Genomic DNA, 129,047 nt, shown 5'->3' on the forward strand with positions numbered 1-129,047 from the left:
GAGAAGCCTCTCTCTTGGCTGCATGTGAAAGCCTCGACAACAAAGACCCCGCTTCTGGACTGGTTCCATCGATGCTTTGTCTCTGGCATCAGGAAGTACCTTGCCAGTGAGGGACTACCTCCTAAAATTCTTTTGCTATTAGATAGTGGTGCTCATGAGCTAGACCCCCATGAGTTTAGGACCAAAGGTGTTAAAGTGGTCTAAGTGTCCCCAAACACAACGTCTCTAACTCATCTCCCAGATCAGAGGGCCATGAGGACCTTTAAAGTTCATCACACATGGCACCACATGAAAAGAACTGTCAGTGCTTGGAAGAGCACCCGGATCTAAAGAACATCATGAGAACCTGGAAGGACAGCTCCTCTGAAGACGTCACCATTGTCACAGAAAAAAACTGTGACAACCATTAAGCCCCAAGTAGCTCGGACTGGAGAAGACTGTGTCTGGGTGTTGTGTGTGACTTCACAGTCTCTACAACAGAGGCAATCAGCAAAATCATAAAACAGAGTGTAGATATGGCAAGAAAAACTGTGGGGTGGGGGGGCGGAGCGGAGCCGGGTGAAGAGTTTGAAGATCTGAATCTTGGAGAAATTCGAGACCTAATACACAGCGCCTCAGAAGACTTAACAGGAGTCAGTTTGATGGAGATGAGAACTCCTGAACCAGTGCCAGATGATGAGGATGGAGACACAGAGAAACGCAATGCCAGAAAACAGATAGAGGGCAGTCCGGCAGAGGGCTCTGATGATCAAGATTGCTTTTGACTCCTTTTGTGACATGGACGCTTCCATGATACGGACATCAACACTAAAGGAAACAGCAGACCCATACAGGGACGTTTTGTAGAGAAGTGAAACAGAAGCAGAAAGGAAACAGCAGACCCATATAGGGACATTTGTAGAGAAAAGAAAAAGCAAGCAAGTTCCACAAAGTTACACTGAGTGTACCTGCCTCTCCTGCCTCTCCCGGGCACAGCAAGAACAACTCCTCTTCAGCCTACACACTTTGAAGACAAGGAAAATGAAGACCTTTATGATCCCTTTGCACTTAGTGGCCACTAAATCATCATCATGCTGTACAGTTAATAAGCTTGTCTGTTGTGTCTGTGTGGGTCTTTGTGTGAAAATTTAGTAATCGTAGGGCAGGAGCTGCAAGAGCTGTTCCATGTCATCAGCATCACTAGGTATTCATTGTGTAGAACACTGTGCAAGACCCATCCTTACAGAGGCATACAGAGAGTAAGATGTAATGTAAAATTAATAATGTGCCATGTTCTTACTGTTTCATACTTTGCTTCCAAAGCATTGGCTTACTCTGTAATGATGCCTCTCAGAATAGGAGAAGCTGTGTACCAGCCTATTGTCACCGGTAACGGTTTCTTCTTTAATGTATTTGTGTCCACTTTTGTATTATGAATGAGACTGTAATACCATATGCCATTAAGATTTTGTAACGATTCATTCATTAGCGTATAGTCTGACAATCAAGAAGCACTAATACACAGGGCGCCTGGGTGGCTCAGTGGGTTAAGCCTCTGCCTTCGGCTCAGGTCATGATCCCAGGGTCCTGGGATCGAGCCCCACATCGGGCTCCCTGCTCAGCGGGGAGCCTGCTTCCCCCTCTCTCTCTGCCTACTTGTGATCTCTCTCTGTGTGTCATATAAACAGATAAATCTTGAAAAACGAAAACAAACAAAAAACACTGCCTGTGCAGACAGACCTCAGTGTGCTAAATAAAGATGACTAAAGAATCACAATACACTTAACAAGAACCCAGGACAAGTTTGCTCTTGTGGTTTTCCTAGATTTTTCAGACTGACTTAACTTAAACCAGAAATTGAGGCTGTGAATAAATCTAAGACTTCTCCCAAGTCTAGGGTGGATAGTACATTTTTTTTCTTCCTTTTCGTCAAAATAGAACACTCTGCCTGCAGTATGCAGAGTAGACTGACACCATACAAATGGGAGAAGCCTGTCACTAAACTCTTGATTGTAGCCTGGGTAAGGGACTGTACTTTAGGTCGTGGTCAGAGTCTGATAGAAGGGAATGTATGTCAGAAGTCTGGAGGGAATAAATTGACAGGACTTGAAAAGCTGGGAATGAGGGATGAAGGATAAATAGGATTAGACTTTAAAGTTTCTGGTCTATAAAATGTGCTAAAATGGATATTACCCTTTTTTACACCAAACCTTTTTAAATGGTTTTCTAAATACTTTTGTACATTTTTCTAAAGTTATTTCCATAATTATAATTATTGATAGCTTTAGTTCTGGAAAATCTTAAAGAAATGGAGTGGCCAGTGGGTTATCATGGGAAAGACATAAATACCAAAGTGTGTGGTTCCAGGAGTCCAAAATTTGAATTATGTACATTGCCTAGAAGTGACAGGTTGAGTATTGAAGGGACAAAGTCATTAAGAGGCTTCCAGTTATTTTTTAGAAGTGATTTGAATGAAAAAGGAGAAAAAACTGAAAAGGGAGCATAATATGAACAGTATGGAGTATGACTCTATTGAATAGGAAAACTGAAAGGAATAATCAGATTTTCTTCTTTAGGAACATTGTAACCCAATAATTACTCCTTTAAATGTAAAACTTGATATTTATAAAGCTACATTTTTTTCAAGATGGCAAAAAAGACTTGTTTTGTTTCCTGAGGTGATTGATATGCCTGAACAAAACCGTGGAAATCTGGGAGGAATGATGAGTCTGGGAATCAGAAGAACTGTTTTCAAAACTGACAACTCAATATTAAATAAGTTTTCTAGATTATTTACTACAATACAATTTTTTAAAAATTTCACAGTAAACATTGTTTTATTATGTATTTATGTATATGTTTATGTTTTATTATGTATTATTTTATTATGTATTTATTATGTATTTTATTATGTTATTATGTAATTATTTGTATAAGGTTTCAAGGAATTTGGAAACATCTGAAGCCCCCCCCCCCAAACTATTAATTTCTGTGAAAAGAAAAATTCCTATATGCGTAAAAATTTGTTTGGGACTAATCGCATCTAAGCACAGAAAATTGTAGGAAACGTACATAGCACAGAAATAAACTGTGAAAGATTCAGCATTTTAAAGAGAATTGTGTTTAATATATTTAAATTCGTTGTCTGCTTTGATGAAATAAAACCTCAACATAGAGTTAAAAAATATTTTTAAAACATGCTTCTTAAAACTAGTGATAAAATGTGCATAACATATTATTTGTCATGTTAACCATATGTGAATGTATATAATTGAGGAACATCAAATACTTTAACAATGTTCTGTAAGCATCACCAACTGTCTATACCTAAATCTTTTTCATCATCCCTGACACAAAACCTTTACTCATTAACCAGTAAATACCCCTTCTTTTCCTTGGTGACTTCCATTCTACTTTTTTGTCTCTGTGAATTTACCTATTTCAGGTACCATGTATAATTTGAACCCTAACAATACTCTTGTTTGGTATCTGGCAAATTTCAGTTAGCATAATGTCTTACAGATTCATCCACGTTGTAATATTTATTAAAATTCCATTTTTAATGGTTGAATAGTGTTCCACTGTATTTAGATAACATTTCGTTTATCCATTCATCTGTTGATGGATGTCCATTTTCACATTTTGGCTATCGTAAGTAATGTTTCTATAAACATTGTTTACAAACATCTGTTACATCCCTGTTTTCAGTTCTTTGGGCTGTTTACTTAGGACTGAAGTTACTGGGTCATAGGATCATTCTCTTTTTAACTTTCTGAAGCACCTGCATACTGTTTTTCAGAGTCCACTAGTATGAATTCCCACAAACAGTACAGGAGGGTTACAGTTTCTCTGCATGCTCACTTGTTTCTTTTTGTTTTGTTTTTGTTTTTTCGTTAAACCTACCCAAGTAGTTTTGAAGTGGTATTTCATTGTGGTTATGATTTCCCTAATGGGTAAAGATGTTAAGTGTTTTTGCTTGTTTTTATTGACCATTTGCATATCATCTTTGGACAAATGTCTATTTAATTTTTCAATGAGTTTGTCTTGTTGTATAATTTTCTTCATATATTTTGGTTGTTAATTTCTTGTTACATATTTTCCTTTTATTTCTTGGTTGTATGTTCGATGTACAAAGCTTTTTAACTTGGGTGGAGTCCAATTTATCTTTTTTTTTTTCCTTTTTTGCCTACGCTTTTGATGTCATGTCCATATAATCCAACATCATGAAAATTTTCTCTAATATTTTCTTCTAAGAGTTTTATACTCTCAGCTTTTATTTAATCATTTTTAAAATTTGGATATGATGTTAGCTAGGATTTCAAGTTTGTTCTCGTACACATGATATCCACTTGTTGAAAAGACTGTCTTTTCCCAATTGAATAGACTTGGAACCCATGTAAAAAATCAACTAACCGTAAAGGATAGGGTTTATTTCTATCCTATTCTTTCAATAGATCCATGCATCAAATTTATGTCAGTACCAATGGATAAGGAAGATGTGGTCCATATACACTATGGAGTATTATGCCTCCATCAGAAAGGATGAATACCCAACTTTTGTAGCAACATGGACAGGACTGGAAGAGATTATGCTGAGTGAAATAAGTCAAGCAGAGAGAGTCAAGTATCATATGGTTTCACGTATTTGTGGAGCATAACAAGTAGCATGGAGGACAAGGGGAGATGGAGAGGAGAAGGGAGTTGGGGGGAATTGGAAGGGGAGGTGAACCATGAGAGACTATGGACTCTGAAAAACAATCCAAGGGTTTTGGAAGGGCGGGGGATGGGAGGTTGGGGGAACCAGGTGGTGGGTATTAGAGAGGGCACGGACTGGATGGAGCACTGGGTGTGGTGCAAAAACAATGAATACTGTTACGCTGAAAAGAAATAAAAAATTAAAAAAAATTTTATGTCAGTACCATGCTATTTTAATTATCATAACTTTACAGTAAATCTCAAATGTGGAAAATATGAATCCTCTGATTTCATTTTTATTTTTCAAGATTGTTTTGGCCTGGGGGTCTTTGCAATTTCATATAAATTTGAGGACTAGATTTTACATCTGTGAAAAAGGCTGTTGGAATGTTTGTAGGGATTTTGTTGACACTCTAAATTGCTTTGGGTAGTATTGACATTGTAACAATGTTAAATCTTTCTGTGTGTGAATGCATACTGTCTTCTGTTTATTTAGATCTTAATATTTCTGTCAGTAGTGTTTTTGAGTTTTCAACTATAGGTTTTTACCTTCTTTGTTAGAGTTATACCTAAGTATCTAACCTATCTTTACAACTAAATGTCTAATCCTTTTAGGTGCTATTCAAAATGTAATTACTTTCTTAATATCTTTTTTTAAGTTATTCATTTCTGGTGTGTAGACTTGCCAGCTGAAGTTTGTCTGTTGGTTTTGTATACTGCAAATTTGGTGAATTAGCTCAAGAAGCTGTCTTGTGGGTTTTTTTTTCTATATATATAGGATCATATGTTACTTTCTAATTTGAATATTTTATTTCTTTTTTTTTTTTTTTTTTTTTTTTTGGTCTAATAGCTTTGGCTTGGTCTTCCAGTACAGTGTTGAATAGCAGTGATAAAAGCTGTAATTCTTATTTTATTTCTGATATCAAAGGGAAGCATTGTTTTCACCACTGGATATAATGTGAACTGTGTCACATTGAAGCATTTTCCCTCTTTTCCTACTTTACTGAGAGGTTTTTTCTGGTTTGTTTGGTTTGGTTTGGTTTTTTGTTTGTTTGTTTTTAATCAGAATAGGTATTGGATTTTTTTCAAATGATTTTCTGCATAATTGAGAGGATCATATATATATATTTTTTTTCCTTCATACTGTTAATATGGTATAGTACATTGATTCATTCACTTTTGTTGAACCTCCCTTGCCTTCCTGGGATAAATCTCACTTAGTCATAGGGAATAGCCCCGTTAATAGGCTATTGGAATTGATTTGTTAATGTCTTGTCAAGAATTTTTGCATGTATATTTTTGAGATATAATTCTGAAATTTGTTTTTATTTCCATGTCTTTATCTGGCTCTGGTATCAGAGTAATGTTTGTCTCATTGGATGAGTTATAAGTTCTTCCTTCATCTTCAACTTTTTGGGGAAGAATTTGAGAATGGCTGGTGTTAATTCTTTTCTAAATGCTTTTCAGAAACACCTAAAGCCACCTGGTCCAAGGGTAGGAAAACTTTTGATTGCTATTTAACCTCTTGTTCTTAGTCTATTATTGTTTTCTATTTCTTCATAGTTTAGGTTTGATAGGTTATATTTCTATGAATTTGTCCATTTCTTGTAGGTTTTCTACTTTGTGGCATAAATAGTATTTTCCTGTAATCCTTTTTTGGTCTTTGAAAGTTTGGTAGTAATGTTATTAGTAAAGTTATTTAATTTAAGAAAATTTAAAATTTTATCTTTCTTTACAGAGAGAGGAATTAATTTCGAAAATTTATTTTTGCCAGATATGTGACAAAGATTTTGAGTGCACAAATGAAATTTCCAAAACTCTGAAAACATAATACACATAACATGTATGCTTCATTCGTTTAACAGTTATTTACTGAGTATCTGCTTAGGTGTCATGAGCCATTCTCAAGTATTAAGGAGTTCAATCCTATCTTGTATGCTAACTTGTGAAGCTTATGTTCTTTCTATTTGGATTTCACTTTCTAGAGATAATACTAATAGTCACTTTCATGGTTTTCTTACTAAGTGCTTCACTTATTTTGATTTATTTAATCCTCACAATAACCCTATTCTTGTAATTCTCACTTCATGATGAGGCACAGTGAGAGGAAGACATTTTCATAAAGCCATACATCTATAAATGGTATAGTGGAGTTTAAAGCCCGCCACCTGACTTAAGTCTATGCTGGTAACCACTATACCTTCTACTTTTCTGTTACCTGTGAGATATATTAGCAGAGATTTCCTTTAGCCATGCAATAATCATATTTTATGCAATTTTTAAAAATTAAATTTTAAGTTAAAAAATAAAGCAACCTATTGAATGGGAGAAGCTATTTGCAAATTACATATCTGATAAGTGGGTTAATATATAAAATAAATAGAGAACTTATATAACTCAATAACCCCCAAATAAGTAATCCAATAGGCAGAAGACATGAATAGACATTTCACCACAGAAGGTGTACAGGTGACCAACAGACACATGAAAATAATTTCAACATCACTCATCATCAGGGAAATAGAAATAGAAACCACAATGAGATATAACCTCACATCTCTCAGAATGGCTGAAATCAGTAACAGAGGAAATAACATGTTGGTGGGGTTATGGAGCAAGAGGAGCGTTCATATATTATTGGTGGGAAGGTAAAGTGCAGCTTCTGTGGAAAACAGTGTAGAGGTTCCTCAAAAAGTTAAAAATAAAATTACCATATGGTCCAGAATTTTACAATTAGATACTCACCCAATAAAATGAAAACACTAATTCCAAAAGAAGTGTGCACCCCTATGTTTATTGCAGCATTATTTACAACAGCCAATATATGGAAGTAGCCCAAGTAACGACTGTAGATAATAAATGGATAAAAATGTGGCAAAAGTGTGGCACACACACACACACACACACACACACACACACGCACACAGGAATATTACTCAGCCACTTAAAGAAAAGAATGAGATCTTGTAATTTGCAACAACATGGGTGGATGTTGAGAGTATAATGCTAAGTGAAATAAGTCATAGAAAGACAAATACTATATGACTCCACTCATGGGTGGAATTTAAGAAACAAAACAAATGAACAAATCACACAAGAGACAAAAACCAAACACTTACTACAGAGAACATAGTAGTGGTTGCCAGAAGGGAAGTGGGTGGGACAATGGGTGAAATAGGTAAAGGAGATTAAGTGTACACTCATCATGATGGACACTGAGTAATATATTGAATTGTGAATCACTGTATTGTACACCAGAAACTAATAGAATACCATATGTTAACTATACTTCAATAATAAGAGCAAATAAAGTGAAAAACAAGACACGAGGATATACATAATATATTTATTATATAAATACATTGCACATGTATTTAATGCTAAATTGAGAACTCTCAAAATGGGAAAAAATTTAAAATATGGAATTGCCCAAAAAAATTTATTTGGTCTCAAAACTGTAATATCAAATAAAAAGTGACATCTAGTAAATTATTAATGCAAAGGCAAAAAAAGAAAAACTTACATGATATCCCTACATGATTACTTGAAGATAAAATTTCTTATGCTGTAATTTCCAATTTTTGCTCTTTTTCTCACCATTAACTTCATTAATTCTGTTCATATGAATATGCTCTATTCTTACATTTGCTAAGCCATCTGCTATAATGAAGGAAGTAGAGAAGAAATTTTGGACCATATGGGGAAAGATCAGTCACAAAGTCAGAAGTCATAGGGAAATCAGGATTCCCTCAAACTTAGGTCCAGAGCTTTGAACTTTTTCCAGTAACTGCATGATGATATATATGCTTTCTTTTTTCCAAGTGGGCATTACTATGCTATTATTTTCCATTTTCCTTTTCTTTTTATGAACTGATTGATACTTTGAGTACAAAGGCTAGGTCTTGAAAGAACCTCCTCTCTGTGGCAGGTGGAACTCTCAGAAGATGTCCCTGTTCCCACAAAATAAACCTATTCCTATTTGTTTGATTTTCTGAAACACATACTGTAAATATTTACTATCATTAATATCATCACTGGGAGGCTCAGTCTGTTCGGACTGATACACAAACAGAAGTTCAACTGTGATCACTGATCATACTGAGTCATATGAAAATACAAACAATTTTCATTTTTTAATCCAAGTTAAAAGCACAAAGGAGATACGTGAGATACACAGGTTTGTACACGGATATTGCCTTATTGTTAATTGTTTCATCATTGTTTTTGTATTCTTTTCTCTTCCTTTCTTCTTTTGCTCTTTTTGCTTGTGATTGATTACCTTCTTTAGTAGTATGCTTGATTTTTTTTTTATTTTTTGTGTATCTGTTATAAGTTTGATTTGAGGTTAGCATGAAGTTATAGATAACATTTTAAGTATGTAACCATCTATCTGCATTATGTTGATGGGCACTTGAGTTCAAAAATACTCTCTTAAAAAAAACATTTTTAGGGGGCGCCTGAGTGGCTCAGTGGGTTAAAGCCTCTGCCTTCGGCTCAGGTCATGGTCTCAGGGTCCTGGGATTGAGCCCCGCATCAGGCTCTCTGTTCAGCGGGGAGCCTGCTTCCCCCCTCTCTCTGCCTGCCTCTCTTCTTACTTGTGATCTCTCTCTGTCAAATAAACAAATAAAGTCTTTAAAAAAAAAAGGCATTTTTATACTACCACATTGTCTCTATGTTATATTTTGCATCTTTTTATGAATTTCCTTAACTGAGATTTTAGATGTAATTTATTTTACTATTTTTGTTTTTTTAATCTTTATATGTCATTTCTCTACTACATTTATACTGTGTTTAATTTTACTTGTGATCTTTTTTCCCTTCCTAACTTTATTTTAATTATGGCCTTTTCTACTTGAAGAAGTCCCTTTAACGCATCCTATAAGGCCAGTTGATGAACTCCTTTCAATTTAGCTTGTCAAGAAAACTATCTCTCTTTCAATTTTGAATGATAATATTGGCTGTATTCTTGGTTGTGGGTTTTTTTTTTTTTTTTCCTTCTGATCCCTGAAATATATCACGCCAGTCACTAACTTCTGGTCTGCAAAATTTCTGCTCAAACAAAGCAAAACAAAATAGTTGATAGCTTTATGGAGTTTTCTTTTATTTAACTATTTGCCTCTCTCTTGCTCCTTTTAAAATTCTCTCATTATCTTTAATCTTTGACAATTTATTATGTCTCATGCTGTGGACGTCCTTGGGTTCATTTTATTTGGAATTTTCTGTGTTTCCTCTACCTGGACATCTGTTTTCTTTCCCCAGTTAGGGAATTTTCCAGTAATTATTTCCATAAAAATTTTTTTTTGCAACTTTGTTTTCCTTTTTTCTTCTAGGATCCTTACGGTGCAAATGTTTGTTCACGTAGCTGTCCAAGAAATCCCTTAAACATTCCTATTCTTTATTACTCTTTTTGCTTTTTGTTCTTCTTCTAGATTGCTGAGCCATTCTTCTGCATCTTCTAATCTGCAGTGCCATCTGTATTTTTTTAATCCAATCATTGTCTTTTTCATTTCAGTAATTGTATTCTTCAATTCTGATTGATTCTTTTTTTATATTTTTTGGCTCTTTGTTCAAATTCTTATTGATTTCATCCACTCATCTCTCCAGTTTGGTGAGCATCCTCGTGACCATTATTTTGCATTCTTTGTCATGTACATTGGTTATGTGTTTTTCCTTTACTTATTTTCCTGGGGCTTTGTCCTTTTGTTTCATTTATATGTATCCTTCTGTGTCCTTAGTTTCTGAAACATTTTTTGGATGTTTGTTTGGATTAGGCAAGGCAACTAATACTCCTAACCTAGAAAGAATGATCTTGTGTAGTCATCCTCTGTGTAGACTGCTTGAGCCTGTTCACTTTAGCTCATTCACTGGCGCTGTTGCTGGACTGAGCTGGGAGTTACAGTGCACTCCAGGCTCCGGAACGTTGGTAGGATGGCCAGAGGGAATAGGCTGGAGGAGTCCTGGGTTCTCCACTGAAAGGATACTCCGGCTAAACACCTAAGGCTGAAGTGAGTGCAAGCCATGGGGTTCAGATGTTTTATTTCTTCCTGTTCAGTGTTAGGAATTTATATAATCCTAGGAAGTTATCCATTTCTTATAGGTTGCCCAGTGTTGGCATGTAACTGCTCATAGTAGTGTTTTGATGTCCTTTGTATTTCTATGATGTAATCAGTTGTAACTTCTCTTTCATTTCTAATTCAATTTGGGCACACTTTTTTTTTTTTAAATGAATTTTGCTAATAAGAATCTTGCTAACAAAGTGACTCTTTTTTATCGTTCCAATTTTCGTATATGTGCTGCCGAAGTGAGCACAAAACTACTCCTGTTTTAAAGTCTTTTTTGTCGAATATAAGTATTACTTTCCCAGCCTTGCTTTCATTTTTATTTACATGGAGTATGTTTTTCTATTGTTTCACTTTCAATGTGCATGTATCTTTAGGTCTGAAGTGAATGTCTTGTGAAAAGCATATAGACAGATCTTTATCAATTTACCCACGTTTTAGAAATATGGTTATTATTGAGGAGCTAAGATGATGGTTTAGTAGGATGACTCAGGTCTCACCTCATCCCTCGAATATAACTAGATAACTTGTCATTCATTCTGAGTACTGGAGAAATCAACCTGAGGACTGAGAGAACAAATTCCACAACTAGAGGGAGAGAAGCGGCCACAAAGAAGAAGATGGGAAGTATAGACATGTGGTTTGGGGGAGAAACAGATCATAGGTGCCATGGAGTGTGGAAGAAATGGTCACAGAGAAAGGTGGGGCGGGGGGAGCACACCGGGGAATGCACAGAGAATACTTCCCTAAAGGCATTGACTGGGAAAATGAGAGGGACTGAATTTTATGAGTTGTTGCAACCAGAAAGGCTCAAAGACTGGAGTTTTAAAGGTCAGTACGGTGGACTGGGATAGAGCCTTAAGGCACTTGACTTAGTTCTAGAGAGAAGGCAGGCAAGCAATCAATCAGGCAAACCAATGCAGATGACCTGGAAACAGGGGTGTGAGGAATACCTGGACATAGAGGGGAGAGAATATTTATTCTTCCTGGAATGCATTCCTGAGATGTAGAAATTACAGGATACTCTTTAAGGACAAAGAAGCCACTTTGTGGCTTCCCTTCCCTCCCCCTTCCCTTCCATAAACACAGAGTCACATGTGTAGCACAGCTAAGCCCTGACACTGGCTGCCTAGACTTCCTGCTCTAAGTCCTATGCTCCTGCAGTCTGGTACAACTCAGTTAAAACTCCCTCAGTATTAGTGCCTTGAGACCCTCCATGAGACCAGCTCAGGCCCCTGCCTACACCACATCCCTAAAGCCTGGAGCTTTAAAAGTGAACAGGTTGGGCTAGAACAGAGCCCAAATTGCACTTCCCTGCTCCTGGAGAGAAGGCAGGCAAACAACCCAGAGACAAACAGTGTATAGAAACTGAGATCTGAAAACAAAACAAAACAAAGCAAAACAAGACAAAAGAAATTAAAAAAAAAAAAAAAAAAAAAAACACAAAAAAAAACCACCTGGGACACACAGGACAGAGATGATTCAGTCTTCTCACAATGTTTCTCTGAGAGCAACAAATATAGAGACGCCCCTCCATGGGCAAAGGAGTTTTCTGGGACCATTCTGCTGCCTGCTCCTCAGCATAAACATAGAGCCAACTCTAATAACCAGTACAGCACTGACAATGGCAACTTCACTAGCTTCCAGCAAGTCTCACAACCCTGAGGTTTAGAAGTACTTCCCTTCTTGGTCAAACTTGCCTCACTTCTCATTTTAAACCTAAAAACAACTGCATTGAAAGTGACAGAGGAAGAAACATTTACAATGCAAATACGCATCCAAAGAAATCTGGACTAACAGTACTTTTTTCAGACAAACTAGATTTTTTTTTTTTTTTGTATTTTATTTGTTTTGGAGAGAAAGAGAGAGATAGCACAAGCAAGAGGGACAGGGTGAGAGGGAGAGAGAGTCTCCAGCATATTCTATGCTCTGTGTGGAGCCCCACATGGGGCTCAATCCCAGGACACTGACATCACAGCCTGAGCCAAAACCAAGAGTCAGATACTCAACCAATTGCACCACCCAGGTGCCTCAGACAAACTAGATTTTAAAATAAAGACTGGGTGTGTCTGGGAGGTAGGGGGACTTAGGCAATTGACTCTTGATTTCAGCTCACTACTCAGCGTGGAGTCTGTTTTTCTCCCTCTCCCTCTTCCTCTGTCCTTCCCCCAGCTGGAACACTCTCTCTTCCCTCTCTCTAAAATAAATAAATCTTTTTTAAAAAAATATTTTAAATAAATAAATAAACAAAGAAACCTAGGACTATAACAAGAGATGCCATTATATCATAATTACGGGTTCTATCTCCCAAGATCTAACAATTGTAAATATTTATGCTCCCAACTTGGAAGTACCCAAATATATAAATCAATTAATAACAAACATAAAGGAAATCATTGATAAGAATACAATAATAATAGTAGGGGCCTTTAACACCCCACTTACATCAATGGACAGATCACCTAAGAAGGAAATCAACAAGGAACCAAAGGCCTTGACTGACACACTGGACTAGATGGGCTCAATAGATATATTCAGGACATTGCATTCTAAAGGAACAGAATACACATTCTTCTTAAGTGCACATGAGACATTCTCCAGAAGAGATCACACACTGAGTCACAAATCAGGCCTCAACAAATATAAAAATATAGAGATCCTACTATGAAACTAAAAGTTACCAAAAAAAAAAAAAAAAAATCTGGAAAGACCTCAAATACATGGAAGTTAAGTAACCTGCTACTACAGAATGAATTGGTTAACAAAGAAATCAAAGAACATATTAAAAAATACATGGGAATAGACAATTTGCTTCAAATTGGAAACAAGATGGTCCAAAACTGTTGGAATACAGCAAAGGGGGAATTCGTAAGAGGGAAGTATATAGCAACATCAACGTACCTCGTGATGCAAACAAAATTTCTAACCTTACAATTAAAGGATCTGGAAGGAGAACAACAAATGAAGTCTAAAGCCAGTAAAAGAATGGAAATAATAAAGACTAGAGCAGAAATGAATGATACAGAATCTAAAAAACAATAAATACAATAGATCAATGAAACGAGAAGCTGGTTCTTCAAAAAAATTGACAAAATTGATGAGCTCCTAGCCAGACTTAACAAAAAGAAAAAAGAAAGGACCCAAATAAATAAAATCATAAACAATAGTGGAGAAGTAACAACCAATACACAGAAATACAAATGATCATAATATTATTATTACTGGCACAAAAATGGACACATAGATCAATGGAACAGAATAGAAAACCCAGAAATAACTCCACAGCTATATGTCAATTAATCTTGGAGAAAGCAGGAAGGACTATCTAATGCAAAAAAGATGGTCTCTTCATCAAACAGTGTTGGGAAAACTGGACAGCCACATGCAGAAGAATGAAAATGGATCACTTTCTTACACCGTACACAAAAATACACTCAAAATGGATGAAAGATCTCAGTGTGAGACAGGAATCGATCAAAATCCTAGAGGAGAACATAGGGAGTAACTTTTTTGATATTCATCATAGCAGTTTTTTTTCTATATATATCTCCAGAAACAAGGAAAACAAAAGCAAAAATAAACTTTGGGATTTCACCAAGATAAAAAGCTTCTGCACAGCAAACAATCAACAAAACTAAAAGGTAGCCTATGGATTGGGAGAAGATAATTTGCAAATGACAGTTCTGATAAAAAGGTTAGTATTCAAAATACATAAAGTACTTACAAAACTCAACACCCAGGAACACCTGAGTGGCTCAGTCGGTTAAGCTCCAGCTTAGGTCATGATCCCAGAGTCCTGTGATAGAGTCCTGCATGGGGCTCCTTGCTCAGCAGGAAGCCTGCTTCTCCCACAGCCTGCCACTCCCCTTGCTTGTGTACACTCACTCTCTCTTTCTCTGACAAATAAATAACTAAAGTCTTAAAAAATTTTTCACCACCTAAAAAACTAGTAATCCAATTAAAATAGGGGCAGAAGACATGAACAGACATTTTCCAAAGAAGGCATACAGATGGTCAATAGACAAACAAAAAGATGCTCAATATCACTCATAACCAGAGAAATGCAAATCAGAAGTATCATGAGATATTACCTCATATCAGTCAGAATGACTAAAATTACCAACACAGGAAAAAGATGTTGTTAAGGATGTGGAGAAAGGTGACGTATCCTTCATTGTTGGAGGGAATGCAAACTGGGGCAGCCACTCTGGAAAACAGTATGGTGGTTCCTCAAAAAGCTAAAAATAGACCTACCCTATGAGCCAGCAATTGCACTACTACGTATTTACCCAAATGATACAAAAATACATGCACCCCAATGTTTACGGCAGCATTATGTACAATACCCATGTTATAGAAAGGGCCCAAATGTCCTCTGTTTGATGAATGGACAAAGAAGATGTGGTACATATATATACAATGGAATATTAGCCATGAAAAAAAATGAAATCTTGACAATTGCAACAATGTGGATGAAGCTATGAAGTATTATGCTAAATAAAATAGGTCATTCAGAGAAAGACAAATACCATATAATTTTGTTGATAGGTGGTATTTAAAAAACAAATAAACAATAAGGGGAACAAGAGACAGGAAAACTCAGAAACACTCTCAACTGTAGACAACAAGCTAATGGTTACCAGAGGGGAGTTGGGTGGGAAGATTGGTTAAATAGATGAGGAGGATGAAGGCGGGCACTTTTCAGGATGAGCACTGGGTGATGTACAGAAATGTTGAATCACTGTATTGTATACCTGAAACTAACATTACACCGTGTGTTAACTCACTGGGATCTAAATAAAAGCTTTAATTTTTTTTTAAAAATGCCAAAATATATAATATATATTATTATTATTATCAGAGCATTTAGTCTATTTGCATTTAACACAGTTATTGATAGGTATGAATTTATTGTCATTTTGTTCATTGTTTTCTGGTTCTTTTTGCAATTCCGTGTTTTCTTTTTTTCCCTGCTGTCTTTCTTTGCACCTTGGTGACTTTCTTAAGTGTTATGTTGGATTCCCTTCTCTTTATTTTTTCTGTATTTAATGTAGGTTTTGGTAAATATTTGGTTCATTCATTCAAATTAATTAATTAATCAGTTAATTAATTTATGAATAGGCACACCTGAGTGGCTCAGTCAGGATAGCATCTGCCTTTGGCTCAGATCATGATCCCAAGGTCCTGCGATCGAGTCCCAGGTTGGGCTCCCTGCTCAGACAAGAAGCCTGCCTCTCCCTCTGCCTCTGCAGTTTCCCCTGCTTGTTCTCTCTCTCTCTTTCTCTCTCTCTCTCTAACAAATAAATAAATAAAATCTTTTTTAAAAAATCCTATGTATATAGCAACATTTTGTAAGTTCATTGTCATTTCATTTGAATGCATTGTGAAAGTACTGGTTTTTCCCTTCTCCCATCCTTTTATATTTTTAACATCATACTTTCTTTTAATTTAGTGTATCCATTAAGTAATTATTATAGATTTAATTGATTTTACTTTTTTATCTTTTTACTCTCATGGTAGGTTTATATGTGTTTTACCAACTCCCTTTTCTATGGCAGTGAGATTTTTTTTTTCTTACCTATATTTTCTTACTGCTCTTTATAGCCATTTTTGCTTAACATAGATCCTTTTAAATATTTCTTGTTTATTGGTGATAAGCCCCTTTAGACTTTCCTTGTCTAGGAAACTCTATTTCTTCTGCGTTCTGAGTCATATTCTTGCCTTGTAGCATGTTCATGGTTCTTGTTTATCCTTCAGTGCTTTGAATATATTATACCATCCTCTCTGGCCTTCAAAATTTCTACTGAATAGTCCCCTTATTTTCCTATGGGAGTTCTCCTTTTTGTAAGTATTACTTTCTTTTCACTGCTTTGAAGATTTTCCCTTTATCTTTTATTTTTTGACACAAAAATTATGTGTCTTAGGCGGCATTTCCTTGGGTTCATCTTGTTTGGTGCTCTCTATGCCTCCTGAACATAGATGGCTGCTTCCTTCACCATGTTAGGGAAGGTTACAACTATTGTTTCAAGTGAGGTTTTGTTGTTGTTTTCAAATAGAGTTTCAATAGCTTTCTTCTCTTTCCATTTTGAGATCCTTCTAATGCAGTTGTTCGTATGTTGGAAGCTGCCAGAAGTCCCTTAAACTTTTTTCATTTCTTTCAATTCTTTTTTTTTTTCCCTACTGTGTTTTTTTTTTCTACTCTGGGTGATTTGTGTGTTCCAGATTGCTGATTAATTCTTCCATATCCTCTAGTTTTTCACTTCAGTTGTATTCTGAAGTTCTGATTGGTATTTTCTCATATTTTCCATCTTCTTTTTTTTGAAGTGCTAATTATTCTTTCATTCTTTTCCCAACTTTAATGAGCATCTTTATAACCATTTCTTTGACTTCATCATTACACAGTTGCTTATTCATATGGTTATTGTTTGAAATTTTGTCATCTTTCATTGGAATCATATTTTTTTAAAAGACTTTATTTATTTACTTGACAGACAGAGATCACAAGTAGGCAGAGAGGCAGGCAGAGACAGAGGAAGGGAAGCAGGCTCCCTGCTGTGCAGGGAACCTGATGCGGGGCTTGCTCCCAGGACCCTGAGACCATGACCTGAGCTGAAGGCAGAGGCTTAAACCACTGAGCTTATTTTTCCACTGAGCTTATTAAACCACTGAATCTTATTTTTCTATCTCCTCATTTTATTTGACTTTCTGTCAAATCTGTATTGCTAGTGATATTTCTTTCTCACTGTATTTGGTGAAAAAAAAAATACAAAAAATACCAATACAAATACAAATCTGTTAATCTGCATTTCGTGGTTTAGCTTTGCGACCAAGGAATGACAGTATGGAGCATATGTCTTGCAAAATCAGAAGTTCACTTCTTCCTGGTCAACAGAATCAAGGACTCCACAGGTGTCCCTCTTTGGGTTGTTGTGAATCTCCTGTTGGGACTGGACCACAAGTGTTACTTGCATGCAGGTGGGCAGGGCTGCTCCTTCACCAAGCTGGCTGCAAGGCTTAGGCAGAATTACTGTGTGCTTTTGGTGGATGCGAGGCGAGCTGAGTCGCAGGGTTCTGTTTTGAAGGGCCTCTTCACAAAGCATGCTCCCTGGCTTTAGCAGTCTGGAGTGAGGATTGCAAATCGTGCCTGCACATGCAGAGATTAGAATTTATTACCCCAATAAGCTACCAAAAATGGTTGTCACCAGTGTCTCAGTCCTTGTGGGAAGGTTCACCTGTCTTCTATCTTCCTTCCTTCGTTCCTACCTTCCTTCCTTCCTTCCTCTCTTTCTTTCTTTCATTCTTTTTGGAAATTTTAAGTTCAAGACTCAAGTGGGAAAATTAGTAATTGCAAATGGGCTGAAAATACAGAGAACTAGAATCAGAAGTGAAGCCTGAATAAGGTAGTGAATTATTGCAATCTCAGAATAAAACTTGAACACGTAAGAACTTACTTTTTAGGGATGAGTAAATAGTTTCTTGAGGTGCAGAGTACTCCCAGTGAAGATACTCTACAGATTAATGAGAAGACAACAGTGAAGTAAGAATATTATGTCAACTCAATTGATAAAGCAGTTACAGGTTTGCATTTCTGAAGGAAGTTGTATTGTGGGTAAAAATGCTATCAAACAGCATCACATGCTATGAGAAATCCTTCATGGAGAGAAAGAGTAAATTCATGCAGCAAACCTCACTCTTGTCTTAAGATGTTGCCACAGCCTCCCCAACCTTAGCAATTCTCACCCTGCTCAGTCAGCAGCCATCAATACCAAGACTAGATGCTCCAACAACAAAAGGATTGACTCCCTGAAAGCTCAATATTTAGCATAATTTTTTTTTTTTTAGCAAGAAAGCATTTTGTCATTAAGGTATATACATTGTTTTTCTTAGACATAATGCTGTAGCACATGTAAAAGTATACTGTACTCTATCCCTTCAATAAACTCTGCTTTCACCTTCAAAAAAATTATACTGTACCTTACAGTGTAAACGTAATTCTTACATGCACCAGGAAGACAAGAGGTTTGTTGCAGTGGTCTGGAACTGAACTCACTATGCCTCTGTACTGTGTCTGTAATTTTCCTATATGTACTCCCTGTTGGCTTTTCCCTGGCGATTTTGGGGTTTATGCATCCTATGCAGGATGTAAAGGTTTGGTGCCTGATATGGAGCTCTTATCTCTCACTCCTGAGGGAGAAATTATGCACCTTTGAAATCCCTCCCAACAATGGACCACTGTGCCTACAGTATGGTATTTCCTTAGCAAGTTTGTATCTCTGCCTTTTCTACTAATCTTAGTGCTATCCCTTGCTGTGGAGGCTCTGTAAATCCAGTTTCTCATACGTATTCTAAGAATTCTTACATCTTCTTACAGAATTAACGCCTTTGCCAACCTTATTTATCCCTGATTCATATAGTTGGAATAGTAGCTACCATATTGTTATTTTCTTATTCTCTATTTGGTTCCCTGTTATTATTTCTATGTTTATCTTAAACCCTTCTCTATGGATTGCAGTTTTATTTTTTCAGGCTTTTTAAAAATCCTTTTTTAATTCAAGTTTTTTAACATATAGTGTGTTACTAGGTTCAGGGTAGAGCTTAGTGAGTCATCTGTTCCGTATAACACCCAGTGCTCATTACATCAAGTGCTCTCCTTAATGTCCATCACTCAATTACCACCTCCCTACCTCTCCTCCAGCAACATTATTTGTTCCCTAGAGTTAAGAGTCTCTTAAGGTTTGCCTCTTTCTCTTTTTTATCTTATTTTTCCTTCCCTTCCCATACGTTCATCTGTTTTGTTTCTTAAATTCCATATGTGAGTGAAATCATATGGTGTATGTCTTCCTCTGACAACTTACTTCACTTAGAATACGAAACTCTAGTCCCACCTGTGTCATTGCAAATGGCAAGGTTTCACGTTTTTTTGATGGCTGAATAATATTCTATTGTGTATATATATTACAACTTCTTTCCTATCCATTCATCAATCAAAGGACATCTGGCTCTTTTCATGTTTTGGCAATTGTGGACAATGCTGCTAAAAGGTTTTGATCTCAATGAAGTGCCAATAGTTCATTTTTGCTTTTGTTTCCCTTGCCTTTGGAGACATGTCTTGATGTCTCCAAAGTTGATGTGGCTGGAGGTTAATGAGGTTGCTGCTTGTGTTCTCCTCTAGGATTTTGATGGATTCCTGTCTCACATTGAGGTCTTTCATCCATTTTGAGTTTATCATTGTGTAGGGTGTAAGAAAATCATGCAGGGTCATTTTGGATACTGTGGCTGTCCAGTTGTCCCAACATCATTTGTTGAAGAGGCTGTCTTTTTTTCCTTTGGATATTCTTTACTGCTTTGTCAAAGATTAGTTGACCATAACGTTGTGGGTCCATTTCTGGGTTTTCTATTCTATTCCATTCATTAATGTGTCTGTTTTTGTGCCCATACCATACTCGTAATGATTCCAGCTTTGTAATGATTCTCATAATGATTCCAGCCTGAAGTCCAGAATTGTGATGCCTCTAGCTTTGGTTTTCTTTTCAACATTCCATTGGTGTTTAGGCTCTTCTGTAGTTCCATACATATTTTAGAATTGTTTTTCTAAAATATGTTTTCCTTTATGTCTTCCTCAATTTCTTTCTTTTTTGCTAGCAACTTCTGAGCAAGACATGGTATTTCTTGGAGAGAACAAAATATAACATGTTCTTAGCATAAGCACAATAATAGTATTGGAATTACAGCTGACTAGCAAACTTCCATGGTGGTCAGACAATTCTCATGTATCAGTCACAAGCTGTTATGCTGCTTAGGGGCATCCGGCCTGTTATCTTTCTCTCTCTGGTTCTCTAATCGACAGGTGTTGCTTATTACCCATTGAATTAATAACATAGCAAAGGATTATGGATATAGGCTACTCTAATCCTGAAACATTGCAGGGGGTTTCCAAATATCCAAATAGTCACTATTTTAGACAACTAATAAACTTAACATTGTGCATAGTGGAACATCCTGGTCTTATGTGCTTCCTGATGTCCACTTATAAAGTACACACAGGCCGAGTGAATTCTTCCAAGAATGTTTAACCCTGTTCTGATCATGAGTAAACAATCAAATGATCTCAGATTCTGGTCACTTGTACAAAACAACTGGTCTGCCCTCTTTATAAATGTCAAATATGTTAAAAGAAAAAAGAAAAGGTAAAAATGGTGATTTAACTAAATTAAAATTTTAAAAAATAACCAAATAAGTTTTGAATGGATTTTTAAAATTAAAAATAGTTAAAACATTTGATTATAGAGTAACTTAATATGGTCTATCATATTATGTTGAAATAATGTTAATAGGGGCGCCTGGGTGGCTCAGTGGGTTAAAGCCTCTGCCTTCAGCTCAGGTCATGATCCCAGGGTCCTGGGATCGAGCCCCATTATCGGGCTCTCTGCTCAGCAGGGAGCCTGCTTCGTCCCTTCTCTCTCCCTGCCTGCCTCTCTGCCTACTTGTGATCTGTCTGTCAAATAAATAAATAAAAACTTTAAAAAAAGAAAGAATGTTAATAGTTGTGGTGATATTGGAATTATGTGAAAAATCTCTCAGGACACCTGGGTTGCTGAGTCAGTTAAGCATCTGCTTTTGGCTCAGGTCACGATCTTGGGTTCTTGGGATCAAGTCCCACAGTGGGCTGCCTGTCTCAGTGGGGAGCCTGCTTTTCCCTCTCTCTCAAATACATAAAATATTTAAGTCTCTCATTTTAGGAAAATGCAGATAAAATCTTCAAAAGTTGTCTATAGTCTGATGTCTACAAACAACTTGCAAGTGGTTTGGAAATGTTTGTACCATATAGAAGCTTATATACATATATATGTAAATCATGTTTATATATGTGGATATAGACATATGGATAGATGTAGATACAGATGGTCCCAATTTATGACAGTTTGATTTATGACTCTTCAAATTTACAATGGTTTGAAAGTAATCTGCATTCAGTAGAAATTGCACTTTAAATTTTGAACTTTGAATTTGCCCTGAGATGGTACCATGCAGTCCTTTCTCCTGATGTTGTGCAGTGCAACAAGGCAGGAGATCCCATCGGAGATGCAGTAACAAGTCTTAATAACCAATACACTGACAACACTTCTGTACCCACCCAATCACTTCATCTGCCTTTTTTCTATACTATTAAATAGGTTACATGGCATATCCCATATGTTATTATAAATAGGCTTGACATTAGACGATTTTGCCCAACTTTAGGCTAATGTTATAAGTGTGCTGAAGACATTTAAGGTAAGCTAGCCTAATCTATGATGTTCAGTAGGTTAAGTGTATTAAATGCATTTTGACTTGAGATATTTTCACTTTATAATGTGTTTATTGGGAGGTAACCCCAATATTATATATTCATGTATATGTAGGGAGAATATTATGGATGAATTTTCAGAATTGACCCTGGGTCATTTGGAATTGTCTATATAATCTGATTAAAGGTATTAATAACTATTTCTGGTAGTAAACAGAGAGACTTCATATCATGGTATGACAATGGAGATATTGAAATATCTTGCATTGGATACTTGCATTGTTTTGAAGTAGGTTTCTGTGATTTGTCCTGCATAACCAATCACCCTGACATGCACGCACACATGAATGTTTGTGAGACTTGTGATGCATGAGTGACCTTGGGAGCCTGGTTAGTTGGCATTAGCTGGCCTGCAGGTCAGAACTGGCACTTCTGGTCTGGATGGCAAGAGCTGTAAATCTTGCCTTATAGTTTACCCTCTGCTCCAGGCTGGTCAGGCAACCTGAAATGGAATCCAGGAGCGAGGCAAGCACAGCTAGTTCAGGCTGGTGAATATGTAAAGACATGATAAGATAGGAATGCAGCTTGCTCCAAATGGCATACAGTTGCCCTAAACATAGGCAAGCAACTGTTCAGGCCCCATCATTTGTGCTATAACTATGGCCCTTATGGGGATTACCATAAATCCTTATGGGGATTACCAGTTAGGAGTCTTCACCCAGACCTCTCAGTTAAGACTAGCCTGGCTGCCTCCACAGAGTTTTGCCGGCTAATAGGGTTGGATGTTACGAGTACCTGATTTGATGTAACTCTGTCTTACTCTCCTTTACTGCTTACCATTGCCCTCATGTATATGCAGATTTCCCTTTTCTGCTATTAGATTTTTATAATATCAACAAACTGTTTTTTTTTCCCTCTTTCGAAATAAAGTATGGTTGCCATGCATCTTTTGTGTAGAACAATACTCCTAATCAAATTTTGTAAAAATCAAGGTTCTGGATTATCTGATATTTGATACCTTAGAACATTTTGTCAGACTAGTGGGTATAAACAACTTTAATGGTTGCTTCTAATTGTACTTTAATTTTAATTTCACTCTCGTGCCAGTCTTCTTCCGATTCATCTGCTACTGCTGGGTTTTCCCCCACCCACTTTCTTTTAGAATCCAAAATTCTCAATGGCTTCCTTTGATACAGGAAAAATGTACACAATATGTATGGAACACCTTGAAGCCCTCCCATCTTCCCAGAGTGCTTTGAGCCTTTGCCTTGACTCACACCACTGCTGGCACTTCATATACATTCCTGAAGTGCTTAGTCAGAGAGGAATGGCAGGCTATACCCTGTCTGGATGCCAGTTCATGGAATCATTAACCATGGGCATGAGATACAAGAGTGACCCATCCTCCATTTATAGCGTGCACATTTCTCCTCAAAACCATATTTCTTCCATGTTGGGTGGCAGTGTTTTGTCTTTGACTTAGAGAACAACATGATCATTTCCACTGCATGAATCTGTCATGTGTTTTCCAACACTTTCAAATTTGAGATTACCTTGCTTTTATTTACTTTTAACCCTTGAGCTGCATGGTTGTATTACCAGGAGCTATTCTTGCAACATATAGTTAAAATATTTTGTTTCTTTGGGAATGGTCTGGGTGAGTACAATGGATGCTATGGATTTAATTTATGAAACTGCAAGTTAATGTGAAATTTTTTCCAAGTTCCTATTTCTAAACCTCATTGTTAGAGTTCCCAGGGGGAGAAGTTGGGATGTTGCTTTGTAAACTTTAAGCTGATATGAAAATAAAAATACTACTTTTCCGAGTGGGTTAAAGCCTCTGCCTTCGGCTCAGGTCATGATCCCAGGGTCCTGGGATTGAGCCCCAAATCGGGCTCTCTGCTCAGCAGGGAGCCTGCTTCGTCCTCTCTCTCTGCCTGCCTCTAGCCTTCTTCTGATCTCTGTCAAATAAATAAATAAAATCTAAAAAAAAAAAAAAGAGAGGAGTCAAGATGGCGGAGAAGTAGCAGGCTGAGACTCTTCAGGTAGCAGGAGATTAGCTAAATAGCTTATCTAAAGATTGCAAACACCTGCAAATCCAACGGGAGATCGAAGAGAAGAAGAACAACAATTCCAGAAACAGAAAATCAACCACTTTCTGAAAGGTAGGACTGGCAGAGAAGTGAATCCAAAGCGATGGGGAAGATAGACCGCGGCGGGAGGGGCCGGCTCCCGGCGAGCGGCGGAGCAACGGAGCACAAAATCAGGACTTTTAAAAGTCTGTTCTGCTGAGGGACATCGCTCCAGAGGCTTAACCAGGGTGAAGCCCAGGCGGGGTCAGCGTGGCCTCAGGTCCCGCAGGGTCACAGAAGGATCGGGGGTGTCTGAGTGTCGCAGAGCTTACAGGTATTAGAACAGGGAAGCCGGCTACAGAGACAGAGCCGAGTAGTGAGCTCTTGAACCAGTTACAGGGTTACCTTGAACCAGTCACAGGCTCGGTCAGCTCGGAGTGCGGCCAGAGGCCAGGGTGATGGGAGAAATTGGGCGCTGTTCTCTGAGGGCGCACTGAGGAGTGGGGCCCCGGGCTCTCGGCTCCTCCGGGCCGGACACCGGGAGGCCGCCATCTTCACTCCCGCCCTCCGGAACTCTACGGAAAGCGCTCAGGGAACAAAAGCTCCCGAAAGCAAACCCAGCAAACCCAAGCAGATTACTCAGCCCGGCCCCGAGTAAGGGCGGTGCAACTCCGCCTGGGGCAAAGACACTTGAGAATCACTACAACAGGCCCCTCCCCCAGAAGATCAACAAGAAACCCAGCCAGGACCAAGTTCACCTACCAAGGAGTGCAGTTTCTATACCAAGGAAAGCGGCGGAATTCCAGAGGAGTAAAAAGCAAAGCATGGAACTCATGGCTTTCTTCCCATGATTCTTTAGCCTTGCAGTTAATTTAATTTTTTTATTTTTTTTCTTTTTCAATTTTTTTTTCTCTTCTTCTGCTAAATTTTTTTAACTTTTACCGTTTTCTTTTTTAACGTTTTTTAAATAGTTTATCTAATATATAGATATATATATATATATATATATATTGTTTTCCTTTTTATATTTTTTCTTTATCGGTTTTCTTTTTTTAATTTCTTTTTTCTTTCTTTTTTTTTTTTTTTTCTTTCTGAACCTCTTTTTATCCCCTTTCTCCCCCCTCACGATTTGGGATCTCTTCTGATTTGGCTAAAGCATGTTTTCCTGTGGTTGTTGCCACCCTCTTAGTATTTTACTTGCTCCTTCATATACTCTTATCTGGACAAAATGACAAGGCGGAAAAATTCACCACAAAAAAAAGAACAAGAAGCAGTACCAAAGGCTAGGGACCTAATCAATGCAGACATTGGGAATATGTCAGATATAGAGTTCAGAATGATTATTCTCAAGGTTCTAGCCGGGCTCGAAAAAGGCATGGAAGATATTAAAGCAACCCTCTCGGGAGATATAAAAGCCCTTTCTGGAGAAATAAAAGGAAGTAATAAAAAAAAAGTTGAAATCAAAAAAGCTAATAATGAGGTGCAATAAAAAATGGAGGCTCTCACTGCTAGGATAAATGAGGCAGAAGAAAGAATTAGCGATACAGAAGACCAAATGACAGAGAATAAAGAAGCTGAGCAAAAGAGGGACAAACAGCTACTTGACCACGAGGGGAGAATTCGAGAGATAAGTGACACCATAAGACGAAACAACATTAGAATAATTGCGATTCCAGAAGAAGAAGAAACAGAGAGGGGAGCGGAAGGTATATTGGAGAGAATTATTGGAGAGAATTTCCCCAATATGGCAAAGGGAACAAGCATCAAAATCCAGGAGGTTCAGAGAACCCCTCCTCAAAATCAATAAGAATAGGTCCACACCCCATCACCTAATAGTAAAATTGACAAGTCTTAGTGACAAAGAAAAGATTCTGAAAGCAGCCCGGGAAAAGAAGTCTGTAACGTACAATGGTAAAAATATTAGATTGGCAGCAGACTTATCCACAGAGACCTGGCAGGCCAGAAAGAGCTGGCACGATATATTCAGAGCACTAAACGAGAAAAACATGCAGCCAAGAATACTATATCCAGCTAGGCTATCATTGAAAATAGGAGGAGAGATTAAAAGCTTCCAGGACAAACAAAAACTGAAAGAATTTGCAAACACCAAACCAGCTCTACAGGAAATATTGAAAGGGGTCCTCTAAGCAAAGAGAGACCCTAAAAGTAGTAGATCAGAAAGAAACAGAGACAATATACAATAACAGTCACCGTACAGGCAATACAATGGCACTAAATTCATATCTCTCAATACTTACCCTGAATGTTAATGGGCTAAATGCCCCAATCAAAGACACAGGGTATCAGAATGGATAAAAAAACAAAACCCACCTATATGTTGCCTAGAAGAAACTCATCTTAAACCCGAAGACACCTCCAGGTTTAAAAGTGAGGGGGTGGAAAAGAATTTACCATGCTAATGGACATCAGAAGAAAGCAGGAGTGGCAATCCTTATAGCAGATCAATTAGATTTTAAGCCAAAGACTCTAATAAGAGATGAGGAAGGACACTATATCATACTCAAAGGAACTGTCCAACAAGAAGATCTAACAATTTTAAATATCTATGCCCCTAACGTGGGAGCAGCCAACTATATAAACCAATTAATAACAAAATCAAAGAAACACATCGACAAGAATACAATAATAGTAGGGGACTTTAACACTCCCCTCACTGAAATGGACAGATCGTCCAAGCAAAAGATCAACAAGGAAATAAAGGCCTTAAATGACACACTGGACCAGATGGACATCACAGATATATTCAGAACATTTCATCCCAAAGCAACAGAATACACATTCTTCTCTAGTGCACATGGAACATTCTCCAGAAGAGATCACATCCTCAGTCCTAAATCAGGTCTCAACCGGTATCAAAAGATTGGGATCATTCCCTGCATATTTTCAGACCACGATGCTCTGAAGCTAGAACTCAATCACAAGAGGAAATTTGGAAAGAACCCAAATACATGGAGACTAAACAGCATCCTTCTAAAGAATGAATGGGTCAACCAGGAAATTAAAGAAGAATTGAAAAAATTCATGGAAACAAATGATAATGAAAACACAACGGTTCGGAATCTGTGGGACACAACAAAGGCAGTCCTGAGAGGAAAATATATAGCGGTACAAGCCTTTCTCAAGAAACAAGAAAGGTCTCAGGTACACAACCTAACCCTACACCGAAAGGAGCTGGAGAAAGAACAAGAAAGAAAGCCTAAACCCAGCAGGAGAAGAGAAATCATAAAGATCAGAGCAGAAATCAATGAAATAGAAACCAAAAAAACAATAGAACAAATCAACGAAACTAGGAGCTGGTTCTTTGAAAGAATTAATAAGATTGATAAACCCCTGGCCAGACTTCTCAAAAAGAAAAGAGAGAGGACCCAAATAAATAAAATCATGAATGAAAGAGGAGAGATCACAACGAACACCAAAGAAATACAGACAATTATAAGAACATACTATGAGCAACTCTACGCCAACAAATTTGACAATCTGGAAGAAATGGATGCATTCCTAGAGACATAGAACTACCACAACTGAACCAGGAAGAAATAGAAAGCCTCAACAGACCCATAACCAGTAAGGACATTGAAACAGTCATCAAAAATCTCCAAACAAACAAAAGCCCAGGGCCAGATGGCTTCCCGGGGGAATTCTACCAAACATTTAAAGAAGAACTAATTCCTATCCTCCTGAAACTGTTCCAAAAAATAGAAATAGAAGGAAAACTTCCAAACTCAAGGCCAGCATCACCTTGATCCCAAAACCAGACCAGGATCCCATCAAAAAAGAGAACTACAGACCAATATCCTTGATGAGCACAGATGCAAAAATTCTCGCCAAAATACTAGCCAATAGGATTCAACAGTACATTAAAAGGATTATTCACCACGACCAAGTGGGATTTATTCCAGGGCTGCAAGGTTGGTTCAACATCCACAAATCAATCAATGTGACACAACACATTAATAAAAGAAAGAACAAGAACCATATGATACTCTCCGTAGATGCTGAAAAAGCATTTGACAAAGTACAGCATCCCTTCCTGATCAAAACTCTTCAAAGTGTAGGGATGGACAGCACATACCTCAATATTACCAAAGCCATCTATGAAAAACCCACCGCAAATATCATTCTCAATGGAGAAAAACTGAAAGCTGTTCTGCTGAGGTCAGGAACACGGCAGGGATGTCCATTATCACCACTGCTATTCAACATAGTACTAGAAGTCCTAGCGTCAGCAATCAGACAACAAAAGGAAATTAAAGGCATCCAAATCGGCAAAGAAGAAGTCAAACTATCACTCTTTGCAGATGATATGATACTATATGTGGAAAACCCAAAAGACTCCACTCCAAAACTGCTAGAACTGGTACGGGAATTCAGTAAAGTGTCAGAATATAAAATCAATGCACAGAAATCAGTTGCATCTCTCTACACCAACAACAAGACAGAAGAAAGAGAAATTAAGGAGTCCGTCCCATTTACAATTGCACCCAAAACTATAAGATACCTAGGTATAAACCTAACCAAAAAAATTAAAAATCTATGCACAGAAAACTATAAAGTACTCATGAAAGAAATTGAGGAAGACACAAAGAAATGGAAAAATGTTCCATGCTCCTGGATTGGAAGAATAAATATTGTGAAAATGTCTATGCTACCTAAAGCAATCTACACATTTAATGCAATTCCTATCAAAGTACCATCCTTTTTTTTTTTTTTTTCAAAGAAATGGAACAAATAATCCTAAAATTTATATGGAACCAGAAAAGACCTCGAATAGCCAAAGGAATATTGAAAAAGAAAGCCAAAGTTGGTGGCATCACAATTCCGGACTTCAAGCTCTATTACAAAGCTGTCATCATCAAGACAGCATGGTCCTGGCACAAAAACAGACACATGGATCAATGGAACAGAATAGAGAGCCCCGAAATAGACCCTCAACTCTATGGTCAACTCATCTTCGACAAAGCAGGAAAGAATGTCCACTGGAAAAAAGACAGCCTCTTCAATAAATGGTGTTGGGAAAATTGGACAGCCACATGCAGAAAAAATGAAATTGGATCATTTCCTTACACCACACAGGAAAATAGACTCAAAATGGATGAAGGATCTCAATGTGAGAAAGGAATCCATCAAAATCCTTGAGGAGAACACAAAGGAATCCATCAAAATCCTTGAGGAGAACAAAATCCTTGAGAAGAACACCTCTTCGACCTCAGCCGCAGCAACATCTTCCTAGGAACATCACCAAAGGCAAGGGAAGCAAGGGCAAAAATGAACTATCGGGATTTTATCAAGATCAAAAGCTTTTGCACAGCAAAGGAAACAGTGAACAAAACCAAAAGACAACTGACAGAATGGGAGAAGATATTTGCAAATGACATATCAGATAAAGGGCTAGTGTCCAAAATCTATAAAGAACTTAGCAAACTCAACACCCAAAGAACAAATAATCCAATCAAGAAATGGGCAGAGGACATGAACAGACATTTCTGCAAAGAAGACATCCAGATGGCCAACAGACACATGAAAAAGTGCTCCATATCACTCGGAATCAGGGAAATACAAATCAAAACCACAATGAGATCCCACCTCACACCAGTCAGAATGGCTAAAATTAACAAGTCAGGAAATGACAGATGCTGGCGAGGATGCGGAGAAAGGGGAACCCTCCTACACTGTTGGTGGGAATGCAAGCTGGTGCAACCACTCTGGAAAACAGCATGGAGGTTCCTCAAAATGTTGAAAATAGAACTACCCTATGACCCAGCCATTGCACTGCTGGGTACTTACCCTAAAGATACGAACGTAGTGATCTGAAGGGGCACGTGCACCTGAATGTTTATAGCAGCAATGTCCACAATAGCCAAACTATGGAAAGAACCTAGATGTCCATCCACAGACGAATGGATAAAGAAGATGTGGTATATATACACAATGGAATACTATGCAGCCATCAAGAGAAATGAAATCTTGCCATTTGCGATGATGTGGATGGAACTAGAGGATATCATGCTTAGCGAAATAAGTCAATCGGAGAAAGACAACTATCATATGACCTCCCTGATATGAGGGATAGGAGATGCAACATGGGGGGTTAAGGGGGTAGGAGAAGGGTAAATGAAACAAGATGGGATTGGGAGGGAGACAAACCATAAGTGACTCTTAATCTCACAAAACAAACTGAGGGTTGAGGGGGGGAGGGCGGTTGGGAGAGGGAGGGTGGGGTTATGGATATTGGGGAGGGTATGTGCTATGGTGAGTGCTGTGGAGTGTGTAAACCTGGCGATTCATAGACCTGTACCCCTGGGGATAAAAATATATTATATGTTTATAAAAAAATAAAACTTAAAAAAAAAAATTCTCATCTGAATGTGAAAGAATGGTGCACTCTCCCTGCTTTGTGACTTTGGGCAAGTTTCTTAACATCTCTGATCCTGTTTCTTCATCTATAAAGCAGGGATAGTAAGTAAGTAAGTAAGTAAATAAATAAATAAATAAAGCAAGGATAATAATACCTAGCTCAAAGGATTATTAGTAAAGCTGATTTGAAGTAATGTTTATAAAATGCTTAGCGTAGTGCCTGCTCATAGGAAGAGTTCCATCCACAAGAGTTGTCTGTTCCTGTTGAATGAATGGCCAGGGAGAACTGAGAAATTCCTAAGTGTAATCAAGTGGTTAACATTATAGCTCAGTTCAACAACAACAAAAAAATGGGTTGTGTTTTCTCAAGAAAAACATGTGAGAAGTAAAGACCACAGGTAATACTGTTTTATTTCTAATACCTGGGATGGAAAAACCCGTGTCCTTATTTTCAGGGACAGATCAGATGGAGAGTGTTGGGGAAAATGAGACTCCTATTTGACAGTGGGTAACCCAATCTGGAGAGGAAAGGAACACAGCTGAAACTTCCAAAATATAGCCCTGGAACTTGACCAAAAGGTTTTCAAATAAATATAACCTATGACAAAAATGAGGAGGAAAAAAAAAAAACCATTCTAGGGTCATGCAAAGCCTGAAAAGGAAAAATTCTAAAGAGGTGTTACTTGACTAGATAATTTCTGGTCTATATAACATGAAACCAAATAAAATTATGAAAAACAGAATTGTATCGGATTACAGATAAAATTTTTATTGAGAATTTTGTCTTGTTACAAAGAATCCATAGGCCTTTAGTTATATTATGTGGGTAAGGTGCTGGACAGCAAACATGGTTACCAAAAGTCATCTGTTCCTTCGTGAGAAAAGCCTGTGAAACTAAATTAGGGAAAGATAAAAACAAATTTAATTTATTAAATTCTTGTGCAGTTTATTCAGGGATCCTCATAATATTTGCATTCTTTCTCTGTGGGGTTTCCGCCCTTGTTTAAAATTTCTCTCTGAAGTAATTTCACAAATTAAAAAATGAAACACATTTATCTTTTTGAAGTCCTTAATTTTGATTTTTACTAATTTTTCACAGAGAGACTCAAATATCTGAACGTTTCCCTTGGCCAACACACCGGCAACGTAATGGTTTGTGTAGGAACACCGCACTGAGGAAACCATACCTTTCGTCTTTATCGCTAGATGGCAGCAGGTCCACTTCTGAGGCTTCTCTGCCAACTTTTTTTGAACTCTGACACAAAGAGGGAAAAAGAATTCTGAAATTATATATGTATCAATCTTTTTTTTTTTTAAAGATTTTATTTATTTATTTGACAGAGAGAGATCACAAGCAGGCAGAGAGGCAGGCAGAGAGAGAGGAGGAAGCAGGCTCCCTGCTGAGCAGAGAGCCCGATGCGGGACTCGATCCCAGGACTCCGAGATCATGACCTGAGCCGAAGGCAGCGGCTTAACCCACTGAGCCACCCAGGCGCCCCCATAGGTATCAATCTTATTCAACACTCTGATTTCTCTCAGGACTAATCTGAGATATAGATGCAATTCAAAAGTCTAAGAAAGAGGGGACTTTTAAACATGAAATTCAGCAAGCACATTAAAAAAAAACTATCTGGTGCCCATTCTCAATACCCATGGTGAGACAGAAGTAAAACTCTAGGGCTTCGGACAGTACTCAGACATTCATTATTCATGAACAGACCTTCATTATGTTCTTTTTGTTCTTAAAATGATAGACATCCTAAACTTTTATAAAATATGACAAATCAAAACCTCTTCAGTCTTCACCCAAGCAAAGCAAGGATACTTTGTTGAGTCTCATGTATCAAAAAGACTCAGGGCTCTATCTGAACTGTGGATTTTCTATGCTTCCACCTTTTTGGCTCCAACGGAGAAGGCAGATTTGGGTCCTACAGTTTTGGAACAAACGAAAGCATCTTGGCAGCCCCCTCCACAGAAGGCCAGTCCGCAGCATCAGCACCTTTTCTGCCATCTCCTGGTCTTGTTCCTGCTGAATAATCTTCATGTATTTCTCCAAAGGATTTTCACCACAAACAGACTGGCCTTTTATTTCTTCAATATTGATTTCTTTTTCCATTTCAATTTTCAAGGACTCTTCAATCATCCTCTGTGGAATTACACGTGCCAACACAGGAAATACACAAACACATTAAAACAACCTGTAAGTGTTTAAAAAGGCACAGTAATATAATCTTGGTCCTGTAAGTACAACCTGCATGCCAAAGAACTGGTTTTTTAGTTGAAGTCATTGCTATCAAAGGGGGACAAACAGGTCATCTCACTGAAGGAAGGCATTAAATCACCTCAAATGTCCTGTGCTTTACGCCAGATGAACCAGGAGTCCAAGGAACATCCATAGGGAAGATAAATTCTGGTAAGACTCAGCAGGTATGTGAAGTGGTGAGAGTATCCCATGTGCCTGGGACCAGAAGCAGGACCGAGGTGGTCAGAAGAGAACCAGAGGAAGGAGGAGAGCAGGGGTGCCCCTGAAAGCCACTGCTGACCAGCAGTCACCTCAGCAGGGTTACCCTAGTTCCAACTAGCTGACGTTGAATGTCTTCTTTAAAACCCATTTAAAAAGGAAAGACCTACAGCAAAGCCAAGCCCACCTTCTTTACGGCTTGTTTCCAGGACCAGATAAGAATGCACGAGAATGAGCTTGCAAAACCTCCCCGTTGCTGCTGAACTCCTAAGGTCTATGTTACCCACAGGCTTTCTCAATGCTCTTAAGCAAAGAAGACCGGGATACCTACTGCAGGCTTTTAATACTAGACTTATAACTAAAATTTGTATGGAACCTCAAAAGACCCAAATAGCCAAAGCAATTTTGAAAAAGAACAAAGCTGGAGGTATCTCAATGCCAGATTTCAAGATATACGACCAAAGCTACCGTAATCCAAACAGTATGGTACTGGCACAGAAACAGACACACAGATCCCTGGAACAGAACAGAGAGCCCAGAAGTACAGCCATGCTTGTATGGTCGACTGACTACAACAGAGGAGGCAAGAATATACAACAGGGAAAAGACCGCGTCTTCAGCGATGCCGGGAAAACTGGGCCACCTGCTTCAACAAAAACAAGCTCAGAATGGATGAAAGACCTAAATGTGCAACCTGAAACCACAGAAATCCTACAAGAGAGCAAGAGCAGTAACTTTTCTGACATTGGCCTGAGCAACATCTTTCTAGATATGTCTTCTGAGGCAAGGGCAACAAAAGCAAAGAATAAAACCCCCCAAAACAACAGCAACAAAAACCAAACACAAACAAAAACCTACTGGGACCACACCAAGATAAAAAGCTTCAGGGGGTGCCTGGGTGGCTCAGTGGGTTAAGGCCGCTGCCTTTGGCTCAGGTCATGATCCCAGGATCCTCGGATGGAACCCCACATCAGGCTTTCTGCTCAGCAGGGAGCCTGCTTTCTCTCTCTGCCTGCCTCTCTGCCTTCTTGTGATCTCTGTCTGTCAAATAAATAAACAAAATCTTAAAAAAAAAAAAGATAAAAAGCTTCAGCACAGTGAAGGAAACCATCAACAGAACGAAAACAAACAAACTGAATGGGAGAAGATATCTACAAACGACATACGCAATGAGGGGTTAATACCCAAAATATATAAAGAACTTACACAACACCAAAAAACCCAAACGATCCAATTAAAAGCAGGCAGAGGGCCTGAATAGACGTTTCTCCAAAGACGACATCCAGACGGCCAACCGACACATGAAGAGATGCCCAGCATCACTCATCATCAGGGACATGCAAATCCAAACCACAGTGAGCGCTCACCTCACCCGTCAGAATGGCTAAAGCCAAAGAGACAATCGACAGCAACTGCTGGTGAGGATGTGGAGAAAAGAGGAACCCTGTGCCCGGCTGGTGGGCACGCCAACAGTGCAGCCGCTGCGGAAACAGTATGGAGGTTCCTCAAAATATTAAAGACAGAATTACCCTATGATCCAGTAATTCCACTACTGGATATTTACCCAAAGAAAATGAAAACAGTCATCTGAAATGATACACGCCCCCCGATGTCTACTGCAGCATTAGTCACAATGGCCAAGAGAGGGAAGTAGCCTGAGTGTCCGCGCATGGGGGAGTGGGTGGAGAGGGGCTGTGCACACGATGAACCAGTGCTCAGCCACAGAAAGGAAAAGGATGGGGTCCTGCCATCTGTGACAACACGATGGACCAGAGACTATTACACTGCGTGAAATAAGTCAAACACAGACAAATACCATGTGATTTCACTTATGTGTGGAGTCTAGAGAACAAAACAAATGAACAAAGAAACAACAAACCCAAAATACCCAAACTCAAATACAGACAACAAACTGGTGTTTGCCAGGGAGGAGGGGGGTAGGGGGTGGGGGAATAGATAAAGGGGATTAAGAGGTACAAACTTCCAGTCATAAGAAGTGTAAGTCCCAGCAATCTGGAGTACTGCACAGGGAACATAGTAACACTGTAATAATGTATGGTAGAAGAAATCCCGAACCAAACCACCTGCCACTCTATGACTTCGGGACACAGTAAGGACTCACGTCCCTGGGAGCGAAGTACTTACAGGAGGCACACCAGAGGAAAAGCAGCAGAGAGAATTTGTGTGTATTTAGCATTACCCGCTCTTGATCCAGTGTTTCTAGTTCTCTTCGTTCCCTTTCTAAAGCCTCTTGCCGCTCAGTCTGCCTTCTCTCTTCTCTCTGCCTGCGTGCTCTCATGTGCTCTTCCCACATGTTTTCTTCTTCCTTCTGTTCTCCCATTTGTTTCTGATCCATGCCTAATGGGACAGAAAAAAGGGTACGTAGTTTACAGCATTGGATTTTTCAACTATACACACGGCTGCTTTGCAAAGGCCCTTGTCAAGGCTCACGAAGACTCTGCGTGGTTTCTCATGGACTCCTGGCCTGCTCCATCTTCAAGCCCCCAAACCCACTCCTAGCCCCGCACCTGCCTTTTACTTTGCTAAGATGAAGACCCGTCACCCTTCAGATAAGGACTCTAACTGCCTCCCACATCACACCCCCCTCCTCCCCATCACAGCTTCTTATGCTCTTTGCTCACTTCTACCCTTCCCAAGGCAAGCCATACATCTGGTTAGGATCCTGCGCCCAGCTATAGGACTCAGAGTTAGCGGTTAGCCCCTCTTCTATTACACAGCATTTCCGCAGCTCTTCCCCTCATTCCCGTGCAGGCATCCCATCTCTCCTGCCCCAGAGAGGACGCTGCCACCACACTCTACCCACCCCCGCGCCAGAGCCAGCTCACTGCCACCTCCTCCAGGCTGATTCCCAACCCCTCCCACACCTCCTTCTCTAGGCCCGACCTCTGTTTCCTCACGCCCTGACTTCTAACAGGCTTCCTGCCATCAACACTTGGAGATCCCACAGCCCTGGCTTCCTTCCTGGACCCCTCATTCCTGTTTCTTTCACCATGCTCTTCCCGTGCTTTGTCCACTCGGCCAGCAGGGCTCACAGAGCCCTTCCTCCTGCTGCACTGAGGGGTGTTGACACCATTTACTGGGGCGCTGCCACCACCTAGTTAGTGCTCTCCATGACGCTGGTCTCTCCGCCTGCAGGCAACCCACCTTCACCACTGTGAGCACGTGTCACTTCCTGGGTCTGCTCCGCATACTCTCTGCTCTGGGGAAGTCCAAACCCATAGCGGTTCAGGCTAACAATCTACCTTCTTCTTGCCAGACTTCCTCTATCACTGTAACCTTCATATTCAATACCTGCCATCCACAAAGCGGCACGCCCACTGTCCGCTGAGTATAGCCGCACTGGCCTCGCGCCACACCCTTGCTTTCACGGCCTCCTTAACCTGAGGTGCTCCATCCCTCCCCCACAACCTTCCCTGCTACGCAAGCCACCACTTAAATGCCACCTCGTGGGTGAGGTCCTCCTTACTCCTAAAGTCACACCTGGCTCCTCCAGCACCACATTCACACGTACTTTGTACCTGCCTTGTCACAATCCACCGGCACCTGTCTTCTCTATTTGTATTCCTTCCGGCCAAGGACCATATTTTCATCGTTTGTTCCCTCAGTGTGCAACACAGGCCCCCACGCCTCACATGCTGAATTCAACCTCAAGTCCACGATGACTGTGCTGACCTCCTCCAGCCCTGGCCTCTAACCTCAACCTTCCCCAGCCATGCTAAGAAACGGTTAAGTGCACAGGTTCACCATGGGACTTCAAGCCTCACAGCCATGCCCTGTCCTAAGTCACTACCAAAAAGTTACTTTTACTAATAAGAGAGGAGCAACAATATTCGCTTAATCCTGTTCATGAAATTTTAAGAGCGGAGAAGGCGCTGACCACTTCTCTAAGCAGCGACACAGCCTCCTGCCCGCTAGGGGAATGAGGGTTACTCCCTGATGTGCCAGACTTTCACATGGAGCAGCAACCCCAGAATGAGAATGCTGTTTGCGAGCTAATTTAAACAGATGAAAAGGGCTGCTTATTCCCTGGGAAGTGTACTTTGTAGCTGCCCAGGCACAATGAAACTGCCCCGGACCTTAAGAACAAAGAAAAGAAGCATTCCCACTGGTACAAAGGTATTGAGCCTGGGGCCTTTCCATCTCCCTGGCCATTAGACCTGCTCTCAGGTGCCATGGTCCCTATCAGTATCTATCCCACAGGTGGTCCTCGATGGCCTGATGAATGCCCGACTCTCCTACTAGAAGCTCCAGGAAGCAGGGGCCTGGGCTGGTACACTGCTGTCTGCCCAGCCATGAGGAAAGTTCCCAGAAGAGAAAAGGCTCAATGAATCTCTAGCATCGTTTACTCTGGAATTGGCAAAAATCAACCCTTTCCAAGTCTCATGCCTCCGTCAGCGACTGCTCACATTCCCAGCCGTGTCTCAAACCAAGAAACTGGTTGTAACAGGCTCTGCAGAGGTCTTAGGGAGGATGATCTCCCTGTGTTTGGAAAGGACCAGTAGCCAGTTTTATTTGAGGCATTTCCTTTCAACTCTGAAGTTTCAACACTTTGGTCCAAGGAGAAAAGGACCTGGCTGTTGGCTGAGCCCTAGAGCAAAGCCCCAAGCTCCCCACTACGCCTTTCTTCCATGATGGGGAGGGAGTGGGTCAGCTGGAGGAGGCAAGAGGAAAGACAGTGTGAGTCCAGGAAGACAAACCTCATGGCCAGTTTCCCTGCAACGTCACCAGCTTTTCTGCAAACTGAAATATATCAAGGTTTTGCTTGTCGTACTTTTTTAAGGCATGGAGGAAGAGAAAACACAGTAAGATTCAGCACCGCTAATTCGTTAATCTACTTTGTTCGTTAAAACAGAGGAAAACTTACTCAGGTAGTGACAGGACTCAGGTCTGGCGGCCGCGGCGGCATCCGCGTGAGGCATGTCGCCAGCGGGATGGAGGCCATCCGCGTCAAACTGCCTCGCCGCGCTCCCTGCATCTACACGAGGTGCAAAAAAGCGTTTCGTGAGTCCTCCACAGCGAGGGCAGGAGAAGGGAGCGTAGCACAGTGGAGGGAGAATTCACGGTGAAGCGCTCAAGTTTTGGCGCAAGCAACGGGGCCAGCCCTTTGCCTAGAGAACTCTAGAACTCTGCATCAGCCTGACCATGTACTCTCTCCTCCAGTGTTGTTCTGCTTTCGAGAATTAGATTCCTTTATAAAATCTCACTGGTTCCCCAATAGGAAAACCTACCAAGGGAAAGAATTCACCTGGCTTGCGGATAAATCACTTGAATTCTACTTGAAATCAGTGATTTAACAAACTTAGTCACAAGGATTTTGAAAAGCTTACTAAGCCTTATCATTTAAATGTTCAAAACCTGATCCTTGCACACTGGCCATGAGACCATGAAGCAAAATGGCAGGTCACGCAGAAATACGAAGATTCCCAAGCTGGAAAGAACCGTGGGCATGAGCCGCGCTACGGCTCTGTCCCGCTTCCCCTTCCGCGCTGCGCTCTGGGCATGGCCACAGCCAGGATACCAATTCCAGACTCACAAGCTTATATTATTTTACCTCCATTCTTGAATTTTAAAAACGGGCCTTCTAAATCTTAGGCAGTCAATGGGTCAATAAAGTAATGGCATACTCATGTTCCATAAAAGGGAAAAAAGAATTCTTAAAAATCACTTATTTGAACTCTGAAGCAATCCCAAACTTGGTAAACTGAGTTAAGGATTCACTTACAGGCTCAGCTCCAACTCTGACATGGTGAGCTACCCTGAAATGCTTGATAAATGGAACTCAGAACATACCCCTGAAAATCTTTGTGATGTAAAGATGAGGCAATATATCTGTATTTGTGGTTTTATCACAAAATAAAAATGTCATAATCTGTAACTGCTCTGCTCTTCATGAGAATGAGTATGCTTCACCAAAACTAAGCTTTCTCTTATAAAAACCAGTACTCATATTTGAACTTACAATTGAAAAATGATTCAAATTCCTCATTGTCCTTAAGAGGTAGGTTGGCCGGATTTGAAAATTCACTTTTGTCCTGAAGCTCCATTTGTCTTTGACAAAGACTAGAATGGAAGAATAAAAATCAAGAGCATCAAGTTGTAGGAATGTAAAATCCAAGAGCACAGGGTGATGAAAACCCTCAAAATGCTTTCGGAAAGCAGTTATTCCTGGGCTCTCGGAGAATAAGAGCTAGGCTGCCGGGGACACCTTCGCACAGCAGGTGTCCCTCTAAGCCACTGGCTTGGTGACCCCTCAAGCCACCACACGCAGCGAGACAGGCACTACCACCATTACCACAGTGCTCCTATGATGAGTTAACTTTCTCAAGAACCAGAAAGCATTTTTGAGAAACCCGGATTCTGCACACCCTCAGCACATGTCAGCTGAAGAGGTTATACTACAAGCCCATGTACATCAAAGGGCCCTAACTCAGCTTTCTTCCTGGCTTTATTACAACAAAGAATGATATAAAACACATTACAGGCGTTAGGATAGCAACAGGCACATGCGGCAGTTTTCAACTCTGCACAGTGTAACGGAGTCAATACGCAGAAGCCCAGACTGGAGCCCAGAACTAAGGAGCCAGCGTCTCCAGCCATGGGGACCAGGCACAAACCGGGGTCCTCCATATGACTCAAATCCCAGACTGGGCAACCCACTGCTGAGCTCCTCAACACACCCAATGCCTCCTGCTTCACCAATCGCACCCCAGGACCCACTGCCTGGAATTTATTTCAATGATCTACAAACTGGAATCTTATGTGATCAGGGATGAGACAAGATGTCCACTCTTGCCACTTTTATTCAAAACGGTACTGAAAGTCCTAGCCACAGCCATCGGATAAGAAATACGAGGCATCCAAATTGGAAAGAAAACCAAACTGTCACCATCTGCAGATGACATGATTCTAAACAAAAAATCCTGAAGACTCCACCAAAAAACTATTAGAATACATTGATTCAGAGAAGTCGTGGGTAGAAAATTCATTCCCAGAAATGGGCTGCATTTCTACACAATAATAACAAAGTAGCAGAAAGAGAAATTAAGAAATCAATTTCATTTACAATTGCACCAAACAACACCGAGAAATAAATTTAACTAAGGAGCTGAAAGACCTGTACTCTGAAAGCTGTAAAACACTGATGGAAAAAATTGAAGATGACACAAATGGCAAGATATTCCATGCTCATGGATTGGAAGAAATAATAATGTTAAAATGTCCCTGCTACCCAAAGTAATTGATAAATTCAGTGCAATCCCTATCAAAATACCAAAGGCATTTTTCACAATGCTAGAACAAATAATAATATTAAAATGTGTATGGGATCGAACAGCCAAAGCAATCTTGAGGAAAAACAAAGTGGGAGGTAGCACAAGCCCAGATTTCAAGATATACTACAAAGCTATAATAATCACAACAGTATGGTACTGGCACAAAACCAGACACATAGATCAATGGGAACAGAACAGAAAGCCCAGAAAGAAACCCACACTAATATGGTCAATTAACAACAAAGGAGGTAAGAATACACAATGGGGAAAGGACAGTGTCTCCAACAAATGGTCTTGGGACAACTGGACAGCTACATGCAAAACAATGGAACTAGACCACTTCCTTACACCATACACACAAATCATCTCAAAGGGGTTAAAGACCTAAATGGGAGACATGAACCCATTGAAATCCTAGAAGAGAGCACAGGCAGTAATGTCTCTGACATCAGCCTTAGCAACATTTTCCTAGACAGCTCTCCAGACACAAGAGAAACAAAACAAAATTAAACTATTGGGATTATGTCAAAATAAACACCTTTTGGACAGCAAACAGAAAGCATCACAAAATGAAAAGGCAACCTACTGAATGCGAGATTTTTGTAAATAATATATCCCATGAGACGCTAATATCTAAAACATGTAAAGAACTTATACAACTCAACACCAGTAACACAAATAAACTGACGAAAATGGCCAGAGAACCTGAACAGATATTTTCCCAGCAAAGACCTACAGAAAGCCAACAGACATGTGGAAAGAGGCTCAACATCACTCATCAGGGAAATGGAATTAAAGCCACAATATGGTATCACCTGACACAGGTCAGAATGGCTATAACCAGAAAGACAAGCAGCAGACGGTGTTGGTGATAATGTGAAGAAGGAACCTTCGTGCACTGTTGGTGGGAATGCAAACTGGTGCAGCCACTGTGGACAGTATGAAGGTTCCTCAAAAAATTAAAAACAGGGCGCCTGAGTGGCTCAGTGGGTTAAGCCTCTGCCTTGGGCTCAGGTCATGGTCTCAGGGTCCTGGGATCAAGGCCTGCATCAAGCTGTCTGCTCAGCAGGGAGCCTGCTTCTCCCTCTCTCTCTGCCTGCCTCTCTGTCTGCTTGTGATCTCTGTCAAATAAATAAATAAAATCTTTTTAAAAAAATTAAAAACAGAAACACAATATGATCCAATAATTTCACTACTGGGCATTTATGCAAAGAAAAGGAACACACTAATCTCAAAAGATACATGCACCCTTATGCTTACAGCAGCATTATTTAAAACAGCCAAGATATGGAAGCAACCCCAGTGTCCACAACTGATGAATGGTAAAGAAAATGTGGTGCATACACAGCTATACATAATGGGGTATTACTCAGCCATAAAAAAGGATGAGATTTTTGCCACTTGCAAGAACACACAGATAGACCTGAGAGTATTATGCTAAGCGACATAAATCAGACTGAGACAGACAAATACCATGTATTTGTCCACTTAACATGTAGAGTCTGAAAAACAAATGAACAAACAGGCCATTGGCTGGCTCAGTCGGTTAAGCACCCAACTCTTGATTTTGGTGCAGGCCACGATCTCACAGTTGTGAGACAGAGCCCTACATTGGGCTCCACACTCAGAGCAGAATCTGCCTGAGAGTGTCTCTCCCTCTGCTCCCACCCACTCATGTGCACTCTCCCTACAATGAATAAATAAAATCTTTTAAGAAATGAATAAACAAAGAAAAAGCAAAATCAGACCTATAAATACAAAACAAACAAAGTGATGGTTGCCAGAGGGAAGGGGGCAAGGGGATGAGCAAAATGGGTGAAGGGAGGGGGAGGTACAGGTTTCCATGTATGAAACGAACAAGCCATGGGAATAGAAGGCATAGCACAGGGAATACAGTCAAGGGCCGTGCAACAATGTCGTACGATGATAGGCTGACCTCCAACTGTGGGAAACAGAGCGTAACATGAGAAGTCCCCTGACTATGCTCTATACCTGAAATGAATGTAACATTGTCTGTCAACTATGCTCATGTACAAAAAGAGACTGGAACCTTGTTATATTTAAACGCCAAAAAAACTTTTTTTTTAGAACATTTTATTTATTTGACGGACAGAGATCACAAGTAGGCAGAGAGGCAGGCAGACAGAGAGAGGAGGAAGCAGGCTCCCCGTTGAGCAGAGAGACCAATGCGGGGCTCAATCCCAGTATCCCGGAATCATGACCTAAGCCGAAGGCAGAGGCTTTAACCCACTAAGCCACCCAGGAGCCCCCCAAAATATTTTTATATGACTTTTTAGTGATGGTGAAATTGTTTTAAGTTAAAACTGAATTTGTTTTCGCAGATTTGGTCCATTTGTTTTCTCTCTGTTAACCGGGTCTATTCTGAAGTATGAAGCTGTTTACTGATAGAAGAATGTAGGTCCTACATGCCAAGTTTAGCAAACAAATAGAAATTACTTCTTTACTAAAAAGAATGTTCCTCCCCACCCCCGACCCAGGTAATTTAGATCATTCTCAAAAATCACACATCATCTTACAACCTAACTACCGATTCTATACTACCAAAGAAAAGCCCAGCGAGCCCAGGGTAAGACCCCAAGCAGCTCAGCAGACTCAGCTGAGGCCCAGTGGAAGGTGGTATTACCTGGCCTGCTCTGGAGGGCTGGACAGTGGATGGAGGGCAGCGCTGTGCCTGGACTCAGCAGATGAAGGCTGTCTGGGACAAGGACTGGGGTCAGCCGCGTGGGATCGGCCCAGACCTAAGGGGCAGAAGGCTTCACTTTAAGAATTGCAAGGAGAAGACAGCAACATGGTCTCCAAACAGTTCTATTACTCTGACAATGAGTTCTACTATCCTTGTAAATAGCTGTGTATGACATAAGTGATCTCACCAAACTAACAATTCAAGCCCCTAAATGAAACTACAGTAGGAACAATAAAATGTACCCAACTAACCAGTGGTAAAGGGAAAGCCACTGTCACTCTGCACATGTCTGCGTGACCAGGAAATTGCTAGAAAAGGACACTACCCCACCACTGCCCACAGCAACCCCACACCTTAAAGGAGATGCCCCTGTTAACCAGGAAAGGCAGGTCAAGAGAGAGGACAGCAATGCTGGGGCTTAGGTGACCCCAGGCTTGGCTCCTGCTCCTTCCTGCCATCTCAGGCAGGCTGCACTCGGACTCAGGTAAGAGGCCCTCCGAGGACCAGAGCAAATCCAGAGCTTCCTGCAACCCTCCTGGCAGCCGCTCACCTTCCAGATACATTTCACCATCGAGGCTCCTTTTTGCTTTGGGAATGGGAGTGGAGGAGAGGCGTCTGGAGGCAGTGTGCCTGTGTGGCCTCGAGGCCATGCTGCCCGCCCATGCCTCCGAGGTGCTGCTCTTGTCCTCTTTGGGGGTGCCCACTGGAGGCTGCTCGGAGATAACTCTGTCCTCGGCACAAGTGCGTCTTTGGGATGAATTCGAATTGATGCTCTGGAGTGTTCCTAGCAAGTGGAGGGGTGGTGGGCTCTTGGCTGCTAAAGGGCTTTTAGCAGGGAGTTGACTAACTCTTCGATGGTAATTTCGGAAAGCTTTCTCCAAACGTTCAGTCTCTTGCTCTAGCTCTTTCATCCTGGCCTTGGTATTGGCTACAAACTCAAGGTCAGAATCGCGGGAACCGCTCTCTGTGCTTGCATTTGGGTAACTTATGATCCTTGGTATACCCACCATCGGCCTTTCCTGGTCGAGAGTATTTTTTAAGAAATCCCCGCCTACATCTGCATCACAAGGCACCGCCGTCTTGCCACTCAGTAGTCTGCTGACGGACTGCTCGATCAAAGACTGCTTGGGCCTGCGGTACACTTCGTTCTCGAGTGCTGCGGGTTCCAAGAAGACCACGTGAGAAATGATGGGAAAAGGCAGAGAAGAGAGTTAAAATAGATTGAGATCATGATTTTTCAAAAACAAAAGGCAGTATTAAGGACAAGCTTCCACCTTAGTTTCTGAAGCTGCAGTCATGACAGTATTAATATTTATGAAAAAGTTATATATGTACGTTTCATTACGCATGATATTACTTCACAATCCATTACCACTATCGTGAAATCTAAAAAAGCCCTGAAAACTGAGAATATATTCCTAACTTGTTTGGTGGCAAAACCCAACTGATTTGGTTGAAAAGCTTGACCTGAACCAACATAAACACATTTACAATCTTCAGTTATTCCACCTAGCATGAATATTCATCCATTTGATTACAAAGTAATTACCGTGTTTCACTGCAGGATGCTGCGCAGAACCCCCAGGGTTGTGGCAAAATCCACAAGCCACAGCCCCGGCCTGAGTTTCCGATTAGGGAAGGAGGACATGTAGTCTTGACAATGCTGTGCGCCAAGAACATTCACTGCTTCCATTTTATGGACGGAGGGCAGAGACTGAGGCTGGCTCATCCAGTGAGCAAGGTGGAGAGCCGCTGGCACTGCCCATGGCAAAGCCGGCACTCCGGACCACCACCTCTCCCACAACGCCTCCTTGAGGACACCGCCGGGACAGAGGCTCACAGTGTGCAACGGGGGGTTCAAAAGGTTCTACCTTCTTAAAGTGTTTTTCATGATATGAGGTCACCAGAATTCTAGCTGTACAGTGCAGCAAACAGAATTATGGAGAGACAGTGAAGAGCAGGCAAGAGTAGAAATGAGTAAAGGGAAAACCTGTGTGGGGGGGAACAAGGGCCTAACCAGGACAGAGCGCGAATGGGATGGAGGGGGTTTCGGAATAAAGAAGCGAGAAAGCACGCCCGCCGGTAACACAGAGGAACCTGCTCCGTGCCTGCAAGCAGCCAAAGGTGGTGCGGAAGCTTCGGCGTCCCTGTTACGAATTAGGAAGGGGTGGACGTCATGCACAGCGGTGAAACTGGGAGTAAGAAAATGACAGCAGCAACCACCCGCTCGGTGTCATGTGTGTCGCAGGCCCCGTACTGCCACCCATCTCACTTCATCTTCATCCACACGGCCCAGTGCCACTCCTGGCCCCGTTACACAGTGAGGACACTGAGGCCCAAGGAAGTTCAAGGGAGTGTGCCCAGGGTGAGAGAACGGACTTCACAACGGGGATCCGAAACAAGGACTCCGCTCGCAGTGGTGCTCGTTTTTCTGACCGCTCTGCTTCTCGCACGCAAGTACACGTCTGCCCGGGGACACGTCACACCACGGAACAGTCAACTGGTCTTTGCGGCAGGGCCACACGCAAAAAAGGAAAGCCTAGGTTCGGGATGAATCTGGGGACCCCTGTGTCACTACCACACCTCTCCTGAGTCACGGGGCACCTGTGAAAGCAGGTCACTGGAGCAGAGGACCTGGTTGCTAGTTCTGAAATAGAAGTTTTACTTCTCAGCTGACACATATTTCTATAACTCTTCCCCTGCTAGGAGAATTACTAAAAATTCACTGAGTAATCATTACATTTTCACAAACATCAGAAGCTTTACACACACAAACAAACAAACACACACACATGTTAAAAATGTCTTTGACCTGTCTGGGTTTGCTTCAGTTGCAATTTCAAATCGGCAACCTGTATAGTTAATCTCTTTACGGAGTCATCATAATCAAGTATCTGGGCCTTCAGTTGTGCAGAATGTTCGATCTGAATAGATTTAGGGAAGGAAAAGAAATGAACATAAGACAAATCACAGCTTATTTCAAAAGGACCAATTCTCTTCTCCAAATTATTCTTTTTGCCAATTCTGAGCAGGTTTGTACCCATGAAACCACAGAAAACACTAACAAGGAGACAAGATGGTGGGGAAGTAGGAGGAGGTGCCGTTTCAACCTGTACCCTAAAGTGAGCTGATTATCCCAAACTCCAATCACCCATGAAATCAGCCTGAGATCAGAATTATACACGTCTAGATATCTACGGCGGCAAAAGACACCACTGGGAACGTCGGACTGATATCGGAAGATAAACAAAAGGGGGAGGGAGCGCCCAGAGGCAACCGAGTGGAAAGTAATACCCCAATCTGAGAGTGCCCTGCATCTGGGGACCAGCATTAACTTGCAGTCTGGTTGAAAGCACTCAAAAAGAGCAAAGGATCGCGGGGGAAACTGTGGGAATCAGGGCAATTAGGGACAAGGGCTTAAGGCCCCAGACCTAAGACAGCCGCCCCTGGTGCTGAGCCAGAGAGAGTGCGCGGAGAAACCAGGTCTTGGTCCCTGAGCCGCCAGCATGCCTGAGAGCACATGGAGTCCCGTGAGGGGCTGGGAGCCTCACCAGACAGCAGAAGCATAGCCTTTTTGCAGTCTCCAAGCACAGGCTGTGCCGTGCTATCAGACGCTGAGATATGTGCGCCCCACACCCTCCTGAGAGAGGTGTGCGCAGGCACCAGGCTGGCGCTTTCCAACCTGGAAAGACCAGGCACTCCCAGCCCGGGCCAGCAGGAAAATCTCAGTGTGCGATTGCTGCTTGGAACCTCTCTGGTGGTCTGGACCTGCCCAGACAGCCGTCGCGTCATGGTTTTGGGTACAAGCAGGAGTTCCTGTGTCACTAGGGACCACGACTCAGAACCTGTTCTGCCAACGGCCGAGGGGAAACTTAAGTGCTCCGCAGCACCTAGAGGGGACAGATGAGGCTTCTCTCTGAGAGGGAGGTCGGGATGAGGTTTGCTTTCCTCTAAACCTCGAAAAACAATCAAAAGCTGTCAAGATGAGAGAAAAGGAGTGAACAAACATAAAACCTCCAGAGAACAAAAGCCTGAAAAAACCGGTTTCCTCAGAGCCCACCCACTTGAGGGGGGCGGGAGGACTTAACTCAGGGAACATCATTGACTGAAAACCCACATGGCAGGACCCTCCCCCAGAAAACCAACCAGGAAGAAAAAGAAAAAAAGAAAAAAAAAAAAAAAAAGGAAAACAAAAAGACGACAAGAGAAACCACCACTACTTACAGATACAACTTTTATTTTTAATTCGTTCTCAATATTCTGGTTCATTTTTTTACATAAATAATTTTTTTAATATATTTACCATCACAGTGAGAGGTCAAGTACATCAAATTCCATAATAACCTTTTAACCTAAACTTTTTGATACATATACCCATGTTTTTCTTTCGCTTTTCTATTTTTTAAGATTTTTTTAAATTTTAGTTTATTTTTTTATTTTTATTTTTTCATATTCATATAGAGTTAAACTGAAAAGTAACCCCCTTTCCCCAATCAATGCTACCCCTATAGGTAAACCAATTTTTAGTCCCCCTTTATCTTAGGAAAGTTGAGTCCTTTAACAAAGATATCAAGATACATCCAGGAAGAATCAAAATAACCTTCCTTGCCCACACTGAGAATATATAACCACTCTCCCATCTTTTTCTTCCTGTGTATTTGGGTTCTTTCTTTCTGTGTATTTGGGTTTGTCCTGATTGTATATAAATCTTATACTTGGGGTTCTTTTTTCTTTTTCTTTTCTTTTTTCTCTCTTTTTTCTCTCTTTCTTTTTTCTCTCATTTGGGTGGGGAATCCTGATTGCTCAGAAGCGTTCCAGGGTGCACCTTGACATCCAGCTACATCCATTCAGTCATCTCTCACCAAAATGACAAGGAGGAGGAATGCCCAACAGAAGAAAAATTCAGAGGATGGGCCTTCTGCAACAGAGCTAATGGTTATCAACATAGACAATATGTCAGAAAGGGAATTCAGGCTAACAATTAACCAGGCTATAGCTAGGTTGGAGAAAGCCATGGATTACCAAACAGAATTAATTAGGGCAGAACTGAAAGCCACCAGGGATGATGTTCACAGTGCTCTCAATGAGTTCCAATCTAATCTAAATTCTCTCACGCTAGGGTAACTGAGACAGAAGATAGAATTAGTGATCTGGAGGACAAACAGATAGAAAGGATCAAGAGGAAGCCTGGAACAAATAGCTTAGAAGCCACGAAAACAGAATCAGGGAAATAAATGATGCCATGAAATATTCCCAAATCAGAATTATTGGAATCCCTGAAGGAGAGGAGAAAGAAAGGCTAGAAGATAAAGTGGAACAAGTTCTCCATGATAATTTTCCTAATATCTCAAATGGAACCAGCATTCATATAATAGAGGCAGAACAGTTTCACCCAAAGATTATAGATTCTCAAAAGTCCTCAAGACACCTAATAGCAATAATGAAGAATTATAATCGTAGGCAGACCCTCTTGAAAGCAGCTAGGACAAAGAAGCTCCTTACATACAGAGGAAAGCCCATCAAAATAATGTCAGACCTGTCCACAGAGACCTGGCAAGCCAGAAAGGGCTGGAAAGATATATTATGGGCACTAAACGAGAAGAACGTGCAGCCAAGAATACTTAATCCAGCAAGACTGACATTCAAAATGGATGGAGAGATAAAGAGTTTCCAAGACCTGCAAGGCTTAAAAGAGTATGTGACCCTCAAGCCGACACTGAAGGAAATATTAAGGTGGGGGTGTCTACAAAAGAGGAAAAATCCTAAGAACAGCATTGAACAGAAATATAGAGACAATCTACAGAAAGAGAGACTTCAAAGGTAACAAAATGTCAATAAAAACGTATCTATCAATAATCACCCTCAATGTGAATGGCCTAAATGCCCCCGTCAAATGACACAGGGTTGCAGACTGGATAAACCGACTGGACCCATCCATATGTTGTCTACAAGAGACCCATTTTGAACCTAAGGATACACCCAACTGAAAGTGAAGGGATAAAGAAGCATCTTTCATGACAATGGGCCTCAAAAGAAGGCCGAGATAGCGATTCTCCTATCAGATAAATTAGATTTTAAACTAAAGACTTTAGTCAGAGATACAAAAGGATGCTACATAATTCTTTTTTTTTTTTTATTAAATTTTATTTTTTTATACACATATATTTTTCTCCCCAGGGGTACAAGTCTGCGAAGCGCCAGGTTTACACACTTCACAGCACTCACCATAGCACATACCCTCCCCAATATCCATAACCCGACTCCCCCTCTCCCAACCGCCCTCCCCCCATCAACCTTCTGTTTTGTGAGATTAAGAGTCACTTATGGTTTGTCTCCCTCCCAATCCCATCTTGTTTCATTTACCCTTCTCCTACCCCCTTAACCCCCCATGTTGCATCTCCTCTCCCTCATATCAGGGAGGTCATATGATAGTTGTCTTTCTCCGATTGACTTATTTCGCTAAGCATGATATCCTCTAGTTCCATCCACATCATCGCAAATGGCAAGATTTCATTTCTCTTGATGGCTGCATAGTATTCCATTGTGTATATATACCACATCTTCTTTATCCATTCGTCTGTGGATGGACATCTAGGTTCTTTCCATAGTTTGGCTATTGTGGACATTGCTGCTATAAACATTCAGGTGCACGTGCCCCTTCAGATCACTACGTTCGTATCTTTAGGGTAAGTACCCAGCAGTGCAATGGCTGGGTCATAGGGTAGTTCTATTTTCAACATTTTGAGGAACCTCCATGCTGTTTTCCAGAGTGGTTGCACCAGCTTGCATTCCCACCAACAGTGTAGGAGGGTTCCCCTTTCTCCGCATCCTCGCCAGCATCTGTCATTTCCTGACTTGTTAATTTTAGCCATTCTGACTGGTGTGAGGTGGGATCTCATTGTGGTTTTGATTTGTATTTCCCTGATGCCGAGTGATATGGAGCACTTTTTCATGTGTCTGTTGGCCATCTGGATGTCTTCTTTGCAGAAATGTCTGTTCATGTCCTCTGCCCATTTCTTGATTGGATTATTTGTTCTTTGGGTGTTGAGTTTGCTAAGTTCTTTATAGATTTTGGACACTAGCCCTTTATCTGATATGTCATTTGCAAATATCTTCTCCCATTCTGTCAGTTGTCTTTTGGTTTTGTTCACTGTTTCCTTTGCTGTGCAAAAGCTTTTGATCTTGATAAAATCCCGATAGTTCATTTTTGCCCTTGCTTCCCTTGCCTTTGGTGATGTTCCTAGGAAGATGTTGCTGCGGCTGAGGTCGAAGAGGTGTTCTTCTTAAGGATTTTGTTCTCCTCAAGGATTTTGATGGATTCCTTTGTGTTCTCCTCAAGGATTTTGATGGATTCCTTTCTCACATTGAGATCCTTCATCCATTTTGAGTCTATTTTCCTGTGTGGTGTAAGGAAATGATCCAATTTCATTTTTTCTGCATGTGGCTGTCCAATTTTCCCAACACCATTTATTGAAGAGGCTGTCTTTTTTCCAGTGGACATTCTTTCCTGCTTTGTCGAAGATGAGTTGACCATAGAGTTGAGGGTCTATTTCGGGGCTCTCTATTCTGTTCCATTGATCCATGTGTCTGTTTTTGTGCCAGGACCATGCTGTCTTGATGATGACAGCTTTGTAATAGAGCTTGAAGTCCGGAATTGTGATGCCACCAACTTTGGCTTTCTTTTTCAATATTCCTTTGGCTATTCGAGGTCTTTTCTGGTTCCATATAAATTTTAGGATTATTTGTTCCATTTCTTTGAAAAAAAAAAAAAAAAAAAGGATGGTACTTTGATAGGAATTGCATTAAATGTGTAGATTGCTTTAGGTAGCATAGACATTTTCACAATATTTATTCTTCCAATCCAGGAGCATGGAACATTTTTCCATTTCTTTGTGTCTTCCTCAATTTCTTTCATGAGTGCTTTATAGTTTTCTGTGCATAGATTTTTAATTTTTTTGGTTAGGTTTATACCTAGGTATCTTATAGTTTTGGGTGCAATTGTAAATGGGACGGACTCCTTAATTTCTCTTTCTTCTGTCTTGTTGTTGGTGTAGAGAGATGCAACTGATTTCTGTGCATTGATTTTATATTCTGACACTTTACTGAATTCCCGTACCAGTTCTAGCAGTTTTGGAGTGGAGTCTTTTGGGTTTTCCACATATAGTATCATATCATCTGCAAAGAGTGATAGTTTGACTTCTTCTTTGCCGATTTGGATGCCTTTAATTTCCTTTTGTTGTCTGATTGCTGAGGCTAGGACTTCTAGTACTATGTTGAATAGCAGTGGTGATAATGGACATCCCTGCCGTGTTCCTGACCTCAGCAGAACAGCTTTCAGTTTTTCTCCATTGAGAATGATATTTGCGGTGGGTTTTTCATAGATGGCTTTGGTAATATTGAGGTATGTGCTGTCCATCCCTACACTTTGAAGAGTTTTGATCAGGAAGGGATGCTGTACTTTGTCAAATGCTTTTTCAGCATCTATGGAGAGTATCATATGGTTCTTGTTCTTTCTTTTATTAATGTGTTGTGTCACATTGATTGATTTGCGGATGTTGAACCAACCTTGCAGCCCTGGAATAAATCCCACTTGGTCGTGGTGAATAATCCTTTTAATGTACTGTTGAATCCTATTGGCTAGTATTTTGGCGAGAATTTTTGCATCTGTGCTCATCAAGGATATTGGTCTGTAGTTCTCTTTTTTGATGGGATCCTGGTCTGGTTTTGGGATCAAGGTGATGCTGGCCTTGAGTTTGGAAGTTTTCCTTCTATTTCTATTTTTTGGAACAGTTTCAGGAGGATAGGAATTAGTTCTTCTTTAAATGTTTGGTAGAATTCCCCCGGGAAGCCATCTGGCCCTGGGCTTTTGTTTGTTTGGAGATTTTTGATGACTGTTTCAATCTCCTTACTGGTTATGGGTCTGTTGAGGCTTTCTATTTCTTCCTGGTTCAGTTGTGGTAGTTCTATGTCTCTAGGAATGCATCCATTTCTTCCAGATTGTCAAATTTGTTGGCGTAGAGTTGCTCATAGTATTTTCTTATAATTGTCTGTATTTCTTTGGTGTTCGTTGTGATCTCTCCTCTTTCATTCATGATTTTATTTATTTGGGTCCTCTCTCTTTTCTTTTTGAGAAGTCTGGCCAGGGGTTTATCAATCTTATTAATTCTTTCAAAGAACCAGCTCCTAGTTTCGTTGATTTGTTCTATTGTTTTTTTGGTTTCTATTTCATTGATTTCTGCTCTAATCTTTATGATTTCTCTTCTCCTGCTGGGTTTATGCTTTCTTTCTTGTTCTTTCTCCAGCTCCTTTCGGTGTAGGGTTAGGTTGTGTACCTGAGACCTTTCTTGTTTCTTGAGAAAGGCTTGTACCGCTATATATTTCCTCTCAGGACTGCCTTTGTTGTGTCCCACAGATTCTGAACCGTTGTGTTTTCATTATCATTTGTTTCCATGAATTTTTTCAATTCTTCTTTAATTTCCTGGTTGACCCATTCATTCTTTAGAAGGATGCTGTTTAGTCTCCATGTATTTGGGTTCTTTCCAAATTTCCTCTTGTTATTGAGTTCTAGCTTCAGAGCATTGCGGTCTGAAAATATGCAGGGAATGATCCCAATCTTTTGATACCAGTTGAGACCTGATTTAGGACTGAGGATGTGATTTCTTCTGGAGAATGTTCCATGTGCACTAGAGAAGAATATGTATTCTGTTGCTTTGGGATGAAATGTTCTGAATATATGTGATGTCCATCTGGTCCAGTGTGTCATTTAAGGCCTATATTTCCTTGTTGATCTTTTGCTTGGATGATCTGTCCATTTCAGTGAGGGGAGTGTTAAAATCCCCTACTATTATTGTATTACTGTTGAAGTGTTTCTTTGATTTTGTTATTAATTGGTTTATATAGTTGGCTGCTCCCACGTTAGGGGCATAGATATTTAAAATTGTTAGATCTTCTTGTTGGACAGTTCCTTTGAGTATGATATAGTGTCCTTCCTCACCTCTTATTATAGTCTTTAGCTTAAAATCTAATTGATCTGATATAAGGATTGCCACTCCTGCTTTCTTCTGATGTCCATTAGCATGGTAAATTCTTTTCCACCCCCTCACTTTAAACCTGGAGGTGTCTTCGGGTTTAAGATGAGTTTCTTGTAGGCAACATATAGGTGGGTTTTGTTTTTTATCCATTCTGATACCCTGTGTCTTTTGATTGGGGCATTTAGCCCATTAACATTCAGGGTAAGTATTGAGAGATATCAATTTAGTGCCATTGTATTGCCTGTAAGGTGACTGTTATTGTATATTGTCTCTGTTTCTTTCTGATCTACTACTTTTAGGGTCTCTCTTTGCTTAGAGGACCCCTCTCAATATTTCCTGTAGAGCTGGTTTGGTATTTGCAAATTCTTTCAGTTTTTGTTTGTCCTGGAAGCTTTTAATCTCTCCTTCTATTTTCAATGATAGCCTAGCTGGATATAGTATTCTTGGCTGCATGTTTTTCTCATTTAGTACTCTGAATATAGCATGCCAGCTCTTTCTGGCCTGCCAGGTCTCTGTGGATAAGTCTGCTGCCAATCTAATATTTTTACCATTGTACGTTACAGACTTCTTTTCCCGGGCTGCTTTCAGGATCTTTTCTTTGTCACTAAGACTTGTAAATTTTACTATTAGGTGACGGGGTGTGGATCTATTCTTATTGATTTTGAGGGGGGTTCTCTGAACCTCCTGGATTTTGATGCTTGTTCCCTTTGCCATATTCGGGATATTCTCTCCAATAATTCTCTCCAACATACCTTCTGCTCCCCTCTCTGTTTCCTCTTCTTCTGGAATCCCAATTATTCTAATGTTGTTTCGTCTTATGGTGTCACTTATCTCTCGAATTCTCCCCTCGTGGCCCAGTAGCTGTTTGTCCCTCTTTTGCTCAGCTTCTTTATTCTCTGTCATTTGGTCTTCTATATCGCTAATTCTTTCCTCTGCCTCATTTATCCTAGCAGTGAGAGCCTCCATTTTTGTTTGCACCTCATTAATAGTTTTTTTTTTATTTCAACTTGGTTAGATTTTAGTTCTTTTATTTCTCCAGAAAGGGCTTTTATATCTCCCGAGAGGGTTGCTTTAATATCTTCCATGCCTTTTTCACGCCTGGCTAGAACCTTGAGAATCATCATTCTGAACTCTATATCTGACATATTACCAATGTCTGTATTGATTAGGTCTCTAGTCTTTGGTACTGCTTCTTGTTCTTGTTGTTGTGAATTTTTCCACCTTTTCATTTTAAGAGTATATGAAGGAGCAAGTAAAATACTAAAAGGGTGGCAACAACCCCAGGAAAATATGCTTTAGCCAAATCAGAAGAGATCCCAAATCGTGAAGGGGGAGAAAGGGGATAAAAAAGGGGTTCAGAAAGAAAAAAAAAGAAAAGAAAAAAAAAGAAACTATTAAAAAAAGAAAGCCGATAAAAAATATAAAAAGGGAATAAAAAATATATATATACATATATTAGATAAACTATTTAAAAAACGTTAAAAAGGAAAACGGTAAAAGTTAAAAAAATTTAGCAGAAGAAGAGAAAAAAAATTGAAAAAGAAAAAAAAATTAAATTAACTGCAAGGCTGAAGAATCATGGGGAGAAAGCCATGAGTTCCATGCTTTGCTTTCTCCTCCTCTGGAATTTCGCCGCTCTCCTTGGTATAGAAACTGCACTCCTTGGTAGGTGAACTTGGTCCTGGCTGGGTTTCTAGTTGATCTTCTGGGGGAGGGGCCTGTTGTAGTGTATCTCAAGCGTCTTTGCCCCAGGTGGAGTTGCACAGCCCTTACTGGGGTCCGGGCTGAGTAATCTGCTCGGGTTTGCTTTCAGGAGCTTTTGTTCCCTGCGCACTTTCCGTAGAGTTCTGGAAGACGGGAATGATGATGGCGGCCTCCTGGTCTCCGGCGCGGAGGAGCCGAGAGCCCGGGGCCCCACTCCTCAGTGCGCCCTCAGAGAACAGTGCCCAATTACTCCCGTCACCCTGGCCTCTGGCCGCGCCCCAAGCTGACCGAGCCTGCGACCGGTTTAAGGTAACCCCGAGTTTAGAGCTTACTCCTCGGCTCTGTCTCTGTAGCCGGCTTCCCTGTTCTAATACCTGTAAGCTCTGCGACACTCAGACATCCCCGATCCTTCTGTGACCCTGCGGGACCTGAGGCCGCGCTGACTCCGCCTGGGCTTCACCCCAGTTAAGCTCTGGAGCAATGTCTCTTAGCGGAACAGACTTTTTTTTTTTTTTTTTAAGATTTTATTTATTTATCTGACAGAGAGAAATCACAAGTAGGCAGAGAGGCAGGCAGAGAGAGAGGATGAAGCAGGCTCCCTGCTGAGCAGAGAGCCCGACGCAGGGCTCGATCCCAGGACCCTGAGATCATGATCTGAGCCGAAGGCAGCGGCTTAACCCACTGAGCCACCCAGGCGCCCCCGCGAACAGACTTTTAAAAGTCCTGATTTTGTGCTCCGTTGCTCCGCCGCTCGCCGGGACCCGGCCCCTCCCCCCGCGGTCTATCTTCCCGTCGCTTTTGATTCACTTCTCCACCAGTCCTACCTTTCAGATAGTGGTTGATTTTCTGTTTCTAGAATTGCTGCTCTTCTTCTCTTCAATCTCCCGTTGGATTTGTACATGTTTGCAATCTTTAGATAAGGTATTTAGCTGATCTCCCGCTACCTGAAGTAGTCTCAGCCTGCTACTTCTCCACCATCTTGACTCCCGAAATCGACGCTACATAATTCTTAAAGGGACTATCCACCAAGATGATCTAACAATTGTAAATATCTATGCCCCCAATATGGGAGCAGCCAATTACATAAGAAAACTATTAATCAAGATAAAGAGTCATATTGATATGAATACATTCCTCTCTCAGTAATAGACAGATCATCCAAGCAGAAAATCAATAAAGAAACAAGAGCACTGAATGACACATTGGACCAGATGGACCTCACAGATATATACAGAACATTCCACCCTAAAACAACAGAATACTCATTCTTCTCAAGTGCACATGGAACCTTTTCCAGAATAGGCCACATATTGGAGAAGAAGAACCTTCTCCAGAATAGTCACAAATCAGGACTCAACTGATACTAAAAGACTGAGATTATTCCCTGCATATTCTCAGATCCCAATGCTTTGAAACTGGAGCTCAATCACAAGGAAGAGTTCAGAAGGAACTCAAACACCTGGAAGCTAAAGACCACCTTGCTAAAGAATGCTTGGGTCAACCAGGATATCAAAGAAGAACTGAAACAATTCATGGAAACTAATGAGAATGAAGACACTTCGGTCCAAAACCTATGGGTTACAGCAAAGGCGGTCGAAAGGGGGAAATACATAGCCATCCAAGCCTCCCTCAAAAAAACCGAAAAATCCAGAATACACCAGCTGTTTCTACACCTTAAAGAACCAGAGAATCAACAACAAATCAAACCAACTCCACACATAAGAAGGGAAATAATCAAGATTAGAGCAGAGTTCAATGAGGTAGAAACCAGAGATACAACAGAAGGTATCAATGAAACTAGAAGCTGGTTTTTTGAAAGAATCAATAAGATCGATAAACCATTGGCCACACTAATCCAAAAGAAAAGAGAGAAAGCCCAAATTCATAAAATTATTAATGAAAAGGGAGAGATCACAACTAACACCAAGGAAGTAGAAACAGTCATCAGAAGTTATTATCAACAGTTATATGCGAATAACTTAAGCAACCTAGATGAAATGGATGCATTCCTGGAAAATGATAAACTCCCAAAATTGAACCAGGTAGAAACTGACAACCTGAGTAGACCGATAGCTAGTAACGAGATTGAAGCAGTTATCAAAAACCTCCCAAAAAACAAGAGCCCAGGACCTGACGGATTCCTAGGGGAATTCTACCAAGCTTTCAAAGAAGAAATAACACCTATTCTCCTGAAGCTGTTTCAAAAAATTGAAGCAGAAGGAAAACTTCCAGATTCTTTTTATGAAGCCAGCATTACCCTGATCCCCAAACCAGGCAAAGACCCTACCAAAAAGGAGAATTGAAAAATCCACTGATGAATATCACTGAATATCATTGATGAATATGGATGCTAAGATTCTCAACAAGATCCTAGCAAAGAGGATCCAACAGCACATTAAAAAGATTATCTACCATAACCAGGTGGGATTCATCCCTGGGTTACAAGAATGGTTCAACATTCGCGAATCAATCAATGTGATAGAACAAACCAAAAAGAGAAGAGAGAAGAACCACATGGTCCTTTCAATTGACGCAGAAAAAGCATTGGACAAAATCCAGTATCCGTTCCTGATTAAAACGCTTCAAAGTTCAAATTCCTCAACTTCATAAAATCTATCTATGAAAGACCCACAGCAAATATCATCCTCAATGGGAAAAAGCTTGCAGACTTCCCGTTGAGATCAGGAACACGACAAGACTGCCCACTCTTGTTCAACAGAGTATTAGAAGTCCTAGCAACAGCAATCAGACAACAAAGAGAAATAAAAGGTCCAAATTGGCAAGGAAGAAGTCAAACTCTATCTCTTGCAGATGACATAATTCTTTATATGGAAAACCCAAAAGACTCTACCACCAAACTACTAGAACTCATACACCAATTCAGTAACGTGGCAGGATACAAAGTCAATGTGCAGAAATCAGTGTCTTTCTTATACACTAACAATGAAAATACAGAAAGGAAATTAGAGAATTGATTTCACTTACTATAGCACTAAGAAGATAGCTGGAAATAAACCTAACCAAAGAGGTAAAGGATCTGTACTCGAGGAACTACAGAACATTCATGAAAGAAACTGAAGAAGACACAAAAAGATGGAAGACCATTCCATGCTCTTGAAAGGGAAGAATAAACATTGTTAAAATGTCTATACTGCCTAGAGCAATCTATACTTCTAATGCCATTCTGATCAAAATTCCACCAGTATTTTTCAAAGAGCTGGAGCAAATAATCCTAAAATTTTTTTGTATGGAATCAGAAGATACCCCAAATTGCGAAGGAAATCTTGAAAAACAAAAATAAAACTGGTGGCATCACGTTACCGGATTTCAAGCTTTACTACAAAGCTGTGATCACCAAGACAGCATGGTACTGGCATAAAAACAGACACATAGACCAGTGGAACAGAGTAGAGAGCCCAGATATGGACCCTCAACTCTATGGGCAAATAATCTTTGACAAAGCAGGAAAAAATATACAGTGGAAAAAAGACAGTCTCTTCAATAAATGGTGCTGGGAAACCTGGACAGCTATATGTAGAGGAATGAAACATGACCATTCTCTTATACTGTACACAAAGATAAACTCAAAATGGATAAAAGATCACCACGTGAGACAGGAATCCATCCGAATCCTAGAGGAGAACATAGGCAGTAACCTCTTTGACATTGGCCACAGCAACTTCTTTCAAGATATGTCTCCAAAGGCAAAGGAAACAAAAGTGAAAATGAACTTTTTGGGACTTCATCAAGATCAAAAGCTTCTGCACAGCAAAGGAAACAGTCAAGAAAACAAAGAGGGAACCCACGGAATGGGAGAAGATATTTGCAAATGACAGTACAGACAAAAGGTTGATATCCAGGATCTATAAAGAACTCCTCAAACTCAACACACACAAAACAGATAATCATATCAAAAAAAATGAGCAGAAGATATGAACAGACACTTCTCCATTGAAGACATACAAATGGCTATCAGACACATGAAGAAATGTTCATCATCACTAGCCATCAGGGAGATTCAAATGAAAACCACATTGAGATACCACCTTACCCCAGTTAGAATGGCCAAAATGAGCAAGATAAGAAACAACATGTGTTGGAGGGGATGTGGAGAAAGGGAAACCCTCTTACACTGTTGGTGGGAATGCAAGTTGGTGCAGCCACTTTGGAGAACAGTGTGGAGATTCCTCAAGAAATTAAAAATAGAGCTTCCCTATGACTCTGCCATTGCACTACTGGGGATTAACCCCAAAGATACAGATGTAGTGAAAAGAAGGGCCATCTGTACCCCAATGTTTATACCAGCAATGGCCATGGTCGTCAAACTGTGGAAAGAACCAAGATGCACTTCAACAGACGAATGGATCAGGAAGATGTGGTCCATATACACTATGGAGTATGATGCCTCCATCAGAAAGGATGAATACCCAACTTTTGTAGCAACTTGGACGGGACTGGAGGAGATTATGCTGAGTGCAATAAGTCAACCAGAGAGAGTCAATTATCATATGGTTTCACTTATTTGTGGAGCATAACAAATAGCATGGAGGACATGGGGAGATGGAGAGGAGAAGGGAGTTGAGGGAAACTGGAAGGAGAGGTGAACCGTGAGAGACTATGGACTCTGAAAAGCAACCTGAAGTTTTTGAAGGGGTGGGAGGTGGGACGTTGGGGGAGTCAGGTGGTGGGTATTAGGGAGGGCATGGATTGCGTGCACTGGGTGTGGTGCAAAAACAATGAATTCTGTTACGCTGAAAAGAAATGAAAAAAAAAAAAAAAAAAAAAAAAAAAAAAGAACCCGCTAACAAGTTTTCCAGCTCCTTCTTTACTTGTCTCACACAGCAGCTACTCCCGGACAGGAGACAGGCAATATTAAGTTGCAGGGTGAGGATCAAAGGATACTTTGAACAATGGGCACCATCACGACTTGGAAAACCACGTGTGTAGGGGAGTTTACTTTCTTCTTGATTGTATCACTATTATGAATATAATGTCACAATCACTCAAGAATTTTCTCAGATGAGAAAGAACACTGGGGGAATGATTAGCATATGGGGGGAATTTCTCATGTTAAAGTAGATCTGATTTATGCTGGTGTGACCCACACCGAGTTTACACACCCACAAAGTGCACTACCCTGACACCCCGATGAGCCCAGAGCAATACTCACTTCACTCTGCAGCTGTTTCTGCAAAGCCTGCTTGTGGCTTTCGAACTCCTTATGCTCAAATGCAATAGCGTCTTCTGCTTTCTTCAGTTCTTTCTGAAAAACTGCCAGCTCAGGAGATGGCTGAGCTATACCTATGGAGGTAAAAAAGCTTGGTCATCACCAACCTGAAGTTTTCTCATTTCCCTTCACAAAAGCAGCTAAAGAAGCTTTAGCTTTGTATGCCCACAATTAACATTGTTTTACTAACTGGTCTAAGAGCAATCCTAAATCACAAATTTCAGAACAAAAGAATTTAATGCACATAACTGCAAACTCTACCACTCTTCAGAGTTCTACTCCCAGTACAAGGACTCCTTCACCCTCAAATGAACGTGAATGACCACCTCCCTCCTCTACTCTGCATAGAGGCACAGAAAGAACACTCTGTCAAAGCCTGCCTGTGATGGCCCCTAGGTCCAATCCGACCTGTGCCTCTTTTAGCGGCACTCAGGGTCCAGAAAGCAAGCAGATGGTGTTCCCAGTATGGGCCATCAGAAGACCCTTTAATAAAGAGACAATTACATAGGGGGGCCACAAAGGGTGGCGCAGTTCCCTGGGCTGGGACTGCAGCCACACGGTTACCAGCCCTCAGACCTGGAGGGTCAGGAAGGGAGGCACTCCCAGAGCTGGACAGAGCGAGCAGGCACAGGGTGCTGGTGAAGCGTCAGGAATTTCACTTTGCTGAGGCCCAGGGCCAGCCCAGGGCTACTCCGCAAGGAGGAGATGGAGAAGGGATCACAATCACCTCAACCTTGCTCTTCCCTCCTTCCAAGTGCTTGATCGTGTCCCCACTGGCCGGGCACCAGCAGTCCGGAGGGTTCAGAGGGCAAGGGGAGCTGGGGACCCTCCTGTGTCTTAGTGCCACAACTATGCAGCAGCAAGCAAAAACTAACTCCGATTCAAGAATCTTAATTTTATAAAATCTTCCCAATTGAAGGTTCCCTGACAGGACAAAGCGCTTTCAGAATACCAAGCTAATAGCAATTACAAAGCATGCCAATTGGAAAAAAAAGACCTACAGTTTAGGAGACGCACGTTTTCACTTCTAGTCTCTTCCAGTTGTTGTTTAAGTAATTTATTTTGTGCCTGAAGCTCCAGTTTCCCTTCTTTCAGGAGCGCATAGTCACTCATCTCTTTCACCTTTTCATTCAGCAGATGGTTCTGCTTGGTTACTGCCGAAGACAGGGCTCGGACAGACTCTAACTCAAGCTGCAATTGAAACAGAAAAACCAGTACTTGAATGGTGACTTTACAGGGTTGCCTCCGTGTAAGCTGGCGGGCCGCCCAGAGCTGGGCGTCACCACTGAATTAAGGCCCCTTGACAGAAGTCTGGTTCTCTGCGACAAGATCCCAGCTCCCGCAGTACAAGTCATCTTTTGTCCTAGCGCTGGGCCAGGGGGAAGTTCATCCAGCTGCTACCGTGTACAACCGTGTCCTGCAAAGCTAGTGCTTCTGATCATTACCCCATTTTCCGGATGCAACTAAGGGCTCAACAAAGTCACAGAATAAACAGTCCGAACACATCAAGAGGATAAACGAAGATAAATTACATATGACTAAAATTGAAGTTTCATACATTGTCTTAATGTCTGTTTCAAAACAACAGGCTTAACAATTACCTCAAGCTCTTTGACACGATTCACTGAACGATTAAGTTCTTCCTTTTTTGAATTAATAGCTGTGAGCTCCTCTTGCAAGTGTATAGCTTTTTCTGAAAGAAAGAGCCAACCAATTAACATCATCATGTTTTCCTAGTGAATATAAAATCATTTAATAATTTATGGCCCACAAATCTGCTCTATTGACTACTATTCCATTATCTAAATAAGCAAATGTCAGGGCCAAAAAAAAAAGCAGACAAGAACAAAATAAGCCCTGTTATGCAATAGGTGATGGTATGTTAGCCGCAGTTGTCAAATATGCGACAAACGCCCTCCCACTACACATACCCCACCACCTACACCATCTGCTCAGGGCTCAGGGCCCTCAAGCCAACCGGTCTGAATTTCCTTGAGATAGAGATTTAGTTGTCCATTGTGATTCTGTAGTTACTATTCTACTATTTTTACTTCATTTAACACAAGTCTATGTAGACATCTCATCAAAAAACACTTTGCTGAATACACAATGGTCCAGATACGTAAACAAGCATTTGCCTTCACAAGGCAGCTGAGGAGGACCAGGCCCACACTGGGTGACCTGGCTGGGCAGTATCAAGCCTAGCCCTGGTGTCCTCCCAAGAGTCCATCTGAAATTACCAGTAGAAGTTTAACTTCTTGTCATCGACAAGTTCCTAGATATATATTAAAATGCAAAATATCTCAAAGACTGAAAAATTATCCAACTTTCCTAGTTTCGGGCTAATGTCTCCAAGAGTTTAAGAGGTTATCGATCATGTGAAAATACCACAAAACATAAAAATACACTGTAAGTAAAAGAAATACAAAACTAGGTCACAGGGACAGGGTAGTCAAAATTTTTCTTAGGAAGAAATGAAGTCTCTTTCATGGTTAAGAGTGGTATTTAAGGGATGTCAATAAGTTGCTGCCACCTTCTTGACAATCACATTTATCAAAATACGCTGAAATCAAGTTGGATAAAATCCTGCTGATAAATTACTGACCTCTATGAATATATGAAAGTTAAACACTAAGGTTCACAAAAATGTAGTAAGACAGTATTTTTTTTATTTTGTAAAATTAAGAGAACAAAAAACATTTAAATTCTGTAGTAACAACGATGTGATAGCTCTGTCTTTTTTAGGATACAGAAAAGGCCCAACTAGGAAAGCTAACAGCCTATATCAGTGCTGAAAAATACAGCTTGCCCCCAGAGTCACCTTTATTCTTCCCTTCTTCTTTAGTCAGCCTGTTAGTTCTGGTGATATAGTCATCCTTTAGTTCAAGTTGATATCTGCCAATCAGAAGAACCAAAAATGAGCTCCTGGCCGCTTTCCTGGACAAACTGCCATCAATACGTGAGCTTATCTATGGCATCAGGGACCCCAAGGTGACAACAGGTAAACCTCAGGCTCTTTCAAGACCAAAGCCAGGGATATGAACATAGAAGGTCCATAAAACCCAGCTGTGATTCTGTTAATCAGGTCCCAAAACTCAATCACACAAAAATCAAGGGTCCCAATGTTGTTGTGAGGTTACTTAGAGCAATTATTTCTCAGTTGGTCTCAACTGACATGAGGTAGTAAATTAAGGTCAACTTACAGTGTGCGTGACACTCTAGATCCCAAATGATAAGCAAGTCAGTCACTTGCAATCCAATTCACCTATCCTTTCTCCCCCCTCTAAGATACGCACTTTTGCCCTTCAAGGTGGAGCACAGTATTGAGAGCCAACTGCCAACAGCATTAGACCCGAATTAGCGACACCCAAGGCACAGCTCACGCGGCTTCAGCCACCTCCGCCAGCCGTTTTACCAGCTGACTTTCTGGTTCAGAGGCCAGAGAAAGGAAGGAGAAGCAATCCTGTGATATTCTCCCAACTTCAACACCTGCGAAAGTCATCTGAGGACACCTAAACCCTGACAACTGATACCAAACAGCTCATTCTATCCATGGCTGGGCAAAGCTAGCAAATTGTGAGGAATAAGGGAAGAAAAATGTGTGTAACAACTAGATTTACTTCAGTGTTCGCTGGTATGTTAGAGGAGCAGACATAATACATAGATGAGACTCATCATTTCAAAACTGATACATGAAAAGGTGCTACTTTTCTTTTTTAACAGAATTCTTTTAAAGAATAACCTCCAGAGACCTTTGTGGGTACTATGGAGTGGAATACCCATGACAAATTATGGGCAAGGCAATAAAGTGAGGGCAGTGGGGGGCGCCTACATGGTTCAGTCAGTTAAGCATCTGCCTGCAGCTTAGGTCGTGTTCTCCGGTCCTGGGATAGAGCCCGACATCGGGCTCCCTGCTCAGCCGTGAGTCTGCTTCTCCCTCTCTAACCCTCCTACCTGCTTGTTCCCTACCTCTCTCATTCTCTCTCTCTCTCTCAAAAATATTAGAGGCCAATGACTAAGACACGGCCAGAGGAGATGACCGGAGCCATCGCTTCAGTCCACACGCACTTAGTCAGTACTAAGAGAGCACTCAGTGTGCGCCAGCTGCCATGCCACACGGGAGGGAAAGCCACCATACGGGCTTAATGTCTTTGCACGAAGACACTATTCACCGGAACACACAACGCAGGCTACAGGAAAGCCCCAGGGACTACACTTCTCCATCTTCTCCTCTTCTATGCTGTGTTTTACTTCACAGAGCTAAGCCTTTTTCTGGATTTGGACTTGGCAGAACCTTGAAGGAATACTGGGCACAGATTCAGTGACAAACACTGTAACCAGGAAGAAGGCCACATGAGAAATTGTGGCCTATCCCCATCTTCGTGCCAGCATGAGGCGAGAATGGAAAGTGATCGTACTTCTGACTTTGCAGCTGCTCAGCTGAAAACTGAGCAAGTCCTAATGTGTCCTAAAAACTGAAGCAAACCATAAGTCTTCAGTCAGTGTCAGAGAAGCTACGAGTAAGTATGAGCAGAGGATGCCATTCTGTGTACCTTTTTAAACCCATCTTAAACATTCATGGGAAAGGCATGACTACCAATGAAAATGTATATTTTTTTAAACACCAAGTGTTGCCATAAACTGTCCAACTTATCTATTTCATCAGTGTTGCTGTGTTTCTAGCAACTTAATGGAACATAGGATTCCTTTAGCAGTGCCAAGCAATTACTTGAGAAGTTCATTCTTGAGCTTCCGGTCATAGCTCTCCTCAATGTCCTTTATATCCAGCTCCTTCTTCCTAAGTGCATCAGCTATGCCTTTATTTTTTTCCTCTTCCAGCCTCTGAGCCCTGAAATTAGCAAAAATAGAGAAAGCAAATAAGAAAACCACAATATCTGAAGTAAGAAATTTAGGAGAAAAAAATCACCTGTTTTAGTTCCTCCATCTACTTAATGAACTGACTTAGTTCATCAACTACCAGATGGAATTATCCAGTGGCTCCTGGCTATGGAGAGTGTGAATGTACTAAAATCAAAGTGGTCTCTTACCACACTCAAAAAGAGGTTCCAGCAAATCGATGGCCATCATTAATTTAGGGATGAAAGAGTGATGTTTTTAGCCACAAAACCCAAACTCTAGTGTATTTAAATGCTTATTTCTTCTAGAATATTATTTCTAACTGTGAGACTTAATTGATGAGCCCATAAGAATTATAGATAGAAGATTTATTTTTGGCATTTAATAATCCATCAACTGAATGTCGAAAAGAGTGCCAAAAGAAAGAGGAAATGATAGGTGCTTCAGAACCTCCAAATCCGGAGAACGGAGTGCTTTCCGTGGTGAGACACCCCCCCGCCCATCACCCACAAAACCAACTCTGGAGCCAGGAATTCACAGGTACTTAGACCAAACCACAGTGAGACCTATGAACACTGCCTGTTCCAAGCAAAGGATAAATCCTTTGTGTTATAGCACCTTCTGCTGGCTAATCTGGAAGGCAAAGGCACATTAAATCCACTTTAGTTTAACATGCTTAGACGGGAGGAGTCAGGGAGGTGGAGGTAAGGAAATGATAATATAATCGTGATTATGTAACCAATAATCTGCACACATTTTGTCCCTTTATTTTTCTCTCTCATTATCCATGTGCCACTTCCATACTGCAAAAAGGAGAATAAGAAAGGCAGAGAGAAGAAATCAAATGAACAGAGTCTGCGAGAATGAAAAAACATTAAAGATGGAAACAAACTTAAATAAAATTGCACTCATGGAGTATCTATGAATGTCAAGATCCCAAATGGGAAAGAAAGCTCATTCCACCAACTACAGACTGGTGAGCCTGGTATTAATCCCAGGTAAGACGTGAAGGGTGATACATCCATGAGCACTTAGAAAAGTAACACAACACCAGGAGAAACAGTTTCACCCAGGACAACTCAAGAGTCAGAGCTACCATATTCCTTTTTTTTTTTTTTTTTTGGCAGCAGAGCAGGGAAAGGTGGAAGGTCTGGGTGTCTGGAGTTCAGGTGCTATGTGCGCGTGCAACTCTGAGAGCTGAATGATGGCCCATAAGTGAGAAACATGGGATTTGTCAAAGCATCATTAGCTTCTTCAAATTATGTGTCTGATCTTACTGTAGCCTGGTGACGGTGCCTCATTCTGCTTTCACCCTAATGTCTAATATCTCATAAAGGAAACCCTAGTCTTTGTTTCTCTTGTGCCTTTTAAAATCAGGTGTTGTCACTTTTACATCCAAAAACTCCACTTGGCAATTAGCATCGGACTATCAAGACACCTATTTAGTTCTTTAAAATCTCATTCATTCTGAATATGCGAAACAAATCCCCGTTACTCACAATTCAAAAGCTTCCATTCGCTGCTTCAGCTCCGCTTCTCTGCCTCTTAGCAAATCTATATCTTTTAGTAGAAGCTGCCTCTGAGCATAAATTTCTCTGGTTTCCATCTGCGTAAGAAAGCGTTAATTTTCAGTAAGCAAGCTAAAGGAAATAAAACCGATCTGAACTAACATCCTGTTTCCTAAGTTCCGGAGAACAAACTCCAGACATTTAGTGCCACAATTTCCCTTTTAAGAGGCTCTGAATGGAGGTGCGCTTTTCCTAATTCCTCGCCCAAACATGTGTTCCCTCCTTCAAAGACTGTGAAACTCCATTAGTCTGTATTCCTAACATCCCTCGTCTATTTATTCTACGTAGTATCTCTCAGACACTTAAAATTTAGTAAGTGCTTCAGCAAGGAAAGGAATGACAAAATGTGTATTCGGCAATAAAGCTCCCAAAGACTAGAACGCTCCTGGTTCTGTTGCTGTTGGAAAGTTCCCATTCCTAAGTCATTCTGACTCAGCAGTAGCAAGCTGAAGGAATGGGCCTCACTTCCATTTGTGTGTTCACTGAGCAAAAGGCTTCACAGAATACCTAGCCTGTGTCAAACAGCACTCTTGGAGCTGGCCAGACAAAGACACAGAGATACAGGTCCCACCTTTCCAAAATTCAGTTTAGTCAGGGAGAGAGAAATAATCAGATGATGCGGTGAGGATGTTACAACTGAACTACAGAAAGACCCCGGCTGGAGTGGCAGCTGAATGGGTCCGTAGACCAGGGAAGGCGTCACAAGCAGGTTAACATTCAAGCCGGATTTTGAAGGCCAAGAACGTTTCATCAAAGACAGAAGGAGAAGGGCATTCCGGTGGTGGAAGAAAGACACAATGCTGTGCGTGAGGAGGGCCCTCCTGTCCAGAGCCCTTAGAGCATCAGTTAACTAAATGAACATTCTGGTTTGGTAGCTGACTGGGCTGAACGAGTCAGTCACCTGACTTGAGGATGCCCTTATTTATCTAAACATAATCCAATCATCTCAAAGACAGACGGTGCTGCCCACATTTATTTTTGGAGGAGCCCAATCACCAGATAAAGTAAACAAAATCATACTGGGGTGCGGTCAGCATGAGCCGACTGGGTGTGACCTCGAAGCCCCGATCAAGAGCTCCGGACGGCAGCAGCTGCGGCTGGACGCAGGCAACAGTGGTCCCAAGCCGGGCAGGTCGAAGACAGCCCCTCGCGAAAGGAACTGGATCTTTCTACAAGAATGGACCCATGTCTCCTGCATGCCACAACCTTTCCACCTCCTGTCCCATCACTTTCCGTGAGAGAAGATCAAACAGCCACCTGGCTGACTTCTGCAGGCCTGGACTCCACTGCTCTGGGGACCCCGCGCTTTGACCCAATGGCAGCACACAGCGTGTTGTTGTCAGTCGGCCTGAAACCCTAAACTCTTGACCACACTTATCCATCCTCCTGTCGGTAGCCCCAGACCTTGTCCTTGAGGTCTCGGACACTGCCACATGGCCCTCCCTTCTCCCCTGGGTTAGCAGTTTCCCTACTGGCTCCCTTCACCAACCCCACTGAACCCCAAAATCTTTAATTAAACAGGCTGCCTTTGTCAAGCCAAGTCACTTCAGCTCTATAAAGCTCCACTCCACAAGGGCCTCTTTTTACCCTTAAAGGCCTCCCAAGAACTGGAACAGGACAATCGCCCACAAGTGCCCGGTCTGGTCAGTATCAGGCGCAGGCTGCCCGTCTCAGCCAGGCCCTCAACACAGCACTGGCCGTCCTGTCTGCTTTGGGGCGTTGCTCTGCCTCTCCCCGCAACACAGCCGTTCCGCAACTGCTGATCCTCTTCTGGAAGCTGCCCCCCAACCCTCAAACCTGCCCGAGAGGACGAAGCTTATTCAGTGCGAGTTTCTCACAATCCCCACATGGATGTTCACACTCACAGTGCTTTCCTGCCAGCAATTTCGGAGCAATGAAGTCTGCAAATCGCTTATAGGCCGATCCTTCTACTTGTGCCCTTGAGCTCAATCCCTAGCACTCTCGTAGGGCTCTGTCCTGTCTAACTGACTGCCCATCCCAGTCTCAGACCTTGAGCCCCTCTCCTAAGAGCTGTAGGAAACAGACACCCAGTAAATAACTTTAAAATGTTACCTCTTGGTGCTTTTGAATTCTCTCAAGGGTCATCTTTTCCCGAGAAATGAGGACTTCAGATTTTGCTTGACAAGCTCGCTCCAGTTCGTTCCGGAACTCAGCTAATTCCCTCTCAGCCTTTTTTTTCTCTTCCATTTTAACTTTTGCTATTTCCGTATCTTTAAAATACTTTAACTGACAATTGATTACAAATAACTGTAAATACCAATAACTATACTAAAGAAATAACTTCTCTCTTGATGGTTAGAGTTAACATGAATGCTGCACTTAAATACATTTAGTTTAACTCATCTTTAGTTTCGTCTCATTCACTGTACCTGTAGTGTTGATCCAAAAAGCACCCAAAAATGCCATTAATTAGAAAGAATCCTATGTGCAATAGTTTATCACATTCATTAATAAAGATTCCACATTTTCTCCCTTATACCTAAGACTAAGACATTAAAAGACAAGCACCAGTATCGCCCCTGCTAAGAGCAACAAGATACAACTTACCTTTTGACCCATTTCTTCCCGAAGCTGCTGTTCTATTTCTCTCTTATATGCATTTAACTTTAGTTCTAAAGATTCTAACTTGGGACACCGAGGGTAAGCATCAGCAAACTGATCATCAATGAGCTGAAGCTTTTTCACTATTAAAAAACAACAACACAGGAAGTTAGGATAGAGAGATGCAGTCAGGTGAGCAAGAGGTTAGAGCTACGTTCAAAAGCGAAGAGTATACTTAGGCGGAAGTGTAAGGATCTCTGCCACTAACTCTGAAACATCAAAAAATTAAGACAAATTAACAGATGGGACAGACAAGGGCTTGAGCAAGTATCACACAAATTTATTGGGAGAATCAAGTACACGAGTGTTCAGCATCCAACTGTTTCAACCTTTCTGTGTGTTGGAAATTTTTCATCCTCAAATGTCAGGGGTGAAGGAAGCAAAGCATACAGAATAAGCCAGAAAACACTGGCTTCTATCCAGTCCTAAGTGCCATGGCAGAGAGCACTTTCAGTGGACTTTGATTAAAGGTGTGACTCACACGTTCAAAACACTGACCTTAAAATAAACAAAGATCATGTACTTTAATTCCTCTGCTTTCTAAGAAAGGAAAGTGCCCCCTATAGTTTGAGTGAGTCCTAGAGGGCTAAGCAACTACGTGACGGCCTAATGGGGACTAAGACCAGGCCCACGGACTGTCCCAGAGTCTCCTGCCATCTCCAGTACCCATAGCCCTCAAACCAACTGCAGATCAGCATGAGCCACATGGCATGCAAACCTCGACCTAGAGGACTACCACCAACACCCACCAAAGAAGATACACAGGGTAAAAGCCTGGCAGAGGTGCCAGCAGTGTTCGTCCCTTTAGAGAATTTTAGACATACTTTCCATTGTCCTTTCTGTATTTTCCAAATGCTCTGTAACGGTTACTGTTCAATACAGAACTCTCTAGGCACATGAGGACACTGAGTAGACAAAATGTGACCATCTGAACTGACATGTGCTCTAAGTGTAAAGACACACCAGATTTAAAGGACTGAACATAGAAACTTTATCTAAACTAATCTCATTAGTTTTTTTTATATTGATTACATATTGGAATAGTTTGGTCATATTGAGTTAAATAAAATATATTAAAACAAAGTCACCTGTGGGTTTTTGTTTTGCGGCTTTTCTTTTTTTTACTATGGCTACCAGGCAATTAAAAATTACACATGTGGTTCATATTATTGGACAGCACTGCTCTAGAATAAGCACATACCATGTTCCCAATGGAATAAAACCTATGCCAAAATAAATTAAAGGCATCGTTATACTACAGTGTAACTTTTACAGATCACAGGCTTAAAAGCACCATTACTCCTTAAGACTCAGGAAAGACCAAGAAATCAATTAATCACATAATTTCAGAAAACGTGGACTCTAATATCAGTTCTACACCAGACTTGCTTCCAAGTTGCTCTTCCTCTGTGGACCCCCATTTCCTCAACTGTAAACTGAAGTGATATACCACTAACTTCTCTAGTTTTCTACAGTGCAAGTCGTCTAGGATTTTCTCAGGTAGTGGCTATAAAATTAAGTTAGATGAGACAAAGGGAAGAATCTGCCAGTTAATAGAGGTTGAATGCAACACACAAGGAAGAACGTGGGCCTTTGGAGTCCCCTTGAGATGTGGAAGGTGCAGCCTTAGCAGTCACAAGGGGAGGGAGCAGTACTGGAGAGAAGTTCAGGCCCCTTCCCACCGCGATGCCAGAGCTCCCCCCACCACCTGCCGGTTGCATCCCTCCCAGTCAAGGAACAAGCTCATAATACAGTAAATCAAGTCACTGTCATTTGAAGAGAAAACAGAACCATTAAAATTCTGAAAGAAGGCTACAGTTACCAAGAGAGTCTTTGCTAGGAAATGTTGAATTTGTCTGAGTTTCCATATCACAGCTCTCTTTGGACTGATGATATTCTGCCAATGTTCTTAAAAACTGCATGAGAAAACCTAAAAGACACAAAGCATATAATATAGTTTCACGGCACCAATTTCTTTCATTTAACCATTGCTCAGTCACTGTTTATATAATCTTGGTTTTAAAATGTTATCCTTTTCGGGGCGCCTGGGTGGCTCAGTGGGTTAAAGCCTCTGCCTTCAGCTCAGGTCATGATTCCAGATCCTGGGATCGAGCCCTGCATCTCCTCAGCAGGGAGCCTGCTTCCCCTCCCCTCTCTCTGCCTGCCTCTCTGCCTACTTGTGATCTCTGTCAAATAAATAAAAATCTTTGGAAAAAAAAAAAACCAACAGTATCTTTTTCTCTAATCTATATCTTTTAAGAATAATTTCTAAGGAAAGGCCTTTGCAAACATGGCACAAAACCCAGAAGCAATGAGGATAAATATCAGTCTAACAACATAAAAATCAGAAACCTATACGGCATGAAACGAAGTCAAAAGACAAGTGATACACTGGAAAAAAAATCTTTGGTAATAATATGGAAACAGAGGACTAGGTTTCATACTATCAAACAGCTCTTACAACCAGTAAGAACAAATGGAAAAATGGAATAAGACATGAACAAAGTTTACACAAAAAAAATGTTTAACTCTCAAACGTGAACAAAATTATAAATAAATGCAAAATATTACAAGAGAGAGACTGTATTTTCCCAGTAAGATTGCTAAGATTAAAAACACAGGTATAGGTGCGCCTGGGTGGCTCAGTGGGTTAAAGCCTCTGCCTTCGGCTCAGGTCATGATCCCAGGGTCCTGAGATCAAGCCCTGAATCGGCTCTCTGCTCAGCAGGGAGCCTGCTTCCTCCTCTCTCTCTGCCTGCCTCTCTGCTTACTTGTGATCTCTATCAAATAAATAAGTAAAATCTTAAAAAAAAAACAACAAACTCACAAAACACAGGCATATAGGACTTCTGGGAAGATGGCAAAGTAAGAAAACTGTAAGCTCACCTCCTCCCACCGACCCATACCTAGGTAACAGCCACAGCAGAGCAACTAACCCAGAAAACAAACCCAAAGACTGGCAGAACAGACATCACACAGTTAATAAGAGAGAGGAGGCCACACTGAAAACAATAGAAGGGGCAGAGACAGAGTTGGAAGCCAAAGTAACCACCAATTGGAGGGACACCACAAGCAGAGAGAAGGGAGCAGAGCAGACTCTAGCCACACCAGGCACCCCAGACAGGAGGAACCTGCACTGGAGAGATGAGTCCCTATATCATTTGGCTTTAAAAACCAGTGGGGCTTAACTTAGCCTGCCTTTACAATCAGCAGGGCTTCCCTCCAGGTATCTTAATGATCAGCAGGCTTAGCTCTGGGAGAGTTAGAGGGCAAAAGGAAACAGGGTCTACCCTTAAAGAACCAGCATAACAAACAAAGAACAAACATACACTAGGTAACAAAATGGCAGTAAGTATGTACCTATCAATAATTACTTTTAGTGCAAATGGATTAACTGCTTCAATCACAAAGGGTGACTGATCGGACAAAAAAGGCAGACCCATCCATGGGGCACCTGGGTGGCTCAGCTGGTTAAGTGTCTGACTCTTGGTTTTGGCTCGGATCATGATTTCATGGGTTGTGGAATCAGGCCCGCACCAGGCTCCTTGCTCAACAGGGAGTCTGTTTGAAGATTCTCTCCCTCTGCCCTCCCCCCATGTGGTTCTCTCTTGCTCTAAATAAACAGATCAATCTTAAAAAAAAAAAAAAGAAAGAAAGAAAAAAGCAAGACCCATCTATATGCTGCCAGTAGGAGAACCACTTCAGACCTAAACATACATGTAGATTGAAAGTGAAGGGATGAAAAAATATTATCGTGCAAATGGACATGAAAGCTGTGGGAGCAAAATGTATATTGGACAAAATAGTCTTTAAAAACAGAGAATGTAAGAAAAGACAAGGGAGAACACCATATAGTCATAAAGGGAACAATGTAATAAGAAGATACAACAATTGTGGGGCACCCCACTGGCTCAGTTGGTGGAGCGTGCAACTCTTGATCTCTGGGTTGTGAGTTCAAGCTCCACACTGGGTATAGAGATTACTTAAAAATAAAATCTTTAAAAAAAAAAAAAGAACAATGTAAATACTTTTATACCCAACACAGTAGCATCCAAATATATAAAACAGCTAATCACAAACATAAAGGAAGTAATTGATAGTGATACAATAATAGTAAGGGAGTTTAACACACCCCACTTACATTAATGCACAGATCATCAAGACAGAAAATCAATAAGGAAACAGTGGCTTTGAAGGAAATGCTGGACCAGATGGGGCTAACAGATACATTCAAAAGGTCCCATCTTAAAAGAGCATACATTCTTTTCAAGTGTACAGTAAATATTCTCCAAAATGGAGCACACATTAGGCCACAAACAAGTCTCAAATTCAACAAGATTGAAGTCATCCCATACATCTTTCCAACCACAACAGTACACAACTAGTAATCAACCACAAGAAAAAAATCTGGGGATGCCTGGGTGGCTTAGTGGGTTAGAGCCTCAGCCTTCAGTTCAGGTCATGATCTCAGGGTCTTGAGATTGAGCCCCACGTCATCGGGCTCCCTGCTCAGTGGGGAGCCTGCTTCCCTCTCTGCCTGCCTCTCCGCCTACTTGTGATTTCGATATCTCTCTCTCTCTCTCTGTTAAATAAATAAATAAATAACCTTTAAAAAAGAAAAAGAAAAAGATCTGGAAAGAACACAACTACATGGAAGCTACTGAACAATGAATGGGTCTGATGAGGAGGCAGAAAGCTGGCTGAGGACAAAGCAAAAGCTGGCACTTGCACCCCCTCTCCACCCGCTGCTCTCCTCTGCTCTCCTCGGTAATATGTGTGACATTCCTCAGGGACCCCTGGCTGCCCTAAAAGAAAAACAAATAGAGATCACAATCCTGCAACACAGGAGTCTCCCTCGGTTTACAAATGACCTACTAATTTACAACAAAGAAGCTCTCTTATCAATAGCCCAATTTCCAGAGACAAATAACTCAGTTCCTCAAGCCTGAATGTCGCCCTCCCCTCCATAAAAAACCGAAGGAGGCTGAGGCAGAAGGAAATGTAAATAAAGTTAAATTTCTTCTAAACCTAAAACTCACTGACAAGGATGTTTGATAGGAGGAATGTGACATTCCACCAGGAAACTCCCAACTGCCTTCATGTTAGTGCTTCATCACAGGGAAAAACAGCCTTGGCTTGATAATAACCAGGCCTCCAATATCCTGACAGTCTTCTTTACCCCGATAGCCCTTCTGAACAACCCCTTTGTCTTCATCTACCCAACTCCTGTGTATATAATGAACCACTCCTCAGGAGAGCAGGGTAGCAGCTCTTTCTGCCCATGGGTCCTGTCCCTGTCCTTTAATAAACCACCATTTTGCACCAGAGATTTCTCTAGAATTCTTTCTTGGTCATCAGCTCTGGATTTCACCCCACTGAACCTCATCTATGTTCTAGAACTTCATCAGGTCAACCATGAAATCAAAGAGCAAATAAAAAAATACATGGAGACAATGGAAAATGAGAACACAATGGTCCAAAATCTTTGGGCTGCAGCAAAAGCTATTAACAACGGAAGATTCTGACAATTTAACAATGCAGGCTTATACCACAAAGCAAGAAAAATCTCAAATAATGTAACCTTAACACCTAAAAGAGCTAGAGAAAGAACAAAGCCCAAAGCCAGTATAAGATTGTAGCAGAAATAAATGAAATAAAGATTAAATAAAATCAACGGAACATATCAATGAAACCAGGAGCTGGTTCTTTGAAAAGATTAAATGACAGACCTTTAACTGGGCTCATTTAAAAAACGACTCAAATAAAATCAGAAATGAAAGAGCATAAATAACAACCAACACCACAGAAATACAAAAGATTATAAAGAGAGTATCTGGGCACCTGGGTAGCTCAGTCAGTTAAGCATCCAACTCTTTTTTTTTTTTTTTTGGACAGAGAGAGACACAGCGAGAGAGAGAACACAAGCAGGGGGCATGGGAGAGGGAGAAGCAGGCTTCCTGCTGAGGGAGCCGGCCGTGCTGTGAGGCTCAATCCCAGGACACTGGGATCATTACCCAAGCCAAAGGCAGATGCTTAATGACTGAGTCATCCAGGTGCCCCAAGCATCCAACTCTGGGACTTGGCTCAGGTCATGATCTTGGAGTCGAGATCGAGTCCCATATTGGGCTCTGAACTCAGTGAGGAGTCTGTTTGAGATTCCCTCCCTCTCCCACTGCTCCTCCCCCGAACTCGAGGATGTACACTCTAAAATTTTTTAAAAACATATTTTAAAAAAAGAATATTACAAAAAATTATATGCCCACAAATTGGACAACCAGGAAGAAATGGATCGATTCCTAAAAACACATATAACCTTGAAAACTGAATCACGAATAGGAAATCTAGGGGCACCTGGGTGAATCAGTGGGTTAAGTCAGGTCATGATCTTCGGCTCGGGTCCTGGGATCGAGCCCCGTGTCGGGCTCCCTGCTTCTGCCCCTCCACCTGCCCGCGCTCACTCTCTTTCAAATAAATAAATAAAATTTTTGAAAAAATAAAGATAAAACTATTACCAAAAACATAGGGAAAGGGAAGATTCCAAATTCATTCTACAAGGCCAGAATTACTGATACCAGAATCAGATAAAGACACTACCAAAACAAAACAAAAACGAAACAAAAAGCTACAAAAGACTATAGGCCAATATCTCTGATGAACACAGATGTAAAAATCCTCACAAAATATTGGAAAATCGAATCCAACATTACAAAAATTATTAACTAGGAGCAAGTGGGATTTATTCCACAGATACAAGAGTGGTACAAATATCTGCAAATCCATCAAGGTGATATATCACATTAATAATGGAAAAGAAAAAAACCATATGCTCATCTCAATTGGTGAAGAAAAAGCATTTAACAAAGTACAACATCCACTCATGATAAAACTCTCAACAAAGTAGGTTTATTTTTTTTAATTAAAATAATGGCATTTACAATAGCACCAAAAGTAAAATACCTAGAAATAAACTTAATGAAGGAGCTGAAAGACCTACACTATGAAACTATAAAATAGCTCTTTCTGATGAAAGAAACAGAAGATGACACAAATGGAAAGATATTTCATGCTCATGAACTGAAAGAACCAGTACTGTTAAAAGGTCCATACTAACCAAAACAACCTATAGATTCAATGCTATGTCTATCAAAACACCGACAGCATTTTTCATAGAACTAGAATAATCCTAAAATTTGTATGGAACTACAAAAGATCCCCCAAAGAGCCAAAACAATCTTTAGAAAGAAGAACGAAGCTGGAGAGATCACAATTCCAGACTGCAAGATATACTACAAAGCTGTAGTAATCCAAACAGTATGGCACCAGCACAACATCACACACGAAGATAATGGAACGCAAAGGAGAGCTCCGAAATAAACCCATGCTTATCTGGTCAATCAAGCGTGAACTCCTACAACAAAGGAGGCAAGGATAGATCATGGGGAAAGTAAAGCTCTTCAACAAACGGACAGCTACATGCAAAGCAATGAAACTGGACCACTTACACGACACACAAAACAGGCTCAAAATGGATTAAAGTCATAAATGTGAGACCTAAAGCCATAAAATTCCTAGAAGAAAACACAGGCCGTAATACCTCTGGCATCAGCTATAGAAACATTTTTCTAGACAAGTCTCCTCAGGCAAAGGCAACAAAAGCAAAATTAAACCACTGGGACTACATCAAAATAATGAGCTTTTGCCCAGCAAAGGAAACCATCAACAAAACAAGAAGGCAACCTACCAAATGGCAGAAAACCCTTGCAAATAAATGATACACCCCAAAAGGGATTAAAGTCCAAAATCTATAAAGGACTTATACAATTCAACACAACAGAACAATCCGATAAATAAATGGACAGAGGACCTGAATAAACTTCTTTCCAAAACCATCCAGATGCCAACAGACACATGAAGAGATGCTACGCATCAGTCATCATCAGGGACATGCCAACAAAGCCACAGGGAGCTCTCACTGCACACCTCTCTGAATGGCTAAAAGCAACAGCACAAGAAACAACAAGTATTGGCAAGAATGTGGAGAAAAGGGAACCCTAGGGCACTGCTGGTGCAAATGCGAATGGGTGCAGCCACTGTGGGAAATAGTATGGCGGCTCCTCAAAAAAATCAGAAACAGAATCACCATATGATCCAGTAATTCCAGTACTGGTATTTACCCAAAGCAGACGAAAGCACTACTTTGAAAAGATCTACGCACCCCTTTGTTTACTGCAGCTTCGTTTACAACAAGCAAGATACAGAAACAACTCAAATGGTTGTTTTTTTTTTTAAGATTTTATTTATTTATTTGACGGAGGGAGAGATCACAAGTAGGCAGAGAGGCAGGCAGAGGAGGAGGGAGAAGCAGGCTCCCTGCTGAGCAGAGAGCCCGATGTGGTGCTTGATCTCAGGACCCTGAGATCAGGACCTGAGCTGAAGACCGTTAACTTTAACCCACTGAGCCACCCAGGCGCCCCCCAATAGATGAATGGATAAAGAAGATACACATACAATGGCATCAGCCATCAAAAAGAATGAAATCTTGCCATTTGCAGTAACATGGAACTAGCATTAGGGTATAATGCTAAGTGAAACCTCAGAGAAACAATTATCATATGACTTCATTTGCATGTGGAATTTAAGAAATAAATGGAGAAACAAAGGAAAAAGAGACAAATTCAAATACAGAGAACTAATGGTTGCCAGAGGGGAGGTGGGTGGGGAGATGACTGAAACAGACAAAGGGGATTAAGAGTATACTTCTTACAATTAGTACTGAGAAATATATAGAATTGTTGAATCATCATACTGTACACCTGAAACTAATATACCACTACATTAATAATTGAATAAAAAATTGAATACAAAAATAACAGTATACTCAGGCAATGAAATAATACATAGCGATTAATATGAACCAACCAATTCTAAAGTAGTCTGAATCAACGTCATAACGCTTAAAGAAAGAAGCCATACTCATGACATATTGCAGGAGCCCATGCATATAAAGTGTAAAAACAGGCATTAATAATCCACGGTGCTGGATATCAGAATAGCAGTGAAGACTGGGAAATAAGGAAAGCGTAGTGATTGGGGAGGATACAAGGGCGGCGTCTGGGATACTGGCATTGTTCTATTTCTTGTGCTCGGAGATATTTCCTGGGTACATTTATTTTTTTGATGGTTTCACCAAGCTGTAATTTCTGCATTTTGTATTATTATACAAATATATTTTTATTAAAAAATATGTGTGTGTATATATATATATACATACACACACACATAAAGTAATGTTCATGATTGCATTTTCCAAAATGCTGCTGGATTCATCAGTTAAGGCATTAAATTAAGTGGGGCATATCCATTAAAAACAAACAGGAATACCTTCATGATCCTGCAATTTCAGTTCCCGACCAGTACAATACGGTGAGTATCACAACGAATCAAGTCAAATGAATGTCTCCCAGTACATATAGAAGTAATATTTCCACTATACCTGAGTCTGCTAGGTGTGCAACAGCATTCATTATGTCTAAAAAAAGCAACATACTTATCTTGATTTAAAAATACTACTAAAAAATGCTAGCAATCATTTGAGCTTTTGGCCAGACACACACAGTCTAGCTGGTGGAGGCCTTGGTGTTGATGGCTGATAACTGATCAGGGTGGTGGTTGCTGGAGGTGGGGTGGCTGTGGCTAACAGCCAGACAACACTGAAATCAGCCACACTGACCTTTCCTTCCATGAGTTCTCTGTAGCACAAGATTTATTCAAAATAGTACCGCTTTCAAAACGGGGGTCAATCCTTTCAAAACGTGGCACTACATTTATGTAATAACATAAACCGTTTGTGGTCATTTCAACAACCTTCATGGCTTCTTAGCCAGTAGATTTCGTCTCAGGAAACCACTTCATCTGCTCATCCGTTAAGAAGCAACCCTTCTGGGGTGCCTGGGTGGCTCAGTGGGTTAAGCCTCTGCTTTCGGCTCAGGTCATGATCTCAGGGTCCTGGGATCGAGCCCCACATCGGGCTCTCTGCTCAGCAGGGAGTCTGCTTCCTCCTCTCTCTCTCTCTGCCTGTCGCTCTGACTACTTATGATCTCTGTCTGTCAAATTAGTAAATAAAATCTTAAAAAAAAAAAAAAAAAAAAGAAGCAACCCTTCTGCTCAAGTTTAACTCTGAGGATGCAGCAATTCAATCCCCTCTTCAGGCTCCAATTCTAGTTGTCTTGCTATTTTCTACCACATGTGCAGTGACTTCCCCCACTGAACTCCTGAACCTCTCAGAGTCATCCATGGGTTGAAGTCAACTTCTTCCAAACAGGGAAATGGGGAAATAAATATGCTCGTTCGCTTGGGAGCGAATTTTGTCGGGGTCTGTGTATGCTCAAATGCACATGCCCTTTGACCTCAGCATTCCACTTTCCTAAGTTTACTCAGCTGTACTTCCAGAGACATGCTTAAAGTATACTGTACACACTGATTGCTTCCAATGGCAAAACAATAAAACAGTGAAATGTCCACCAATAGGGTTTAAATATGTTCTTTAAAAATAATTAGTCTGGGGGCGCCTGGGTGGCTCAGAGGGTTAAAGCCTCTGCCTTCGGCTCAGGTCATGATCTCAGGGTCCGGGAATCGAGTCCCGCATAGGGCTCTCTGGTCTGCAGGGACCCTGCTTCCTCCTCTCTCTCTGCCTGCCTCTCTGCCTACTTGTGATCTCTGTCAAATAAATAAATAAAATATTTTTTAAAAATTAGTCTGAATATACAAAGATGTATTAGTGAATAAAGCAGCAAATTGCCAAACAGTACGATCCCATTCATGATTATGTGTGTGTTTTAATCACACAGACTTCCACATTCATAAACAAAATTCTGGCAGGATGAACTACTTATTCTATGTATCAGCAGAAAGGGAGATTACAGAACATGGGCGGCAATTCCCACTCTTCTTTCACTTGATACTTTTCTGAATAGTTTGAAACATTTTTTTTTTTTTAAATCATGAGTATACATTTAGAAGTTTTTTTTTCTTAAAAACAGTTGGAAGGACTTGGCTTCTTTATCAACCAAGTTAAAGGCCTTTTTGTTTTTACCCTTTTCTGAAGATGTTTTAAAATCTAGTTTCTCACTTCCTCTAATGTGACCGACATCCGTCTTTCATAGCCATTGCTTGCAATTCCTCTTGGGCTCATCCACTAATCTCTGGACCTTTTCCTCCCAGTCCTCCTGTCCTCTCCTCACACCTTCCTGCTACTATTATGCTCAGGAGTGTCTACTCTGCCTTTATGGAAAAGGCAGGCATATTGCAGAAATGTTCTTCGAGATCCTGCAGTAGATAATCTTCCGAGGTGTGCTCTTGCCTCTCACTCGTTCTAGGTGAAGAATGGTCACCTTTTCCCAGTTCCGTAGTACTATTCAAAGGCCCCTAATTAGTTCACTTCCTCCCCTCCCCTCCCTGACATATATATCCCCTCTAAGAAGGAATTCTCTACTCTCATTTATTCAAGCATTCATTTACATTGGTATGGAACCCAGGGGTATTTTACACGTTGTATTTCAACTCCTCTGTGATTATGTAACATTTTTGTATAATACAATATTTTATTTTGTTGCTTCATTTGTTCTAACTTTGGCCTTTGGAAGGTCGTTCACAGTTGATTTTTTTTTTTAAATTAAACCCTTTCTTTCATCTGGCACTATAAAAGATCCAGGCTCATCTTGTACACTCTGCCCCAGTCCTAGAATCAGCCACTGCTCCCAGCAGCTTTGGCTCCTCTTATTACAGAATGGTATTGGAATCAAAAGTGTAGTGCTCCAAACGGGGCACTAGGCATGCTCGTGGATACTGGGGTGTCACTGCCTCTAGGCCCTCTCAGCCTCCAGAACAAGGAAATCTAAGTGTTCCACTAACCTGTGTAGACACATATCTGTAAATACCTCTGTATATCCTCTGCATCTATATTAAGCTAAACTTGAGCTTATCCGAGGGCTCCAAAAGATCCATTCCCACGCGGATCATTCCAGCCTTACCGATCCGTGAAGCTGCACTCTAACGCTGAGAACTCGGCGCTCAACCTCTACTACCCATCTGGTTAACTGTGCCGTTCCAGCACACATGTGCAATGGATTCCAAACTGTTAACGAGCACCTCCATGAGAAATAACTATCAGCCTGAACATGGTATCTATATACAGTTTCATTTGCTTTTAGCCTCACGGTCTTCATTTCCAAAGCTGGTCAAGCTCAGGTTCTTTTTTTTACCCATCCCTTCTGGTGAGGTTATTAGTTGGTTTGGTCACAGTCTGCAGTCCATCCTGGGATCACCTGACCTCCTAAATTTGCATGCATTAAGGTTCACCCTTTGTAACTTTGTAACTTTGTGTAAAGTTTCACAGGCTTTGACCAATATCTAGAGGTATACATCCTACCATTATAGTATCCTACAAAATACCTTCAGGACCCTAAAAAATCCCCTATGCTTCACCTATTCAACCTCCTACACCCCTTCCGTCCAAATCCCTGGCAACCACCAACCCACTGAACAGCTCTATAGTTTCATCTGTTTTTTTTCTCAACTTTTTAAGACTTTGATAGCCCTAGCACAAGCAGAGGGGAGAGGGAGATGAAGAAGCAGGCTCCCCATTGAGCAAGGAGCCTGTCGCAGGGACCCTGACATCATGAAATGAGGCAAAACCAAGAGTCAGACGCTTAACCAGCCACACCACCCAGGTGCCCCAGCTTTTGTTTTGGCATGGATTGACAATTCATTCCTTTGAGCCAAGCAGTATTCCATTGTCTGGACGTACACAGCTTGTTTACCCATTCACCTACTCAAGAACAATTTGGCTGCTCCCAATTTCTGGCAATTATGATAAAGTTGCTATAAACATTTCTGTCTGGGGATCTATGTGGCCCTAAAGTTTTTCAACCAGCTGGGTAAACAACTAGGAGCATCACTGTCAGATGGTATGGCAAGACCAGGTTTAGCTTTGTGAGAAACCACCGATCTCCCCAAACGCCTACAGCATTTTGCAGTGACACTATCAATGAATGGGAGTTCCTGTGGCTCCGCATCCTCACCAACATCTTGTGTTGTAAGGTCTGGATTTCCGCCATTCTAACAGGGGCATGGGGAGATCTCTTTGTTGTTTTAATCTGCACTGTCCTGATAACAAGTGCCATTGAACATCTTTTTGTATGCTTACTTGCCATCTCCAGATCTTCTTTGGTGACTTGTCTGTTCAGATCCTTTACCTATTTTTAAACTGTGTTCTCTCTCTTTAGGAGTTCTTCGTATATTTTTGATATGTCTTTTAGGAGATGCGGCCTTTGCAAATATCTTCTCCCAGTCCGGTGCTTGTCTTTTCATGCTCTGTGTCTTTCAGAGCAGATGTTTTTTATTTTAATAAAGTCTAACTGGTCCACTTTTTTCTTCATATATATGCTTTTACTATTCTATCTCATCACCAAACTGAAGGTCACATACATTTTTTAATGTTTTCTGACGTAAGTTTAATAGTTTGATACTTAAAATTAGATCTACCATTTATTTTAATTCTTACATAAAATATAAGGTCTGTGTCTAGGTTCATTTTTGTGTATGAATGTCCAACTGTTCCAGAACCATGTATGGAAGAGACATCATTCCTCCCTTGAAATACCTTCACCCTTTATACAAAATCAGTTGACTATACAGTTGACCCTTAACACGGGCTTTACATGGGGATTTTTTCAATCAATATAGATCAATACTGGTATATATTGATATATCTATAGACATACATATATATCTATAGATATAGATCAATGCATTTTCTCTTTGATCCCTAATGACATGTTTTTCTCTAGCTTACTTTGAGAGTATGGTATATCATATACTTAAAACACGAAATATGTGTTGACAATTTATATTATCAGTAAGGGTTCCAGTCAACAACAAGCTATTTGTTTTGGAGGAGTCAACAATTCTAGTGGATTTGGGAAGGTGCAGCGGCCCAGGTTGGGTGGGGAGAGGTCAGAGCCCCAAACTCCCATATTGTCCAACTGTATTTGTGTAGACTGATTTCTGGCTCACTGTTCCATCCTGCTGATATACGTAGCTATTGTTTTACCCATTACAGGTAACGATTTTAAGTTCCAAAAAATAAAGAGCCAAAGTTCAAATTTTCTGCCTCATCCAAATACTCTACACAGCTTTTATCTCGGCATTATTATCTCTGAGAAGTTGGGGATGTAAAGGATGGGTAAGTGTAATCTAGGGGGAAGTACTATGGCCATTCAACAACCCAGCACCCTCAAATACAGACAGAGTAAAATAAAAATATATACAGGTCTCTGCTAGGGCCTAAACAACAGACACAAAGTATCTTCCTACGTGTTTTCTATGCTCTCAATTTCTTAAGTGGAAGCCACAAATTTTTCAAATTATTTCATTTTAACGTCAGCAAAGAGTTCTACCCAAATTTTGCCATGAGGATGCCTGACATGTCTACTATGCAGTTTTTCTGAATTTCAGAACTTACAGTAGGATGCTGGGTGAAGCCGGGAAGAGCTTTTAACCACATGTCTTTCTGAACCAGAAGCATTTTGACAGTGAATAAAAGTGAAAAACTATTTTTCAAGAGAATATGAAATACCTGTAATAAGTGGATTATTTCCTAATATCCCTTTAGGCCCCAAGTTTCCTTCTGAAAGGAGAGTTAAGGTACAGATAAGCGCTATATCCTTAGATCTGCATGCCCTGTGCGATAGGATAAGAACTATTCGTGTGTGGCTATTTAAGCTTAAGATTCAATTCTTCAGTTACACTAGCCACATTTCAAATGTTTAACAGCCACACACGGTTAGCAGCGACCATATCAGACAGCAGAGACACAGGTGCCCCCCATCCCTACAGGAAATTGACATTAGACAGTCCCATCTTGGAATACCGAATATGGGATCACTTGACATACCACAGCTCAGAATGGAAGACCTACTTTGCAGGCACTCCAGAATGTCCTGCGATCTGATTTACTCGTCCTCTGCTAACATTACTCCCAAGAGACGAGGAAATTAAGTCCTAGGCTAATGGCTAACAGAAACTAAATACTCAAATGTTTGCTGAAAGTTAAGTTTTCAGTGAATGCCCTACTGGGGATGGTGGCAATATTGGCAACAGACAAAATCCTGGAGCTCATCAACACAAAAGGGCCACTATGTAATATTACAGATTATTTACAACAGACCTAAAGAGTATGCATTTCATCCAAGTTACCAGCTTAACTTCATGCCACAAAGTCTATCGTCCAGTCTAGCTCATGGTCTGGCATGTTATGGACTCCATGAAGGTTAATATCAAGCCCAAGAATAAAGCAATTTATCAGGCTCACATAAACACTTAATAAAAAGCATATATGTAACACTTTACTGACCTAATACTTCGTTCTTAGAGCAAATATTAAGAATCTAGGAACTGTACTTGAGGGGGAGATCTAGACTAAAGACACCTAGCCTTAAAATCGTTAGTTTGTGTGTGTGGAAATGTTCCCAACAGTGGGTATCTTTACAAAATGCAGCTTTCACATCATTTCTAGGGTTCTATCAACTTTCACATCATTTCTAGGGTTCTATCAACTCTATAGTTTTGGGGGTTTTTTGGTATCTAAGGACAATTAAGAAGAGTGGAATTTAGGGAAGTTATTGACATTTGTCAAAATAGATGAATTGTTCTGTTTATTTAAAAGGTAAGGTACTGGGGTGCCTGGCTGGCTCAGTCAGTGGGGCGTGGGACTCCTGATCTTAGGGTCATGATTTCAAGCTCCATGTTGGGTATAGAGATTAATTAAATAAAATCTTTTAAAAATATTAGATAAGAAGGTAAGTACTGTTACAGCATGGAAACTCAAATTCATGTTAAATTCCCTACTCATACCCCTCAATATTATTACTTTCATAGTTTTACAGGAAAAAGTACATGACAAAAATGTTGCTATTTTCTACAAAGATGAAGGCTCCTACCTTTGTTTTCTTTATCAAATCCTGAAATCTGTTAAAAAAAATATTTTATCTTTATTCAACTGTTCAGTTACAATTAACAGACCAAAGCAGGTTATAAAAACTAAACAATCCTACCAGTGATTTGTAGAGACTGGATTCAGGGTTGATTTTAATGAGTTGTAATAGATCTTGTATAGTAAATACCTTAAGGAAAAGAAAAGTTAGACATATTTTTACATCAGTGTTTAATTGGTAAACTAAGACATTTCTGAAGACTAAGAATCATGGTTCAGACCAAATTAAAAAATATTATGATCAAGCTAAAATAAAACTGAAGCACTTTCTTATACTATTGATAACATATTAAAGTCACAAGGATAAAATATTTTTCTTCATCACATAATTAACTTCCAACTATTACATACTGAAGACAATAGGTCTAACATGTCTAAATGGTTAATGCCTTACAGATTACAAACACTCTAATAGGTGATGAACCAGTGAATACATGTGTGAATTTGAGGGTCTTTCAATTGCAGTTAAGTTTTTAAGGTATTACTGCTTCAAAATATTAATAAACTTTTACTGTCATTTCCAGAATGAATAACTAAAGCATACCTAAAATAGTCTAAACATTTTGTGTGGCTATTTTTTTTTTTTTTAAGATTTTTTTTATTTACTTGAGAGAGAGTGAGAGAGCAAGCAGGGTGAAGGGCAGAAGGATAAGCAGACTCCCCGCTGAGCAGGAAGCCGGAAGCTAGGGCCCGATCCTGGGACTCCAGGATCATGACCTGAGCTGAAGGCAGATAACAACTGAGGCACCCAGGCACCCCTTGGGTGGCTATTCTTATTATATATTTTTACTACAATATTTATCATTTACTAGGTTTACCCTGAGAACATGGATAGGTTTTCAAATGGTTTTCCTTTATAGAAAATATTCTGCACAGCATTTTAGAGTAGAACCTTTAAGTATGTGAACTGGATTAACTATTGCTGTAACAACTGTGTAACTATTACTCATGCAATAAGCAAAATTGTGAAACATAACTGGAAACTCAAGGATGCCTGGCTGGCTCAGTCAGTAAAACATAGGACTCTTGATTTGAGGTCATGAGTTCAAGCTCCCATTTGGGCTTAGACCTTACTTTTAAACAAACAACAAAACTTAAAAGACTGATGGACCAAACAAGAACTCCTAATGTTGACAAATAAAATTTGGTTGTTAAATAAACACAGTATATTTGAATTTTCAAATACTAACATTGTTCTTATTTTCCTAAAACATCTGAATATGAACTTTTAGTCAATTATAGACAAGATAAAGAACAAAAATAGAGAAACAACACCAAGAGTTAAACTATGGACTTTAGGGGTGTCTGGGTGGCTCAGGCAGTTAAGCATCTACCTTCAGCTCTGGTCATGGTTCTGGAGCCTAAGATCAAGACCAACTCAGGCTCCCTGCTAAGCAGGGAGTCTGCTTTTCTCTCTACTTTTCCTCCTACTCCCTGTTGCTCTCACTCTCAAATTAACCTTTTAAAAAGTAAATAAAAATAAACCATGGACTTTACGTAATAAGATGTGACAATGTAGATTCTATGGCAAAAATGTATATAATGGGGGCACCTGGGTGATTCAGTGGGTTAAGCATCTGCCTCTTGATTTCAGCTCAGGTCATGATCCCAGGATCAGGAGATGGAGTCCTGCTGAGGGGTCCACAATGGGCATGGAGCCTGTTTAAGATTCTCTCTTTTCCTTTGTGCTCCTCCCCACCTCCCTCTTTATTTTTTTTGGTAAACATTTTATTTATTTATTTGACAGAGAGAGAACACAAGCAGGCACAGAGACAGGAGAGGGAGATGCAGACTATCCACCGAGTAGGAAGCCTGATGCAGGGCTCAATCCCAGGACCCTGGGATCATGACCTGAGCCAAAGGCAGATGCTTAACCCTTCCCTCTTTAAAAAAAAAAAAAAATCAAGTATATAATAAAAAATGTTACTAGTAGGGGAGGCTGTGCATGTGTGGGAGCAGGGAGCATTTAGGATATCTTCCTTTGCTCAACTTTGCTCTGAATCTCAACTCCTTTAAAAAATTAAGTCTATTAAAAGTAGGCAAAGTCAACTGTACCAGCCTTTAAAATAATCGAGTGTTGGGGCACCTGGCTGGCTCAGTGGGTTAAAGCCTCTGCTTTCCGTTCTGGTCATGATCCCAGGGTCCTGGGATCAAGCACCCCATCGGCTCTCTGCTCAGCAGGGAGCCTACTTCCCTTCTCTCTCTGTCTGCCTCTCTGCCTACTTGTGATCTCTCTGTCAAATAAATTAATAAAATATTAAAAAAATAAAATAAAAATAAAAAATAAAGGGGAGACAAGATGGCGGGGAAGTAGGAGGCGGCGCCTTTTCAATCTGTACCCTAAAGTGAGCTGATTACCTACCAAAGAATTCCGATCACCCATGAAAACAGCCAGGGACCAGAATTATACACGTCTGGATCTCTACAGGGGCAGAAGACGCCAGTGGGCAGGTAAAGCGGAGTGGGAACTTCGGACTGATATTGGAAAATAAACAAAAGGGGGAGGGAGCCACCAGAGGCAACCGACTGGAAAGTAATACCCCAATCTGAGAGTGCCCTGCGTCTGGGTACCAGAATTAACTTGGAGTCTGGTTGAAAGCACTCAAAGAGAGTAAAGGATTGCGGGGGGGGGGGGGGGGGGGGGGGGAATTGCGGGAATCAGGGCGGCTAGGGACAGGGGCTTAAGTCCCAGGACCCAGGACAGCCTCCCCAGGCACTGAGCCAGAGGGAGTGCGGCAGAGAAACCAGGTCTTGGTCCTGAGCAGCCAGCCTGCCCGAGATCGTGTGGGATCCGGCTCCTGTGAGGAGCTGGGAGGCTCGCCAGAAGACAGAGGCTCCAGAGCCAGAGGGCAGGTGCCACAGAGCCTGAGACGCACACCATCCGCCCCCCCCCCCCCCACCCCTGCTCTTAGACCCATGCCCTTCAGATGCACTCAAGCCCAGCGCTCTTAGACCCAGAAAGACCAGGCACTCACAGCCCAGGCCAGAGGGAAAATCTCAGCGTGCGATCACTGCTTGGAACTTCTCTGGCAGTCTGGAGCTGCCCAGACAGCCGCCGCTGCCGTGGTTTTGGGTACGAACAGAAGATCCTGCGTCCCCAGGGACCGCGACTGGGAACCTGCTCTGCCAGCGGCCAAGGGGGAATTTATTTGGACTCTGCAGCCAGACTGAGGCTTCTCTCTCAGAGGGAGGTCAGGGTGCAGTTTATTTTCCTCTAAACCTACAAAAACCATCAAAAGCGGTCAAGGCAAGGAAAAAAAAAATAAAACTGAACAAACATAAAAACCTCCAGAGAACAAAAGCCTAAAAAAACAGGTTTCCTCAGAGCCCACCCCCTTGAGGGGGGCGGGAGGACTTAACTCAGGGAACATCATTGACTGAAAACCCACGTGGCAGGCCCCTCCCCCAGAAAAACCAACCAGGAAAGAGGAAAAAAAAAAAAAAGGACAAGAGAACGACCACCACTACTTCATAGGACAACTTTTACTTTTTACTCGTTCCCACTATTCTGGTTCATTTCTTTTTATATATATAATTTTTTAACCTATTTACGATCACAGTGAGATGTCCAGTAAATCAAACTCCATAATAACCTTCTGAGCTTTTTGATTCATACACCTGTGTTTTTCTTTTCTTTTTAGTTTAGTTTAGTCTAGTTTATTCCTTTTTTATTTTTATTTTCTAATATTCATATAGAGTTAAACTTCAAGGTAATCCCCTTTCCCCAATCAATGCTACCCCTATAGGTAAAACAATTTTTAACCCCCCTTTATCTTAGGAAAGTTGAGTCCTTAACAAAGATATCAAGATACATCCAGGAAGAATCAAAACAACCTTCCTCGTCCACACTGAGAATTTATTACCACTCTCCCATCTTTTTCTTCTGCCAGTGTTTCTGTGTTTTTGTGTTTGTCCTGATAGTATATAAATCTTACACTTGGGGTTCTTTTTGACGAGGTTCTTCCTTTATTTGCCTATATATATATATATATATATATATATGTTTTTTGGTTTTTTTTTTCCCTCTTGTCATATACTTTTATCAGTCTTTTTGTCTGTTTTTGTTTGTATACTTCCTAAATCTTACCTTGGGGCCCATTTGGGCTGAACCTTCTCTTTTATCTTCCCTTTTTTTCCTTTCTCTCTCTCTCTTTTTCTTTTTCTTTTCTTTTTTCTCTCGTTTGGGTGGGGAATCCTGATTGCTCAGAAGCATTCCAGGGTGCACCTTGACGGCACCATGGCCAATACATCCAGCTACATCTGTTCAGTCATCTCTCACCAAAATGACTATGAAGAGGAATGCCCAACAGAAGAAAAATTCAGAGGATGGGCCTTCTGAAACAGAGCTAACGGCTATCAATATAGAAAATATGTCGAAAAGAGAATTCAGACTAACGATTATCCAGGCAATAGCTGGGTTGGAGAAAGCCATGGATGACCAAATGGAACTGATTAGGGTCAAACTGAAAGCAACCAGGGAAGATGTTCACAATGTTAGGGCTGATCTGAAAACTACCAGGGAAGAGGTTCACAAAGATCTCAATGAGTTCCAATCTAATCTAAATTCTCTCAAAGCTAGGGTAACTGAAACAGAATATAGAATTAGTGATCTGGAGGACAAACAGAGAGAAAGGATCAGGAGGAAGCCTGGAACAAACAGCTTAGAAGCCATGAAAACAGAATCAGGGAAATAAATGATGCCATGAAACGTTCCAACGTCAGAATTATTGAAATCCCTGAAGGGGAGGAGAAAAAAAGAAGTCTAGAAGACATAGAGGAACAAGTTCTTCATGAAAATTTTCCCAATCTCGCGAATGGACCCAGTGTTCATGTACTGGAGGCCGAACAGTCTCCACCCAAGATTATAGATTCAAGAAAAACATCAAGGTACCTGATAGTCAAATTGAGGAATGATAATTGTAGATATAATCTCTTATTTTTTTAATTTTTTATAAACATATAATATATTTTTATCCCCGGGGTACAGGTCTGTGATCACCAGGTTTACACACTTCACAGCACTCACCATAGCACATACCGTCCCCAATGTCCATAAATCCAGCCCCCTCCCCCCAGCAACTCTCAGTTTGTTTTGTGAGATTGAGAGTCACTGATGGTTTGTCTCCCTCCCAATCCCATCTTGTTTCACTAAATCTTCTCCTACCCCCTTAACCCCCCATGTTGCATCTCCACTCCCTCATATTAGGGAGATCATATGGTAGTTGTCTTTCTCCGATTGACTTATTTCACTAAGCATGATACCCTCTAGTTCCATCCACGACGTCGCAAATGGCAAGATTTCATTTCTTTTGATGGCTGCATAGTATTCCATTGTGTATATATACCACATCTTCTTTATCCATTCGTCTGTGGATGGACATCTAGATTCTTTCCAGTTTGCTACTGTAGAGATTGCTGCTATAAACATTTGGGTGGGGAATCCTGATTGCTCAGAAGCGTTCCAGGGTGCACATTTGTATCTTTAGGGTAAATACCCAGCAGTGCAATTGCTGGGTCATAGGGTAGCTCTATTTTCAGCAATTTGAGGAACCTCCATGCTGTTTTCCAGAGTGGTTGCACCAGCTTGCATTCCCACCAACAGTGTAGGAGGGTTCCCCTTTCTCCGCATCCTCGCCAGCATCTGTCATTTCCTGACTTGTTAATTTTAGCCATTCTGACTGGTGTGAGGTGGGATCTCATTGTGGTTTTGATTTGTATTTCCCTGATGCCGAGTGATATGGAGCACTTTTTCATGTGTCTGTTGGCCATCTGGATGTCTTCTTTGCAGAAATGTCTGTTCATGTCCTCTGCCCATTTCTTGATTGGATTATTTGTTCTTTGGGTGTTGAGTTTGCTAAGTTCTTTATAGATTTTGGACACTAGCCCTTTATCTGATATGTCATTTGCAAATATCTTCTCCCATTCTGTCATTTGTCTTTTGGTTTTGTTAACTGTTTCCTTTGCTGTGCAAATGCTTTGATCTTGATGAAATCCCGATAGTTCATTTTTGCCCTTGCTTCCCTTTCTTTTGGCGATATTCCTAGGAAGATGTTGCTGTGGCTGAGGTCAAAGAGGTTGCTGCCTGTGTTCTCAAGGATTTTGATGGATTCCTCACACTGAGGTCCTTCATCCATTTTGAGTCTATTTTCTTGTGTGATGTAAGGAAATGATCCAATTTCATTTTTCTGCATGTGGCTGTCCAACTTTCCCAACACCATTTATTGAAGAGGCTGTCTTTTTTCCATTGGACATTCTTTCCCGCTTCGTCGAAGTTGAGTTGACCATAGAGTTGAGGGTCTATTTCTGGGCTCTCTATTCTGTTCCATTGATCTATGTGTCTGTTTTTGTGCCAGTACCATGCTGTCTTGATGATGACAGCTTTGTAATAGAGCTTGAAGTCCGGAATTGTGATGCTTTGGCTTTCTTTTTCAATATTCCTTTGGCTATTCGAGGTCTTTTCTGGTACCATATAAATTTTAGGATTATTTGTTCCATTTCTTTGAAAAAAATGGATGGTACTTTGATAGGAATTGCATTAAATGTGTAGATTGCTTTAGGTAGCATAGACATTTTCACAATATTTATTCTTCCAAACCAGGAGCATGGAACATTTTTCCATTTCTTTGTGTCTTCCTCAATTTCTTTCATGAGAACTTTATAGTTTTCTGTGCATAGATTTTTAATTTTTTTGGTTAGGTTTATACCTAGGTATCTTATAGTTTTGGGTGCAATTGTAAATGGGATGGACTCCTTAATTTCTCTTTCTTCTGTCTTGTTGTTGGTGTAGAGAAATGCAACTGATTTCTGTGCATTGATTTTATATTCTGACACTTTACTGAATTCCCGTACCAGTTCTAGCAGTTTTGGAGTGGAGTCTTTTGGGTTTTCCACATATAGTATCGTATCATCTGCAAAGAGTGAGAGTTTGACTTCTTCTTTGCCGATTTGGATGCCTTTAATTTCCTTTTGTTGTCTGATTGCTGAGGCTAGGACTTCTAGTACTATGTTGAATAGTAGTGGTGATAATGGACATCCCTGCCATGTTCCTGACCTTAGCAGAACAGCTTTCAGTTTTTCTCCATTGAGAATGATATTTGCGGTGGGTTTTTCATAGATGGCTTTGATAATATTGAGGTACGTGCCCTCTATCACTACACTTTGAAGAATTTTGATCAGGAAGGGATGCTGTACTTTGTCAAATGCTTTTTCAGCATCTACGGAGAGTATCATATGGTTCTTGTTCTTTCTTTTATTAATGTGTTGTATCACATTTGTAGGTATAATCTCTTGAAGCCGCTAGGAAAAGAGGCTCCTTACTTACAGAGGAAAGCCTATCAGAATAACATCAGACCTGTCCACAGAGACCTGGCAAGCCAGAGAGGGCTGTCAAGATATATTCAGGACACTAAATGAGAAGAACATGCAGCCAAGAATACTTTATCCAGCAACACTGACATTCAAAATGGATGGAGAGATAAAGAGTTTCCAAGACCGGCAAGGCTTAAAAGAGTATGCAACTAACAAGCCGACACTGCAGGAAATATTAAGGGGGGGTTCTATAAAAGAAGAAAAATCCTAAGAATAGCATTGAACAAAAATATAGAGACAACGTACAGAAAGAAAGACTTCAAAGGTAACACGTTGTTAATAAAAACGTATCTATCAATAATCACTCTCAATGTGAATGGCCTAAACGCACCCGTCAAACAACACAGGGTGGCAGATTGGATAACTGACAAGACCCATCCAAATGTTGTCTACAAGAGACTCATTTTGAACCTAAAGATACACTCAGACTGAAAGTGAAGGGATGGAGAAGCATCTTTCATGCCAATGGGCCTCAAAAGAAGGCCGGGATAGCGATTCTCATATCAGACAAATTAGATTTTAAACTAAAGACTGTAGTCAGAGATACAAAAGGATGCTACATCATTCTTAAAGGGACTATCCACCAAGATGATCTAACAATTGTAAATATCTATGCCCCCAATATGGGAGCAGCCAATTACATAAGAAAACTGTTAATCAAGATAAAGAGTCATATTAATATGAATACATTAATAGTAGATCTTAACACGCCTCTCTCAGAAATAGATCATCCAAGCAGAAAATCAATAAAGAAACAAGAGCACTGAATGACACATTGGACCAGATGGACCTCATAGATATATACAGAACATTCCACCCTAAAACAACAGAATACTCATTCTTCTCAAGTGCACATGGAACCTTCTCCAGAATAGACCACATACTGGGTCACAAATCAGGACTCAACCGACACCAAAAGACTGAGATGATTCCCTGCATATTCTCAGATCACAAGGCTTTGAAACTGGAGCTCAATCACAAGGGAGAGTTCAGAAAGAACTCAAACACCTGGAAGCTAAAGACCACCTTGCTTAAGAATGCTTGGATCCACCAAGAGATCAAGAAGAACTGAAACAATGCATGGAAACCAATGAGAATGAAGACACGTCAGTCCAAAACCTATGGATTACAGCAAAGGTGGCCCTAAGAGGGAAATACATAGCCATCCAAGCCTCCCTCAAAAAAAAATTGAAAAATCCAGAATACCCCAGCTGTCTCTCTACACCTTAAAGAACCAGAGAATCAACAACAAATCAAACCAACTCCACACATAAGAAGGGAAATAATCAAGATTAGAGCTGAGATCAATGAAGTATAAACAAGAGATACAGCAGAACGTTATCAGTGTAACTAGAAGCTGGTTTTTTGAAAGAATCAATAAGATCGATAAACCATTGGCCACACTAACCCAAAAGAAAAGAGAGAAAGCCCAAATTATTAAAATTATGAATGAAAAGGGAGAGATCACAGCTAACACCTAGGAAGTAGAAATAATCATCAGAAGTTATTATCAACAGTTATATGCCAATAAGCTAAGAATCCTAGATGAAATGGATGCATTCCTGGAAAACTTTAGACTCCCAAAATTGAACCAGGAAGAAACTGACAACCTGAATAGACCGATAGCTAGTAACGAGATTGAAGCAGTGATAAAAAACATCCCAAAAAACAAGTGCCCAGGACCTGATGGATTCCCTGGGGAATTCTACCAAACATTCAAAGAAGAAATAACACCTATTCTCCTGAAGCTGTTTCAAAAAAGTGAAGCAGAAGAAAACTTCAGAATCTTTCTATGAAGCCAGCATTACCGTGATCCCCAAACCTGGCAAAAACCCTACCAGAAAGGAGAATTTCAGACCAATATCACTGATGAATATGGACGCTAAGATTCTCAACAAGATCCTAGCAAACAGGATCCAACAGCACATTAAAAAGAATATCCACCATGACCGGGTGGGATTCATCCCTGGGCTACAAGGATGGTTCAACATTCGCAAATCAATCAGTGTGATAGAACAAATCAATATGAGAAGAGAGAAGAACCACATGGTCCTCTCAATTGATGCAGAAAAAGCATTGGACAAAATCCAGCATCCGTTCCTGATTAAAACGCTTCAAAATACAGGGATAGAGGGAACATTCCTCAACTTCATAAAATCTATGAAAGACACATAGCAAATACCATCCTCAATGGGAAAAAGCTTGCAGCCTTCCCGCTGAGATCAGGAATACGACAAGGATGCCCACTCTCACCACTCTTGTTCAACATAGTATTAGAAGTCCTAGCAACAGCAATCAGACAACAAAGAGAAGTAAAAGGTATCCAAATTGGCAACGAAGAAGTCAAACTCTATCTCTTCGCAGATGACATAATTCTTTATATGAAAAATCCAAAAGACTCCACTCTCAAACTAGTAGAACTCATACAGCAATTCAGTAACGTGGCAGGATACAAAGTCAATGTACAGAAATCAGTGGCTTTCTTATACACTAACAATGAAAATACAGAAAGGGAAATTAGAGAATTGATTCCATCTACTATAGCACCAAGAACAATAAGATATTTGGGAATAAACCTAACCAAAGAGGTAAAGGAACTGTACTCGAGGAACTACAGAACACTCATGTAAGAAACTGAAGAAGACACAAAAAGATGGAAGACCATCCCATGCTCTTGAAAGGGAAGAATAAACATTGTTAAAATGTCTATACTGCCTAGAGCAATCTATACTTCTAATGCCATTCCAATCAAAATTCCACCGGTATTTTTCAAAGAGCTGGAGCAAATAATCTAGAATATTGTTGGAACCAGAAGAGACCCGGAATCGCTAAGGAAATGTTGAAAAACAAAAATAAAACTGGGATATCAAGTTACCTGATTTCAAGCTTTACTACAAAGCCGTGATCAACAAGACAGCATGGTACCGGCATAAAAACAGACACACAGACCAGTGGAACAGAGTAGAGAGCCCAGATATGGACCCTCAACTCTACGGTCAAATAATCTTCAACAAAGCAGGAAATAATATACAGTGGGAAAAAGACAGTCTCTTCAATAAATGGTGCTGGGAAAACTGGACAGCTATATGCAAAGGAATGGAACTTGACCATTATCTTACACTGTACACAAAGATAAACTCAAAATGGATAAAAGACCTCAACGTGAGACAGGAATCCATCAGAATCCTAGAGGAGAACATAAGCAGTAACCTCTTTGATATCAGCCACAGCAACTTCTTTCAAGATATGTCTCCAAAGGCAAAGGAAACAAAAGCGAAGATGAACTTTTGGGACTTCATCAAGATCAAAAGCTTCTGCACAGCAAAGGAAACAGTCAAGAAAACAAAGAGGCAACCCACGGAATGGGAGAAGATATTTGCAAATGACAGTACAGACAAAAGGTTGATATCCAGGATTTATAAAGAACTCCTCAAACTCAACACACACAAAACAGATAATCATATCAAAAAATGGGCAGAAGATATGAACAGACACTTCTCCAATGAAGACATACAAATGGCTATCAGATACATGGAAGAAATGTTCATCATCACTAGCCATCAGGGAGATTCAAATGAAAACCACATTGAGATACCACCTTACCCCAGTTAGAATGGCCAAAATGAGCAAGACAGGAAACAACATGTGTTGGAGGGGATGTGGAGAAAGGGGAACCCTCTTACACTGTTGGTGGGAATGCAAGTTGGTGCAACCACTTTGGAAAACAGTGTGGAGATTCCTCAAGAAATTAAAAATAGAGCTTCCCTATGACCCTGCCATTGCACTACTGGGTATTACCCCAAAGATACAGATGTAGTGAAAAGAAGGGCCATCTGTACCCCAATGTTTATAGCAGCAATGGCCATGGTCGCCAAACTGTGGAAAGAACCAAGATGCCCTTCAACGGACGAATGGATCAGGAAGATGTGGTCCATAAACACTATGGAGTATGATGCCTCCATCAGAAAGGATGAATACCCAACTTTTGTAGCAACATGGACGGGACTGGAAGAGATTATGCTGAGTGAAATAAGTCAAGCAGAGAGAGTCAATTATCATATGGTTTCACTTATTTGTGGAGCATAACAAATAACATGGAAGACAAGGGGAGCTGGAGAGAAGGGAGTTGGGGGAAATTGGAAGGGGAGGTGAACCATGAGAGACTATGGACTCTGAAAAACAATCTGAGGGTTTGAAGCAGCAGGGGGTGGGTGGCTGGGGGATCCAGGTGGTGGGTATTATAGAGGGCACGGATTGCATGGAGCACTGGGTGTGGTGCAGAAACAATGAATAATGTTAGGCTGGAAAAATAAAAAAATAAATAAATTAATTAATTAATAATAAAAAAATAATAAAAATAATCATTGTGCCTAGACTTCTCAATCATTACTGTTAAACATTAAGCAACTAGAAAATTGGTAAAAATAGGTGTTTTAGTATTTGAGAATTCCATAGATTTTTTATTTTTATATCTTTAAAGATTTTATTTGACAGACAGAGATCACAAGTCAGCAGAGAGGTAGGCAGAGAGAGGGGGAAGCAGGCTCCCTGCTGAATAAACAGACTAATGTGGGGTCAATCCCAGGACCCTGAGATCAGACCCTGAGCCGAAGGCAGAAGCTTAACCCACTGAACCACCCAGGTGCATCAAGAATTCCAGAGATTTTTAACAACTATTGTATCCCTCATTTCCCTTATGTAATTCTAAGGAACAGAAATATCTGAAGAGACTTTGACATAGTAAGAACAACACGTTTTAGAGATGTAGATTTATGGTCCTGCATTGATATTTACAAATCATGTGACGTTGAACAAAGTACCTCACCTCTCCATAGGCTGGCTCCTCATCTGTAATACAGGTAACACCCACCCTGTGACTAGTACAGTAACAATCTTACAACAGATTCAACATCACTGACAACTGTGAGTCTTAGTAGACAACACCAAATGGGAGGTCAATTCTAACACCAAAACAGTCATTCTTCACATCACAATTATACCAAAGACTAATTGAGATTCCAAGGAATTGGAAACAATCAACTTTAGTACTTCCACTTTGTTATGTGATCAAATATATGATGTGAATTCAAAGATGACTGAGAAATGGACCTCGCTCACTAGTGAATATGCCCCCAGGGTGCGGCCCTTCCCGTTATCTCAGAAAAAACCTGTTAATAGAAAATTCAAAAACAGAAAAGGAAAACTTTACCTTTTCTTTGGCCAAACCACTTTCCGGAAAGAAAACAGAGTGTGAATACTCGTAGCCACATCTTTGTAAGTGATCTGCTACTAGACAGTTAGAAGCATCCACTAAGAGGGCACTCCCTTCCACTGAAATGGACCGGGGCTGCAGTTCTCCACTCAACACAGGGTGCATCAATTCATGAATTAGCTGGTTGCGGAGCTGTGTCTAGCTCAAAAAAAAAAAAAACAAACAAACAAACAAACAAACAAAAAAAACAAAACCAAAAAAAAAAACCACATGAAGGGAAATAAATTCAGCAATATTATTTCACTGGAGATACACAGATCTGTACATGAATTAGCATCTTTATTTCCAGAATGGTTCTGAACCCATGACCAAAAGCTAGGAACTAACTAACTTCACTTCCCCAGAAGCCCATTTCAGCAGCTTTTCACCAGGGTATCAAGTGCAGGAGACAATTCTGCACCTTTTCACCTCTCTGTGGACTACTAAAGGATATGAAAATACTGGGCATATTGATCAAAACAAAACTGGGTTCCCAAAAGGGAAATCACATATGCAAGAAAGAAATTGGTAAACCCAAAAACATATTAAGATATACTTTTGCATACAGTATTTACATCTCAAGACACTGAAGTATAATAATTTTCTTACATTTTATAAGTGAGAAAATTATAGTGTAAAGCAGGTCATTTTTTCAAGGTTGTAACACTACCATTATTCCATCTGGGTTTTAACAAAATTCCCCAAATTACTCAGACTACTGGGTATTTGTTCTAGTCTATTTTGCATATCATCTGAAAACATACATTTGGGCTGAGCTTAAGAATACACTGCCTAGATTCATGGGGTTCAGCAGTAAATGATATCTAATGACTTCATGTTAATAGAATACAAGCAAGAAACAAATGCAGTTCTTATTATACTTTTTGCTATTCTTTAGCTCAAGAGGAGAACAGTACATAATTACCAGTATAGAATAGGCCTTAGTATAGGTGTAAAGTCTCCTAGTTGGGGTGCCTGGGTGGCTCAGTGGGTTAAGCCTCTGCCTTCGGCTCAGGTCATGATCTCAGGGTCCTGGGATAGAGCCCCACATCGGGCTCTCTGCTCAATGGGAAGCCTGCTTCTTCCTCTTCCTCTCTCTCTTTCTCTGGCTGCCTCTCTGCCTACTTGTGGTCTCTGTGTGTCAAATAAATAAAAATCTTTAAAGTCTCCTAGTTAAAAAAAAAAAAAGACATTTACACTTAACAGAATATGCATGCTCTGCCTCATCTAGTACAATTCAGTAACTGAAATAAAATGAGAGAAATCATAGCATTCTCCACCAGTAAAATTCAGAGGTGATTTAATTAAATTTGTAACAACTAAAGAATATATTTAGATTCAGCTTAATAAAATGATTTAGGGTGTCTTGCAAACAAACACTGAAATAGGGTAAGATTTAGAAGAGTGAAAGAAGCAGAAAGGAAAGTAAGGGTAGGGAGGAAAAAAAGCAAAGGGCCTTACAGGTCAATCTCCAGCCTAACAAACACAAAAAGCAAGCCATCCAGCACTTGCTGGAAGGAATCCCACAACTAGCTGGGGACTCTCCAGCAGCCAATGTAAAGAGGGAAATCCATTCAGAATTAATGTTCCTAAAATAGAAGTAAGTACAATAACTAGGGGGCTGGAAGAGAAGAAACTTGTGTGGCCTTGTCTTGCTACTGGTAAAGCTGGGATAACAGAACTGAACAGCCAGCGACACAAAAGAAATATTATTTCTCTAGAAGATACACATTAGTAAAGTGAACCAAGGTAACATAATCCTGATACTAAACCCAAACAGGGACAGCTTAAAAAGGATAAAAGATACATCAGTATCATTTCTGACTACAAATAAAACACTCTCAAATCTAATTCAGAAGCACAGTAAAAGAAAATATGCCATGGCCAGGAATCCAAGGATCATTCCACATTAGAAACCGTATTAATACATTATTCACTACAATTAATTCCAAGTGGGTTACAGAGGTTTTTTTGGGTATAATGTAAATCTTCAACAGAGAACTGCTACATAAATCACCCATACATTCAAAGACAAGCCTGGTGCCACTGAAAATGAGGATTTCAAGGAACTCTGAAGGACACAGGAAAATGTTCACCATATAATATCAGATTAAAAAGGAGAGGTGTCTGGCTAGCTCACTCAATGGAGCATGGGACTCTTGGTCTCCAGGTTGTGGGTTCAAGCTCTGCATTGGGGAATGGAAACTACTTTAAAAAAAAGAGAGGGAGGGCACCTGCGTGGCTCAGTGGGTTAAAGCCTCTGCCTTCTGCTCAGATCACGATCCCAGGGTCCTGAGATCCAGCCCCGAGTGGGGCTCCCTACTCAGCAGGGAGCCTGCTTCCTCCTCTCTCTCTGCCTGCCTCTCTGCCTACTCTCTGTCAAATAAAATCTTCAAACAAAACAAAACAAAACAAAACAAAACTTATGCCAATTAGTAGCTGTATTAGCGATGAGGTTTCTCTGTTTTTCTATATTTTTCAGATTAATCTCAAGATTTAAGTTACCAAAACAATGGGAGAGAGAAAACTTTTTTTTAAAAGCTCACTTTTTCTTCAGCACTTTCTTTTAAAGAGAAGGAGAGGAGCAGAGGGAGCGGGAAAGACAGAATCTTAAGTAGGCCCCATCCCCAGCACAGAGCTGGTTATGGGCTGGGCCCACAACCCTGATCATGACCAGAGCTGAAACTAAGAGCTGGAGGCTCAACTGACTGAGCCACCCAGGTGGCCCCTTAATTTAACATTTCAAATACAAAATATACTTTTGGAATGTATAAAGTAATAAAAACATTTGAGCTAATCCTATTCTTTGCTGTTCATAAATGTACTAGTATCTGCTGCCCAAATATTTATACATTTCAATATATTTTAAGCAAGAGCATTCCCCAAATTATTCTCCCGTAAATCGTTCAACTCCTGTTTTCCATATGGTGTCTATTTCCTTCATTCAAAAGCGAGTACGATTACAAAACCACTTATTAATTCAGGACTTGCAAACCAGATTTATAAACCAAGTCCAACTTTACTAGAATGTGTTCAGTTTACAAAGCTACCCACTACCACCTTAATATAAGTCCAATAAACCCATGATTTGAATATGCTCTTTTAAGACCACTCAAACTCGAAACCATTTTTAAGACTTCCGTGTTCCGTTACAAAGAGTTACAGAGGAACATAAAAATGTAACTTAGCAATACAAACTATGGCTTACTTTTTTAAAAGCCAAGACTTGAATGTGTTTAAATCTGGACTGCGTGTTACAGGTTAACTTGTAAAAGTTATGTAAAAGATATGGCTAAAACGGATACCTTGAGCGTGTCCAGTATACCCCGATCCTTAAACGTCTGGTAAAGCTTTTTTCGCAGTTCATCTTGAGTCAACACGTCAGATTCGGAGCGCATAGTGAACTGGAAGAAAAAAAAATGGTTACGGGTTACCCGGCGGGCTGATGGACCATGAGTTTTTTTTTTGGACCATGAGTTTTTGAAAACAGACCAGTGGCCTCCCGGGAAGCCCTAAGAAGCTGAGCAGGGGAAAAGAAGCTACAGAGAAAACAAACAACAGGTTACGTTTCCACCGGTCCCTGGGGAGCAGCCAGTGTATCTACCCGAGCCGTTAGCTGCCAGCTTCCCCTGTCCCCGAATCCCGCCCCGCCCCCGCCCGTCCTGCCTTGGCCCGAGTTAACACCCGGCCCGAGCTGCAGGCTCAGGAGGAGTCCCGGCGTTCAGGGCTCGGTCTCTGCCTGGGGCCAGTCGGGAAGAACAGGGGAGCTGAACACTTTGTCTCTCGCTCTAAACTAGGAACTCCAACCAACCGACTCGCACTTCCGTTCTCACTGGTTCCGACGGGTAGGCGGGGTCGTGGTCCACACGCGACTTTCCCACGCGGCTGGAGGGCGAGGACCGGTAGTGAGGCAACAAGAGAAAACCGGGTACCAACCGGAATTCCCTGGGCTCCGCGTTGAACCCGCGATGCCAGCCAAACGGAACCGCCCTTGTCGGGAGTACTACGGCGCACGCGCTGGGTTACACGGCCCTCTGGCCGTAAGCTCCTCCCACCTGTTGCGAGATTGCAACCGCGGACTCTCGCGAGGTTTGCTCGGGGAGTTCTGACAGAGGCTGCCAAGCGCGGGTCTACTGAGGGAAGTGAGTGGCTGTTTCCGTTGGCGGCATCTCCCCGCAGGTAGGAGATGGGGTGAGTAGGGGGCGGGAGGTCCAGGGGACGTTCCGGGTCGTGCGTGACGCGGGTTTTGGCCCGGTATCTCCAGCCCGCCCGGGGACAACCGGATCGGACCTGGGCAGTCCCCGTTCGGTCACATCTCAGGCGACTGGGCCGACGCACCTCGCGTTTTAGCCCGCAAGTGTCGATCAGCTCGGGGCCTTTTCTTCATTTTGCCTTTCACTGGGACATTCAGCTAATGCAGGGTTTTTTAAACGGCCGTACTGTTGTCATTTGGAGCTGGAAAATTTGTGGGCCCTGCCCGGTGAGGGGCGGGGATTAGTCCTCTCACAGGCAGCCTGATAGCTTGTAACAAAGTGCTTGGTAACATTGTCTCGAGTAAGTTTCCAGGTAACCTCAAAGGAGCAGCCCTAAGCTTGTCCTCTGGGCAGTTTGGGATAAATCTGTCACCCAGAGTTTAAAGACTTGGTACACACGTAGGTTCTGCCCTTCGATCTCAGCCATCTTTCCTGCTACAGATCTTCCTTGTCCCAGTCGTTATCAGCACCAGGTCCTGGCCGTCACTACTGGCTAATTAGAAGTGGCTCACCAGCGATAACGCATTTGCCATCCCTCATCATATCCCTTTTCCTTTGGACCGCATTCATTATATTTGAAGGTAAGATCCTGCTGTATCTCACTCCCAACCCCCAGAAAGGCCTTCCCATTTAAACATTCTCTGGTCCTTCCGTAGCTCCTTTCCAGAGCATTCCTTACAACACACAGTTCAGAGTTATTGATCCTTTTAAAATGAGATTGCCAGAGGTGCGTATGTTCCCTGGAGGTGTAATTAGTTAAAAGGACATGAACTTAGTACAGCCTCAAATTGGCATTAGCTTTTTGGGTTACTGTATCAGACTACTGCCCCTTACTGAGCTTGCATTAAATGTAAACTTTTGGGTTCTTGTAGATGAACTGCTCTTAAACTAGGTTTCTCTCCTATTGTACAGTTTGGGTTTTTGTTTTTCCTGGTTTTTAACTTTTTCGTGTGTGTGTGTGTGTTCTCTTAAACTCTATCTTGTTCATTTCACTTAAATTCTCTTAACCTGGAGGAACTGTTGAACCTGTAGTGTTGCCTTCCAGTTTATTAGCTGCCCAAGCGTGTTATCCTTCAATGTGATAAATTGTCCCTCACTTAAGCATTCAGAATGTTGATCTGAACTAGGTTAATGTCACACGATGGTTCCCTGTCAACTGACTTGTACAACTTTTAAGTCCCTTTGGGCACTGACATTCAAGTCTGGTAGAAGTGGTCCCTCACTCAACAGATAAAACGAGTGCTGCTGCACCCCCGTCCCCTTGTAGCTCTGACAGTACCACGGACTTCTCGGAGCCACAAATCTCCAGTTTGTTCTCAGGTAGATACCACGTTACTTCATACACTGATTTGCCTTCTCTTGGATTTCTCTTCTAAAACAGAAAGTCTGAGTTTGTCAGGGCTTGTCCTCATATAACAAGTACTTTGATTAACCACTTGATTTTTGTCTGGGGATTCATGTTAATGTAAATTAAAAGCTCCTAACCTGTTCTGACCAGATGCAGGTATTTCATATGTGTTTCTCTTGGTGTTTTAATCTATTCTGAAAGTACTCAGTTACAGAAGATAAGTTTCTGAAAACAGTAACACTTACGTATCTGAGGTGGTTTGACAGTTTTGTTCCTGAGATTTCCCATGTCCCTGATGAGTATACAGCCACTTTTGTTAGTTAAAGATGTAAGATTTGCTAAGACTTGAAGATCTGTATTTATTGAGGTCTTTTTTCTTTTTTTTAAATATACTTGTCTTGAGGTTCCTAGCCCACCTAACTTTTTGTCACACTTGCTATTAGAAAATCATGCTCTTTGAGGGAGCTCCTGGGTGGCTCAGTGGGTTAAGCCTCTGCCATCGGCTCAGGTCATGATCCCTGGGATCGAGCCCCTCATCAGGCTCTCTGAGAGCCTGCCAACCCCCCCCCCCCCCCAAAACCGCCTGCCTCTCCAGCTACTTGTGATATCTCTCTCTCTCTCTTTCTCTCTCTCTCTGTCAAATAATTTTTTAAAAAAGGAAAATCACGCTCTTTGAGAAAACTGAAGTTCAGCAGATCTGCATCCTATGTACCAGATGACCTTTCTCCCCCTCTTCCTGATTGTTGTCTAAGAAGGCTTTTGTTTTTCTTAACTTATTTCACACATTTCCATTCATTTTGCGCTTCACAGCCGCTCTCATGCCCGCCTCACAGGTACGTGATTATTTTTTTGCGTTCATTACTAGTTAGTGCCCTGTTTCTTATATCATGTACACGCCCTCTTCCAGTTCAAGGTAGTCTAGAGCTCCTGGATCACCACATTGATTTTAGTTGTCAATCCCTCTCAAACAGCTCAAATTACCTGGCCATCACGGACAGCTACTGTTTTCATCCCAGGTGAGAGTCCTTGAGTCAACAACTCTCATAAGTGGTTATGGGAGGTTCTTCACAAGTGTGGAAACTTCAACTTCTCACAAAGGTGCTGTTAATCATTTGATCACAGACCTCCCCAGTCAGGCCTCTGAGACCCTGAAGGCCTCAGCACTAGAACCTTCAGAAGGTTCTTTTCAGTGTTGAGGCCAGGTAATCCCAGCATGCCTCTCATTCCCGTGTTCCGGCTTCACCTGACACTGCCCCAGCTACTGCCCCCCACTTCTCGCAGTACCATTCCCCAAGTGTGTCGCGCTTATTCTGTACTGGGCTCTGTGGTAAGCATTAGGGAGGCATGCTGGGCAAGAAAACCACTTAGATTACCCTCAGGTTTCCCCAGGTAGTTTCCCCCGACTCATCACTGTCCCCAGCTTCCTTCCCCTCCCTCTGAGCGTCTACAGTGCTTTGAAACTCTTGTCCTAGGGTAAGTGAACTCCTTTTTTTCCTCAGTCTCCCTACAGAATGCACCTACGTTCTGTGAGCACTTCAAATATGTCCTTTTCCCCTCATTCCTGCAGCTTTCTTGGCTCTGACGTGTTTGCTGTCTACTGCTCTAACAAAGTTGAGTGGCTTAAACAACACAAATATATTACCTTACTTGTGTGTGGCACAGACGTCTGCCGCAGGTCTCACTGGGCTGTGTTCCCTTCTGGAGGTTGTTGGGAAGAATTGGTTTCTTTGTGTTTCCAGAGGCCGCTTGCCTTCCGGCCCTTTCTTCCCTCTTCAACACTGGCAACATTGCATCTTCGTGACACCCCTTACCCCCTCTGCCATTGCCCTTCCTTCTGACCTTTTGGGCCTCTCTCTTCCACTTTTTTTTTTTTAATTTTAATTTTTTTTAAAGATTTTATTTATTTACTTGACAAACAGAGATCACAAGTAGACGAAGAGGCAGGCAGAGAGAGAGAGAGAGAGAGGAGGAAACAGACTCCCAGCCGAGCAGAGAGCCCAATGCGGGGCTCAATCCCAGAACCCTGGGATCATAACCTGAGCCAAAGGCAGAGGCTTTATCCCAGTGAGCCACCCAGGCACCCTCTCTTTCACTTTTAAAGATCTTTGTAATTATATTGGGCCCACCTGGCTAGTCCGGGCTCCTCTCCCTGTCAAGTAAGGTCAGCTGGTGAACCACCTCAGTTCTCTCTGCAGCTTTAATTCCCCTCGGCCTGGAAATGAACATTCACAGGTTTTCGAGGTCAGGATGTCGTCAGGGCAGGGCATGCAGTTCTGGAACCAGCACATGCTCAGAATGGACGTGTTCATTTCATCCCTCTTTTTTATCCTTATTTCTTTTCCTGGTGAATAGACTCATCTTGATGCTCTGCTTGATCACCTCAGTCAGGCATTTGGAAACATCCTTGATTCTTCCCTCTTCCTCAGTTCCCCAGTTTAATCCATTGCCAAGTTCTCTGTAGCCATCTCCTCCCCACCTGGAGACTTCGTCTTCTTAAGAGAGGCATGAAGAGGTGTGAAGAAGAGGCCCCTACTCTAGGTGATGGGGAAATGGAGCAGACACACACTGTTCGAGCTCACACAGACAGCAGAAGCTGCTTCACCTGTACTAATTCACACTTTGTAAATGGAGGAAAGGGTTGCTTCTTTTGTATCACAGACTGGAGTACTAAGTAACACTTGCTTCCTGGATGGAGGGAAAGTAGACTTGGCAGAACTTAAAACATTTCAAATCATTGTTACAGAGCCAATACAGAGGCCACCGTCCAATACAGTAGCGACTGACCGCATGTGGCTTTTTAACCAAGCAGTGAAGAACTCAGTTCTGTAGACACAATAGCTACCGGTGGCTACCACACTGGACAGTGCAGATACAGAACGTTTCCCTCCCCATGGAAAATTCAGTGTATCCGACAGCACAGGATTCTAGTGTGTCTCATCTTTGCCTACCACCTTGGCATAATAAACCTCAAATACTAAGTGATGTAGACATTCCCTTCCAAGACAATGTGGTTGTAGTCTCCCAAGATTTCCATTTTTTCCACTTCACCTTCCAGTTCTGCCTGTATAGTCGAATAGTCACATTACTCGTTCAGCTGCTATGAAATCAAATTATTGGCAGTTCAAGTTCTGTCCAGCTGTAGAGTCTATGACCTGATCTTTATGTGGTGTTTCCTCGGTTCCCTTTCTGTTTATCGTCACCGTGTACTGACACTACACAGGCGTAGGAATCAGGGTTTTCTTCCTTAGATGTGTATTTTCTGCTGCTGCTTAAATGTTTGTGTGGCAGAAAGGAAGCCCTTCCCTTGGCAAACTCCAGCTGCAAACTCCTATTCCAATTCGGACATCATTGTCGACTTTGTTCAGATTGAAAGTTCTCATCCCTTTGCCCCTCACGGTTTCTTTCAATCTCGAGAACTGTTGCTAATTCTGCTAGTTTTGCAGAGCTTTCACTTCATTCCTGCCTGTCTTATTATCCAGTTTTACTCTTGGGGCCTTTCCCCCAGTTTTCCCCTAAGACACTTCCTGTAAAGGATCAGATAGTCTTCGTTGCAGCCGCTCAATCCATCATTTTGTCGTCGGGCAAAGGCCGCCTTCAGCAACAATAAAAGGATGGACAAGGCCAGATTTGGTCTGCAGGATGCAATGTCCCAACACCTGGCCCGAGTTACATTCTATATTCCCTTTACCTCAAAAGAACATCTTATTTGCCTCTTTTTCCAGTCATGGGCCTTCCAGTTCCAGAGTTCAAAGTGCCAGTTGTGCCTTGATTTCCTTAACAACAGAGATTGTATTCATTAGGAATACATTTCAGATTTTCTCATGTTCAGTGTGATTCAGCAGAAGCCCCAATGAGGCTTGATGAGCCATGGGCTCTGACATACCTCACTGTACCTGCCCTGAGACGGTGTACTCTCAGCCAGGTAGCTGCCCCATGTGGAGGCCTTAAGGGTCAGCACATCTCCGCATGCATATGCTCCTCTTTGTCGTTCTAGAGAGCCAGATATTGTGCCTAATGTTTCACATGCATTACATTGTATAATCCTCAAAGTTACTGTAAGGGATCCTGATGGTTGCCTCTGTCTCACCGGGGAGAAAATTGGCATTGGGACTTTAAGGACGGTGCCTGTGGTCATGTTTCCAGTAAGTGGCATAGGTAGACCCGAACCTAGCTTTGTCTGATTCCAAAGACCCTGTGCTAGAAGTACATAAATATGTACATAAATCCTTCCACCCATCTGTCTGTTCATCCAGATTTTAATTGTGCTAAAAGCCACAGAATCCCTGGTTCCCCCCCGCAACCAACCCTACCCCCAACACTTTCTCTTCATTTCCTTAGCAAACCTATAAACACCAGTTCTGAGATTTCTTAACACCTGAAATGTCTTTCTTTTGGGATTATGGTTTCTTTCATCTTTTCTGGAATACACAATTGTGCCTTCCTTCCTTTCTTTTTTTTTTTTTTCTCTTTTAGTTATCCCTGTATTCAATATGCGGCTTGATCTCACAACCCCGACATTGACAGTCACACACACACCAACAATCCGAGCCAGCCAGGTGTCCCATGTCTTCCCTTCTTACAAATGCTGTTTGAGGAGGCATATCATAAGCTCTTGCATTTGCAGAGACTTAGAATTATAGCATACATTGTTCAGGTAGAAAGAAGACAAAATCCGCACCTTTTATCAACTTCTCCCAGTGTTAGTGCTAGTAATGCTAACTGGTACTGTCTAGGTTTGTTCCAGCTTGCTCTGTTCTTTTGGGGTCATGAGAATGTTGTTTTTATGATTTTGTGTTAGAAGTCTTCCAGTTTCCCTGTGAAAATAAGGTACTGGATTCCATAGGACGTATCACAGACCTAATTTGTATAGTCCCAAAGCCATTTGTCTATGGCAATAAACTGGAAAACGTGACAAGCTTAGTGCTCTCCTCTTCTACTATGTCAGGTTTAAATAAAAAAGTGAATTTTAGACTTCTTGTTAACAATTTTTCAGTATGGAGTACTGAAAACATGTTATTTTCATTTAACTAGGAGCTATATATTGAAGACAATGTCTGGAAGCTTCTACTTTGTAATTGTGGGCCACCATGATAATCTGGTTTTTAAAATGGAATTTTTGCCAACTGGGAAAGCAGAATCCAAAGTGCATATGGAACCTTAAAAAATTCTGTAAGAATTGTTATGTTGTTGTAATGATAATGGTGTGGCGCGATTTGACAGCTGGGACAGACCCGGACAGATGAGGTAACTGGAATCCACCACAATTAAATGAGGCTGCCCTGCAGTCCCACAGGTTGAAAGAAGCCAACCAGGGAACAATTTCCGAGTGGCTGACTCATCCTTTGATTCACCACACACTTGGCACATACTAAGTAGCAGGATGCTCTGGGTCTCTTCTCTGATATGTAGTTCACTATGTCACCCGTTGTGAAAAGCTGCTCCCTGAGGACATAGGAACACAGTCCACCTGTTGTGGGACTGGAAGAACAGTTGTTACTGACTGGAAATGCCATGAGATCCCATTCTGTCCAGGTGAATTACGTTTCTCGTCAGGGTATACGAAGTAGGGCCATCTAAACCTGGGAGGGCTAAAAGAGACCCTTGCTTCCATGCCCTGCTGGCCCTGAGACTACAACAGTTTTCAGTGAAGTTTTCAGTTTTCAGTTTCAGTGAAGCTGCTAGGGGAAGATCCGTTCCAGGCTTCTCTCTTAGCTTCTGGTAGTTCCGTGGCTTGTGGCCACAGAACCCCAGTCTTCAAATGGCATTCTTGCTGTGTGCTGTCTCTACATGCCCCTTTTTCATAACTATGCCAGTATCATAATTAGGGCCATCCTACTCTAGCATGCTGACAACAGCTGCAGTGACCCTCTCTCCAAAGAAGGCCATGTTCTGAGGTACTGGGTGGAGTGGTGGGTGGTTAGGACTTCAACAGAATAATTCAGTTCAGGGAGACAAGATGGCAGGGAAGTAGGAGGAGGCACCATTTCAACCTGTACCCTAAAGTGAGCTGATTACCTACCAAAGAACTCTGATCACCCATGAAATCAGCCTGAGATCAGAATTATACACGTGGATCTCTATGGGGGCAGAAGACGCCAGTGGGTAGGTAAAGCGGAGTGAGAACGTCGGACTGATATCAGAAGATAAAGAAAAGGGGGAGGGAGCCACCAGAGGCGACCCATTGGAATGTAATACCCCAATACAAGAGTGCCCTGCATCTGGGGACCAGCATTAACTTGGAGTCTGGTTGAAAGCACTCAAAAAGAGCAGAAGAATTCACTTCAACCCATTAATGGAAGTCTTCATGAAAAGTTTATTTTGAAATAAAGAATTCCACAGAGGTAAGACTCCCAGGTTGTGAATTCCCTCTCCACATTATGGAGGATAGTCTCACCTCCAGTTAAACCCACGAAAAGGACACTCAGCTCTGATAGGACTATCTCCTGATGTTGAGACTGGTGACTACTCACAGCTGGGGCTGATCATGGCCTCCTGCCACTCCCAGGTCCCCTGTCATGTAAGCTCCATTCACCTGAAAGAGGCCAACGCTAAGCCTGTAAGAGTGCTACCTCCTCAGCTGTCTCCACTCACCAAATGTCACTGTGTCTCAAGGCCTTCCCTGCCCTTTTCCCCTGCTGACCCTGAGATCCATGCCAGTATCACTTCTGTGTAGCTCTCCTTTGCCAGCACCTTAGCTCTCCAGACTACCGCCACCTGTCTGCTAGCCAGAGCCACTTAACGTATTTTTTCATGTCTTCCTCTAAAAAGATATGAGGGTCTTTAAAGCAGAATCTCTATTTTTAACCTACTGTTTTTCACACACTTAAATAATTACCAAATTTCATAACTTCCTTCTTGCAAAATTAAAAAAATCTGTATTGTTTCTTGAACACCAACATTTCATTTGTTAATTGGTTGTTTCTATTTGTTGAGTCTTAGATAGCAAATTGAAAAGAATATGATGTGAAAACACTTAAGATCTTTTTTAAGTCCCATGACAGTAATAAATGAAGTAGCAGTAGAAGATGCCCCCTACCCCCAAGAAGACTATGTATAGAATTTCCAGAATGAAATGTTGGTGTTCTCGATGCTGTGTTGAAATGTTAATCTGGTACTACTCACGTTGTCATCTAGGACGATCATCGTCATCTGAACCAGTTCATAGCTCATGCTGCTCTTGACCTCGTAGACGAGAATATGTGGCTGTCCAACAACATGTACTTGAAAACTAGACAAGTTCAATGAGTGGTTTGTTTCAGCATTTGTTACTACAGGTTATATCCTTATCTTTTAAAAAAAAAAGATCTCTAACTAAGGGTTGGGTAACAGACTAGACCAACACGGGACACAGATGCCAGACTGTGAGTCTGTGGACTTCAAGTGTCAGGTTAAAAACTGCCATTTATGGGGCTACTGTTATTTGGGTGAGGGGGCGGGGGGGTAGGCATTTGTTTAATATTTTTGTTTAACAGATAATTTTGTTTAACAGTTACTTTTAGAACCAAGTCTCAAATAAATCTATGGTCAAGCTGAACGATTAGGTTGATTTTACTTCATTCTGTAGTGACTTTCTAACATAGAAAGATTGTGTTGTCTGATAAAAGTTACCTAACTTCAAATGCATTTTACATATTTGACTTTTCCAGCAAAATACAATGCGTGTGACTCATTTGAAAGATACCATATCACCTGACTACTTTTCATTTTTCATTTCTACTAATTCACAGTCAGATGGGAGCCAAAAAACCCTCTTAGAAAATATGAGCATTTAAAAATAATATAGCTTTAATTAGCTTGATGTCTCTGGGAGATGTTCTGCACGATCCTCTCTCATCTTTCTCTCTCCCTATCTAGGGACAACAAGCATTGCATACTGCAGGCATCAGTTACATGGCCTCCCTTTTGACGAGACAGACAGTCCTGGTACAGATAACTATTTAGGCTCTTTTTTATTCTGAACTTTAATTTTTTTCTGCCATAAAAACTTTGATAGAATAATTAAAAGAATCAATTTAAATTTCATGAATCAACTCTTTCACTTTCCAAGGGGTTGATAATGTTTCCACTTTAACACACCCATATTTTCATATTCATCAATAACTCACAGGTAGTTATTTCTTCTGTTGTTGTTAATGTGGTTTGCATGATATTTGTAGGGAACCTCTTTGATAACTAATCACTATCTACCTCTTATCTGTAAGGAAAGATTTGTGAGATAGTTCTCCTCTTCTTGCTATTTCATAATTGTGTAAGAGCAATAAATCTCTTTTTCCAAAATGGAGTGAGTTTCATTAAGATATAAAACGGTGGATGGGACAGAGTAGGATTAGTTGACCATATGGTTGTGGGCATTGTCTGATCACTGGAGGCTAAATATGCACTGGATTTTGTTTCCAGGTCTTGGGAAAGTCGTTTAGTTTTCCTGGACCTCTTTAAAAGGCTCCTACACAGCATACGTGTTCAAACAAAAGTAGACTTCAAATGTATTTTGCACTGTACAGATTCTTATAAAGTAGTTTCTCTTAATGTGGACAATTGCATATTGACTTAATTTCTTCTCATCTCTCCCTCTCTTTCTCTGATATCCCTCCTTTCTCCTCTGTCTTCCTCTCCCTTGCTATTTCTCTCCCTCTCCCTCTTGCTTCTTCTCCTCCTTTCCCTCCATAAAAGCTACCACCTCATCCTGGGCACCCTGGTTATATCAACTTCAGCTATGAGGTAATTTTTCTCTTTACTAATTTTGACCATAGTTTGAGTTAACAATGTTCCGGGGTCCGCAAAGAATACTGTGTTGATTCTTCAAGATATTTCTCAGTCCCACTTTTCCAGTTCATGTTACCACATTTCTCATTTGTTGGGTCGCCTCAAGCCTGCACTGCCCCAGCATACTTCTACTTGGCCTCTTTGACTCAGTTTCTCCTCTATGGCTATAAAGCTATCCGTCATGAACTACCACTCAGGGTGAGGCTGCATGGTAGTGGAGAAAGTGCTCTGGCTGGACAGCTTTGTTCTATTCCAGTCCTATAAAAGGTGGAGAAGTCAGGTATGATGTTATTTAAGGTCCTTTACAGTTAAAAACTATGATTCTAAGATGTTCACACTCTGTGTGTCTCCCTTGTTTCTCTTTACTGAATGTTCAATGACCAAGAAGTCTATGAGACATTCTCAGAGCAATGGAAAGCATGCTTTCTGGAAATCAGGTTGAAAGCTTTTCTCAACTACATTTTAGCCATAGGAACTTGGGCAAATTGTTTTTATCTCAGGAGCTTTGTTTGGTTTCATTACCTGAAGCAGGGAAATAACTATAATGTTTCATTACCTGAAGCAGGGAAATAATTATAATGCCCACACTTCAAGTAGTTTGAGGAGTGAAATAGTTAAGCTATATAAAAAGTGCTTTGTCAAATGTAACTTGAGCAAGTGTAGTAATTGTTTCTTGTACTGATATAAATGCTATACTACTACATGAGTGTATCCCTGGACCTGAGGTTACTCAAGTACAATTTTATTTTTGAAGAAATAAAACTAAGATCTTTCATAGGTTCAGAAGATAATTCATGAATCTGTTTACTTATACAAACTGATGCAAAGTGTTAACAATTTGAGGCAAGATTTTGTTATATCTCCAAAGGTTGACATATTTGACCAGAAGATCTGTGTTTTACATTGAGACACAATGTTTCACTTTCATTTTTTCATTGTGACATCAAGACAAAAGAGATATAACTAATGTCATATGACATTAATTTTTTTGTATTGTTTTGCTCTTGCAAAGAACAGGAGCTGTGGAATTAAACAGAATCACCTCAGTAAGATTATAAGCCTCTTTAACTCCACATGACCTTGTCTGTAAAAGTGACAGTAATGAGATTTGCCTCAGAGTATGTAGAAAAACATGAGAAATGTATGTGATGGATGTAATACACTGCCTCACCATAGGAAGTATCTGACAAATGTTTATCTTGTTCTTTCTTCTGTAGAACTCACATTTTCAGGCTCCCAGTTTTGGGAAGACTGCATTAGTGAGTCTGCATTTCATGCAACTAAATTCAAACAAACGTGTTCTAATGTCTCTTTCTCTTAAGGTCCTTACACCTCTGAAATGGTACCAGAACATAAGGCATCCGGTATGCAGACTTTTTGTTCTTTATTTCCTTAGAATTTTAAGCATGTATTTCATTTTTCTTTTAAGTGAAATAATATACCTTTGCCACATACAGACACTAATGTGAAATCTAGTTTCATATCATCTGAAGGTCATATCATGTGAACAGTTAGAAATTGTTATACAAGGAAAAACAAATAAATATCCATATTACCCTAATGACAAAGAAAACATGACTACTTTTCCAGCTGGAAGTCAATGGAGCCAATGGTAAACCTGACTCTTTGTTTCTCACCAGTACCCTTCCTATGGTTATGAACCCATGGGTGGATGGCTGCACCACCAAATCATTCCCGTGCTGTCTCAGCAGAATCTCCCGAGTCATGCCCTACAGCCTCATCACCACATCCCTATGATGCCAGCTCAGCAGCCCGTGGTCCCCCAGCAACCAATGATGCCTGTTCCTGGCCAACACTCCATGACTCCAACCCAACACCACCAGCCAAACCTCCCTCTGCCAGGCCAGCAGCCCTTCCAGCCCCAGCCTGTCCAGCCACAGGCTCACCAGCCCATTCAGCCCCAGCCACCCGTGCACCACATCCAGCCCCTGCCACCACAGCCACCTCTGCCTCCGATGTTCCCCATACAGCCCCTGCCCCCCATGCTTCCTGACTTGCCTCTGGAAGCCTGGCCAGCAACAGACAAGACCAAGCGGGAGGAAGTGGTGAGTAACCCTTGAAGCCACTGTGACACCTGGGAAATAGTATTTATCTACATGGCATATTTATGGTAGGTTCAATATCTATATAATTTTTGAATTTCGGCAACAATATAGACTACCAAAATGCTTTCATTTTATGGCCAACAGTATGAGGAATATCAGTCTTCCTTAGCTTTCAATCATTTCATTAAGAACAGCAGCTAGAATTACACTAAAGGATACTAAAAGTAATTTTGGGAGTGAAGAGAAGGCAAAACAGAAAATAAAACATAGTATGAAGGGAAGTTTCTTTAAATACCTAAGGGAGACCTATGTAAGGCAGTTTTCAGTGTAACTGAAGTCAGCTAAGTTGGACAGATTTTAGCATTTGATCCTAACATTAATCCTAGCAATGAATGCTAGAATTAATAGATGAATAGATTAATTTACTATAATAACTTTTCCAAGTTTTAGCTTAAAATAATCTTTCATTAGTGGAAATTTTACAAGTGATTTAGAAATACAACAGGGTGAGTGTCATCCATTCTCATTAAATCTCAGGGCTGTGTATGGAAGTTTATGTAATTCTACAATTTACAAATGCAGTTAGTGCTTTGCTACTTAGAAGCAGTGAAGGCTTAAGTAGCCTGGGTGAGTAGCCAGAACATGTAGGTTCTAATATTAGCTTAGCCCCAAAGAAGAAAATGTTGTTACAAAAATTCTTTTAGATTTATGGTCTTTATTTTTCATCTCTAAAATGGGCAAAGGTGATGGGTCGGATAACTTTAAAAGCTTTGTTCAAGCGTTTGTATTTATAGTACAAATAATAAAACAATTTTTATACTTTTTTACATTTTACAATTTTTACATTTACAATTTTTACATTCCATTTTTACATAATTAAAAATTATGTTATCTGCAGTATAGAATTTTATGAGTATATTTATGATGTGGAACTGAATTTTTGAGAATTGATTGTGTAACACGTAATGCAGTAGCTAGAGTCAATTATTTATTTATTTATTTGTTTTAAAGAAGTTTGGAAAGAGCAATTTTTAAAAGGTTTTATTTATCTATTTGAGAGAGTGAGAGACAGCACAAATAGGGGCAGGGGGACAGGGGCAGAGGGACAGAGAGAATGTCATGACCTGAGCTAAAGACAGCTGCTTAACTGACTGAACCACCCAGGTGCTCCTGGAGTCAATTATTTTAGTCTACACTTTATGTTCTCTAATGAAGAGATACAGATTCTAGATAATGTATATAGAATATATATATACATATATATATATCTATAAGCTATATAGAAAGTACATTTCTTTGCTTAATAATAAATAAGGCTGTGTGTTCATAACATATCAAAACTATTTACACAAAGGTGACTTTGGATACATAGTTTCAGCTATTTAAAACATAATTTCTCCATGTGTTTCTCCAAATTTAGTTTATAAAGGATAACTTCTTAGAGTTTTATTTTATATTTATTTATATTTAATTTATAGAAATAAAATAAAATAACTGAGAGTCTAGTGGGCAGGAAGTACTCAAAGAAAGATACCCGTTGTAATTTTAACATTATATAAGGGAGGGAGGGAGGGGCTACCTTTGTGGACAACTCATATCTAACAACAATGAAACAACAAAGTTTGGAGATTATAAAGTTCAACTCAATTTGTAGTACATTTTTCAAGTAAAACTGAGGCTTTATGTACTCTCTAAAAATATTTGTAAGATACTTTAAATGTTTCTTTTGCTCTTTTTTTCAGGATTAAAAGATCAGAAAATGAGAGGAGTAGCTATTTCAGTTCCTTTTAGGAATAATGCAAGTACACAATGATTTGTTCCTGCAGTAGGCTTACCAGTAAATTCTGTAAAAAAAAAAAACAAAAAACACTAGGATCCAATAAAATGTTTTTCAAAAGTCCATGTTGTTTGTGAATTAAATATAAAATTTCATATCACTTGAGAGAATTTAGAATTTACAAACTACAAACAGATGTTTTGGCAAGAAAATAACAGTATTGCTTTAGACAGAATTTAAAATATAGTATCTCAAATCTTTTTTTGTGTTAGTTTATACATGAGTTTGGTAAAGTAAAACACTGACTATATACAGTCACTGAAACTGAACTTTTGAAAAATGCTTATATTAAAAAATGAATTGGAAACTTGAATACTGATTTTATACTTCAAATCAGAATCTGGACTTTTGTTTCTATTGAGTCTACCAAAAACATTTTTAAATGAAATCATATGATATGCTTAACAATATACTAATTTAAAAATTATTAAATTTGTTCTCTAAAGAAAACTTTTTAAAAAAATTTTATTTATTTATTTTGAGAGATAGATCACAAGTAGGCAGAGAAGCAGGCAGAGAGAGAGAGAAGGAAGCAGACTCCCCACTGAGCACAGAGCCCAATGAGGGGCTCGATTCCAGGACGCTGAGAACATGACCTGAATCAAAGGCATAGGCTTAAACCTACTGAGCCACCCAGGCGCCCCTTCTAAAGAAAATTTTTATTAAATAGAGTTTCATTTGAAAAAAATGTACATTTTATTTTTTAAAAGATTTTATTTATTTATTTGACAGACAGAGATCACAAGTAGGCAGAGAGAGAGGAGGAAGCAGGCTCCCCACTGAGTAGAGAGCCCAATGTGGGTCTCGATCTCAGGACCCTGGGATCATAACCTGAGCCAAAGGCAAATGCTTTAACCCACTGAGCCACCCAGGCGCCCCCAAAACATGTACATTTTAAACCCAAATCATTTCCTTCGCTTAACAGTCTTTAATATGACAAATTCTACCTTATTATCTTCAAAATATTAAGAGCATACTTAATTTCTTTTCTTCCTATACACACATTTATAAATATTCTTTGCAGGGCATACAGTACTCACAGTAACTTTCTTCTAGTAATCTTATTCTAGTACCTTTATGATTAAAACTCCTAATCATTTTCTGTAATGAGTAAACATAAATCTACTGAAAGAGTATTGCTATTGAAATAAGTAGGCTGATTTTTAAAAAATTTAATTCATTAAAAATAATGATTAAAATTAGCTTGGAGATATTTTAATCAATTTAGTAAATATTTATTTATCACCCATTAGGGTAAGTACTATTCCATGCCCTGGTAAAAGCAGTAAGTTCCCATCCTAAAGAAATTTAGAACTTACCAAAGGGATGAAATGAGCTCACAAATACTGATAGGAGAAGGCCTAGTAGCATTAACACTGTAACAGAAATATAGTCCAAATACCCTGGCAAATATGGCAGACTTCCTTCATCATTTTTGCTATGCCAACAAACTTTCTCTTCCAGAGATGCAAAGCTTTTCTGGCCAGAATTTAGAATAATTATTTTGTTAATGACTTGCCGAAAGAAAATCCTGTTGATCACACACACACACACACACACACACACACACACACACGCTTGTCCCTCAGTTTTCTTATTTATAAAATGTATTATATATATATATGAGTCCTTTTATGTCGAACTAGAATCTTAATACATAGTAGTCAATAAACATTTGACTTTACAGTTCTTACATTTGGAAAGAAACATTATTTTAGTTCCCCATGGAACACTACACAGCTAAAACCAGACATAATGCAGAATTAGGGCAACACAGGAAAGCTTTCAATATAAAACTTTTCAAAGTCTAACATATGCAATTTATCAGTGCGCCATCTCTCACCACAGAGCAAGATGAACATCTTACTAATTGCTATCCTGTATGATTCCTGAGGAACATGATCACCCTGTGATACAGTTCTTTGAAACTCTCAATGATACAATACCACGTAAGCCTGAATGGACCAAGCTGTGAGATTTTTTTTTTTTTTTAAGATTTTATGTATTTATTTGACAGAGATCACAGGCAGGCAGAGAGGCAGGCAGAGAGAGGAAGGGAAGCAGGCTCCCTGCTGAGCAGAGAGCCCGATGCGGGGCTCGATCCCAGGACCCCGGGATCATGACCTGAGCCGAAGGCAGAGGCCTTAACCCACTGAGCCACCCAGGCGCCCCTGTGAGATTTTTTTTAGGACATGTTGAGCATGCTCCATATTAAACAACTTTTATTCTACATTGGCCTCTGCAGTAGGCATGCTTTTTGAAACAGATTTAGAAAAGTATCTGGAAATTGGCCAGTCTGCTAAATATCTGCTCAATGAACAATCAGCTTTAAAAGCCAAAGATTTATAATGTAAAATTAGCGATAACAACAATATTGCATATTTATCGAGTTCTTACTATGTTCCAGAAATTGTTCTAATTAAATAACATGCATTTACCCATTTAGTAATCACAACCTTACAGAAGTAGACCCATCTCTATCCTCATTTCATTTCATTTTTAAATTTTTTATTTAAATTCAATTTAGTTAACATATAGTGGATTAGAAATTTCAGGGGTAGAATTTAGTGATTTATCAGTTGCACGTTTAACACCCCCGGTGCTCATTCTATCAAGTACTCCCCTTAATGCCTGTTACCCAGTTACCCATACCCCCACCCGCCCCTCCAGCAATGCTCATTTTAGAAAGGAAGAATTGTGTAAACTTTCAACTTTAAGATAAGTAAGTACTCTTTAAAACACGTACTAATTTTTTTTTTTTCTGTGCATAGGATCCTAACTAAAAGAATATGCATCTATTTATATAATCTGGGGAAATATAAATTCAATTTGATCATAATCACAAAACTTCTCATTTGTCACTAGAGTTTGCTGTCCATTTGATTATCCAATAGTGTGTCAAGTAACTTATATTGAGTCAAACATAGAAACTCTTGATCCAATTACAGCTTTGCAGTTGTAAGGAAAAAATTCCTTTTCTGGTAAACTGCCACAGCACAAAACAAAAACTTTGCAAATATGGACACTAATTACAGCAAATCCTTAAGACTGCCTTGGCAATTTATGGGATCATCTATCTTACCAACATCTCAGATCAGCCAGGGGCAGGGACAGCTTTCGGAGAAATCTACATTGGGAAGTGATGTTATTTGAAAAACCAGGCTTCATCCTCCTCTATTTTTTTTACCCCCTCCAGGTAGTCCAATGAGCACAAACTTAGATATAGAAAGGCTACTACAAGTGAAATTCTGAAATATACTCTGAATGGCTGTAGGATATAGTCTGAGCATGACATTGAATCAAGACTGAGTACAGTCTCTTTCCCTGGCAATTAGTATCTAGATTAAAATACAGAAAACAAAAAAATATCAAACATATTTGATTACATCTTAATTGTAGCTTCCATAATGATTCACTATTGACATTATATATACAGCTGCATGCAATAACAAGTACAGGCTTGGTGTATTTCCAAGGTTTATGTTTTCTCAAGTTCAAGGAACTTAAACTCAACCTGGTTTTCATAAATGATTTTTCTTAATCTTAAAGTAGGTACCATAGAAAAATTTAGGGTCCATTTCTTTGTAAAAACAGTGTCATAAAATAAAATAATAAAATTATTAAACATTGCTGATATGTGCCATTCCTATCAACAGAATTCATTTAAAAATTTGACAAAAAGGTAGAAATTGCCTTTGCAGAAAAACAAGCCACAAAAGCAGTGTTTACTTACCATTCCCATTTTTTTAAAAAGATTTATTTATTTATTTGAGAGAGAGACTGCATGTGAGGGGGTCAGTGATGGTGGCAGAAGGTAAGAAGAAAATTCCCTGCTGAGCAGGGAGCCTAAAGCAGGGCTGGTTCCCAGAACCCTGGCATCATGACCTGACCTGAAATCAACAGGACATCATGCGAAGTGAAACAAGTCAAGCAGAGAAAGTCAATTGTCATACGGTTTCAGATACTTCTGAGCATTGACTAACATGTAAAATTGTTGAATCAAAGGGCTACACTATTACTATGTATGTTAATTATATGTATGCTAAGTACACTTCAATAAAAAATAAAATTTAGAAAATTAAATCAGTAAAAGAAAATGTTATTAATAAATGGTAATAATAAATAAGTAATGCTGTCTATTACAGTTTGCTTACTGGGAAAAAGATTACATAACAATGTTGGATTTTTCTAACCCAATAGGAACAGTAACAATTCATTATTTAATTTCAGTTATGGAAAAGTTAAGGAATAACAAGGAGGACATTAGGAGAAGGAAAAGTGTATTAGAAAGGAAAAGTGAATTGGCGGAAATTGGGGTGGGAGACGAACCATGATAGACTGTGTACTCTGAGAAATAAAATGATGGTTTTGGAGGGGAGGGAGGTGGGGGTTGGGTGAGCCTGGTGGTGGATAGTAAGGAGGCACGTATTGCATGGAGCACTGGGTGTGGTGCATGAACAATGAAATCTTGGAACACTGAAAAATATAAAATAAAATAAAATATTCTCTATGCTGTACTTTTTATCCCCATGACTCATTTATTCTATAAATGGACATTTGTCCCTCTTAATCCCCTTTTTCTAATCCTAAGCCCCCACTGTCCTCCTGGAAATTACCAATATGCTCTCTATATTTCAGATTCTGAATTTGTTAGTTTGTTCATTTATTTTTAGATTCCATATATAAGTGAAATCATATCGTGTTTGTCTTTTCCTGTCCATACTGTGGCTATTGTAAATAATGTTGCAACGCCCCCCCCCCCCCCCCCCACCAAAATAGGAGCGAATATCTCTTATTCACATTTTTGTTTTTCCTGGATGAATACCCGGTGGTGCAATTACTGGATGATAGGGTAGTTCCGTTTTTAATTTTTTTGAGGAAACTGGCTGCACCAATTTACATTCTCACCAACAACCCAGGAAGATTCCTTTCTCTTCACTTCCACACCAACACGTGTTCTTCCTTGGGTTGTTGATTTTAGCCATTCTGACAGATGTAAGGTGATATCCAATTCTGGATTTGATTTGCATTTTCCTGGATTAGTAAAGTTTGGCATCTTTTCATGAAGATGCATGAAAAGAGTTATCCAACTCTGTCTTCTGTGGAAAAATGTTTATTCGAGTCTTCTGCCCATTTTTAAATTGGACTGTTCTGATTTTTGTTATTTAGTTCTGGATATTTTCAATAAATTCTGGATATTCTCTGGTTATATAATTTACGAATGTTTTCTCTTATTTAGTAGGTTATCTTTTGTACTGTTGATGATGTCATTCTCTGTGCAAAAGCTTTTTATTTTGCTGCAGTCCCAAAAGTTGAATTTTCCTTTTGTTTCCTTTGCTGCAGGAGGCATGTGTTGGTAAGTGTTGCGTCCAAGAGATTACCGACTATATTTTCTAGAATTTTTATGGTTTCATGTCTCATGGTTAGGTCTTTTGAATTTATTTTTGTGTGGTTCAGTTTCATTCTTTTACATGTTGCTGTCCAGTTTTCCCAACACCATTTATTACAGAGATTTTATTTTTGCCACTACCTTTGTTGAAGATTAATTGACCATATAATTGTGGGTTTATCACCGTGTTCCCTATTCTCTATTAATCTATGTGTCCATTTTTGTTTCAGTACCATACCATTTTATTACTATTGCTTTGAAGTCTATCATGATCTAGAACTTTGATACCTCCTGTTTTGTTCTCTTTCAAGATCCCTTTGGAGATTTGAAGTCTTTTGTGTTCCTTATAAATTTTAGTACTAGTGTATTAAATGTATTAGTTTTAGTATTATTGTTCTGGTAAATTTGTTCAAATTTAGTATTATTAGTGTTGTTTTCAGAGGAAGGGTCTTTTACCTGTTTCATTTTGTTTTCCTTGGTACAATTGTAAATGAATTGTTTTGTTAGTTTCTCTTTCTCCTACTTCATTATTAGTATATAGAAATGCAACAGATTTCTGTGTATTAGTTTTATATTCTGCAACTTTACGGAATTTATTTATCAGCTCTCTAGTTTTTTTTGGGGGGGGTTGGTGAAATCTTTATGGCTTCCTATATATAGGTTATTGTTTTTCACCATTGAATATGATGGTGGCTGTGGGTTTGTCATATAGTGCCTTAAGTATGTTGAGATATGTTCTCTCTAAACTTACTTTGCTGAGGGTTTTTGTCATGCATAAATGTTGTACTTTGTCAAATCCTTTTTCTGTATCTATTGACAAAATAATATGGTTGTTTTTTTTTGTTGTTGTTCACTCTCTTGATGTGGTGTATTACATTGATTGACCTGCAAATACCAAACCACATTTGCATCCCTGGAATAAATCCCACTTGATTATATAAGGAATGTTTTTTAAAATGTACTCTTCAATTGGGTTTGGTAATATTTTGAGGGGGATTTTCGCATTTATGTTCATCAGGGATATTGGCCTATAGTTCTCTTATTTAGTAGTCTTTACCTGCTTTTGGTACGTGTAATGCTGGCCTGAATGAATGAATCTGGAAGTTTTCCTTCATTTTCCATATTTTGGAATAGTTTGGGAAGAATATGTATTAATGCTTCCTCCTTAAGTATTGGGTAGAATTAGTCTGTGAAGCTGCTGGTCCTATACTTTTGTTTGTTTGTTGCTTTCTGATTACTGGCTCAATTTCTTTGCTGTTTATTGATGAGCTTAGATTCTATTTCTTCCTGTTTCAGTTTGGGTAGTTTCTATGTTCTAGGAATTTATCCATTCTTCTAGGTTGTAAAATATGTTTGGCATATAATTTTTCATAATATTCTTTTATAATAGTTTGTTTTTCTGTGGTGTTGGTGGCTATTCTCCTCTCTTGTTTCTGATTTTTAAAAAAATTTTTCAGTCATTTTTCTTTTTGTTAAGTCTGGTTCCACTGACCTATTCTATTATTAGTTCTGTGTCATTTATTTCTGATCTCATCTTTATTACTTCCTTTCTTTTGCTGTCTTTAGGCTTTATTTGTAGCTCTTTGTCTAGCTTCTTGAGGTGTAATGTGAGGTTGCGTATTTGAGACTTTTCTTGCTTCTTGAGGGAGGCCACATTGCTATGTACTCCCTTTTTAGGACTACGCTTGCTGCATCCCAAATGTTTTGGACTATCATGTTTCCATTTTCATTTGTTTCCTTGTACTTTTCCATTTCTCTTTGATTTCTTGGTTGTCCCATTCATTGTTTTGTAGAAGTGTTGTTTAACCTCTATACATTTGTCGTCTTCCCAGACTTTTCTAGTGGTTGACTTCAAGTTTCATAGTTTTGTAGTAGAGAAACACATGGTATGGCTTCAACTTTTAATATTTTTTGAGGCCTGATTTGTGACCAGTATGTGATCTATTCTGGAGAATGTTCTATGTGCAAAACAATGTGTGTTCTGCTGTTTTAGAAGAAGTGCTCTGATTTTATGTGATAAGTCCATGTGGCCCAATGTATCATTCAAAGCCATTGTTTCCTTATTGATTTTCTGCTTAGATGATCTGTCCATTAATGTAAGTGAGGTGTTCAAGTCCTCTATTGTTGTTGTATTATTATCAATGTGTTCATTTATGTTTGTTATTAACTTTTTAATATATTTGGCTGCTCCCACATTGGATGCATAAACATTTACAGTTGTTCTATCTTGTTGTTGGATTGTCTCCTTTATGTTATATAATACCTTTTTTGTGTGTCTTGTTAGTCTTCATTCTAAATTCTCCTATGTATGATAGAAATATTTCTACTCTGGCTTTCATGTGATACATGTTTTTTCATCCATTTACTTTCAATCTGTGATGGCCTTAGATATTTAAAATAAGTCTCTTTTAGGCAGTATATAGTTGAGTGTTCTTTTTGTAATAAATTCTTACACCCTGTATCTTTTTTTTTTTTTTTTTAAAGTAGGCTCCATGCTCGGTGTGGAGCCCAATGAGAGACTTGAATTCAATGACCCTAAGTTCAACACCTGAGCTAAAATCAAAGGTCAGAATTTTAACTGACTGAGCTACCCAGGCACCCCCACCCTATGATGTTTTTTTTTTTTTTCCCTACTTTGTTTGTTTATTTATTTATTTAAAGATTTTATTTATTTATTTGACAGAGACAGAGATCACAAGTAGTCAGAGAAGCAGACAGAGAGAGAGGGGGAAGCAGGCTCCCTGCTGAGCAGAGAGCCCGATGTGGGGCTCGATCCCAGGACCCCGAGATCATGACTTGAGCTGAAGGCAGAGGCTTTAACCCACTGAGCCACCCAGGTGCCCCCCACCCTATGTTTTTTGATTAGAGCATTTAGTCATTTGTATTCAAACTAATTTTTGATAGGTATGTATTTGTTCCCATTGTGGCTTTCTTCTGGTGATTTTCTCTCACCCTTTCTTGTCTTTGTTACTTCTGGTCTTTCCCACTCAAACAGTCTCCTTTAAGTTTCTTGCATTAAAGGGCTGGCTTAGTGATTATAAACTATTTTAATAGTGTTCCTTCAAGAAACTATTTATCTCTCATTCTATTCTCAATTATAGCTTTGCTGGATGGAGTATTTGGGGGTGCACATTTTTCACACTCAAACTTTGGAATATCTCCTGCTATTTTCTTTTGGCTTGCCAAATTTCTGTGGTCCAATTTGCAGTTAGACTTATAGGTCTTCTCTTGTAAGTTAAGAACTCTTCTATCTTGCTGCTTTCAAGTTTCTTTCTTTGTGCTATGTTTTGCAAATTTAATTACCCTGTGTCTTGGTGTGGCCTGCTTTTGTTGATTTTGATTGGAGTTCTCTGTGTCTCCTGGATCTCATGTCTGTTTACTTCCCTGCTTTAGGGAAATTTTCAGGTATTAGTTGAAATGAGTTTTCTATGCCCCATTGTCTCTTTCTTCTGGGACTCCTACAAAAGAATGTTAATTACATTTGATGTAGTCACTGAGTCCCCTAAGTTTATCATCTTTTTCCATAATTCTTTCTCTCTTTTATTCAACTTCATTATTGTTCATTATTGTCCATTATTTTGTCTTCTAGGTCACTAATTCATTACTCTGTTCTTCCAGCCTCTGTTCTTTGCATTCAGTGTATTTGCAGTCTCATTTATTGCACTCTTTATCTCTGATTGATTCTTTTTTTTTCCTCTGGTCTCACTGATGTTTTTCATTCTTTTATTAAACCTAGTGATTATTGTGATTATTGATATAATGTGTCTGTGGGTTTGTCATATAGTGCCTTAATTATGTTACTTTAAATTCTTCATCAGGTATGTTACTTGTATGTTTCACTTAGATCTCTGGTTATGCCTTATTTTTTTAATAAATTTCTGCATTTTGACATTTTGTCTAAGGCCCTCCATTCTTCTCTGTGTTAGAAAAACCTGTTATGGTTGCTGCTCCTGAAAGTAATGTCCTTTGAAGAAGAGGTCACGTAGTACCCAGGGCTAGTGCTTTAGAAAAAGTCTCTGCTGTGTGAAGCATGCAGTCTGTTGTTGTGTCTTGGTTGCTCTATCCTTCAGGCCAGTTGTCTGCAAAGTCTCTCCTTTCCTGCAATGGACAGTGTTCGGTCCTTGGCCACAGGGTGGCCAGTTTTAAGTAGGTGTGCTCTGGTCTGCTTTTGAAATGAGACCAGACATCACCTCCACCAGAACTGAAGCCCTGCAGAATCTCAGGTCAGGATATGGTGTGGGCAAGGGTTTGTGCTGGTCTGGTGCAGGAGCCCCCATGCTGACTCAATTGAGGCTAGCTTGATTGAGAGAGGCAGTCCTACCAAAATGCAGTGGGCTGGCACTTGGTATAAGAAAGTTAGGCAGACAGTGTAGGTGCTATGTTGTTTCCCCATGGGTGACTTTCTGTTTATGCTGAGGGATGAGCATGAGAAAATGGTGGCAGCCACTTAATCTGACCCTGGAGAGGTACCTCTGTGAATGATGCTTCCCAGGGACATGCTCTGAGATGAGAAAATAATCTCCCCACTGTGTGTGCCAGGTGCTCTTCAGATTGCTGTTTCCACACTGTCCACTCCAGGTTGTTTGCTTGGCAAAGCTATCCTGCGACTAAGGAAGGCTTGACCAAGAGTGGCAGTGTGCAACAGCTCAGGAGTGTGGGATTTTATATAAGCAAGGTAGATAGCCAGTGTCAAACCTAAGCTGCTTTCACAAGTAAGCTCTGTGTTTATCCTGAGGGGCAGAGGAGAGATATGACACCCATCATCTTCTTTGTTCCTAGAGAGCTGTCTCATGAACACTGCCTTTTGGGGATAGGTTCCAAAAAGAGTGAATAATCTCCAGTGTATGTGCCACAGGTATTTTTTAGGTCCCTGTTTCCACACTGTCTGCACCTGAATTATTTGCCTGTCTTCTTTCCAGAACAGTGCAGTACCTTCAGGTCTTATTAAAGCCCAACCTGCTGACCTTTAAATCTCCAGGCTTTAAGTCCCACTGGTTTGCAAGACTGAAGAAATTCAGCTCCTCTAGGTATGCTTAAGATTCCCATATGGTTTGTCTCCCTCTCTGATTTTGTCTTATTTTTCTTTCCTTTCCCTAGGTTCTTCTGTTTTGTTTCTTAATTCCACACATGAGTGAAATCATATGGTATTTGTCTTTCTCTGGCTGACTTATTTCACTTAGCACAATACCCTGTAGTTTCCATCCCTGTCATTACAAATGGCAAATTTCATTCTTATTTGGTGGCTCATTAATATTCCCCTGTATGTATATATAACATCTACTTTATCCATCTGTTGAAGGACATGTAAGCTCTATCTATAGTTTGGCTATTGTGGAAATTGCTGCTATGAACATTGGGGAGCAGGTGCCCCTTTAAATCACTATGTTTGTATCCTGTGGATAAACACCCGTAGTGCATTGCTGGGTCATACAGTAGTTCTATTCTTACTTTTTGAGGAAATTCTATAAGCTTTCCAGAGTGCTGCACCAGTTTGCATTCCCACCAACGGTGCAGGAAGTTTCCCCTTTCTCCAAATCCTTGCCAACATCTGTGTTTCCTGTTCATTTTAGCCATTCTGACAGGGGTAAGGTAGTATCTTGTAGGTTTTGGATATGTATTTCCTGATGCCCAGTGGCATGGATTAGTTTTTCATGTGTCAGTTGGCCATTTGCTTGTCTTCTTTGGAGAAATATTTGTTCATGTCTTTTGCTCAGTTCATAACTTAGACGATCTCAGTGCTATGATATTTTGGGTGTTGAGTTGATAAGTTCTTTTTTTTTTTTTTTTTTTAAGATTTAATTATTTATTTGAGAGGGAGACAGAGAGTGTGGGATGAGGGGTAGAGGGACAGAGAGTCCCAAGTGAACTCTGCACTGAGCATGCAGCCTGACTGAGGGCCCAGTCTCACAACCCCTGGGATCAAGGCCTGAGCTGAAATCGAGAATCTGACACCAATGAAATGCTGCCCTCATAGAATGAATTTATAAGTTTCTTCCTATTTTTATTTTTTAGAACAGTTTCGGAAGAATAGGTATTAATTTTTAAATGTTGGTAGAATTCCCCTGGAAGCCATCCAGTCCTGGACTCATTTGTTCAGATTTTTTTTTTCATTTGTTCAGATTTTTGACTACTGCTTTAATTCTTGGTTGGTTATGGGTCTGTTCAGATTCCTATTTATTCTGTTTCCATTTGGTAGTTTATGTTTCTAGGCATGCGTCCATATCTTCCCAATTGCCTAATTGGTTGGTAGTATAATTGTTCATAATTTATTCTTATGATTGTATTTCTAGGGTGTTGGTTGTGATCTCTCCTCTTTCATTCACGATTTTATTTAGTGGGCCCTTCCTGTTTTCTTTTTGATAAATCTGGCCAGGGATTCTCAATCTTATTCTTTCAAAGAACTAGCTCCTAGTTTCATTGATCTGTTTAGATAGAGCATCAGATCATGTGCAGATAGTGAAATTTGATGTCTACCTTGCTGATTTTGATGTCTTTAATTCTTTTTGATGTCTGATTGCTGAGGCTGGGACTTCCAGTGCTATATTAATACTTGTGAGGGTGGACGTCCCTGTTGTGTGGGTGGACGTCCCTGTTGTGTGTCTGACTCCTGAAAAGCTTTCAGTTTCTCCCCATTGAGGATTATATTAGCTGTGGGTTTTTTAATATGTGCCCTTTATGATGCTGAGGTATTTTTCTCTATCCCTACATTGTCGAGGGTTTTTTATCAGGAAAGGATAATGTCATATGGTTTCACTTATTTGTGGAGCAAAACAAATAGCATGGAGGACAAGGGGAGATGGAGAGGAGAAGGGAGTTGAGGAAAATTGGAAGGGGAGGTGAACCATGAGAGACTATGGACTCTGAAAAACAATCTGAGGGGCTTGAAGGGGCGGGGGGTGGGAGGTTGGGGGAACCAGGTGGTGGGTATTGGAGAGGGCACGGATTGCATGGAGCACTGGGTGTGGTGCAAAAACAATGAATTCTGTTACGCTGAAAAGAAATTTTAAAAAAGGAAAGTATAATGTATTTTATCAAATTTTTCTGTAGCTATGAGGAGATCATAAAATTGTTCTTATCCTTTCTTTTATTAATGTGTTGAATCACAGTGACTGACTTGCAAATACTGAACCACCCTTGCAACTCAGGAATAAAATCTCACTTAATCATGATTGATAATTCTTTTAATGTATTGTTGAATTAGATTTGCTAGTATTTTATTGAAAATTTTTACATCCATGTTCATCGGGGTACTGGTCTGTAATTCTTCACTGGGGTCTTTGTCTGGTTTGGGGATCAAGGTAATGGTGGCTTTGTAGAATGAGTTTGGAAGTTTTTGGAAGTTTTCTTTCCATTTCTATTTTTTGGGACAGCATTAGAAGAATAGGTAGTAACTCTTCTTTACCTCTCTGATAGAATTCCCCTGGAAGCCATCTGGCCCTGGAAGATTTTTGATTACTGATTTAATTTCTTTCCTGGTTATGGGTCTGCTCCACTTTTCTCTTCTTCCTGTTTCAGTTTTGGTAGTTTATATGTTTCTAGGAATTCATCTATTTTTTCCATATTGCCTAATTTGTTGGCATGTAATTTCTCAAAGTATTTTTTATACCTTTTTAATTCTTTTTCAGTGTTGGTTGAAATCTCTCCTCTTTCATTTATGATTTTGTCTAGTAGGGTCTTTCTCTTTTGTTTTTGATGAGTCTGGCTAGGGGCTTATCAATTATTTATACTTTTTAAAATTATTCCATTGATTTTTTTTTCTTTTATTATGTTATGTTGTCAACGCAGTAT

General features: G+C 40.4%; 2 protein-coding genes across 12 annotated transcripts; one reads left to right on the top strand and one right to left on the bottom strand.

Moving 5' to 3' along the window:
* Positions 1-31,220: 31,220 nt before the first annotated feature.
* LOC125092596 (oral-facial-digital syndrome 1 protein-like) lies at positions 31,221-101,643 on the bottom strand. Of its 11 annotated transcripts, none has more exons than XM_047716969.1 (23): positions 101,540-101,643; positions 100,909-101,007; positions 97,562-97,762; positions 85,046-85,114; positions 84,932-84,959; positions 70,756-70,863; positions 68,880-69,016; positions 68,385-68,558; positions 66,243-66,349; positions 64,616-64,735; positions 62,708-62,781; positions 61,488-61,579; positions 60,888-61,077; positions 59,830-59,960; positions 45,737-45,848; positions 43,475-44,080; positions 42,865-42,979; positions 38,909-39,009; positions 37,814-37,924; positions 35,129-35,286; positions 32,361-32,613; positions 31,655-31,722; positions 31,221-31,361 (listed from the first exon to the last, which is right to left on the bottom strand). In XM_047716969.1, exons 2-22 carry the CDS (start codon positions 100,999-101,001, stop codon positions 31,670-31,672), a joined length of 3,033 nt encoding a protein of 1,010 aa, XP_047572925.1. In that variant the 5' UTR covers positions 101,002-101,007; positions 101,540-101,643; the 3' UTR covers positions 31,221-31,361; positions 31,655-31,669. The 11 variants fall into 11 exon arrangements, with proteins under 11 accessions (XP_047572925.1, XP_047572924.1, XP_047572923.1 ...); XM_047716968.1 differs by having other exon boundaries at positions 101,437-101,623; XM_047716967.1 differs by having other exon boundaries at positions 101,425-101,623.
* A 23-nt stretch (positions 101,644-101,666) lies between these two features.
* On the top strand, positions 101,667-115,935 carry LOC125092598 (amelogenin, X isoform-like). Its single transcript, XM_047716976.1, has 8 exons — positions 101,667-101,782; positions 102,298-102,437; positions 108,236-108,373; positions 110,339-111,127; positions 111,875-111,922; positions 113,290-113,331; positions 113,608-114,033; positions 115,776-115,935. The coding sequence occupies exons 4-8, from the start codon at positions 111,095-111,097 to the stop codon at positions 115,779-115,781; spliced, it is 555 nt and encodes a 184-aa protein (XP_047572932.1). The 5' UTR covers positions 101,667-101,782; positions 102,298-102,437; positions 108,236-108,373; positions 110,339-111,094; the 3' UTR covers positions 115,782-115,935.
* Positions 115,936-129,047: the final 13,112 nt, after the last annotated feature.

This window comes from Lutra lutra, chromosome Y (assembly GCF_902655055.1).
Source record: "Lutra lutra chromosome Y, mLutLut1.2, whole genome shotgun sequence".
Lineage (NCBI taxonomy): Eukaryota > Metazoa > Chordata > Mammalia > Carnivora > Mustelidae > Lutra > Lutra lutra.

Bases quoted from the DNA above. Each gene is read 5' to 3' on its own strand.
- LOC125092596 (XM_047716969.1), bottom strand. From the start codon at position 101,001: ATGCGCTCCGAATCTGACGTGTTGACTCAAGATGAACTGCGAAAAAAG. The intron at 45,849-59,829 runs GTGAGTATTGCT...AAATCTATTCAG, and splicing joins AGAAACAGCTGCAGAGTGAA to ATCGAACATTCTGCACAACT. The intron at 42,980-43,474 runs GTGAGCGGCTGC...TCTGCCCCTTAG, and splicing joins TGGTGAAATGTATCTGGAAG to GTCTGGGCCGATCCCACGCG.
- LOC125092598 (XM_047716976.1), top strand. From the start codon at position 111,095: ATGGCCTCCCTTTTGACGAGACAGACAGTCCTG. The intron at 111,128-111,874 runs GTACAGATAACT...CCTCCATAAAAG, and splicing joins TGACGAGACAGACAGTCCTG to CTACCACCTCATCCTGGGCA. The intron at 111,923-113,289 runs GTAATTTTTCTC...CTTTCTCTTAAG, and splicing joins ATATCAACTTCAGCTATGAG to GTCCTTACACCTCTGAAATG.